The sequence below is a fragment of the Chiroxiphia lanceolata genome, chromosome Z, assembly GCF_009829145.1.
Source record: "Chiroxiphia lanceolata isolate bChiLan1 chromosome Z, bChiLan1.pri, whole genome shotgun sequence".
NCBI lineage: Eukaryota > Metazoa > Chordata > Aves > Passeriformes > Pipridae > Chiroxiphia > Chiroxiphia lanceolata.
This window is the reverse complement of record NC_045671.1, coordinates 65,860,616-66,001,491: the sequence shown is the minus strand read 5'-3', so window position 1 is coordinate 66,001,491 and position 140,876 is coordinate 65,860,616. Positions and strand designations below refer to the sequence as shown.

The 140,876-nt window shown below is 45.6% G+C and overlaps 5 protein-coding genes across 13 annotated transcripts; 3 read left to right on the top strand and 2 right to left on the bottom strand.

The window, feature by feature from the left end:
- Window positions 1–758: 758 nt before the first annotated feature.
- Window positions 759–8,400, bottom strand: DNAJA1 (DnaJ heat shock protein family (Hsp40) member A1). Of its 2 annotated transcripts, none has more exons than XM_032674902.1 (8): window positions 8,141–8,400; window positions 7,871–8,048; window positions 6,641–6,745; window positions 6,311–6,538; window positions 4,818–4,932; window positions 2,791–2,906; window positions 2,114–2,214; window positions 759–1,366 (listed from the first exon to the last, which is right to left on the bottom strand). In XM_032674902.1, the coding sequence occupies exons 1-8, from the start codon at window positions 8,270–8,272 to the stop codon at window positions 1,148–1,150; spliced, it is 1,194 nt and encodes a 397-aa protein (XP_032530793.1). In that variant the 5' UTR covers window positions 8,273–8,400; the 3' UTR covers window positions 759–1,147. The 2 variants fall into 2 exon arrangements, with proteins under 2 accessions (XP_032530793.1, XP_032530794.1); XM_032674903.1 differs by having other exon boundaries at window positions 992–1,839; window positions 8,141–8,396.
- Window positions 8,401–8,645: 245 nt separating this feature from the next.
- Window positions 8,646–16,660, top strand: APTX (aprataxin). 6 transcript variants are annotated; one of them, XM_032674907.1, is made up of 8 exons: window positions 8,646–8,905; window positions 9,615–9,751; window positions 10,463–10,509; window positions 11,667–12,002; window positions 13,432–13,491; window positions 14,865–15,091; window positions 15,888–15,991; window positions 16,287–16,660. In XM_032674907.1, exons 2-8 carry the CDS (start codon window positions 9,622–9,624, stop codon window positions 16,439–16,441), a joined length of 1,059 nt encoding a protein of 352 aa, XP_032530798.1. In that variant the 5' UTR covers window positions 8,646–8,905; window positions 9,615–9,621; the 3' UTR covers window positions 16,442–16,660. The 6 variants fall into 6 exon arrangements, with proteins under 6 accessions (XP_032530798.1, XP_032530797.1, XP_032530799.1 ...); XM_032674906.1 differs by having other exon boundaries at window positions 9,480–9,751; XM_032674908.1 differs by lacking the exon at window positions 8,646–8,905 and adding an exon at window positions 9,009–9,115.
- A 3,707-nt stretch (window positions 16,661–20,367) lies between these two features.
- ELP1 (elongator complex protein 1) lies at window positions 20,368–51,501 on the bottom strand. Its single transcript, XM_032674895.1, has 36 exons — window positions 51,361–51,501; window positions 50,143–50,295; window positions 48,406–48,487; window positions 46,406–46,486; window positions 45,989–46,074; window positions 44,680–44,779; window positions 43,703–43,793; window positions 43,097–43,220; window positions 42,389–42,479; window positions 41,097–41,327; window positions 40,637–40,807; window positions 39,935–40,034; window positions 39,107–39,289; window positions 38,223–38,329; window positions 37,561–37,664; window positions 36,685–36,738; window positions 36,481–36,586; window positions 35,682–35,797; window positions 35,132–35,205; window positions 34,436–34,514; window positions 34,101–34,180; window positions 33,080–33,220; window positions 31,896–31,981; window positions 30,682–30,830; window positions 29,701–29,824; window positions 29,183–29,280; window positions 27,829–28,030; window positions 26,827–26,888; window positions 26,250–26,312; window positions 26,066–26,126; window positions 25,177–25,290; window positions 24,385–24,496; window positions 23,136–23,263; window positions 22,577–22,731; window positions 21,471–21,549; window positions 20,368–20,507 (listed from the first exon to the last, which is right to left on the bottom strand). The coding sequence occupies exons 3-36, from the start codon at window positions 48,446–48,448 to the stop codon at window positions 20,440–20,442; spliced, it is 3,663 nt and encodes a 1,220-aa protein (XP_032530786.1). The 5' UTR covers window positions 48,449–48,487; window positions 50,143–50,295; window positions 51,361–51,501; the 3' UTR covers window positions 20,368–20,439.
- Window positions 51,502–54,195: 2,694 nt separating this feature from the next.
- TBC1D2 (TBC1 domain family member 2) lies at window positions 54,196–75,333 on the top strand. 2 transcript variants are annotated; one of them, XM_032674897.1, is made up of 15 exons: window positions 54,196–54,312; window positions 54,392–54,559; window positions 56,228–56,718; window positions 57,427–57,559; window positions 58,476–58,617; window positions 60,637–60,773; window positions 61,381–61,568; window positions 62,643–63,029; window positions 63,879–63,989; window positions 66,755–66,942; window positions 68,113–68,583; window positions 69,702–69,822; window positions 71,259–71,444; window positions 72,099–72,220; window positions 72,877–75,333. In XM_032674897.1, the coding sequence occupies exons 3-15, from the start codon at window positions 56,311–56,313 to the stop codon at window positions 73,076–73,078; spliced, it is 2,796 nt and encodes a 931-aa protein (XP_032530788.1). In that variant the 5' UTR covers window positions 54,196–54,312; window positions 54,392–54,559; window positions 56,228–56,310; the 3' UTR covers window positions 73,079–75,333. The 2 variants fall into 2 exon arrangements, with proteins under 2 accessions (XP_032530788.1, XP_032530787.1); XM_032674896.1 differs by having other exon boundaries at window positions 54,202–54,312; window positions 56,311–56,718.
- Window positions 75,334–78,344: 3,011 nt separating this feature from the next.
- Window positions 78,345–136,568, top strand: CORO2A (coronin 2A). Of its 2 annotated transcripts, none has more exons than XM_032674898.1 (12): window positions 78,345–78,412; window positions 114,261–114,461; window positions 119,241–119,357; window positions 123,534–123,683; window positions 124,227–124,406; window positions 125,088–125,204; window positions 127,425–127,529; window positions 127,878–127,974; window positions 129,913–130,025; window positions 131,102–131,192; window positions 131,472–131,743; window positions 133,504–136,568. In XM_032674898.1, the coding sequence occupies exons 2-12, from the start codon at window positions 114,261–114,263 to the stop codon at window positions 133,633–133,635; spliced, it is 1,575 nt and encodes a 524-aa protein (XP_032530789.1). In that variant the 5' UTR covers window positions 78,345–78,412; the 3' UTR covers window positions 133,636–136,568. The 2 variants fall into 2 exon arrangements, with proteins under 2 accessions (XP_032530789.1, XP_032530790.1); XM_032674899.1 differs by lacking the exon at window positions 78,345–78,412 and adding an exon at window positions 114,131–114,135.
- The last annotated feature ends 4,308 nt before the right edge of the window (window positions 136,569–140,876 follow it).

Sequence of the window (140,876 nt, the reverse complement as noted above, 5' to 3'; positions counted from 1 at the left end):
TCAGCATATTTTCTGAAAGGTTTTTGCTAAGATTTTTTTCTGTGAATAGCTGTCTAAAAAGAAGGGGGTGGTGTCTTTAAACCAACATCTGGTCTAAGAAAGGAGGCAATGAACCATTTTGTAATTATATCGGAAACGCTTCATCTACAATAATTAGAACATTCATACAGAATTTCCAAGATTCAGCTTAAAATAACACACACAATACATTAATTTCAGAACATCCCATATGCATCGGCTGGTTGTATTCATTAAGCTTCTCTCCTCTGCAGGATCACACATACCCACCAAAAGCACTGCCTTCCATGACACACCACTGAGGGATATCTGGTTTCAGTAACCAAGGTGGAAATCAAGCAGCAGTGTGACAGATCCCAAGCCACGTGTCCTGATAAAGCCTAGAGATGTTTACTAATTCGCAGTAGTGAAGGAAGCTCCAAGCAAGCGCTGGCTCTAGAGGCAGTGTGGTGCAGGACAGCAGCCAAACAGGAGTCACTGGTGAAGCAAAGCAAGCTCCACATCGAGCTCTGGGGTCAGGACTAGTGCTGGCAAAGGAAGGGACTATCTGACCTTAAGCGCAATAGCTTCGGAGAGCTTGTGGATCACATGGCTTCAGTGGGCCTGTGGAGACTGACCACATCCACGTCAGCTCCATGTATCACATGGTTGCATCAGAGCCAGTGCCCATTTAACAAACAACAGTATAAGCCCAAAACATTGTTATCCTAATTGGTACAAAACTTAACTACGTCTTACCATGGATTGTAAGTACTTGTGCATACTTTATTCACAGAGTATAAGATCTAAAATTCCTAAAAAGCACACCACAGAATCTTAAAGTTTAAGCCTGAGCAATTGCACACATACAGGAATTACAAGGTTTGGAAGAAAAGACAAGCAGGTAAGGGAGTTTTCTGGACCAAGAGTCAGAAGTGAAGTGCAATCAACTTCATTGGAGCTTGCATCCTGGAGCTTTATACAAATTGCAAAGTCAGTTTAATTATTTCGTTTATTCCTTTATGCTTTTAGAAATAACTATGGCTGGATAGAACAACAAATAGCAGGAGGTGAGGGTGAACTGTCTGTAGTCCTTCACTCATCCACTACTGCATACAAAACAAGCATCACAAGTTATTCACTGGCCCGTTTACGATGTCTGGCATTGAACACCACCTTTAGGCTGATGCTCATCATCTTCATACACTTCTCCATTATAGTGGTGTTTTCTCTTTTGAGATGGATCAAAGTCCACTAAATCCACCTGTTCCATTTCCTCGGTTTCTTCTATTTCCTGCCTTGTAGGTAGCAGTTTTTCGAGTAAAGACAGCTTATCTGAGGAGAGGAAGCCACTCTCTGGGAAGTTGACCTGAAATCATCAAGAATTGGGGTTACTCAAGTCTGTCCGAACTGGTCTTTTACCATTGCTCCTACATACAGGTCAAACATCTGCCAAAGTCAGCTTTATCATCAGAGATCACTTAAATCCAGAGCTTAAGGAAATTATCAACATCACTAAGCTATTTTTTAATGCCTGCATGAAGTTAGTTTCTAACTCTGGCAACTCAACCAATACATTTCTTCTGCCTCAGGCTGCCCTCTGGAATCAGCCTAGAAACAAAGTATATATAAAATACATATAATAACATATAAAACTATATATTTGTATATATAAACACAAAATGTTAACATTACAGATATGGTTAAATATCTTCTAAGCCATAGCAGACAGAGCCTGCTGCTACAGCTCCCAGCATTAGCTTCTCCCCAGCGAAGAAATCATCATTTTCCAGCCTACTCTTCTGCTCCAGCACAGAAGTTGAAGTTACTCATCCATCCTTCCTAAAGAATATGTGAAACAAAAGGAAATTCACAAGGTCACTGAAGAAATTCCTCTGGTACTTTCAGCACAGAGTGTGCAGGAAGTTCTCTCTTTGTTCTGAACTGTAATTATGTTTGATGGATTACATGTTCTCGCTCATTGTAAAAAACAAACACCAAACCAGAACATCTGATTACTGGTGTCTCTTCTTGATTGAGGTAATGCTTAGAGGTTAAATTTTGGATAGATATTCTAGTCCTGAACTATGCCATGGAAGTGAGTTGACCCACTTACCCTGAATTCTATGATCAGACGTCCTTTTTCATATGGTCTGCGATAAATTGGCATACCTTCATTCAACACACACTTAATAGCCCCATGCTCAACTACCTGGCCTAAAAACAAAGCAAAACAAAAAGATCACACACACAAAAAAAGGGAAGAGATACATACAGGCAACAGAAGCAGCTTTAGTTTTAAGTCCCTTTAATATTTATGTAGGTTTCTATACTGTGGTTAGGCACCTACACCACTATGTAGTAGTCTAACAGGGACTTACTGCCTGTAATATCTGAGTAGGAAAGGAGGTTGATGCTAAATTAAATCCTGTAACCTTGTTATGCTTCCCAAAGGAAACATACTTACAAATTTATTAAGTGTTCCATCACTTCCAAGGCCAAAAAAGTGGTTTTCAGAGACCCACGCCCTTCAATTCTCATGAGGTATCCTCAGGATACAAGTATGTCCATGAGGTAAGGTCTGTTGCTATGTCATGCAAAGAAAAAGTTACTGCTGACTGCTTTCCAAAACTCCCTTTTTATTTTATGATTTGTACTGCAAAGACTAGGGAAAAGAGCTTGATACCAGCATACATCCCTTGTACATCTAAGCTGGATGTTTCTGTTCCTTTCGTTTCCAGCTTACATTCACGTTGTGCTAGGACTTCCAAGAGAAACTAAAGCAACTCTTACCAGGATGGGAGGTAATAATGATAGTTCTGTTATCCAACGTTGTGATAGGCTTTTGAAAGCCACAGAGTGCTTCCACCAGTTGAATATCCATAGCCAGAAGAAGATCTTCATCTCGTCTAAGGCAGAAGCAACCAAATGACAGTCACAGAGAGGCAGAAACAGTAAAAGGATCATACCCAATCTCAGTATTTAACTTGGAAATGACAATAAGCTGTTATGTTAATAGAAGCTCAGGCACTTAAAGAATACCAAATATTGATGTAGCATTTCAAGCCAGTAATTACTGGAATGATACCCACACTGAGAGCCATTACTGATCACATGAAGCTAAGTGAAGTGTAGAAGTGTTTACTGAAAAGAAATACATACAGCAAGGCTCACTTGCATCCAGTTTCACTCCCCTGTTCCTTTCCAATTCTAAAGAAAAAAATGATCTCTCAGCCTCATAAACCCTGCAACAATTAATCCCCACCTTCATTTTCTGAAGTGCACCACCTTGCTCTATGTTAATATGTTACACTCACTCTTGAAGATCTGTTACTAGGGAAGTTTGAAACGGTGATGGCCCCTGGGTAATGATGCAAGTACCTTTTAGAAAGCACCAAGAAGTACCTGGAATAGATCGTGTGAATTCCTTTAACTACTGCCTATTGTGGCTTCAGTATGGCAGTGCTAGTGATGTTTACATGTGCAGAAGCTACAAAATCGTCCAGCCTATTCAAAGAACTTGTAGCACTTACCCTGTTTTTGAAAGGTCTCTGGAAGGAGACTTGCACTAAAAGCTAATTTTAGACTCCTGACAGGAGAGGAGGAACATCCCACTTGCGGGAGAGCATGACCTCAGCATAACCCCACAAAACCAGTAATATCAATGGTTATCTGAGGACACTAGAACTGAAGGCAGTGGGCAGAAAGATGGACAAAAATAATCTAGCAAAATTCTGACTTCAAGACCCAGGAAACCATGAGAACAGTTCGGCACATCTGATTCAGTGTCTGGTTTCACTGGAAGTTAAGAAAAATCAGCTGAGTAAGCTTATCCAAAGCAAACAGAACTGATTCTTAACCTGTGAGCTCAGTGTTCTTTGGCACAGAATTCTGGCACCAGCTTCAAGAGCTCAGCACCGTGCAAAACAGTCAGGCAGACCAGCCACAGGTCTCCCAAGAACCTTTGGCTCCCTGTTCCTATTTACAAGGTCAGTGGTCGGTGCCGAAACAAATAAATGCTTTGTCTAAATAGACTGATTCCCTTTTAACTGCTCTGAACAGAAGCAGCACGACATCAAGCACAACCTATTTCTGCAAGATGATCAGCAGTGCTTTTAACTGGGCCAAAATGCACTGCACAGACCAATTCCACAAACAGTAACTTGAAAGAGCGAGGTGTGCAACACTGAGCAGGACCGTCCGGGAACGTGAAATAGCTGAGATGTGGTCAGTGCTGCTTGAGTCACTTCTGCATTCACAATAAAAAAACAGGCAGGACCAATTACCCACAGCACTTAGGCAGGAAATGAATTGAGGGAAACCACCTTTGATCAGAAGGGTGCAGGCTATACTGAGTGAGTTTGTCATAAGTAAGATCCCCAAACAAATGTGAACACACTCCAAGTTTTCCGTGCATTGAGGCCAAGCGGACAATAAACAGCTGCCTATAGGAAATGGTAATTTTCTGAGCTAAGTAATAGAATGCCATCCCAAAGTGACCAAGGAAAGAGTCACAAATACTCAAATCTACCACACAAAATCTCAGTATTTTAAGAGTTCTTAAAATTAAAGACCTGTAAAGTCTTAATTACTATAACTAGTTCCGTTTGCCTTCTATCCCCTTACTCTGCCAAAGCTCACAAACAATTCTCTCATGATACTAGAACACAAGTGGCTGAGACTATTTGCACCAGAATTCCTGCACCTCCGTGCTCCTCTGGCCACCCAAACAAACTCAGTGAGTTCCAGTCACATGATCATATCCACTGACACTCCAGTAGGCACCAGAAGTTAACACAAGAGGATTCAAGAGTTTTTACCTTGTAAATACAGAGTGGTCTTTTTGATCCAATACAATAATAATATCCCCTGGCTCCAGACCTGGCTCTTGGTCCCCTTCACCATGGAATGTTATTTTCTGACCATCCTTCATTCCTATTGCAGAAAACAAATAAACATTTTCCTTATTTTTAAGTGAAAAGCACCAACAAGAAATACTTTTATAGACACAAGCTGGTATCAAGAAATCTCTGGATCTTTAAACAAGAACATCAGGATCTTCCCTTGAAGAATTCTTCTTGGTTTTAATCCACTCACGTGTCCAACCTTAGTGTTGGCTAATCTGAATCAATATTATGGCTGAAGGTCACTAAGCTTAATTGTACTGTCAAAACAACCACCAAGATAAAACTCTTTAGGGGAATACCATAAAATTTTCATTATACACACAAGTACTAAAAATAAAACAGCAACACTGTGTACAAACTCCATTTTGAGAGCAAGCGACCAATAAGCTACTTCAGTTTTAGAAATACGTGGCACATCTCCTTATGAAACATCATCTCAGTGCCTGCCAAGTTGAAGAAGCACTTCTAGTGGACTGTAACCCTTGTGTCAGACACTCCTTTCACCCACAAAAAAGTGTGTCTACCAAAACTTCTAGCTTCCTAATGCTAAATAAGCCTATTTCTCTAGAAAGGAAAAGACACTCTTCTCAGAGATTTTCCTGTTCAAAACATCAGTATTATATCCCTCTTAGTCCTCATAGTTACTATTATTGTAGGATTTTCCTTGTTAAAAACAAATTCAGCATTGCACAAGCTATGCTTACACATACAACAGTTGCAGCTGATAATCAGGAGCAAGCCTGTAGAAGCCATGTGTTGTATGCTTGCTCTGTCTTAGAAGTTGGACTACTCCAGAGACTTCTCCCACCAGCTTTTGAGCAGCCCCCTCAACAGAGGTGCATTTGCCACCCAATACTGCCACGTTCACCCACCACTGTGAGGGTTTGTGTGTGGAGCTGCATTTTGCCAGGCAGGGAAGGAGTACCTACACTGAGCAGCACTGTCAGGGTTGTGCAGCCACCAGAATGCTAAGCACAAGAGGCTTAGCACTGTCTCAGCGCCCTGTTACTGTAGCAGACCTGGTTCCCCTTCACACTGAAACACAGCAGAAGTGATCGGAGTCTGCGGGGTTTCCCTACGGGCAGTGAAACCTGGTTAGGCTTCCTGACTATGAACTGTGCTTACAGCGAGCTCAAAAATAATTCATCTCTTACAATAATACAGGTTCTAAAATTCATTCTTAGTTATGTGCACAGGTTTTAGAAGAGAACATAGAAGTAGTCAACCTTCCCTAGAAAAAGGTCTCCCACTTCAAAAAAGGCAGCAACAGGCAACTTTACTGTATGTGTATTCATCAGTGTTACTCACCAAATAAACACCATGTATTTTCTAAAGCTTCTGTTTTAGAGCTGCAAAGTCAGTCAGTACATCCAAGTTCAATACTTCACCTCAGTAAGACACCTCACCTTTGTCAATGTGCACTTCTAGGATCTTCTTCTCTCTAACAATTTTCCTGCCATTGCAGCTCTTACACCGGTCCTTGGGGCTGATACGCTCTCCGTGCCCCTGACACTCCATGCACACAGACTGGATTTGCTGCACCATTCCTGGCCCGATCTGGTGAATTCTGATCTGCATGCCTGATCCCCTGCAATTAGGGCAGCATTCTACTGCCCCTTTCTTGCCACCACGACCTGACAATGAAATTTGAAGACAGACCGTTATGTGCTGCCAGAAAAAAACCCACGCCGATAACTTTAAAAGCAACTTATGCTAAGTTTCAGTTTCACAGTTACCTTCACATTTGTCACAGATAACATTTTTCTGCAGTGCAAGTTTCCTCATCGCACCATTGTACATATCTTCTAAACTTACTGACAGCTGGTGGACCACGTTTTTACCTGCAAAAGAAAACAGATATTTTAAGTCTGTAAGCTTGGTCTCCAGCTTCCCATGTCTCCATGCTCAAGTCAGGACACAGTCTTTGGGCTTTAACATTTTGTTTCAATAGAACTTTGTCTTGTTTTGCTGGCATTAGTCAATAGCCCCTTCACATCTGATTTCAAATTAAGTAACAATTCTAATGGCTTTGCCCTTAGAAGAGACTTTCTGTGAAAGTAAAAACAGTAACAGAAACAAAATATACAGAACCTCAGCCATTTAATTTATATAACGAAGGACTCAGTTTTAACAAGGTCACTGAAACATGTGTCCTATAAGGAAGTGGGAGACACCGCCTGGAATCTGTGCTCCAGCACTTTTTCCTCTCACCAGGGGACTTTCTGGAAACAGAATTAAGCAATTACATTTTTGCACTCAGGAATTCCTTAGAACTTTAGGTGCTGCAGGCTTAGTTTACCTCTGGCTTACTAGGAGTATTTTGCTACAACACTATAACACTTTCGTACAAATTCTTTTTTCTTCCTTTTGTCACCAGATCTGCACCAAGAGGTGATGGGGTCAGCATTGCTCTTAACCACTTTAGAATTTTTCCCAGCGTAATTAATCTGGAGCTTAATTGCTGAACAGCATTTTACTGCAGCTTTAACTTAACTCCACTGAACAGTGCAGGAAGACAAAGGGTTTCACAGACTGAACTTGATTCTGATATCTTATTTACATGCAGTTGCTTGCAATTAAACATGAAATTCACATTTAGGCACTACACTTACAGTAGCAGGGCTAACAAATCCCGTTAAGCTACTTAACCCTTATATTTCCTATTTGCCCAATTGACAGCTGGGCTTACACTCCGGTAAAGGCTGCCCAAACACAATGACACCTGGTTAGCGATTAACAGGGGACAATGAACGGCAAACCAAACTACCACCACAGAAGACCAATGTCCTCCCTCCCCTGTAGTCTCGGGCATTAACGGACAACAGTTTTCTCCGATTTTGAGATTAAGTCTGTAACTTCCCTTTAACTCTCTTTCAATTCGTACATCCAGGGCACTCTCATGGCAGACTCTGATTTGTCTACCACCGCGGGCACGCCGAGAAACTGTCGGAGAGCCGGCACCTTACCTCGTCTCTCTCTCTGCATCCTCCCTCCGCCGCCGAAGAACATATCGAATATGTCCATGGGGGACCCGAAGCCGCCCCCGGAGCCGCCCTCCTTGATGGCCTGCTCGCCTCCTTTGTCATACAGCTCCCTCTTCTTCGGGTCCGACAGCACCTCGTAGGCTTGGGAGATCTGCTTGAACTGCGCGACAGACACGGGCACTCGGACATCTGCGGGCCCCCCCGGCGGGACCCCCGCCCCGCTCCCTCCGCCCCGTCCCGCCCCGCCCCGACCTTCTCGCCCTCATTGGGGTTCTTGTCCGGGTGGTACTTGAGCGCGAGCTTGCGGTAGGCCTTCTTCAGCTCCTCGGCGGACGCGTTGGGCTTCACGCCCAGCACGTCGTAGTAGGTGGTCTCCTTCACCATGGCGGCGGCGGGGGGCGGCCGGGGCTGCGGGCGGAGATCCCGCACTTGGCGGCGCCGCTCCCGACTCTTCTGGAAAGTTCGGGCCGGTCCCGCAGCCCCGCCGCTCTTCGCACAGCCCCGCCCCACCCCGCCCCGGAAGTCCCGCCCCCGCCGCTCGCCGGGCCCGGGCGGGCGGCCCGCCAATGGCTGCTGAGGAGGGGAGCGCGACTGGCCAATCAGCGCCCGCTCTCGCCGCCCCCGGCGCGCGCGGGCCCCGGCCCGCCCCGCGCGGGCGGTGACTCCCGCCCTGCCCCGCGTGCGCATCGCGTCGCGCCTGCGCGCCAGTCGGGCCTCGCCCCCTCAGCGAAGGCACAGAGCGGCACCGGCTAGCAGCGCCGGCCCTGCCTCCGCCCTCCCGGCACCGCTCCGCGCCCTTTCCCTGCCCCCGTCCTACGCGGGTCTGGCCTCGCCGCAGCACAGGCCTGTCGGCGGCCCGGCCCGCTCCGCGCCACTGCGCCTGCGCCAGGCCCCGGCGTCCACCCCTTAAGCGCGCGGGCTCGGTGCGCCTGCGCCGTGCCACGGGCCGCGGCGGCAGCCACCGCCTGGTCACGTGGGGGCCGCGCTGCAGCAGGCGATTGGCAGCAGGCGCGCGCGGTAAGGGGGCGGGGTGGGGTGGGGGTGCAACCCGGAGTTGCCATGGAAACGGGGCCTGTAGTTGCCAAGGGGATGGGGACCGTGAGGATGGGAGGGGGTGGTGACAGTGCCGGTGCTGCACTGGGGATCGAGCCTTGCTTTCCGCCGGCGTGGGCTCACCACAGAGTTGGGAGGAGGAGCGCTCAGCGCCGAGCACCGGGCAGGGGGAGGGTGAGGGATCTTTGCTGTCCAGGGTCAAACGAGTGTAAACCTGAGGGTTTCATAGCATGATCCGTGTGCTGACTGTTGCTGCATGAAGCTATCCCCCCTCTCTCGTCCTCTCTGCTGCTCTCTTTGTTTCAGCTCTTAAGTTAGTCTCTTGAATCAACTCTGATTCAGTGGGAAACAAATCACTTTCTTTGTAGGTAGGCTTTTCTGTCGGATGGAACCGTCAATCCAATTGATTTTTCCTATATGTGATCCATGGTTTTGAGAACGTACGGTAACATAGGAAGGAAAACAGCATTGTCCTTTCAACAGGTACCTGCTCTTAGGTTATGTGAGTGTTAATGCCGTGCTTTGCCTTGAATTTCAGAAGCATGAACCTATTTAGCAGAACTGGCTCAGCTAATGGATGGGCTGGCAGCAAAATTCCTGGACTCTGCTCCACGGGAAGGTGGCCTCTAGGGAAGTGGTGTGTTGGTAACACACTGTTTATTTTGCTCTATAGCACAGCCATGCGTGTGTGCTGGCTCGTGGGGAAGGAGAAATGCAGTCAGCGAGTGAAACTGCCACACTTGGAAGCAGTGGTAATTGGGCGTGGCCCAGAGACTGGGATAACGGATAAGAAGTGTTCACGGCAGCAAGGTAAGGTGGCTTAGCCCAAATCCTGCTTTCCACATGCAGCAGCAACTGAACTTACCTCCCTCCTCTGTGTGGTCCGTAGGGTTGCCTGGTTCTTGAAGTCGTCAGGCTTTTTCAGTAAGCACTTAGGGAGATCTCTGGGTCCTGAAAAATCAGAGACACCCAAAGACAGGACGTTCACCTTCATAAACTAAAGCACTGAATCTCAGTGTGAGTTCCCAGGCCCCCAGTTGTGTTCCACTGCCCTACTTTGTGAGTGGCACTTCTCCCTAGTATTCCAACAGCTGATTTTTGGTATGACTTGTTATTCTATACATAAAATAACATGCTTTTGGAGAATATATGAAAGTACCTGTGATCTGTAAAATAAGGCACATCTTCCCTGCCTTATTTTTCGTCCCTCTGGACACAGTCCTGCTGCATGCCTTATTGTCACAGAGAGCTGGTAAGAACATGTAGAAGACCTCCAAACATTCCACTTTCTTCTGAAGTAATTTTGCTGGTCATGGTGTGGTTCTGTGTATGGGCTGGTTCTGTTTTGCCTGTGGTTCTGGGAGGAGATGAGGCAGAAGTGCTCTTTGCATACATTCACAGCGGTCAGCGTCAGAAGGAAGCAGTCCTTCAAATAGGGGAGTATTTTCTGCACTGGGGGGTTCATCAGTGTTTTTTTTATTTACACTGTTTTGTGACACTTTGTTCTTTCTCTTTTGCCAGTTCAGTTAAAAGCAGATTATAACAAGGGATATGTCACAGTTAAGCAGGTATGTCTTTGTGCGTGGATATACAACATTTATGATACTTACTGGGATGATTGTTGTACTTAACTCCACAAATGCTCCAGCTGATGATTCTGATCACTGATCGCTGGATCTGAAGGACCTGGAGCTGTTTTATCACCAAAGGAGAGCACAGCAAGTGGTCCTCATAAGTGATCTTTTTCTTTGTGCACCTCAGTGACAGACTGCACTATTCCTACCAGATATGTGCCAGTCTAAAGACAGACAGACTTGCAGCATCAGGGAATGCTACTGTGAATCCTGCATCAGTTCTTCCAGGTGCTGCATTTGGGAGATTTTGGAGTCCTTCCCCTAAACTTGCTTATCTGCCTCCTGAGCCTTAAAGTTCTCACGCTGAGGCAGCTCTTCATTTGAGGTTGAAATTCTTGTGTTGGTGGAACCACACAGTTGTAGAAGTTTTTTATTTTGATGGCTGATAAGAGCCAAAGACGTGGTTACTTCTGAGAAGGGATAGGATGGATGTGAGACAGCACTGAAGGCATTCTCTTGTTACCAGCTGGATGGATGCAGGGCCACTCCCTCACACTTATGAGGCCCAGCACCAATCTTGTGCAGCAAGCAGGTACTGCTGTGACGAAGCTATAGAAATTCTTTGTGACAGAATTTAACAGTCAGAGGAGGGAGCTGGTTTCCCGAAGCCTGTTTCAGGCATAAACATTTACCAAAAGCATTTTTCTGAAGAGTCCCAGTTTTCCTAGGGTCACCCTCACAATGGGGCAAAATCCATCTATCAAGCAGTCACTGTAGGTTGCCCACACCACGTGTGATTGGACTAAAATAATTTGTTAAAACCACTGTCACTGCTCAGAAGTAGTTGCTGCTGTGGGATGTGTGGCATGAGTCGTGCTGTAACTCTGTGGTCACCTTTGCAGACCTGAGGGCTCCCTGTGACACCACGTCCCTGAGGCTGTGTGCTGACAGCTGTGAGTGTAAGACTGGCCATAGACAGCTGGACTTCCCTGGTCCTCTAGAGTGGGTTGATGTGGGCAGGGGGGCAGTGAATATGAAATGCATTTGCTGTCCAGGATAGTGAGTGGTATTCCAGGAGAATGGGGCGGAAGCTGGCGATTCCACTTAAAACATCATTTGCTACTGTTTTTTCCTTTTTCTGTCTACCAAAGATAGGGGTCAACCCAAGTAGTGTTGATCTTGTGAGTATTGGCAAGGATGAAGTGGTGAAAATGAAGCCAGGCCAAGTTCTGCATATTGTGAATAATCTTTACCCCTACACGGTGCAATTTGCGGAAGAATCAGGGAAAACTGTTACAGAAGCGGAAGAGAAAACAGAAACCCACAAGATGCCACATGAGGACTCCTGTGAGAATGATGATGCAGAGCTTGTGCCCAGAAAAACAATGAAGATGGAGGTGGTGGATACACAAGGCAGTTCTGCAAATCCCAAGCTAAGCACTACCAGTGTATCTCCACACGAAGGAACCTCAAGCAAAAAGGCAAATGTATTGTATTAGTACTGATTATATAGTGCTGATTGTTCTGGGGTTGTCTCCTCCATGAGGACTTTGATCTTTTACTTTTGTGGATTCTAGTGGTGGGGAGGTGTCTTTGGTGAACACGGATCCTCAGAGCATACAGAGCATGTAAGCTGATCTGTGCTGATGCAAGGACTGTGCTCCTGGCATCATCCAGGCCCTGAGACAGTTACTTGGGACCCCTTCTAACCTGAGCTGAGGGTTGGGTGTGTGTGAGGGAGCTTGCTTGTAGCAAGTGAGGATTTAGTTTCTGGTTTCTCTTGCAGTTTCTTCTAGAAGGATAGTCCACATGAACTCTATTTAACTGGAGTCACCCAAGGATACTGTCCTGGCTCTTGCTGTCTAAAAGCAAACACGCAAAGAACAGAACAACTTGAGACTTTTTTGTTTTGTTTGTTTTTAATTGTGTGGGGTTTTTTTTCTCCTCCTGCTTTGTTCATTCCTTTCAGTAAAACCATTTTTACATTAATGAATGTAACCAGCTAGAATCATTTGAAAGGGAGTTTTTAGCCCTGTGAACACGGACAAAATAAAAGACTGCTTAATGCATTTGAAACTAGTGCATTTGCTGGAGGAGAAGGCACAGAAATGAAACCCCTCAGGACAAAATATCGGTCTCAGGTTGCAGTGGGTTAACCACTTACCTCATTTGTGGATTTGGGCTAGTTACACTGGGGCCAGATCTGTGGAATGAGCCGGCAGATAAGATGATTCACACTGTTTCTCTGCCAGCACTATAATAATGTTTGAACATCTTCCTCTATACAAATATGCTGAGGGTCATCATTGATAATGCTTGTAAAGTGATCTCAACACATAAAACATCTGTTTTGAAAGAGGTGCACTCGAGGCAGCCCTTCTATTAAGTGTTCAGTAACCAAGTGAAGAGAGCTGCTATTGTTGGCTTGATCTTCCCGTGCCTTTTTTGTTTGTTCTACAAGCCACTGCACAATACAAAAAAATCAGTACATCTAAGTAAGGCCACACACCACAACTACTTTATTCTGTGCAGAGCAGTGTGGGATAGGACAGTTAATGGAGATCTTTGTACTTCCTGTGGTCCTGGTGATCCCTGAAGCAGAGGGCCTTGTGCCGTGATATGTGCATGCAGATTATTAAATTCAAACAGAATCTGAGCTCCCTGATGTTAGATTTCCAACATTTGAAAGATTTAACTTTTCAGCTTCATGGTATCTTGTTAAAAGTTTTCAAATGTAGCTTTTTGGGGGCAGTTGGAGTAGATATGTTGGTATTTTATGGAAGGGAAATAACTCAGCTGTCATTCAGCTGTTGTTTTACTGTTACATACTGATGAATGTTTCTAACTGAATCCTTTAAAATATATAATCGGATGCTTAATTGCCTTATAATTTATTTTTTTCCTTTTGTGCTGTAGGAACATTTAGGACACTGGAGTCAGGGTCTAAAGAGCTCCATGCAAGATCCAAAATTGCAGGTGAGGGTTGTACACTTGTACTTTACAGTAGTTCCTGTCTAGCAAAGCTAAATGAGCTTGATTACTCCTTCAGTTTACTTTAACAATCTGGTTAACCAGTGGAGTGTTGCATGAGGGCTGAATTGTACTTGCATCTCTCTCTGTAATAAAATTAATTGGGGATGATTTTGCAGATTGCAGATTACTGATTTTACAGAGTGTCATTATCTTAATTATCTTTGAGCTCTCTATACTATCAGATTTGGCCAACAGACTTCAAAAAGGTTGGTGGAAGAGCTGGTGAGCCATGCAGTTGCTTTGTTTTCTCAGGGAAACCAACGAAAATGGGGTTGTGGCTTGAAGCAAGTCATGGAGGTTCCCGTTTTCCTGTAGTCAGCACTGCTTTATTTCTAAGCATAGTGCAGTTTCCTGGTTTCCAGCAAACTTAACTTTGATACCTTTGTGCCAGGGGACAGGATCTGACCCCTGGCTCCTCCTCCACCTGGTTTCTTTGTGCCAACAGGAATTTTCCTGGGTAATTTCTTTTAACCTTGTGCAGATAAGCAGGGTTATCTGTCCCAGGTGCAGAATCTGGCACTTGCCCTTGTTAAACTTCATGCATTTGGTGATTGCCCATCTCTCTGAATTTGTCAAGGTCTCTCTGCAGGGTCTCTCTGCCCTGGAGGGAGTCGACAGCTTGTCCCAGTTTAGTGTCATCAGCAAACTTACTTAGTATTTATTCCTTCAAGTCCTGCACCCAAGTAATTTATGAACATGTTGAAGAGCACAGGGCCTAAGATGGAACCCTGTGGAACCCCACTAGTCACAGGTCACCAGCCTGATGTCACTGCTCTCACTATAACTCTTTATGCCCAACCTGTGAGCCAGTTGCTCACTTAGCTGATAACTTATCAGAAGGCCCTATTTCTTGACTGATTTATTATTATTTTTATTCAAGTCTGGAGTGTTGAAGTGCATACCGTTGTAGAACTGGATGCTTATTGTCCTGGAATTGCCAGCACTTTCAAATGAGTCTGTCTGTAGGGAATGATAAAGTTACTGAAATTCTTACTCACTTTTTAAACATGAAGCTTAATTTTCATCCCTGAAGTGGAATTTCATACAGCACTTAACCAAAAAAGTGCTTTTTTGACCCTAGATATAAGCATAAAATGTAAGAATAGAAAGCTTTTTCCTTCTATAAGGTATGTGAAGAGGGATGCTGCAACACCACTCCATAATGCATATTATGGAAGAGGGCACTTATCCTGAAGCAACTTAGTTCCAGCAAAAGTTCTCTTTGGATAACATCTCAGAAACCACTAAATATAGTGCTTATAGGATTAATATAGTTAACTTTCAATCAGAAAGTAATCTAGTTGTTTTTTTGCAAGGTTTACAAAGATGAAAAGACTGTGGTCATTGAGGATAAATATCCCAAAGCACGTTACCATTGGCTTATCTTACCATGGGACCCCATTTCCAGCCTGAAGTCAGTCACCAGGGACCATCTTGAACTCCTGGAACATATGCATGCAGTTGGGCAAAAAATGATTGAACAGTGCCCTGCCAGAGAGAGCCTGGAGTTCAGACTGGGTTACCATGCTATCCCCAGTATGAGGTAAGACCTGCAGGAGTCATCAGGTGGAGACCCTGTTCTTCCAGTTACACAGATTTGGGGCTCAATCTGTGAGGTGATTTGACATGGCTAGAGAACAGCTGATCCTCCTGAGCACACAAACAGCTTGGTGTCCAGGTCCTGTGCAGCACACTGCTGCATAGATGCCGATGGGCTACACAGTGTCTTGGGTCCAGTGGGAGATGCCTGTTGGGTTCCCCTGGCAGAGGGCTGTGGCTGAGGGATGCCTGTGGTCCAGCCCCAGCCAGCTCCCAGTGCCAAGTGTGAGGGCATCCCCATCCCAGGGCACGAGTGTGGCATGAGAGACTGACCCTTGGTCCTGTCAAGTCCTGCCTAATACCAAGCAAGGATTTGAGTTTTGTGTGTAAGTCCAGATCCCAGAGCATCCAAATGCCTTAGATATTGCAGTCAGTGCTCCTAAGTTGTTCTCTGGTTCTTGAGTGGACATTTTGGTCACTCATCAAGTCCCATTCAGTTACTCTACGAAGTTTAAACCTTTGATTTATTAAAACTACTCTCTGCCTTTCTGTAAACTAGTAGGCATATGGACTGTAGTGAGGGGCCAATGGAATATGCAGGTTAGTGACCTTGACTGTTTAAGTGAAATGCTTGGCAAGAGATGGTGCTTCCAGAACAGACGATGTTTCTTCTGTCCCGGGACTGAGGGCCAAGACTGACCCACAAAGCTCTGCTGAATCATCAGTTTGCAACTGATACTACTGCAAAAGAACCTGAAGCGTTAACATTCTTCTCTCATATCTGTTTTTTTTTTTTTCAGTCAGCTGCATTTGCATGTAATCAGCCAGGATTTTGATTCTGTGGCCCTGAAAACCAAAAAGCACTGGAACTCTTTTACTACAGACTATTTCTTAAACTCTCAAGGTAATATTAGAAAAGGTATTTCATAACATGTAATCCTACTCCCAGCTCCTGCCTTTGGGCTCTTTTTCCAAACAAATGTGTAAGCCATGCATTTTCTTGCAGAAAGTGAAAGGTTTTATTTCATTTCAGATACTGGGGAGTAGCAGTAGGTAATAGTGCATTTTGTGGCTGGTTTAAATTAGAATGCAGCAATGACATGCTGTGCATGCAAAACAGTGCACAAAGATTTGCAGTGTCACGTGTTTCATGATGCTATGTGGTCTCAGTGCCTCTGGTTTCTTTATATTTCCCCCAGATGTGATAGAGATGGTAAGAAGCAAGGGAAAAGTGATGGTGAAAGATCGTGTCTCTGAGCTTCTCAAACTGCCCCTCAGATGCCATCGTTGTAAACAACAGCTGTCCACAATCCCACAGTTAAAGGAACATCTCAGGAAACATTGGCCAAAATGACTTTGCAGAAAATGGTGTCTCAGCCTGCCTTTGGATTTCAGGCCAAAACAAAGACTGCGAAATGTAAGTGGAAATGTGTATTTGCTAACTGGAATGACAAATGTAATGTTGGGAAAAGTAGCCTGGAAACAGCAGCATAGTGACTTTGTAATAGCTGAGACAAAAAAACAACCCCCCCCTTCAACCAAATAAAAACATAAAGTGATTTCTGAAATGGAAGGTGTGTTTGCAGCTTTGCTTTGGGGTACAGCCACACTAATCTGTATGTGAGCCAAAAAGTCCGGAAGAAGTGTTTTGTTTGGATGAAAGGATTTATTTTGATTCAGAAGCTGAACTGAGCTCAGATCTAGGTTTCTACTGAGAATGCAGAGAAAAGGATTTAGAGGTCTTTCTAGTCATGTCTGCTGCCTATCACTGAAGTTTCTCCTAAGCAATAACGTTGCAGGTGCTGGTGTGGCTGACAGAATGTGCTGTCAGTGTAGGGGAAGGAGCATCAGCTGTAGCATCCACACTTTGCTGTGCCACTGAATGGCTTGACATTTCAGTGCTGCTGAACTTCCCCTCAGCTATGGAGCAGGCCTTGCCCCTCACCAGGGTGCAGGATAGCCACTGCTCAGGCTTTAAGTGGGGCAGACAATGTCTTTCATGTACAAAGATGTATTTAAGCATTTTTATGTAAAAATACATGCATAATAGGAAATGATCAGCTTTACTGCTCCCCAGAGTAATAAACTATCAAGGTTTGCAGTTGCTTGTCTGCATACATTGAGTTTGGTACAGAAATTGTGTAGTTTAATCCTGCTCTGTTTCTCCCTATCGGAATTTTGGTGAGCCTCTAATCATTTGATTATTTTCAAGATGTGAATTTGCAGAGAGGCAGCAGAGCAGTACTAATAAAAATCTGTTTCTGGGTCCAGAACTGGTGTGTACAGTTCAATTTCATCCTAAGCCCAGCTCTGACTTGTTAAGTAAGATGCTTTCTGGGTGAAATGGCTTCAAGTAAAAGAGCATGCAGAGCTTTTGCTACACAAGGAAAATGCTGCTTCTAACTCTTGATAACGCATTTCGGGGGAAGAGGGTGTCCTCTTCTTCCGTCCCCCCATGCAGCTGCATGTTGCTATACACACTCCAGTGGGGAAATAGTAAACTTGTTGCTGCTGGAAAAGAACAAAGACATTCCTGTCATGGAACTGTCCCCAGAAATGGGTTCTTTCACCTGGTGTGCAAGGAAACGAGTTTATTTCGTGTCAGCGCAGAGATGGGTGCTGGGTGGTGAATCCACAGAGCCAGCACACCCAGTTACAGCCAAGCAGGGTGTTTGTATTTTCAAAATACCAAAGTCTGGAGTTACCCAATTTCTAAATGCATGCCTACTTCATAGCTATTGGACAGTCTTTTGCCTGCTTCAATTTAAAGGTACAAAGCATTTCAGATTTATTGTGCATGTTCAGTAGGTAGCCGTTTTCACTTGGATGTGGGTAACCTAAGCTTTAGAGGCGTGGCTTTCACATTATAATGAGCTAAGTTCATCTAAAGGACACATTTTTAGCTCATTTAGCTAAGTTCAATAAAACTTACTGAACATTGCCAAGTGCAGTGTCCAGTATCTAATTCCAGATCTCTGTTTGTGATATCTCTTTATTTGTTTCAAACTATTCTGCAACACCTCACTGTTTCCCACTTTTCTGGTCTTTAAAATATTTATTGTTCTCTTATGAATCATTCTGCAAGATCTCTTCTTAAACCATTCATCTTTCACCAGAATGGGGTACAGTAAGTGTGAGGGGTTGGCTCTGGCCTAATTTCAAACACCAGTCACACTTAAGATTTTGCTGACATTATTAATAATATGCCTTAATTTAGAAAGCAAAACTTAAAGAGAGTAAGAAACAATAACAAAAGCACTGCCAGTCTGTGGATTCACTCTTTATACAAACTAGGGCTTCAACTGGCCTCAGAGATGAAGTAGTGCTGATGTTTTGCAATGGGAACTATTTTGGACCAAGACCAGTTGCAAATGCTCGAGAACCACAATCCTTCTCATGGCAGACACAGGCCAGAAGGGAAAGCCACATGATTCACAGTTAAATGTAGCTGGAGCCACAAGGGTCAGCTCATGTCTGTGACTCAGGGCAGCCTCAGGGCCATGAGGGAAACAAAAGCAGCATTTGTAGACATTGGCCCAGGTTACTTCACGTGGCTTTGCAGGGAAGCTATGGCCTTCCCACATCCTCCCATGCACAGCTGGTAAGCCCATAGAGGAGACTGAGAGCAACCAAAAAGACATCTTTGTTGGAAAGAGAACTTCAGAATAGCAACATAGCCTTAACACTCATCAGCCAGTAAGACATGGCAGTGGTGGACTGAAACTGTGCCCAAGATACTTTGGAGTGTATTTTGCAAGTGAAGATTCAGCTGGAGGACTATGCCATGCTGTTCTGGTGTCAGTGTCCAACCACTGATAAGGAGAGAGATGATGAGATGAAGTTTGAAGAATTTCTGCTGTCCTTGTTGCCCACCAGTCCTATTTATCCATGTACTCTTACTGAAAAACCTCAGCTCTTGCGGTGGAAAGGGGCCATGACACTTTGCATGTGTTTCCCTATCCATGAAGGTTATGTTACATGTAGCATCACTGAGATTATGCTAGCTTAGACATCACATGTTATCTTGTAAAGTTACTAAATGTGTAGTCACAGTACTTGACAACAGCCTGAAGTCATCCCCACACCACCCAGACAGGCCACATAACTCCGAACAGCTGGAAACAAGAGGCACTCCAATGCTTCACCCTGACAAAGGAGTGTTTTACCACTCCACTCGAACAATCCCAAACCAGCACAACACACAGGGCACAAGACCAAATGGCCATCCTGATACAAGGCACAAACCCACTGATCTGCAGCACTGGATGTGCTAAGGCCGTGCAGTAAGAACACAGGTCACTACTTTGTCATTAAATACTTCCAACAGACAGGAAATGCCTTGGTTTTGCTGGCATTTTTCCACAGCACCTGAAATGGCCTGCATTGAACACAGCAGCTGTTGGGCCAAAAGTAACTCAGAGGGGGCTGCTACCACTGAAAGGTTTTCCAGCCTTGCCCTCTTCCTCTGCTCCCAGAATTGCTGCTGTTACTGCTTGCATCAGATTACAGAAGTATTCTTGGGTGAAACCTAACTCTTAGGTACGAGACCAGTTTCCAGATGACACAGTTCTGCAATGGTGCGCAGCATTATCAGGGTACAGCTGCTGATCTGTCAGTGCCACACAGCAGCATTAGTCCGTCTTCTTTAAACTCAGATAATTACTTAGGTAATTATGAGGTAGTATTACCCATCAGAGCATGACACTGACACCTCCTGCCCTGCTTTTATTCATGTTTTCCTCTGCCTAAGATTTCCCTGGTGTGAATGAGCACCGTTTCAGGACAGCAATGGCTGTTGGCACTGCAGGGTTCACTCTGATGTAACAAAGCAATATTGATGAAAAACTGGTATTAGCAACATCCAGCTTCAGCAGAGAAAACAGTTAATTTGTGTAGCAACTACAACAGTTTGCTTTTGGTACAGACTTACTGGTGAGATCTACAGCAGGCTGAAGTGCTTAAAATGTGGCCTGTCATCACGGCATGTACTCCCATCCATGGGAGGGAGTGATGGCAGAGAAAACAGCCCATTCTGGTGGGATTGCTTCATCCAGAAGGGAGAGGACAGTGGTGGGAGATGGATTCAGCCAGCAGCACTCAGAGCTGCACACCCTTTTGCTCCCCAGTTTCACAAACCAGCTCTGCAGTGAGATGTGAGTGGCTGTCTCCATGAGTGTGCCACCATAGAGGTCACAGTCACAGCTGCATCAGGTGGAGGGACCCTTCACTTGCACAGCCCTAAGAACAGGACAGGACAACAACAAGCCAGGACAACAACAATTTCTGTAAAGATATAATGAACTTGTATGAAAAGTTACAGTTCAGAGTTCACAGGGATTCCTTGGCTTTTAGTTACTGCAGAAGATGCAGTTTCCACTGTAGATTTTTACTGAATTTTGGTGGAGTAAGTACATCTGGATCTGGAAGGCAAATGGAACAAGTGTCAGAACAGGGGGTAACAGCAATACAGGTTCTACAAGAGCTGTCAACTACTTAGTTCACTTTTCTTTACATCAAAGGACACTGAGAAATCTCTCAACATCTATAATTTCCCTTTAGTGACTGATCACCAGCCTGCACAGAGGAGTGCCGCCAGCAGAGCTGCTTACACAAGAAAATCTCCGGGGCACATCAATCCCCTCTCAGTTATTGTTACTGTTCAGAAAGAAGAAGCAACGAGCAGTGTCACAAAGCAGAACTCCATTCATTCACCTGTCACTGGGCAATCACACACAACAGCCAGCTCTCTCTGTTTGGCGTGAATAAGAGCCACAAGGTTTTTTCTGGAGCCAGCCCTGGCAAGTGGCAACAGGCAAGTCACATCTAGAGGTTCATTAGAGGATTTCCCCAGGCAATTCCAGGACTAGCAGGGGAAGAGACTGTAGGACTAGTGGGGAAGAAGGAAGACAGGGTAGTTGGGACAAGCTCTTGCTAAGTCTCTCAGCCCTAATTTTGCATTAACTGCAAGAATTTCAAGATGGCAAAGTGACATGACAGGCTGTAGCCTGCCCTGGTCAAGACCCTGGCCTGACTGCCAAAGCCAGATAGAAAAATTCAGCAGGTAAGTTACAAGAAGAACTATTTAACACATTCCTTAAGAAATCAGATTTTCAATTCCCTTGCAACAGACTGACATTACACACACAGGAAGCCAGGAGCACAACTGAGACAGTTTTAGCACAGGAATTCGGAATAAATAAACCTTGTTAAGATGGCTGCTCACTTGCCATGAGGCAGGACAGTACACCACAAAGAAAAGCAAGAAACGCCTACAGCTGAATAACTGGTACAACTGCTGGCAGGTAGCAATGGCTGGAGAGCCTCAAAGCCCATTAACCTCACTGACATTTCACATCCACACCTAACTCAGAGCCTCAACTAACCTTGTACAACAGGAGGCATCATCCTCTTCTGCTGGTAGGCAGCCATAATGCTGTTTGCAGTTGAATTGGGTCCCAAGGCCTGTAATAAGAAGCAATAGCCATGTTCCAACCTGAACTAAGCAAGGCTAAGAGCAGGGATACCCTCAAAGGAAATTCTGCTGTTAGTGTCCAAAAGCAGAAGCACCTGCCTGCAGGAGACCTCAGAGTACAATGTAATCAGGAATGTGTGATCAAGTCCAGTAATATCTCAGAAAAATTAACATAGAGGAAGAAAGAAAACTGCTTTCGCACAGCTCTGAAGGACACAGAACCCTTATCCCAGCACTGACTGCTTCACAGCCCTGTAAATGTCATGACTTGGCAGTACTAATTTCATTACAGCACCATCAATATTTAAAGTTCTTTTGGGAGTCTCAATTCCCTGTCATACAGAAGAATGTTAATCTGTCTTTACGAGTCCTGCTGATCAGCAGTTAGGGAGAAGATGTTGGGGAACATCTTGTGTTCACTGTGAATGCTCAGAAATCACTTATTAGAAATAAAGACTTTTACTCTGGAAGGGAACTAAGTACAGTCTTAGTGATTTCCTTATTCTGCATTAAGCTGAAGCTTAAGAAATCTGACATAAGCCTTCTTTTTGCAATATACTCCTTATGATATACTGGTTCAGACTAAACTGACTGGTCTGGTAGCTTTTCACTTCACAACACCAGGTTGAACAACCACTACTCTTGTACATAAAAGCTATGTTAACACTTCTACCATTAGGCCTAAAAGAGAAAACAGTGTTTCCATGTTCTACAAATGGCTTAAAATAAAGTTTACAAAAAGAAGTCACCACTAGGACAAGGTAACACAAGCCTCAGGATGTCCAAAGTGGCATTCAGTGCAAGGACACAGTAGGCTATACCTGTTGTACACATCTAGTGTGTACTGACTTGGCAGATACTGCACAGAATGTCTACTGAACTTCTACAGAAAAAAAAAAGCAAACCAGATTTTGAAAGCCAGGGAAGGATTCTGGGCTCTTGCTGAGTAATACAAAATACTGGTAAACACTTGGTATTGTATAGCAGGTGTGATAGGTATTGTGGATGAGCACAGACCAGGTCGACAGAGCTCTGTTGCAGGTCTGGAGTCCAGATTTCTGGGACTGAGGTCTCCATCAACTGCAAAACCTCTTCCAGGACTTGCTGCAGTGCCCCAGCTTGTTCATCATAACCAAAGAGCACAAGCTGCTTCAGAAGGATGTGTACATCTCCTGCAGGAGGGAAGAGAAGCACAAGCAATAGCAATTAACACAGGTATGCTAAATAAACAGCTGCATTTCTTTGCTATCAGTGCATAGGAAGGAGAGTGGCAACTCAGAGCTCGTTCTGTCCCTATCCAGCCCCCACAGTGCCGGAGTACAAAAGTAGGACAAACCTGTAGCGAAACAGACAGACAAGGCCTCGCTTCTCTGCTCCCAAATTTCAAATGCAGGGAGCTCACACTATCACATGTTCTTCCAACCACAGAGCCAGAGGAACTAAACCAAAGTTCAACATAGATAGTTGTACGGACCAGGCAACTTTTCCTTCCAACACACACAATAAGAAAAAGAGGGGGCACAGTGCCTCAGCTGTCCTCACAAGCAGAGTGGATTAAGACCACCAAGTGTCCTACCCTTCACAGACTCAACAGCACGAACATTTTCTCCCAGGACTTCCAGAAGGGCAATATCTTCAAAAGGACTCCCCTCTTTCAAGCTGTATTTCTTACGCTCTGCCTTGCGCCGATTCTTTGAGGATCGCCTGAAAAGGAGTGCACTCAGTTACAGGATGCACAACAGGACTGGCTGTTAACAGGGTAAGTCTGAAGGAACATCAACAGTGTGCATGAGACTTGTTATTCAAGTCCTTACTTGCTACAGTGACAGGGGACTGTGTGTAAACTTCAGCACTGTGACAAAGTTTTCAGTGCTACTCAACCCATATCCTTTGTGGTCTGAAACACCAGACAGGAGTCAAACTGTTTCTCTACCACAAAAAAGACTGCTCTGTGTTCCAGCAAGGTTAAAGCATGACTCCAAGCACCAAGCAGTAGTCACTATCAGGCAAAGATGAGCTCCACTTGAAACACTGGTGTCAGGGTTGGCACTTGTGTGTGCACATTTTAATTTTTGCTGTCTCCAGAGCCTCTTACTCATTATCACAGGAAAGCAACTTAATTCATAGGCCAGACTTAGCTGTATAATGTTCCCAAGTGATCAGCACACGCTGGCACAGGTGTGCTGAATACTAAGGCTGCATTCTCTTTCTCTTTACATCTGGTCCGCAAAAAAAAAAAAAGTGCTCTAAAAAGCCCACAATTTTCGCACAACTGTATTTTTCTACATTTCAGCTGGGAATTCAGAAGTGGTCCCACAGACTACACCAGCCTGTAACACCCCACACCCCACACTGCAGCCCATATTCTTAAGAGCACTTAAATACAAATACAACGCAGATGCCCGCTGTGGGAAGACATCGGTATGAGATTTAGCAGCAACCCCCACACACCAAGTGCAGAACCAGGGACAAAGAACACAAGTCATGCGCACAAGCTGTTAATGTTTGAGAGGCTCTGCCTGTATTCTGTGTCAAGCTTTCTACAGCCAGCTATTTTGGCAACATGCCCAACACCCACAGAGCCAGATCCTGCCCAGAGTCTGTGCTCACAGCTCCTCTGCTGGGCACTCAGTTGCACTAGTAGCTTCTGGCATTTTCTGCTCTTTCCCTTCCAATAGGAGTTAAAATAAGTATGAAATGCCTGTAATTAAAGCAGCTTCAAGGCACACACAGCTGCAAGGAGGAGCATTCTAAGCATGAGCAAGCTGACCTGCCAAATGCTGATGCCAGAATAGTCACTACCTAATTTGGAGGCAGATACCTACGCTGATATCCTTGAATTGCTGTGTGAATATTTGCTGTTCATGTCACTGGCTGTCACAATACTGCTGGTTTCAGAGAAAAGCTCCAATTCTGGGCAATTTGGCCCGTCATAATCTGCAAAACACGGTAACAATTGTCACAGCATGGAAAAAGATGAGAGTTATTTCAAGCTATCTCAAGCTATCTCTCTGGGTGATCAATGTAGTTTGCTGGGCAGATTCATTCTACCTGCTGGTGTTCTGGAGCATTATGGCTCTCAATCCCACTCAGCCAGCACACGAGAAGAAACAGCAATTGTGAGAACAACACTGCTCCTCTTCCCTGGTGGGAACAGTGGTACTGAACAGCAAAATCAGAGGGATGGCAATCTCAGTGCAGCAGATCTGCACCAGGACAAAGCATTCTGCTTTCAGAAAAATCCCCTGAGCCTGTGTGAGCTGGCAGGTGAATATGGCTACAGGTACTCAGCACAAAGGACATGCAGAGCACTGTCTCACCCAGCCAAGATGGCACTGTGGAGACAATGCTGTGTTATTCTGAAGAGCTTTCAGGTGCGTTTTGATCCCATGAAAGCTGTTACACAAGATAGCACTGAAAATACAGAATAAGGGAGGCAAAACAACCACACTCCAAGTATGGTATGAGCAGGGTGTGAGAAGAGTGCTGTTCTGCTGCTGGAGATGCTACTGGAGCTGGGGGAGAGCACAGCTCTACCAGAGCAAAAGGAAACCACAAAAAAAAAGATGATCATAGTTACTTATGCAGGATAAAGTCATATGCACTTCAATACCAACCCTGCAGGCTCTCACAGGCCTTCTCCTTCAGCTCTCGGACCACTTGCAGGCGACTCTTATAGCGAAGAAATGCTGTTTTCTGAGAATCTAGGAAGATCAGCTGATTTTTCTGAGCTGCTCATTGAGAAAATCAGAACATCAACATTTGTGCAATAGAAACAGAAAAGCATTTTTTACACAAGCACAGTCCTCAAGAAGCTCAGAAGTCAGGTACAGAGCACACAAAAGGACTCAAGTAGAAGGAAATTCAAAGCTTATAACACAGGAGACCACCAAACAAGATACACTTGGATGTGGAGTGAATTAACCTGCCATACAAGTGTTTTCTAGAAGAAGAGTCTTGTTTCTGACACACAAAGACCAGAAAGTTCTGTGGCTAAGTCTCTTTCCATTAATTAGATTTAAACTAAAGAAAAAAAATTAAACTAATAAAGTCCATAATCTGAGAAGAAGAACAACGAATAATGGTAACAAAACATCCTCTCTGGATGGGAGAATACAGCTACCAAGTATTTTTTTTCCTCAGAACTACTCAAAACTTGTAGCTGCTACCCATTTTCCTAGTTCGTAGCCCTGCTGCCACATGTGCTCTGGAACCAGGACTGTCCTGCTTGTTCATGGACATGCACACACAGACACCTTTTCAGTTTGTGACTGTGAGCTCTGGAGAAGCTTAAAAGGAGCCTGACTAAGTTAAAGAGAGCCCATGACACTGCAGGGCTTCGATATGCATTGAGTAGAGCCAAACGCAGCTCACTGAGATGCATCAGTTAGGTGGAAGCAAAGCTTCCACACAGCTTCCAGTACTGGAGTGCTGAGACTTCCCTCAGACCCAGTAAAGACCTTCTTTAGCCTCTATAGCACAGGGATCAGATTTTTGCAGATTCACCTTCCAGAATAGCAGGTTTCAAGTTGGTCTCCAAGATATCCAGTCTACCATACTTGTGAATCTGGATTAGGGAAAGGAAAGAATGTATTATTTAAGGATCTAACCCAGATCACATCCCTTTGTTCTTGCACTCTAAACAAGTACTTCCTTTCCACAACAATTCTTGTGCTCTGAAATGTCTTACCAGCCTTAAAGCATCTTCCCAAAGAGCCCCTTCTAAGAGCAGGAGAACAGCCTCTTCATAGTCCTAGAAGGAAAGAGCAACCACGGGCTGCTACTGATGCTAGTAATACACATTCAGATGTATACTTCTCTGCAGCAGCATCACAGTCAAGACAGCAAAACACTACTATGCCAGGTACTTTGAAGTGTTGACATAAAAAAGCCAAACAAGCAAACAAAAACCACAAACCCACCACAACTATGTTACTCCTCCCACAGTAAGGGGAAACTAGAACTCTAGAACTCTGTCTTCCTTACTCCAGCCCTCATGCTTCAGCTGTCTGAGACAAAAGGTTTCCATATCAAAGCACGGGCAGTTTCGTGAGTGGAAAAACTCAGGGACACAGCATTTATCCCCACCCTGCTCACTGCATCACCTGGACCTGCTCTGCCCTCCCCAAGGGAGCCCATGGCATAGACTGTTTTGCTGTCAGCATGCATGGAGTCACATATGGTGCAGGAGAATAGAGAAAACACAGATGGTGTATCTACCTGACAGAGGGTATTACTGGGGCACAGACACGAGGGTGATATGTTACCTGAGAGTACTGTTCCAGGAGTATGGCTGCCTCTGCATGCCTCCTCTGTTCAACTAGTTTTCCTACAAGAAAAAGCGGAGTTTCAGCTTTTCAGAAACAGCTAGATTTTGTGCCACAAAACTACAAAGCAGAGGAAAATCCCACTCACTGAAGCACTTCCTATCTGCTCACACACACACTCAATTGCTAAATTACAGCTGTAATTTAAGAAGGGCACCAGAAAAAAGTAATAAAGGCAAGACATGAAGGATTGAAAAAAAGCAAATACTGTAGTATCTAACTGTGGAAGACTACACTCCCAGAAGCCATATTCCCACTGTGTTAAGTGGGCCCTTCATAAACTCGAACTCTGGGTAAGGCTAAAGTCAGGACAGTGCTCCATTTCTCTTGCTGCAATATATGCCAGGTCCACAACACATCTCACACATGCAGTCTGAGATGCGCTAGTGAGCACAAATTCTGAGACAAGCTACCTTTTTCTCCTGCATCAGGACAGCACAGAGTTTTACATGTACCACGTGGTCCTAGCTGCTAGCAGTCTTTAAGGGGAAAACATTAAAATGCAGCTCTGAATTATCCAATAGCTTTCAAGATCTGTGATTAGGCACAGTACTTGGATCAGTGATGTCCAGAGGCCTCAGTAATGTCACACACTTCAGAGCATGTCTATTCCCTGAGGTTAACCAAGGAGGCAATTTGGAAGAGCAGTTTAGCAACCAGTTGCAAGGAAACAACTCAAGAAGCAGTCAGCATGGGGCAGCCAAGGCCACAGCTAGCTTGGCAACTCCTGGGTGCCTACCAACACAGCTCCAACACATTTAGGTTCTTTTGAGAAACAAAGGTGATTGCACAAATCCTTGGGAAGCAGGGGATCTTTGTTCTCATTTAAGAAAAATGCTGCTGAATACTGAGGGTTTCACTGAGTTTTAGAAAAAACCAAAATGAACCATAAATAACAACAGCCACTTCTGCTCTGCACACTTCCATCCCCTCAAGGCCTACCTGCCATGCTCCGTGCCAGACTGGACAGCTCATCCTGTGTGTAACCAAGCCGTGATGCCATGCACAGGGCTTGCTGCCAGCTGCCACTGCTCTGAAAAGCATCAAGTGCTTTGGCAAAGGTGCCAGCACGAGCAAATATCAACGCAGCCTGTTCATACAGCTGCTTCTGAATCAAGTACTCCCCATATGCATCACTGATATCCTGCAGGAAGAAAAATAACAAGTTAGCTGTAAAGCTGTAGCAGTCCTCTGTTAGTAAATATTAAGGGCCCATCAACAAAAGCCTACAACCCCCTCCTCCAAGGGGTTTCCAGGCACAATGTTTCTACTTCATTTCAAACTTTTTATCAAGCCAAAGGCTGATGATCAGCACATGGAGACATTTTGCAGGGCCAAAGCAAGTGACACGGGGAGGTACCTAACTCTCCAAACCAAAGGCCGGGTAAACTAAATACTGCAAGAAATCAGACCCTTCTTCCCCACTCACCTGAGCAGTTTTTGTCAGAATGTCTCTCTGAACCAACTTACTTCAGGAGGCAAACATTGGCACAAGGGAACAAGCAAGCCCTGTACTTCTGGGCACAGGCTATTTGAAGCTCACTAGCTCCATAAGGAAGGGGCAGGTGGATTTGACTTGAAGGATACGAAAGGAATAATAGAAGACTCCCAATGAATCACTCAGGAACAGACGTCCCTCATGAGTAAAGAGTCCTTTCTGCTTTCACTCTGTTGCAAATAGACCAAGTTTTATATTTCCCCTCTTACTCAAACTACTCCTTTTACAAAGGCTTCTGTGTTGTGTATTTACAATAGCTAAATAAAATTATATTAAATGCATTTATATTTTATCTCAGCCTTGGGCAAACTAAAGTTCTTCAGTAATACCGAAACCAACAAGGGACACTACATAGTACAAAACAGCACAGCTGCAAGTGTCCCAAGCTCTATAGCACTTTTCAGAACAGTTCAAAGATAACAAAGCGTCTCCACACAATCTGCAAGCCAGACAGAGGTCAAGACAGGAAGAAGTCTTTCTGTGGTAATGGAAATTCATCAGCACACGACAAGATAGTGCAGCACAAGAAACAGGAATTCCACGAGCTCTCTGGGTCATGGGACCAAAGAAATAACAGCCAGTCCTTCAATGACCAGGCCCCATAGGGTTAGTCCTAATAGTCATTCCAGCTATCATCTCAGAGGAGTGTCTCAGACAACACTGGAAGAGCAATGACCTGCAGAACCTGCACACAAGCAGCTGTTTCATTCCTGGCCTCTTGCAAAGTGCTGAGGACATGCAAATACCTGAATAAGAGACTGAAAAGCATGGACACTGCAGTGACACATGCTTACACACCTTGTACTCCTGAGTGCTAGAGGGGTACAGCTTCAAGGCCTCACCATACAGATTCTGATCCTTCACCAAGTTCAGAAATTCAGAGAAGTGTTCAGGACCTGCAGAAATAATGTACTTTTTGTAAAAATAAAAGAGAAAGCACACAGCCCTCACAGCTTTCCCAGACAGTCTGGGTTCATTACATCAAAAAGCAACTAGAGGTGCTTGGGTGGAAGAGCAAAAAAGCATCTGTTCTACTACTGTAAAAGCAGGGTGTTCACTTCCTTGAGGTTTGCTCCGCTTTTGCCACAGATACCAACCGGGCACAAGTCACTTAAGCAGGAACAAAACAAAACTTATGCTTCATGATCACTCCCTGCACCAAGCTACCATTCAAAAAGCATGCAGCAGAAGTTCACCATGCATTACCAGGAAGGAAGATGACCTTGTGCAATCCTTCTCTTTCTTCAGCTATTTTACTCAAAAGGCTATCCAAAATTAAAATGTTACACTGCAGAAATTCTCCTTAGGACACCTACCACATTTGCTGAGGTGCCCAAGAGCTTTTGTGTATCTCTTCAAGTGTCTGTCTATTGTATATCGCTGATAATTGGTTTCCATTTTCCGGAGGGTATTTAAGAAGGGCAAGTATTCTTTTGGGTCCTACAAAGAATAGTCAGAACTGCAGTTGAGCTACTATGTTAAAATCCTTATTTGCCGCCATCCTTACCAAGAGAGTGTCCCATATTTGAAAATATGTAATACCCTAAAAAAAGGCTTTTTTTTTTTGCTTTCCAAATATAAGTAATTTCAGAGATCAATTCTGTATATGTACTCTTGCCAGGAATGATTAACTTAAATTACCTGCCTCCCACATAGACTTTGGCAGTATCTAAAGGCTGGTGACATTGAAATTTCAAGGCTGTTATGTCATATCAGATATTAGTTACTATTAGATATTATCATGTATAAATTTTCAGCCATAAAGCTGATCGATGTCCCCCACACCAAAGGTCATAAAACCCATTAACATGAATGGGGTGTTCTAACTGATGGACAGCAGCCTTTACTGTAACATTAGGAAACTCTGCAGATCCTGATGGGCACTTCCACTCAGAGACTTCATATTAAACCTGTGTGAAGATACACACTGCTATCATGAGCACCACTAAATAAGCAAGAATGGCAAGAGTACAGAGCTGGGAATGGAAGGCATGCAGTCACAACACTTGAGACACCAGTCCCTCCCTTCCCCAGAGGTATTTTGCCCCACTGCTCTAGAAGAACACCATTTCACCTTGAGTACAAGTTTCCAAAGCTGTGCTCAAGAAGTAATAAGGGATGCAGAGATGTGACAGCTTCTGAGCACCACCCCAAGCACACATAGGACTTCTGAGCAACTGGAATCCTGCCTGGGTAGAGAGCCATTACTAACAGAATATGCACTCTCATCTACAGACTCCAAAGAACCTCTGAGAAAGCAAAAAATTAGTTCCTTCGCTGGAACTATAAGCAAAGACCTTTTGAGACTTCTCTGCCACCATGATGACTAAATCAAAGTCATATGTCCCCAAGGAATACTCATACAATTCGTTGACATCCACAAGGAAAAGCAGGTACTTCAGTGCTTCTTCTGCACTCACGGCTTTGATATCTGGAGTAATGCTTTCTGTAACAAGATAAAGAAGCTATGATATGATCTGTTATACCACCAGCAGTGGAACCCTGATGTGAAGGAAGGATGCATCCTCAAGCACAACCCTGACATCAGACAGGGACCCTCAAACTAGCAGCTTATTCTGTCTTGCAGAAGGGGTTACTTTGCCTTTCCTGGGCAACTTCAAGAACCATCCCAAGCACAGTAAATTCTTAAATGTGCAACTGTGACAACTTAGAAGCATCAGCACAAAATAAACGTTTGCCAGCCTGAGACACCAGGACCCAGAATAGGAACTCCCTATCCCATGCTTGGAGAACCAGAGTTCCAACTGGAAACCAAGAACAGGTCCAACTCTGGGGTATCTGCTGACAAACCTAGATAAAAGGATGAGCTGAGGGCATGTACAGGAGCATATCTTAGCTGATACGTTGCTGTACCTAAACACATAGAAGTTTCAAATACATTTGTTTTCTGGCTGACTCCATAAACAGTCACCTTAAAATAATTTTCTGGGTGAGCCATGCAAACAAATGAAAGTGTTGAGGAATACATTCAGTGCAGGCAGCTCGGTGTGCAGCTGCAGTGGGAGCTGCAGGCTGAGCTCTGGGGGCCGTGAACTGCCAACCCTTTGGGCCTGGGGACCTGTGGCCCAGCCACGAGACCAGACTCTTGGAGACACAGCAGGAGCTGAGGACCACCATACTTTTGTGGGGAGAGACTGTGAGGGTATAAAAGCCCTTGTAGGCCAGGGGGTCCTTTGTTCAGGGTCCCTTCTCAGAGGCACCGGCTTGAGTTGTTATTTTGTTATTTAGCTATTGCACCAAGAGTAAATTATTTTAAGGATCTGGACATCTGAGACTCTCCTGTGGGACACCTGGGGTTGAGTTGGTAAGGAAACCTGCTCTGACTGTGTGAGTGTGGGGTGTGTAGCTGCAAAGGGGCTTCAGTCCCAGCTCAGGTGGTGTGAATGTGACTGCCACAGTGGCTCTTGGATGGTTGGACAGGGAAGTTTCCTTAACAGAAATCTCCTGCAAACCACCCATTTTCATAACTTTTGAGTTCTTGATACAAAACCTCGAAGATCATGAACCTTCTGGAGAGCAATTTCCAGTTCTGGTGGACTTTTCTTTACATGTGCTGTTAGTATTGATAGGCAGTATCTGAAAAAAAAAAGAGAAGTAGTGAATGAAAAAGTGAGAAGGCAAACACTGCTTATTCCTTTTTTAGCATGGTTTTTGCAAGTTCTAATTTACGTTTTAGTCAAAAAAAAAAAAAAAGAAACTTCTCAGACCTTTCTAAAGGAAGGTAGGAAACATGGGAAAAGAACAGAATATACCAGAAAGGTTTTTCTACTCAGCATGACTCCTCAAACATGTCACAAAGCTGGAGGTTTGTTTTGAGTACAATGAACTTCCTTACCATGCCAGCCAGCATAATGAAGAGAACACACGTCTCTCTGAAAGTTCAGATAGCTGGACAGTTTTCAAAAGGAAATTTGGCATGAAAATAGCCTATTTTATAAAATGAAAGCTTTGTAGGATGTTATTTTTACTTTGATACATTTCAGAGTTACTATTTCAAAACAGCTTTCCAGCTAAGGACATGCTTTGTTTTCTGAAACAGTTTGCTGAAAAGTGTCTAAATTCTCAGGGCTCAGCAGCAACTTACCACCTGCTGCTCCTCTATCCTCTGTTTAACATGTAAGCTGCCCATAGTTTAACACCGTTTCACTAAACACTGTTATTATCCCATTTTCCCACCTTTTATCCTTGTCTGGTGTTGATTCATCCAAGGAGGATGGCTACCAAAAACCTAATAATTCAGAAATATGCAGCTGATGATTTACAAAACAATTCAGTCTCAAATGAAACAGCTGAGACCTCTGCAAAAGGCCAGCTGCTTCAAACAGTCAGCAACCCACTGCTATGGGAATCTTGCTCATGTCTCTCCACCCCCATACCACACTGATCCTAAATAGACTCTATTTCTTGAACCCTTATAAGCATCCTGCATCTATTATTTTAATTCTGGTAGTAAAATGCTGTTTTGCTATCTGTGGAATTATCAGACGTTGTGGTTTCCAGGACAGCATCCTCAGCAGAAGGAAGGTATGGTATACCTAAGTTTTGTGGAGCACAAGTTCATCTCAGAGAACCTGAAGCAAAATAACTGATGTCAAAGACAGCTTTGCTTTCTGTCAATGACTTACTAGAAATCTCCCTAATGGTTCCCTTCACCTACAAGAAGAAAGTGCTCACTTTTGAGGGTCAATGTGTTCCATGGCAACCCTCAACACATCACATATGAGGTTAACTTTCTTCTGATCAGAATGCTGGCGTGGTTGGGTATTACTGCTACCATTCACAGATGGGTACATGCTCTTTGTGAAATCTTCTTCTCTAAATAAAAACAGATGACATGAATAAAAGCAGTGTCCATCAGACAACCCAGAACAAAGACAATAACATTAAGAAATACAAATGCATGTAGAAAATTACTACTCAATAAAATAGCTGTCATGCTGTACTGACACACAGCCTGCCACTCTACCAGAAAGCTCTCCAAAATCTCTTATCAGTCCCAATTGACTGTCAGCCAAGAGAGGCATTAAAAAAACACAAGCAATGGTCAGAACAACTACTTCAGTTGCACAAAAAAACCCCAACCAGTAAACAAGATTTACAAGATACAACTGTCTGCTACTAAATCCAGTACGGATTTATCCACTGAGCACTTCTGAAAAATAAGACATTTGCTATTATTTCTGGTCAGGTCAAAACTGAAAATAAAATAGAACAGCAACGTGATAGCTCCAGCTCCTATACAATTACTTACTTCAGCAAGCTTCAGAAGTCCTGAAGCTACCAATGCCTTAGAGTGTCATCACTCAACCTTAAGAAAGAAGCCAGGGGACCTGATTTAGAAATCCAAGCAAGTATCTTGGCCTCAGGCTCTAGATAAGCAGTGCCATCTTGCTCCTCTTTATGTGGGAACAAAACTTTCTGTTCTCATTTACTGCTGGACAGCAAACCAGAAGACAAGTCAAAGCAGTCGGACAATGTATTAATTCCTTGCTGCAAAAATCTAGTGGCTGCCTGCAAGCTGGAATTCTCAACAAGACACACTGTCTCTGAAACTACTGAGTTTACTCGGGCCTTTATGACTCAACATGTCAGATTTCTGACTCTGTGCACCCACATTGAAGACCTGCCAATATTTTGACAAAATTATGTACCCCCACTGACTACATGCATGTTCCATTTGCAGAATTATACTCACTTCAGTTCTGTGAAAAATAAGTTGATATAGTTCACAGAATCTATTTGCCTGATAAAGGTTTCTGTGTTTTCCAGAAATACCTGAAATGAACAAGAGTATTACCACTGTTACTTTGAATATTCTTGGCACATTAAGTACAAGAAAAAATTCACAGACTTTCTCTGAAAGTATAGGGTGAAGAAAACGCTACATCTAATCTGCCTGCATGATGATGTTGCAGTGCAGAGCAGTGCAGGGCAGCCACCTCTGCTGAAAGCAGAACGCAGTGTTCAGTGGTGATGGATTCCAGGGTAGATTAGCATGGCAAACACCACAATAGAACTGGGCATACTTGCCTTGGGATTGTGGTCATAGAGAAGATTAAGGTTGATTCGCAGCTTCCTCATACACTGAAAAGCTTCCCTGAACATAAGCCTGGAGGAATGAGTCAAGTTGGACAGTTTACATAGTGGATAAGATGCAATATCCGCAAGTAAAGGCAACTGACTAGAGCTAAGTGCAAAACCAGAGGGAAGAGAACAGCCCATGCTATAAGCTGTGTAGACTGCCTTCCTGAAAAAATGTGCAAAGTCAGCACTGTTCATTGCCAGCCCTTGCACTGGGACACACCACCGTGCCAGGTCGATGAAGCAGTATGTAACTTGCATTATTTTCTCCTCATAAAAAGAGAGTGCTACATTTTAACCTAATGGATCAATTTCTGTTCCAGAAATTTTCAATGTAAGTGAATTAAGTAAAAAATGGAAAACAGCCAGCTTCATCATGAAGTGATTGAGAAGTCTGGAGAATGAAGCAGATGATTTCTCCCACCCACACAATCTCTGCATATGTAATAAACCCTTCGGTGGTGAAGTGAGAAGGATCTGGCACTGCTGAAAGATGGACTTCTAGCTGGTAGCCCCAGAAACAGTTTCGTTCCTTCTAATAAGGTCAATTCCCCTGAGTTTAGCCTCCCTCTCTTTTCCAGGTCAGTCAGCCTCCAACAGCTCAGACCAGGGGAAAGAAGACCCAAATACACCAGTGCCATTTACCTGTCTAGCCACTTCCGAATCTGGGCAAGAACCAGAGCTCGGTGGTGAACAGTCTCTAGATTTCCTCTTGGCATCTACAACACAAGATTCACACAGTTACTTATTTGTAGTTATTCTGCCTACATTGTAGGCAAAGTGAGGACTTGCCAGTTTTCTAGGCCTGTCTGCTACTTGCAGGTGCATGGTTCTGTTTGTGCACTTCAAAGGACATGCAATTTCAGTGACTGTGGAAAAATATGTGAGAATTCTTCTCAGTTCACAAACATTCCTTCCTCAGGAGGCTAGACTCCTCTCAATCAGGCAAGACTCAGAGCAATCTGATCAGGTTATTCAGGTTAGCCCTGCTCCAGGGAGGATGTCGGGCTCCACACTTCCAGTGGTGCCTCTCGAATGACATCTTTCTCCATTCTGTAAATCTCTGCTGGTTCTGAAGAGTGAGCTCAGCACTTCAGACAAACTTAGTGCCAAGGCTAATGGAAGGCTGCTAGCAAGTCCTAGGAAGTGAGTCTGAGATTCATGGTGAGAAGCCACAATATGCAGCACTACTGACCTGCAGCACAACCTTTGTGTCCTGGGGAACAACTGTGACGATGCGTGACCCTCGCTCCACCTTGCGCAGGGTCTCACTGTTGGGTGCAGCAGCACTGCTCAGGCCAGCCTGAAGGGCTAAGACAACACATTTATCAGCACACAGGGCACACTGCAGCACAGTGCCCCAGTAAGGCCCTGCTGTGTAGCTCTACAAGTTTGTACTGGACCAACTGAGTCAACAATACACCAGTGATCTCCAACAATTCCTGACAGGATGAGAACCTCTCAGTGCCAATCCCTGCTGTACCTGTACACAAAGCAGAGCTATGTCCTCTATACAAGAGGATCACAAAGCTCAACAGAGCAGAGGAGAGAAGCACAGAAAAGGTGTAAAGCACTATTAAGTTGTCATCCTGCCTTTACCAAGGTCATCATACTTCTCATAGCCAGATACCACCAAAAACTCTTTCTACAGCAATCCCTTCTCTACCACACCCCCACAAATAGCACACAGACTGTTCTTTTTTCGGACATGGAGGGGAGGGAGCGAATTCAGGGCTAAGCTTTTGAAAATAGTGAAGGGACAACTACAGGACAAATACTGCTCCTTGTGAGAAGCATGTGACATATAAAGTCAGTTCCCTGCATTTCTTGCTCTCTGATAGATTTCTGAAAACAGCTCTCTTACTCTCATCTCTTAAGCAGTTCCTTTGAGGGACCCAAATACAGCAGGTTTGGATGTGAAAAATGGGGACATCTTTTCTTCCTAGACAATGGCCATGAGCTACCAGCAGCCGGCAAACAGTGCTGACATTTACCTTTCACTGATAAGTTCTTTAAGCAGAAGCACTGACAGGTGTGGGAGCTGGTTGTCACCAACAAAAACTCATCGTATGTCGTAAATGAGGTGATGTTGGAAGCAACCTGTAGAAAAATGAAGTTTATCATTGTATAGACCAGAACAGGAAAGCTGCCTTTGGCAGAAGAAAAGAGGATGCAACAAGGGACAAAAACTTTGGTACCTCAACATCATTAACAAAAAAACGGCATCGATCTGTGAGGCCCAGGATCACCTCCTGTAATAAACAGAGTGAAAACTATGAGCTACCAGCATCACAACCTCCAGTATTTTACAGCACTGACAAGCACTGGATTGAAGTACCTTACAATTAGGTAACGAGTACCTCATGTGAATTACTTAGAGAAGCTGCGCAGGAATTCATGCAACCTCTATTCCAATAGGGCTCAAACTTGAAACATCTTTAAAAAGTGTTGGCTGAAAATTTGCCTACCCTGCAACTGCACAGTCATAAAACAGAAGCAGAAACCACACCAGATATTTAGGTTTTTCTATTCAGCAGCACTTTGGTGCAAAATACCAGAGGAAATGCAGCAGAGTATAGCAAAGCAGCTTCATACAGCATTCACCGGGATGCACACTGAACAAAAGAAACCCTGAAACTATCAGCAAAACAGCCATTCACTCTTAAAGCTGTTGCAGCTATCAAGAAACCATCACCAATAGGAAACACCAGCAGTAGGAGATCTGAGTAACTCAGTGCAGCCATATTTGCTAATAGGTTAAGTTCGTATAAAACAGAGCAAAATAATCCTTTCAAACAGAGCATGGCAGCGACTGCTGGAAATTTTCCATCTGAAATTTCTTGCTCTTCAAGGACATTATTCATTATAGTAATAGATTGGGGTGATTGGGTGTTAACTGCAATCCATCAGAAATGCTTTGGAAGGCAAGGAAAGATATGCTCTCAGGTCTGCACAGGGCCTTATGAGAAACACCATAAAGAAGTATCACTGGACCCTGTGCAGAGGATCATGGTGCACTTTTGACACAGAGAACAACTGAGTTGGGAATTTAATCTGCTCACAGTCTCACTTACTTCATCACTGATCCTTGTGATAGAAGTCTGCACACAAGGGTAGGGGAACTGAACAGCAGAGCCACTGCTCGTCCGCCAGGGCTCAAGGACTGGAGTAGAAGCCTCTGAGAAGAAAAGAAGATTGAATTGTTTTCCAGCCAATCAAAAATTCAGACATTAAAACCATATGCACAAGAAAATCAGAGCTGGGAATAAGCTACACTATCTGACAGAGGGGAGGAATGCCAAGACACAAGTCCAGGCTCAGAAGACAAGAAGGCATTAACTTCTGGGGCTCAGTAGCACCTTTATTCCACCATGGAATGAGAGAGAAGTACCAAGGATGTGGCAGCCAGTCAGCACTGAACTTTGTGTGTGTACATATATATACATACATATATATATATGTGTGTGTGTGTAAATATAAATATATAAACACATACACATACATAAATACATATAAAATACATACATACATTTAAAAAGTTAACAATGTTAATTGCTTTCTCACACAAATCACTCATTTCACCCCATTTCTGGGAGCAGAGGGAGCATGAAAAGCAGCACCAACTATCCAGCAAGAGTCAGTCAAGCCCCTGAAAGTCAAATCATCTCACTAAACCTTTTAAGAAATCTGTAATAACTACAACTAAGACCAGGTACTTTAACAGGGCCCAGCTTACCCCACAGGTATTTTAGGATGTGTCTATCAGCCAGCTGCAGAGCTACAGTTTTGGTCACTGGGCTGCAGTACAGACTGATCACTTCTCCATCTACAGGCGTAGACAACCTGAAGCAAGACAGAGGAAAACACAGAATATCAGTTACAAGAGATGCACTTAAAACCTATATCCCACCTTTCTTGTGGCCAGATGGAAAGATGCATATTTCCAGCATGGACAGATACTTTGTTCAAGTAAGGATCTTCTGCAGTCTTTTCACACCCGTGCCAGCTGACAGGAGCACCACAGAGCACCAGCAACTCCAGCCAACAGGCATTTGCCTAACTGTGCTGGATACTGTCTGCATGCCTGCAGCATTCCGAAACCCACACTTCTTTTGTTCTGTTCTACATTTCATATGTAAATCAGTCTGTCTTTACCCTGTGAGTGCTGCAGAAAGCAACTCTCCAGATCTCTGTGAAGCCTATTTCTGTACCCCAAGTGGCTTTTTTTTGTGATCTGTTTTAATTCAACTGGCCCCACAAAACCAGCAGGTGTGGAGGAGGAGAAAAGCAGTTACAAGGGCTACTAGTCCCCTTCTGGACCTTGATAATGGTGGGAATTCAGTGTCATGTCCCATCCTCCTGCCCTGAGGGCCTGGAATTCAAGGGAACAAAGCTATCCTGTACTGACACAGGCATGTTAGCATGCACACTGCTGCTAGGCTGGGTGTAGGCATTAGGACTACACCCAAGTGCTGACCAGTAGGCAGCTTAATGAGCTGTTTGGTTCTCCTGCAGGAAGGTAGTCAAATTCCCCAACCCACAGCCTCCAGACTGCAGTCTAATAAGAGGCTGTCCAGAGGTGTACTCAGACTTCAGCCACAGCTGACAGATCTCTAGTACCGTAAATTCAGGCACTGTTCCTCAGCTCCAGCCACGTGAGGCACTGCAGTCAGGTGGTGAAGGACAGACTGAGCAGCGTGATGACCTTGACCAACCATCAGGAAGCTGCCATCTGGCAGCCAGGTGAGAAATCGGAGCCCCAGGGGATCCATCACTTCACCGTTTTCACGGCCCACATCAACCCTGTCACAAAATAAAGAGAGACTGGGAAGCAAACAGAACTTGATTTCAGAAAGCCACCTCACTGGAGAGGCAAAGGTCTTCCTAGGCACAGCCAGCCTGGCTGCTCAGACATGCAGCGTGGCTGAGAAGGCTCCAGTGCAGAAACACAGACACCCAAAGCATGAATCCTGCCACAGGCTGGGCTGGAGGCAAAGGATGAGAACTAGGAAGCTCCTTTTGCTTTCCCTAGGTAGTACTGCTTCCATGCCAACTGCCTCAAGGAACAAATGAAGAGCAGAGTGAGATTTTTAACCTTGTCACTGTCTGCCATGCAAGCAACTCAGCTGTTCAGTGTGCCATGATCATGGGCCTGGGCACTGTACAGCCGTTCCTTTGTGCTCCTGCTCCCAGAGACCAAGTCCAGCACTGGGCACAGGAAAGGCTATCTCAGGACTGGCACTGAGAGTCACTGCTTCCACCAGACAGGGACCTCAGTCAAGGACACTTCTCAGCACTAGTTGCAGCCACAGTGTCAACAAAATAAAACCATGTTATCAGACAACCTCTTAAAAATCTTGAGAGAAGTGCTCAGAGCTGTGACCTTTAAAGCACCCAGGTAGGCACAACGCTCTTCTCAACACTACAGCTGTATTAGTTCTACATTACCTGTAGGTTTTATCCAGGTATGGTGTTTCCACAGCTGCTTTAAATCCATTTCCACCCACAGCTCCTAACTTGACAGTAGGGTCATTCACTGTACTCTGTCCTAGCAAACACAAAGCAGAACAAAGCAGAGTTTAGAGATCCTCTCAAGAGAGCCCCTTCCAGCTTCACTCTTATCAAAAAGTAGATCAAACTACATCAAACTATTAAAAAAGTCAGACAATTCCATTCCTACTTGTGCAGCCAACACATAATTCTCATTAACACTCACGCTGGAGCAGACAGTTACCTTGCAATGTCACAGTACAAAACAGAGACAGCAGTAACAGCCTGGTTCCTCACAGCACACTGTATGTAGGACTGCTTTGGGAAGATTCTCAGACATGTCCAGTGCCAATCAGCAACATGCCATCAGAACAGATTACACAAGATACCGTGTGCTGCACTCAAGCTGAAGCTAGTCAGGGGGGTATTACCAGCAAACAAGTATTGAACACTGTCTTCTCACAAAGTCAATGCACCACCAAAACACTTTGTCACCCAAACTACCGGACATGATAGCAGAGCTTGAACTCACAAATAAACCAAACATGTCTTGTTCCTAACCACTAAAGGTTTGACTGGCTACCACCCTACTAGTCCCTCAGGGTACTGCTCTCAGGAACACAGGCTTTCTTTCAACAAGGTTGTGCAACATGCTCTCACCATATCTGTACACAGAGATTCTGTTATCAGCATCCAGGACAGCCATGTCCCCACTATGTTTGGGATCTGTGTGAAATGCAACCTGATTAACTGCCTGTTGGAGCTGGAGCTCATAGGTACACATGGGTGGAGGCACCACAGCGTGCTGGAATACTGTGACAAGCACTTTATCTGTGAAAAAAAAAAAGAGAAGAAAATCCGGGCTGCATCCCACTCCAAATGTTAGTGAGGCTCTTGTTGGGTTCTTTACTGGTAGTAGGAATAATGTTACAAGAAAATATTTGCTGTGCTCTTAGCAGTTAACTTCACTGACCCACCTCTGAGGCTTCCACCAATTACACGGACCCCCTCAGTAACAGCTTTATAGAAACAACAGTAAAAGAACCATAATCCCATCCAGCCTGCATACAAAAGGCTACACCACCTCTTCTAACAGCTGCAAAGCTGTCCCACTGCTTACCTCCATCTATGACAGCCACATTTGCCACATGTTGACCGTTCTCTCCCATCCCATGGTCTGTGGCCCAATGCCAGTCATAGGAGAGGTAATGCCAGCCCTGGCAGAGTATATGCAGTCTATACAGGTTCTCTCGGTCCCATAGCAGTGACACCAATCGATCTTCCTCCAAGCTACCAAAATGTAGGCTTTGCTTCAGGTACCAGTGATAGTTTCCTGTGGTCCACAGCTGAACTGTAAGAAAAACAAATGGTTACTACAGACTAGTACTCCAGCTCAAACTCTTCCTCCCCACCACCACTGCTCTTCTAGGGGTGGGTTACGTGCAATGAAAATAACAGTTCTGGCCTTCAGTCCATGAGCTGTGTCACAAACACCCAGCACAAGAAAGCTTAACAACAGACTTTGTGCAGAGTCAATCTCAGAATTCACTGAGCTACCTTGTGAGAAGGTACCCTTGTTCCATGAAGGGTTCACACCTTCAGCATTCCATTCATACCACTTCCAGTTGCAGCAGCCTGGAAGATGCTTTGAGCTCAGGCTGAACTATCAGTTCTTCCTGACCAACTGTGCTGGCTTTGGCTGGGGTAGAGCTAGTTTTCTTCACAGTGTCTAGTATGGGGCTGTATTTTGGATTTGTGCTGAACACAGGGTTGATAATATAGAGATGTTTTTGTTATTGCTGAGCAAGGCTTACACAGAGCCAAGACCTTTTCTGCTTTTTGTACTGCCACACTGGTGAGGAAGTTGGGGCTGCCTGGGAGGTTGGGAGGAGATGCAGCCAGGACATGTGACCCAAACTGACCAAAGGGATATTCCATACCACATGGCACCATGCTCAGTATATAAAATGAGGGGAAGAAGGAGAAAGGGGGGATGTTTGGAGTGAACATGTCTGTCTTCCTACATAATCATTACAAGTGATGGGGCTGTGCTCTCCTGAGGATGGCTGAACACCTGCCTGCCCATAGGAAGCAGTGGATTAATTCCCTGCTTTGCTTTTTCTGGCATGCACAGCTTTTGCTTTCCCCATTAAACTGTCTTCATCTCAACCCATGAATTTTCTACCTTTTTCCCTTCTGATTCTCTCCCCAGTCCTACTGGTGCTGGTGGGGAGGTGGGTGAGTGACTATGTGGGGCTTGGCTGCTGGCTGGGGTTAAACCATGACACCAGCACTGCGGTCTCAAAGCCATTGGTAAGCCCCCACAGTGTCTCCTAACTTGCAGATAAGTACCCACTGCTGACCACATTTGCAGGTAACTGTAAGAGCCAGAGCTGCCCATAGTGCTCTCACCATAACTGTTTGGGCTGGAGTTTTCCACCTTCAGGTCTTCCAGCCAGACAGCCAGGACTGTGGAATCCGCATTCCAAAGCAGTTCATTAACCTGCAGAGACACAAACATGGCTCTTACTGATATTGTTGCTCCCAACTTGTTTGCAAGACCAGGAGTTGTTCTTTATCTTCAATAATGTAAGGTACATGGGTTAACAGACAAACACAGCCCTCCTGTACTGCAAAGCTCCTGACAGCTGGAGCAAGGCATCCTGAGAACCCCACAGCTGAAGAGGCCACAGACATGACAGCAGTGTTCTCTTTGCTTTCCCTGGCACTAAGGAAGCATCTGCCAAAAGGCCTCTCAAAATACAAAGGCAGAAGCTTAAGTAACATCCTAGCAGTAGCTTCTCACTTCTCTTACTTGGGACTCTTGCAATGGCTGGCATGCTGAATAGCACTTATGAATCATTTGCCTGACAGAAAGCATACAGGGCCCAGCAGCACCCCAGTGCTACAACCACCATGTACTACATGTCTCTTTACTATGTGCTCACAGAGGACATTGCATCTTCTCCATGGGCTTCTTCACTGTTATCTTTTCAGATCACTTCTTCCATTAGGACAGGCACTAAGCGTTAAGTTAAAAACTTCCTCCTAGTATCTGCAAAAGTTCTAGTCCTCCTCTCCACCACACTCTCATCAAAGAAGCCCAGACACAGAACTTACTTTGACTTGCCCTTTCTGGAATAGGAGGGTGAATTCACCATGAAGAAGTCCATTTTTCTCCAAAAAAACCACATCCTGTCTGTTGGGTTTTTCTTGTGTAGATGCTATCAGGTTTCCAGAAGGCCTTAAAAAAGAGCCAAATGAAGAGTCATTGCTCACACAGCCACTAGCTGTCATTTAAACACCAATCACTTCACATTTTCTCCAGCAACACGAAGAAAAGGGCAGTAGAGGATGTGTTTTCCTCAGCACTGTGCAGACAAAGTCACAGGTCCAGCAGAGACATTTTCCTGAGCTCATGGCATCTCCAGGGGAGTAAGTAAATGTCAGCACTGGCAATGGGACCTGTAATATTCCTGTTTATACAGCTGAGTCCCAACCCACTATGCAGACAATCTAGCCCTTCTTCCCACATGTAACACAAGTATCGGACTTTTCAAGGTTTAAGGCGCCACTCTTTCTCATGCTGAATCACAAGGTGGCTTTCTTCAAGTTTTGGGAAAAATCAACGAACACAGAAGAAATTAAATTGATGCTGATCAAAGACTGTGACCAGGGAATAAAAAGCAACACTGCTACCACCATGCAGACTGCTTTATTACTCACTTCCAGGACAGTGCTTGTTGTAATCCTGAGATAGGCTCACTTGTTGACTGCAGCACAAGCTCTCTGGTCCACACCCTGACCTTCCGAGCACCTACAGATTGAGAGCACAATGAGACAAAGCTCTAGGAAAACACCTGATTTTATGAGGGCAGAAGAGCAAATTTTGATGCATGTATAAGAAGGAGATTTCTCCTGTACACCTTCAGGGCTAAGAATTCTGTCTCAGGCAGTTCTCCCATTGTAACTGAGGGACTAAAGGAACTGAGTTAGGAATTGCAGTCTGATTTAGTTCAGTCATACTAGTTTCCTCCTCCAGCTTTCACCATGGAAATGTTAAAATCTTTGTATACGTTCGAGATCCTCTCAATCTGAAGTACTGAAGGTAAAAGCCCAAACTTGTGGAAGAGCAGTGCAGTTCAATATATTGACCAGTATATTTAAGCTTTCAAAAAGCATTTATCATGGAAGATATCAGTTACAGTCTTACAACAAATGCATATGCTCATCACCTCTTTGGCTTCAGGGCTAAACCAAGGGAAAAGTATTTACCAGTATTTAAAAAACCAGTGTGCAATGCTAAACTGCTGGTATGAGGGGCAGTGGATATACCACCCCAAACATGTTCACCCATTTGGCACTGAGAGCCCATCAGATATTGCTTAAAGCTTGAGCAGTAATTTAACACTGGTGAAAGAAGCAGTTCAGGTAGTATCTACGCAGTAGTACCCTCTCCTGGCATCTCAAGGAACTGAAAAGCAAACTGCAAAGAAAGTGCTCAAAACATCATGTCTATAAAAGGCCTCTGAGAACATCGGAACAGAGAAAAGAGCAATTAACTAGCTCTTCAAAGCACTTAAAGCTCAACTTGCTTTAAGTGACCAAGAGACCACAAACACCAGCCAGTTCTTGCCTTGTCTAGATTCTGCTTAAGAAGCCCCTTACATATGTTGGTGTTCCAAAGAAGTCTGGTCCCATACCTGTCTCTGGACAGACAGCACTCACTGCAACAAACTGCCCATCTCCTCTCCATGTCACCCGAGGCCTGCCATCATCCCAGGCTGAGGCTGGCAACACTTCCTGAAGTCACACAAAGAAAGCTGCATCAAAACTTTGGAAGGCAAATGTTGTCTTTGTCTAAACAGACTGCTCTTTGAAGAGCCTTGGTATGGAATCAATCTGTTAAAAGTGTCAAAGATACAAAGTTAAAAATTCATTATTTAGAATGTTATTTCAGGAAATACTAGAATTAAAACTGAAATAATTCAATCTGCTTTTCCTGCAAGTGCATATGACAGTTTCTGCACATCTTCACACACTATCCTTCCCCTCCACAAGGGTCTTTATTTATAGACCAGCTGAGCATAAGCTGGACACAAGGGTGAATTGAGATTCGTTCATTACTGTCACAACCCCTTGGAAAGAGAAAGGCATGCCATCCAGGCAACCTGTAAGGCAGATAGAAGCTGGGATGAGAAGTAGTGATCTTTATGGCAAACAGGCCCTTCACGGAACACAGGAAAAAAGAAATTTCAACAGAATACACGTAAAGAGGCAGCTATTCAGAAGCTTTAACTTTGTCAAACTAAGCATATTTTCCCTTGTCCAGACAAGCTTTGTTCTGTCTGTCCCAACAGTAAAGCTGGAACAGGCCACGTTTCATGTCTGCACTGTAGCCTGCGAGCTTTCAGCAGTAACTGATTTAACGGAACAGTTTTAATTCTGGAACTTAAGCACAAAAAGAAAAATACGTTTTTAGCTGCCTGACTTTTCACAAAACAAAAAGTAGAGAAAACAAGACTCAAACACGGAAGCGTCAAAGGAGCACAGAGCTAAAATGTGAAGGAGCTGCCTCACAGGTGATGCTAAGGTAGCCCAAATCCTTCTTCTCTGGTCTTCTGGGAGTTCAATCTACTGTTATTTCTGCTCCTTTCAGCCACACTGCATGCTATTTCTCTTGCTCGTGCGAAAACTTCAGCATGCAGCACACATTCAGCAAAACTGATCATGCTGATTTAAGGGAGGGTTTACCTCTGCAAGCACTAGAGCTTGCAAATCTTCTTGCTTTAAGCTCTATACGAAAAGCATTAAGTACTCCCAGCTGCTTTGTTGATTTAGGAGGAGGATAAAAAGGCAGGATTTCAGATAAAACAGAAATAGAAGCAGTCTATGAAGAGAACTACCAGAAAGGTGTTGGGAAACTGGCACCCCAGGAATAACAGAAACTCTTATTATACATGTTCTCCCAGGGACAGCATGGGCTTGACACAAAAAACCCCAGCATCATACCGTCTGTTTGCGATGTGCTGCCTGTTTCCCTTCTGATCCGTGGAACTGTGTCTCCTTTTTTCCCCAACCAAGAGCAACAAACTTTCCTGAAGAAGAAGTAATCATTTTAGTGGAAGATTTACAGCACTATTGTACACTATACACCCAACCACACCTTCAAGCCACACACACCTTCCCTCCAAATTTTATTTTAAAATCTTGCAGGAAAGTTACATAGCTCAGAAATCCTTTAGTACATAGAACTTACTTGAATTTATGCTGACAAGTAAAAGTATTGACTTCCTTCTTCAGTTGTCCAGCAGCATTACAGGCTAAAATGTCTCCTGGCACCCATAAATGCTCAGCTCCATTTCCTTACATGCTTACAACATACCAATGACATCAGTTATGGCAACTTCATTTCAGTGCACCTCTCACCTTCCCCAAACTCATCTTGGTGGATTTGCTTCTCAGTAATTGGTTCAAAATCCCTTGTCATCATGATGAGTGTTTGCTGACCTGCAAGGCAGATGTTATATACAGTATTGGTGCAAATGAACACTCAGCACTCCCCTGTGTTGTCCTATTGTTCTGTCATGGGCCCGAGTATAGAAAATATGATACTACAGGGAACATATCTTTCAAAGCATGAAATCTCACGACTGGAACAGAAAAACACTTTCAAATTTTTGTACTCAAAAACATGCTTCCTTGTCTAACATTAGTAAGTTCTTTTCACCTTCAAAACAAGTACCTGGCACTGTGAAGTATTTTCTCTTGAGATATGAAGGGCAAGAGCAGTCAGCATGGATTTATGAAGAGGAAATCACGCCTGACCATCCTGAGAGCCTCCTACAATTAGATGACTAGCTTGTGGATAGGAGGAGAACACTGGATTTCATTTATCTTGACTCTAATAAGGCTTTTGATGCTGTGTCCCACAACATCATCATAGACAAACTCATTAAGTATGGCATAGATAAGAGGACACTGAAAAGCAGCTGAACTGCCAAGCTCAAAAGCTTGCTACCAGTGGCAAAAAGTGCAGCTTAAGGTCAGTCACCACTGGTGTGCCCCAGGTGTCCAGAGGCAATGCTTAACATCTTCCTTAATGACCTGGAGGATAGGACCCTCAGCAAGTTTGTAAATGACACAAAACTGGGAGAAGCAGCAGCTGGAGCAGCAGGTTCTGCTGCTGTCCACAGGGACCTTGCCATGTAGGTGAGATGGGCTATCCAGAACTTTATAAAGCTCAAGAAAAAAGGCATGTCCTCCACATGGAAAATAATCATCTCAGGCACCAAGACAGACTGGGAGCCAAGTGGCTGGAGAGGTGTTTGCCAAAAATATTAATCGTTTTTCCTGGAGCACACCAACTGGAAAATGAGCTAGCAGTAGGCCCCTGCTGCACATGTGGACAAGAGCATCCTGGGCTGCATTAAGAGTGCTGCCAGCAGGTTGAGGAAGGTGATCCTGCTCCTTTACTCAGTGCTGGTGAGACACATGCAGAATGCTGACTCCATTTCTGGGCTTCCCAGTACAAGACAGACAAGGACACACACTGGAATGAGTCCCGCAAGCGGTCACATGATTATTAAGGGCTTGGAGAATCTGTCACATGAGTGGAGGCTGAGAGAAGCCAGACTGCTCTGGAGAGAGGGCTCCAGGGGAATCTCATCAGTGTGTGTAAATATTTAATGTGGGAAGCAGGGTACAGCAAAGAAGACACAGCCACACCGTTAGTGATGCTGAGTGACAGCACAAGAGGCAGTGGGTACAAACTAAAATAGAGAAAATTCCCTTAAACTGTAAGGAAACATTTTTTTTACTCTGAGGGTGGTCACAGACAGGAAAAGGACGCCCACAGAGGTTGTGGGATCTCAGACCTTGGAGATATTCAAAACCTAACTGGGAAAGGTCCCCTACAACTTGCTCTAGGTAACCTGCTTTGAGCAAGATGGTTGGAATAGGTGATCTCCAGAGTTCCCTTTCAACCTCAAGCATTCCATGACTCTGTTTAGCCTGAGGCTAATTTCACTTTCTAAGTGAGACACACCTGTATATAACATTTCCAACCAGACCAAGAAACAGTTTTTGTTACTAATAAATCAAATGGGGATATAAAGGAGGAGTCTTCATGTTTTAGAGGCAAGATCAAATCTACTTCCTTGAAAGAGCTGAAGGACTAATAGCTCTGCTACAAAACTCAGTCTTTTGGACCTGAACAGCTTCTCCTTAGATCACCAAAGCACCACATGGATCATGAAACGAAATGTCATATACAGGATGAGGTAGGGGTTTTTCCTGCTTTAAGTCCTAGTTCCAATTACATAACTTTGTCTTTTTATTCTTCTCTATAAAACTTAGCTGTGTTTTATGTTTTGGCCATAATGAGTTTCACTCCCAAAGACAGGAAGCTTAGAGGCTGCTATTAATACCTGTTGCAAGCAAAACAAGCTCTTGGTCAGGACTCCAGCTCATGGTACTCAGACCGCTGTCCACACTTCCAACACATTCCACCTGAAAGACCAAAATAAGACCACAGAGGGGCAGGAACATGAGTGCAGCACTATTCCAGCACAAAAGCAAACAGTAACCAAGTAGGGAAATCCCCTCCTACTTAAAAAAGTCACAAGTCTTACTTTATGAAACAAAAGAAACTGACTAAAGATGGTTCCAGAATGTTTATGTATGAGGGCCCAGATGTTTAAAGATTAACACTTTCTACCATACCCAGTTTTAATAAGAGCTTTATTCTCAACTTTCAGTCTTAAGTCAGCACATATAGTGTCAATACTAATACTGCCTGACAGGCCTCTGATTACATTGGTAAAAACTTCTTTAGACATAAAACACAGATATAATGATTCTCACCTAGAGAATATTCCAACATGCAGTTAAATTCTGATCAGCCTGTGTGTGATGAACTTGACAACTGTATACAGCTGCACCAACTTCAAAGTGTATGAAAACTGGGCCAGTTTTATTGGGCCATCATGAGCACATAACAGCAGTGGCACAGAACTTCTGTCACGCACTGTTATCCCGACTTGCAAAAGGCATGGAACAGAACAATAAATGTATCACAGCAAGATGATGCCATTACAGGAATTAGGCTTGGGTGTCACAATCTTTTCCAGGTAAGCAAAGTGAGACTGGGCACCAGTGCACAAACTATCACCCACGTAGAAAGGGTTTCACAACAAGCAGAGGAACTTTAAAGATTTCTTTCTTGCTGCCCTGACTGCACCAAAAGAACACAACCTTAACACTGGAAAGTAAGCCAAAAAGCTTTGAAATAAAGAATCTGAAGTTAGACCTCATCTCTGATGCATCTATCAGTGCAAGAAAAGTCTCATGTATCACATGCTTCATTAATTTTTATTGCCCTATGACATGTGTTAAGTTGCAATACAGGACACCTTTTTCAGACACAGCTGATTGCATATTTAAGTTGTATTTGCAAATCAAACTCAAACAAGAATCAAAACAGGCAAGCTGCAAATAACCACAACCTTACAGCTAACCCAGACAGATCACTGTCATCTCATGCCCACCTACACCTGCACTGTTGGCCTGGTATCATGGGTGCTGATTCAGACTTCAGAGGGTGCTGCTGAGGACAGTACAAATCTGACACTGAGAAAGCAAGTATCTCAGTTCCTGCCATATCTGCTCAGCTATTTCAGTTTCCCTTTAATGTTTTCTAGGGCTTTTTCATTCCAAATGTTCCTAAAATCACAACACACTACACTTTCTCCTCTCTTCAGTTAAGTCATGTCAACATGATGTTCTGGATCGACTGATAACAAAAAGGTAGCTACGCTATGAGTTAGGAATGATTGCTTTATTCTGCACCTAGTCTCAGCAAAATCCTGGTTCTGTAACACTCTCCATCAGATCCTGTGCTGCTGGGTGTCTGCTAAGAGCCCTCCGAGCAAACTTAAGAGGAATGGGGCAGTGGACAGGAAAGCCATCACTGCAGTTCTTTTACAGTGTGTCTATTCTGTCCTTAATCCTGCTCAAGGCTCCCACAAAAATCAGCTTGTCTGCCCACAGGAGGGAGACTAACCACAGCTCAGTATGCAACAAACTTACTGCCCCTGAAGAAATTGCAAGTATCATTCTTTCCTCTGAAATCCCTCAGTACCGTTGTGTCTTTTCTGCAATGTTACCTGCTTCGTGCTCAGACTGCAGAGCAGGATGTCTCCAGCTGCTGTAGCAACACACACACAGTCTTGCTCTGGAAGATCTTCGATACCCACGATGTAGCCACTTCCATCCTCAGGCAAGAAACCCTCTTCAACCAAGGAAACTTCTCTTGTCGCCTTGACACAGAGAGAGTAATGACTTAGTAATTACACATCACCTCAGTGGGGTTTTTGCAGAAATGACAGACTGACATCCATGGGTATATTTCATCCTATTGCAGTTACACAAAGCATTAACAGCAGAAAAGAGTATGTGAATGGCACCAGGAAACGTCACTTATCCATAGGAAACTGTGAAGATCCTCTTACATTAAAAGTGCTAGGCAGACAGTGAGAAACTCATATAAGGAAGCAAACAATAAATGACAATACTGCAACTTCCAATCTGTCTTGCTAATCATCTTTTAACCCTTTTTTCATAACTCCTCGCACAGTGTCAACATTTAGAGGTGCATCAGTAGCTGCCTAAAGTGTCCCAGTACTATTAAGGGGAGATGCAGACTTCATGAAAAAGAATTTCTAAGGATAAGCATTTGCATGTGCACTAAGATACAGCAATCTTTGAAAATGAGATCCCTGGTAAGCCCCAAAGCTCTTCTGCCAAGTTAAGTTCAGAACCGAATGTACTAAAGGGAATCAGATGCCTCAGAGCTGCACAGTGTGAAGACAGCAACCCAGCTCTAACAACAATTCGTAACTCAGTAGCAGTATTTTACTTCAGCGATATGTGGGGGTTTTTTGCCCCCTAGAGCACGGTTTCAAAAGCTTCCTTCTGTGCTTTTCACTACCTCTTTGCCTCCTTGGTTCTGTTTTGTGAACCGTGTCTCTGATTCCACTGCTCGCCAGGTCACTAAGCCACGTGAGTGATCCATGTCAAAACACAGCCACGCTCCCAAGAGGCCGATTTAGTATTTTAGAGGCACAGAAGGCCTCTTCAGCCACCGAGATGACAGTGCGGCGATCCAGTGGCACAGTGGGAGGGCGGCGAGCGGCGGAGGGCGCAGCCGGAGGGTCTGAGCGCCCCAGACACCGCCGCACCGGGACACAGGCGAGCTCCCGGCAGACACCGCCGCGCTCCCGGAGGAACCAACGCTTTATTCCAGCTCTGCAAACAAAGCTGACCCCAACAACACGCCGGCAAGCACGAGCACTGTCCCCCGAAGCCGCAGCCCTGGCTCTCACCGAGTCCTCGCCGGGGCGCAGCTCCAGGAGCCCGTACTGGGAGCCCACGAGGACCGTACCGGGCTCGGCACCGAGGCAGAAGCACCGCGGGGTGCCCGTGGCGGCGGCGCAGCGGCGCCCGCCGGCCCGGAGCAGCCGCAGGTTCCTCATGGCGCGGGGAGGCAGCGATGGACGCCGGGTCCTCACAGCGCCGCCATCTCCCGCAGGGCGGGCGGGCGCAGGCGCCGTGCGCGGAAGCCGCCGCTCGCAGGGCGGAGCGGGGCCTTTCCCTGCCTGCTGCGGCCGTGCGGTCTGTGCCGGGCCGGGTCGCCAGGGGTTGTGCCTCAGACAGCAAAAACAGTGCTTTGACTCCTCAGCTGCTCAGCTCTCTGTGGGGCTGCGCACAGGATCACAGAATCATAGGACCGCCAAGGTTGGAAGAGACCTTTAAGATCATCCAGTCCGCCCGTCAGCCTGGCAATGCCACTGTCACCACTTAAACCCTAAACTACATCACCCAGCGCCAGATCCGGACACCTCGTGAACACCTCCACGGATGGTGACTCCACCACCTCCCTGGGCAGCCTATTCCAATGCCTGACCACCCTGACAAGGAAAAAAGTGTTTCTAATATCTAATCTGAATCTCCCCTGCCTCAGCTTAAGGCCATTTGCCCTTATCCTCTCCCTGCAGGCACGGCAGAAGAGATCGGCCCCCACCTGGCTATAACCTCCTTTCAGGTGCTTGTAGAGAGCGATGAGGTCCACCCTGAGCCTCCTTTTTTGAGACTAAACAAACGGCTCCCTCAGCTGTTCCTCATAAGACATGTCTTCCAGACGTTTCATGAGCCTTGTAGCTCTTTGCTGGACACTTTCCAGCACCTCAATGTCCTTTTTGAAGTGAGAGGCCAGAACTGAACTCAGTACTCAATGTGTGGCCTCACCAATGCCTGTGCCAGTGCTAGTGCATAAAGTGACACTGGAAGCAGGATGATTCTTTTGCAGCCAGTCTTGTCACTAAACAGCTGAGGAACTCCAGCTGAGACTTTTAAGGCACTTCCAGGCCAGCCTTCACACAGGCCAGTGCTGCCCTGTTGGCACTCTGTCTGTCACGTTCTGTCACCTCCCTCCAGGTACAAATGAGGGGCAGAACGCAGCTCAGCTTTCAGGGGAGAGACGGACTTCATGCAAACATAGTTATAGCCTTCATGCTTTTCCCTTTTCCTAGTGGAGCTCAATTCCAGCAGCACTGAACCTCAGTACAAGAAAGACAAGGAGCTACTGGAAAGGGTCCAGTGGAGGGCCACAGAAATAATTAGGGGTCTGGAGCCTCTCTCTTATGGGGAGAGACTGCAAAAAGTGGGCTTTTGTAGTCCAGAGAAGACCGAGAGGGGATCTCATCCATACATATAAGTATCTCAAAGGCAGGTGCCAAGAGGATGGTGCCAGACTTCTTTTGGTGGTGCCCAGTGAGAGGATGAGGAGCAAAGGCCATACACTAATACATAAGAAGTTTCATCTAAACATGAGGAAGTACTTCTTTAGGTTGAGGGTGGCAGAGCCCTGGAACAGGCTGCCCACAGAGGTCGTGGAGTCTCCCTCTCTGGAGACATTAAAATCCCACCTTGACATGTTCTTGTGCAACCTGTTGTAGGTGACTTTGGCCTTGGCAAGGGGTTTGGACAAGATAATCTCTAGAGATCTCTTCCAACCCTAACAATTCAGTGATTCTTGTGTGATTCTGTAATCCAGTCTAATAGCCAAATGCTGAGGCAAGACAAATTCGGGACAAATCGGTTTTGGCTATGGAAATATGTAGCTTTTACATCCTATAATTAGCTTCATGTGTGTTACAGTTTGGCAGTTTAGGCCAGTGGAAAGACAGCCCATCAGACACCTAGGTTTGCTTTTTCCTCTTCTGGTATTCAACTTGACTAAAGTCAGTGATAAAACTCTGTAAAGCTGGCTAAACTCAAAGAGGGCTTTCTTGAGACCAACAGAAATGGGTGATATCAAGGCTCAGTTATCCCTGCACACAGAGAAAGTCAAAGCCATCCAGATTCATTATCCTGGGGATAAAGGCATAAGAACTGCCTTCCCGGGCCAGTCCAGTACCTGCCAAGCCCATCAGGGCCTGGCAGCTCTAACAGGAGGAAAGGCAGCTGACAGAGAGCATGTGAACCTGTCTGTGCTCTGCCCCGCCCACCGGACTCCCCCTCAGGACTTGCACCGCTTCTTTTGGTCTTTGACACCCCTATTCCTTGCAGTAGCTCTTCTGGAAGCTTTTTCAGGGTTTAGTCTAGACCCCTTGGCCCAGCCTGATCCCATCAGCCTCGTCTCCCGCGGCACCAAGTTACCACTGTTCTTACCCATAGGAATTTGCCTGCCTTTGCTCAGTTGCTCCAGCTGATTGCACAGCTGTGGCTCTCGGATTGCGGGGTGCGCTGAGCAGCGGGTCTGCATCGCCGCCCGGTGGTTTTGGAGGCTTGGGGAGAATCCCTCCCAGCAGACGGGACTTGCGGGTACCCTGTAGCCTTGACTCCTTTCCATGTGCACCTAGTGAATCATTTTCTTCCCCCCAACCAGCTGAAGCGCCCTTCTTTATTACTATTTTCACCTCCGCGTCCCCGCCGCGCTGCCCGGCCCGGCCCCCCCGCCCCGCCCCGCCGGGCACCGCCGCCGGACCGGCCCGGCAGGAAGCGCAGGGCGGCGGCCGCAGGTGTTCCCGGAGGGAGCTGCGCGTTCCCGCACCGCCATCACCCCACCCCCAAAATCCTCCGACCAGCGGGCGGCTCGGATTCCCTCCCCCGGCGCTGCCCGCTACAGGCGGTGCCAGGGTCAGCGTTGTGCCAGGCTCCAGCCGCCGGCGCTGGTGCCCCGGCGCGGTGCAGCTGGGCTGGGAGGCGCTTCTGGGAGAGGCACGGGGAGGGGCTCTGGGGCTGCCTTGTGCCGCTCACGCCGCAGCTCCGGAGGGGTTTGTACGCAGTTCACCCTGTTCTGTTTTCATTGATGAGTCAGTGTTAAGGCAGCTTTTGGCTAAATATATTTTTCAGGCAGTTCCCTGGCAACGACTGGACCGAAGAAAACCTGGAGCAGAAGCCGCTTTTCTGTTGCTGTTGGTTTGTTGGAAGCTGGGGTTACCTGCTTGGTGGTACTTGCAGCAGTACTCTATGCCAGCAGACGGTGGCTTCCAGGAGCATCTCTCTGCTTCTCTTAAGGAGGTGAGGTCTTATCTAGAGGGCTTTGCAATGCAGATCTGACATGACTCCTTGTAACTTGGTGCTTGAACCTGAAATGCTTACTTGATCCTTTTCATGGTGTGGACCCATGGACCATCATGCTGGTAAGAGGCAAAAGTGTGATGGTGTCTTCAGACTGTACAGGAGATACTTGGTACTACCATTAAAGCTCCGGGGTCTGTTCAGGGGAGTTGAGAGTGTTACTTCCTCCTGATGATCATTTGTGGCAGGCAAAATTAGCTTGGAAATGAAGCTTTTGGGTGTTACAGAACCTTAGTTGAGGCAACACCTTCACAAAGGGTGCTTGTTGTTGGCATTTGTGAATGTGTTCAGCCCCGGGATCCATGGCCATGGGAGTCAACTAAAAGAATTTCAGTAGCTTTCCAAAAAGAGTGAACATTATCAGTAGTTGTCTGTAAAGCTGATGTGGGAACAGGAGTTGGCAGCAATAAACATGATGGTGCTTAGCAAGCACTAGGGTGGGTAAGCCTTCTTTCAGTCATGAGGGTAAGTTGTTCCTCAGAGTGTGAGGTTGGGCAACATCTCTGTGTGCTCTGTTGTATTATCTCCATTCACATGTCATACAGCTGGATGTTGTGTTTAGTAGTTTTGTGTCTGCAGTTAGATTCCCACTAACTCAACACTGCAACAATTTATTTGCTTACATATTTGCTTCAGATATGTTAGTGTCTGAAACTGAAGTTTAAAAAAAAAAAGCAAAAAATTATTTGTAGATACTGTTCTGGAGTGTTGTTAGCTTTCTTTATACAGGAGCTGTGGGTGTTTGCAGCTCTGAGCAGAAAATCACACCTGTCATATGGTGAAGCACTTGAAAAAGTGCTCAGAAGCATGGCAGAATTGATCCTTACGTATGATCAAAATTCATCTGAATGCATACCTGAGCAGCTGGCTATAGCTTTTAAGTTGACCCCTTCTCTGAGAGAAAAGTGGAACTAGAGATCTACACAGATCCCTTCCAGCATGTTTTTTCTCTTTTGCACCTTGTGTTCCTCCTGGGACCCAGGTGGTTACTTTGACCACTGAACAACCAAGTGTCTTTTGCAAGTATCACAGAATTACTTTCTCTGATGCATAATTGATCATGTGATTCCATCCTACTGGATGAAGAACTAACACATAGCATACATGCTTTTTAACGAAAATATTCAGCTGACACAAATTAGTTAAAAGGATGCTGCATAAGGCTGGATTTTTCTCCAGACACCATAGTTTAAAGTATTTGTTGAACGTTCAGTGTAATTACCAGGACACGCTTACCTCCAACCCCTTGACCTAAGTATGTGCCTACCCCCAGAGCTTTTTATCTTGCCATGTTTTCTACAACCATTCCTTAACATTTTAAGTCCTGAATGCCCTCATTATTGCTGTTGATTTTGTATGCTCACAGGCTGTACTTATTTTTCACTCAAAAGATTATTTTTTATTACTGTTTCTTAGTTGCTAGTCCAGGCTAATTTAGAAATGAAAAAGGAAGAAAGCAGATATGTAGAGGTCATCTGAGCAGAGGAAGGCAGGGAGCAACGACCAAAAGTAGAGTTGGAGGTCTCGGCTGGGTAGTTTGAAAGCTAGGGTATGTTTTTTTGTTGTATGCTAGACGTGAGCTTATTCCTTCTTTTTTATTTGCTTCAGGTTCTATAACGATGATATAATCAGGACCTGCTGTTACTTATTTACCTAAAGAATTTCCCGTTTTGATCTATTTCCTGAAAGAGATGAAGAAAGGACCAGAAAGCGGAGCATGTCCCCTTGCAGCTCTAGGAAATTTAGTGGAGTCAAATCCAGATGATAACAGCAGAAATGGAGCCTCAGTGAAAGACAAAGATGTGCTTTCCTTTCCTGGAGAACTGGAAAACATACAGCTGAAACCTAGCAAAGAAACATCCAGAAAAAAACTCTGTGGCTATTTAAATAAGCTTGGCATCAAGGGGCCAATCAAGACCTGGAAGTCTCGCTGGTTCTTTTATGATGAAAACAAATGTCACTTACTATACTACAGAACTGCCCAGGACATTAACCCTTTGGGGTCTATCGAGCTCTCCAGTGCCAGCTTTGACTGCAAAATGGAAAACGGGGAAGGGATTTTTGAGATCAGAACACCAAGCAGAGCTTTTACTTTGAAGGTAAGGGGCAGCATCTTCTTGTAATGAAACATTCCCAGTCAGGACAGACAGATTTCTACTAAGGCATCTCTTAGCTTGAATTTCACTTTAGTCCTCCCATCTTGGATCGTTACCATTTGGACCTAAATTACTTGCTTGATTTGGCAAGGGTGGGACTGCAATATGTGTGAGATGGCTGTTGTTTAACAGACTAGGAATAAAACCTGAGATGAGATGGCTGTTGTTTAACAGAATAGGAATAAAACCTGAACTATGTGCTGAATTAAAGCAAATGGGGAGTCCTGCAGTCCACACATAATGTACTGAACCGAAATGAACTCCCCTGTCTAAAATGATTGTTCCAGCAGGAATCTTTGCTAGATTTTTACCTCCGTGAAAGTTGCTTTTAAGAAGTTCCGTGGGTGATTCCTGTCTGAAATAATTGTGACATTTCTGCTTAGCCTTGGAGCATAGTAAACCAAAACACGTTTAAAGTCAGGTCAGCGGTCCACTGAGATTCTGCTACGTAAGGCCATACTAAAGATTTACTCTGTCCTCCCAAATTGGGGTTAGGACCAGAGGATACAGATTCAGCATAGATGCAGCTGGCCTTTATTTCTGCTGACTTGTGTAGCAAAGTGGTAGTCATCCCCTCAGGATATGTCTCATGCTGATGAGATTATTCCCTTCCTTTTCCTGTTTTTTTTTTTTTTTTTTTTTTTATGTTAGGCAATCAGCAAGCAGGCAATGATGTACTGGCTGCAGCAGCTGCAAATGAGACGTTGGGAATTTTGCAACACTAAGAGCAGATTTCCTGTGGGCAGCTCCCAGCTTGTGAATGAACCTCTAGCTGGCAGAACAAGTAGGTGTTGAGTATGTCGGCTTTTCTGTTGCTTTCAGCACACCCTCCATGGATGGTGTTCCTCATCTGTAAGTGGGCAGAGGTTTTGGTCAGATTTTGAAATGCATGTGCCAACTATCAATGCTTGATCAATATTTGGAACTTCTACCTTATTGTGCATGAAAGTGAATAAGCTGCCTCCAAATCCACAGCATGTGTTTGGAGATGTCCAGGTATTATCCTATGATCATGCATTCCATCTTGATTTTCCTCACACATCTGAAGTGTGCACATTTGGTATATTCCCTTCCTCTTGCTAGGTCTGTGAAATTTAGAGTGAGCAAGTTTATTTTCAGCAGTGGTATGAAGATGTTCATTCCTAGAAGTGGTGGTTCACAGATGAGTGGATCAGGGGAGGGTACAAACAGGGTGTCCACCTGTTTAGTCATGACTAGATGCACATTTTGTTTGAGACAAATAATTCCCTACCTAGTAAGTGTCTGCTCTGAAGAGTTCTGGGTACCTTGGCATTTTGGTACAGCAGGGAAAAATTTGGTAGCAAACTGTGGAGTGTTACCCACACATTAAAACTACGAAACATGATTTGAGATGTGGAAAGAGAATGGCAAAATCTCCCTTACTTATTTCTCTAGGCAGTTAAAAAGTTTAATTGTTTAGGGTTAGTCGTTCTTATATATACGGTTGAAATCAATTGGTTGTCCTTGAATAGATGATTGTATTTGTACATGGAAACTTCTGTAATTTGATGGAAAACTAAGGAAGACTGCTCTGCTGCCCTCGTTCCACCTGACCATTTGAACATAGAATGTACACCTGTAGTAAAATATTGTGGCTCTCAGGTTACGTGAAGGAGCCAAAGTCCAATGGAATTCTATCTTGCTCATTTGCTTTTGTGTTCTGTTTTGTTTTTACACAGATGTGGTTGACAATGATGACTTTCTACCTTTGGTGAAAACACCAACAGAAGCAGTGGGTTTAAAGGCAGCATCTCTGCCTGCACCCCAAACATCTACTGCTTTGCAGAACATCTCCCTTAAGCACCCTTGGACAGAGATACAGTAAGTGAATGAAGAGAACTAGATTGCAGAGTGCAGTTGACATGCTGGTCTACCACTATGTGCCTTCCTTGCCTGTCATGTGTTGTTTGAAACAGGACTCTTGCCTAGGTGGAAGAACTGTAAATAAGCTTTTTAAGTATATTCCAGGGTAAAGCAAACTTCCTGCCAGAGGGTCTTTCACATACCCCAGTTCTGATGCATTTCACATCATCTTGCTCTTTTAGCAAAGATCCTAGTGGCAGACCTAGGACTTGGTTAAACTCTCTTCAGTGTAAGCAGTGCCTTGCATGCCTGTGATGCATCTGCACAGCAGTTGTGGAAGGGCACATGGTCAGGTTGAGCTGGACTCAGTAGGTAGTGACAGAAGCCCATTAGCACTTTTCAGTTGTTTCAAAGGACCTTGAATGTAATGCATTCTCTAAAGCAGGAGCTCCAAAGAAAAGGTTCTTGAGCCTGTAATATGGCCTGACTGCACAGTTTGCTACTCCTTCTCCTGGATTTCAAGTTACAAGCCTTGGGCAGGTACAATTGCACAAAAGCAACCCTATCAATATCTCAGTAGGTATTTCCTAATCACTTATTTACATATAACCAAAAAAATGTGTAAGTGGCACAGGTGTAGTAGGTAGCCAGCCACCTGCCAAATATTTTTGTTCGGGAGGTTGCCTGTTGTTTTTTACCACCACTACTGTGGCTATAATCTGATGCCTGTAGGAGGAAATACCCCCATGGGACCGGTGAGTATCACAGTCAGCTGTACTATTTTGCAGGCTGTGCATTTTCTCCTACTCACTAATTTTTGATTAAAAGTAACGCAAACATTATCTCCTCCCTCACCCCCCTAACTCTCCAGCCTTGCCTGACTAGCAATAGTCTCTTCAGCTTCAAATTGTATTGCTCCCCTGATTTTGTAAACATCTCTCCAGGCTCTCTCTCACTGTCAGGCTGGATCTTCATGAGTGTAACATGTCTGGATCCCTGAGCTTCTGCAGTCTGAGAGGAAAAACAAACTGCAGCATGAGGTAGAGAAAATCAGGAAAATTGCATTAGATGAGTACTAACTGCAGACAACAGGGGTTGAAGGTCTGCTGATCTTAAGCGCCAGTATGTTCCCTCATGTCAGTAACGTCTGTTCTTCTGCTGGAGCCAGTAGCAAGGCATAAGGAGAACAGTATCTAAATGGTACCTTCATTTACAGTTAGGAAAGTAGCAGACACTGAGTCTTTTGCAGACCTCAAACCGGGGCTTATTTTGTTTTAGCTGATGGGCAGCATGTGAGGAGAAGGGAAAAGACCTGTATGCATGCATACCTTTTTGCATAGGTTTTACAGAAAATACTTGTACATTTGTGGCTCTGTATGATGTTGTAAAGTTATTTCTTAGTGCTTTTGGCAATATCTGATAACAAGCAGCTGAAACAAACTGTTTCTGGTTCTGACTGCAAATTTGTTGCTGAATCTTTCTATTCCATTTAGTCTATTGACTTGGTTGTGGCAAGGTTATTTCTTAAATGTGGTTTGGAGCACAGAACCCATGGCTGCTTCAAATGTGATCCTTGTCCAAGTTTTGGCTGTGCTGTAGGTAGCTGAGCTTTTCTTGGCACTTGGGGATTTCTGCCATGTGCTAAGGGAAGGGGCAGAGAGAGGGAGGGAAGAAGAGAGGGAAGGAGAAAGAGAGGGGGGAGAGAGATGATGTTGGTCTACTGTTACCTTCGATCCCTCTGTTTCATCTGTTATGTATAGGGCTCAAGCACATGGGGAAAGATCACTGGATTTTACGTTGCTGTGCTGGTACTGATTTTGTGGCATCTTCCTGATTTACAGGAGTTTAAGCCTTGCTCTCCTCAGTTCCACCAGTGCTGTGAAGAGTTCATTTTTCAGCACATGAAGGAGAGAGATTTTGGGAGGCGAAGTGGGAATTAAGGGGAGGTAGAGGTATTGAGTAGTTTGAATGTGCACTGACTGCAGTGATCATGACATCTCCTGTTCACTAGCCTGTCTTCATCTCTTCTTGTTTCAGAAACACTGTCTACAATATCTGTGGCTCCAAACAGCTCTGGGGGAACAATGAGAATGTCTTCAGCTTCGATGAATTCCAAGAGCATCCTGCGAACCTGGATGAGGAACAAGAGGTGGAAGTGGAGGCAGGGTGTGCAGGTGATTGTTACTGAGCTGTGTGAGCAGGTCTGAGCGTGATGCCTTTTAGTAGGAATCAGGACTTAGCAGGAATGGGAAGGAGAGGGTGGTAAGTTGTCAAGGGATATGAAGACTCTTATCACATTGTCTCATGTCTCTTCCTGTCTTGTTGCCACAAGACTGGCTCTTTTGACTCTGCTTCAGGTTGCATCTGTCTATATCTTCTACCTCTGCAACCTTCTGCAGAGGCAAAAAAACCCCAAAATCCATGGTGCCAGACATATTTCTTTGAGATAGAATCGCTGCACAGGCAGAGGCTAAGCAGAGCAGCTCCACTGCATGCTTACCTCTCCATGGTGGTAACTTGCATTTGCTGTGGGCAGTATACATGAGGAGGGTGCAACGTGGGTTAACAGGTACGATAAAACTGCACAGCTTCATTTATTCTGGGCGCACCTGTGTCTGATCCCCACTGTTTCAGCTCCAATCCTGTGGATCCCAGCAGGTCAATTTTCCTTGTCCTGTGTGTCAGCCTTCTCTGCAGAAGTGTTGTGAGTCCCCCAAAGCAAGACTTGGGAGTCCAGAGTAGCAAAGCAATTCTATGTAAATTAAGCCTATCTCTCTTCAGTTAAGGAAGGAACCCTGGAGGATGGAAGGATGGAGTCCAGGCTGAACTGGATTAGGAAAGCCAGGTGGACAAACAGTGGCTTTCCAGGCTCACATGAAGAACTGTCCAGGGAGAGGAACCCAATGGATAAAGTGAGTGTTCTACAGCAACAGATCCTGACGCTGGCAGAGGAAGTCAAGTCACAGAAGGTAAGGTGAAGAGACTGCTGCTTCTAAGGGCAGGGCCCTGAGGCTGGTTGCCGGGACTCCCTGTACGTTGGTCTTAGGCTGAGAAGTGCTCAGCAGGCACTAATGGGACCACTTGAAGCTCCTGGTGTTACCCCTTTGTGTGTGCCTGATTGTGCCCAGCACAAGGGAAGACCTCCAGCCATTACTAGGAAATGCAGCCATGTAAAAGAGGGAGATAAAACAAATCCAAGTGTGCTCTGCTGGTGTCTTGCTTGTGCATCTCTATTGCTCACTGAAGGTATGAAGTACAGTCCTGAATAGGTACTGTGACACTGGCAAGAACTGTCAGGTGGAGTCATGCTGTTAACAAGTCATTCTTTTTGAACAGTGAACCACCATTAAAATGTTATTTGACATGAGTCACTGCAAGGGCTGTCTCTCATGAATGATACTGTTCTTCACAGACGGGGAGCAATGCCAGGTTCTCCACTAATGATTCCGCTGGTAATAATTCCAGCGGAAGAGACAGGAGAGCCAGGTCCCACGGTGGGCAGTCAATTGCATCCTTGATTTGCTTGTTTAAGTGTCTGAAATGGCAAAGCCTGAATCAGCAACGTGTTGCTGGGGCAAGGTTTCATGCCTTCGGGTAGGATGGAGACAGTGAGGACTCTGGCAGTGGGAAGATTAAAATGGATACTGCAATTACCTCCTGGTAGCACAGGAGGATGCCGACTGCATTATTTCCCCCCGATTTTACCACACTTCTGACCAGATCTCCAGGTTCTCTGCTGGACCTCCCAGGAATGATTGTAGGAAAGCCAGAATTCAGACAGTGTGAGCAACAGCTTCTGTGCTACAATCCACGTAAAGTCAAGCCATCTGCAACCTGCTGCAGAGACCTTTCAGGCCCAGCTCTGCGAGCAGAACTTCTTTGCTGTGGTGTCAATGTGGTTTTAAGATTTCTGCATTCAGTTTTCCTTCTGAAATGAGTCAATTGCAAGATCTTGCAGACCTTTCGCTGTTGGGTCTGTGCTGTCTGTGCTGCCATTGCCCTGGGCAGCACTGTGATGTGATGACTTTGCATTCCCTTTCCAGGAGCTGGTTAAACTTCTCCACAAAGCTCTGGAGGCAGCCCAGCAGGAGAAGCGAGTATCTAGCATGTATCTCACTGCTGCAGAAGATAAGGACAGGCTGGAGCTGGTGCGCCACAAAGTGAGACAAATAGCAGATCTGACTAGTCGACTGGAAGCTCTTGAAAAAGAAAAGAAGGAACTGGAGCAGATACTGACTTTGAGAGACAGCCACATCCAGGAACTCAAGGAACATGTTCAGCTTCTGATGGAGAAGAACCACGCCAAACAGGAAGTCATCATGGCCTTGACAGAACAGATGGCCCGAGAGCTCTCTGACCCCCTGCAAGAAGACAACAATGTCACTGCAGAGACGTTGTATAAGCAGCAGGAGGAGATTGAGCACCTAAAGGTGTGTGAGACGGCACAGATCTTTTGGAGGCTCCCATTTCTGTTCCCTCAGGTTCAGTGGGAGGGTGTTTCTTGTGGGAAGCACAGAATATGCTTCTGCTAGTTGTTCCATCTGCCTTCAAAGGAGAAAGGCTGGAAGGGGCTCACCTGATGCTGTTAGAGTGCTGAAAAAGCTTCTGGGTCAGCTTCAGCTCAGACCCTGTTTTGTTTGACTTTGCATCATCATTCAGTGCTTGCCTCTTTCTTTGCTTTCTTTTGTTTCAGGGCTGCAGTCTCACTTGCTGCCTTCACTAACTTGTTTTCCCTGTGCTTCCTTCTTGGAAACAGTTTCCCAATACATCCTGGTTCTTTCAGATCTATCCTGTTGTATGTGCAGAGTTATAATGACCAGTTAGTGTGAGGTGGAGAATTGCCCAAAAAGCCACTTGCTACATTGGGGGAGAGTGTTTTTGCTGTCTGCCATGGGGCTGAGATTTGTTTCCTTTAAAAACAAACAAACAAACAAAAAACAAATCAACCAACCATATGAAACCCAAACAAAGCACATATATTCTACATCTTATTTAGGTGCTTCTCTAGCTTTATATGACCTGGATGTCTCCCTGTTTTTTAAGCATATACATGAATTTAGCATTTTCAAGTGTCTTGACGATGCATGACGTTCCTATTTAATGTTGTGCCTTGGTTTCCTTTGTAGGCAATATTTATCCTGAGGAGTCCTGTCTGCTCCCCAGAACACAAAATTTTTGAGATACTTTATTGTCCCTAACATAACCTGGTGTCCCTGAAGTGGGAGGGATTTTAAACCCCCCAAGAACTCTCCCTGTATGACTGTTTTGCTTCATGGCAGGATGATATAGATGCATACAAAACCCAGAATCAATTTCTCAATTCGGAGATCCACCAGGTTACTCGACTCTGGACAAGTGCTGCTGAGAATGAAAAAGCTCTTCTGATGAAGGTAAGGCAAAATGACCTTTTTCCTTTGGTGTGAACTGTTACTAATTTATTTTCAAAATTGGCACTAAATGGATTTTGATCTGCCAGGAGTAAGCTTTCTTCCCAATGTCTTTTTTTAGTGTGACCTTTCTTCTGCTTTGTGTTGTTCCCAAATTAGACATGATCATTTTCATTCTGCAATAGAAGTAAAATACCTGCAAAGTTCAGTCTTACGGGTGTTGAAACTTAACCCAGATTTCTGCATTTCAGCTATGCTTTTGTACACAAATGAAAAAGCAACACTGTGTAGGCAATCAGAAAAGGTTCCTGAGAGCTGACAGACTTGAGTCCTGGCTCCATCTAGTCATGGTTTCTCTGCTAGACCTGGCATTGCCACGTGGCAGCAGTCTTCAGGTCCTGCAGTTAGATCAGAGTTTTTATGTTTTTCTTAAGTTTTATTTTTGTTTCTAGCCTTGTAAGTGTGCATAACCTGGTTACTCTCAGACTTGTCTAATCCTACCTTTTGGTCTTGAACCACTTCCAAGGCTGGTGGTGTGTGCTGGCATTTGTTCTGTGGGTTTTGCCGAGGTTTTAGTTCCTTGGTTTTTAAGGTATTATCATGAAGGAATGTTTTAGGTTGCTTAAAGAATCACTGGCAAAGCTATCAGCTAAAGCAGGTTTAATATTAAAGAGAAAGCATGATGAAGTTTGTTGGCAAGGCTTGCTCTACTACTTACTGGATGGTTAAAGCACACAGAAGAAAACTAGTACTAAAACCTAAAATTGATAAATCGAAAACTAAAATCAATCAAAAATGATCTGTGTGGAGGCTGGAGATGGAAAAATGTAAGGATGGGAAAGGGTAAGGATAAAAGGAATAAGGGAGACCCTCCCATTGAGTCACAACGGTCAGCGTGGACCCCTTGCCAAACTGAGCCCTGAACTTGACTAACAGTTTAACTAACCTTGACTAAAGGTTTAATAGTGTTAAGCTTAGCAGCACTTAATCAATAGTTTAATAAAAGGTTCATACAGAATTTACTATAGCACAGAAGTAGCCCACTTGTAGGCCTAACTTACTTACAAATCCATGGTACTTAAGAATCTAGGAGAGCAACACTCATAGTGGATTTGCTGTAGCATGTTCCCACTCGCACACACACAGACCTATGGAGTATGTACAAGGTATACACCTGTGAAAATTTCCCCTCGAGTTCAGTGAAGTACTCAATGTTGGATGACTTTACATCTTCTCAACAGGCAAAGAGTGGAGCCTCAAGGAGTGGGGGCATCAGCTCAGGGTCTGTGGTCGTTGTTTGGTGGTGGTCCTCCAAGTATAGCAAACTTGAGAGCTGTCTGGCTCTGAGACGTGCCCCACTCAGAGGGAGGTTGCTGGTCACAGGCCACTGCAGTCTGGGAGAGCTCAAAGGATCTCACATAGGATCACAAGAGAGTGGGCTTTAGTCATAGTAATTTTCCATCCTGGCTGCAATTCGGGCTGGTAACTTTCTTTGAAAGTTTGGTAACAAAAATGTTATTCCACTTGGGTTTGCAAGAAAAATAAGCTTCCAGTGCTGTTCATTAAAAACCAGGAACTCGTTAGCAGAAATTCCTGGGAGCAGACAGTGTTTCTGATAAGCTCAAGAGGAGCTTAGCCCAGGTCCCATTCATCAAGGCTGAACCCTAATGAGCATTTCTGAGATCATAGTGTGGCCTCAGTTGGGGGATGCACCACCACAGGTATGTTTCCAGGTATGTTGTGGTTTCTGGAACAGGGCAAAAAGGTGCTTCTGAAGTGTTATTGCCATTCTTATATCTGTTTGCTTTCTAGTTCTTAGAAACCCTGCCTGCCTCCTAACTTACAGCCCTCTCTGATCCTGAAACAGCCATAACCTTCAGAAAGGAAGTAATCAGACCAGCCCAGCATGGTGCTCAGTGTGAGGCAACATGCTGATTAAAGTGGTAGTATGAAAGTCTCCCATGCTCCTTCCTGTCCCCTCTGTATGCAACCTAATTCTCTCCGTGGTTTCTGTTTCGTTCTTGTTTTCAACTGCTGCTTCCACTGAACAGGAGTCTTCACTGAGCTTCCTTTGAGATACTGGGTGAGTCTTGTCACCTCTGTGGCTGCAGTCCCTCACTTGTGGAGTGGGCTAAATCATCATTCATTTTTTCTGCTTTGTATGGCCAGGAGTATGGTGGTGTCGGGTACTGTCCTGGTATTTGAACTCATCTGGGCTTCCTGTGCTTGAGAAACAATGTGTACCAGTGCCATGGGACTGGGGGTGCTGAGGGGCATGTGGCACCTGGTCTGTGGTGCTGCCATGTATCCTGAAAATGGTACGCTTATAGCCCGGTCTCAGGAGCGGTGTGTTTTGTCAGGGCACAGCTCAATGTGGTGTACACAACTTGTGTGAGGGGCAGGGAAAAAGACTGCAGAGAATTCAGATGCAGTGGTTGCTCTTGGATTGTGTCCTGAGTTGAGCTGGCTGGAATATGGCCACCCACTGATGTAATGCAGTAGCTAAAGTAAGTGATGATGTAGTAGGTCTCCCACTCAATAAGCAACTTCTGTTGCATGCTGGTCCTGCAGTATGTGCTTGTTGATAGACCAAGGTGATTCATTTGCATCTGCAGTTCCACTGACTGTAGAAAACTACTGAATGTGTTTTCTGGGGCTTTGCTGTTCAGCAGTCTTTGCTTTTTGTGCAGACCAGGTCAGTAGAGAGCAGTGGCAATGCAGGAAGAACTCCCACTGATCCAGCTTTTTCCTTCTTGTTTCCCCATCAGTGTGCCTGCCTGCAAGCAAGAAACTGCCAGATGGAGAGCAAGTACCTGACAGTCTTGCGGAAGCTGCAGGAGGCTGTGCCTGGCCTGCCCAGCTCCCATGCTGAGTTGGTGAAGAATCTCATCCAGGAATCGCTCCAGTGGGATGTGAAGGAAGAAGCAGAAGAAGGTTTTAACTTGAACCCTGTAAGGTAAGAGTCAAGAGCTTGGGAATATTAACACCCTTGTAGAAGCCTGCCTATGAAGGGGAATGTGCAGGCCGGAGAGATCTGGGAACGTTTTTATAGCAGGAACTTGGAGTCGCAACATAGCAGAGGAAGTTGAGGAAGCTGGTTTGGTTTGGTGTTTTGGAGACCATGAATATCTGATAGCAACATATCACCATAGGTAGGGGAAGTTAAAGATGGTACAGCTAAACTTTTCTTGCAGTGGCAGATAGTATGGCAAGTGATGACAGCCATGGATTGCCTGGGAGGTGAATAGTGGACATGAGGATGAACTTTCTCTGTAGGAGAGGCCACCTGGTAGCTGAGGCATCTCTGTCCTTAGGGATTTTCTACTCCGATCATTGCCCTGTGTTAATCCTAGGGACAGCCTTGCAGTGAAGGTGGGCTGCACTAGAAACCTCCAGAGAGCCTTGCCACTAGCACTGCTGGGGTCCCTACGTGTGTTTATGCCTTCCTGCCCAGTCAGTGCTCCTGTTCTGTAGCAGTGTCCATTTTATCTGTTTAATGAGTCTTGCAGGTTCTGCAGATAGCTTTGGAGATGAGACCCCTAGGCCAGGCTTGGTCCCTCTGTCAAGAATATGATGATACCTTACAAGTATCCCACCCTGTGGATGGATGGTGCACAAACCCTCAATGAGCTGTACTGTCAGCACTCCTGGCGTGTTCCAATTGGTAGGAGATTTTCACTGTGTACCAGGAGACATCAGAAAGGACTGTGGATCTCTGTTCTTTGGTCTGATGCCCCAAAGCCTTTGCAGTCCATTCCTACAGAACTGTCTCTGCCCTAGGACACGGTAGGGAGAAGGTACACAGGGTGAGCTAGATACTCCCATAGGGGCTGGGGAGCTGTGAGAGAGGTCTGATGAGGCTGGGCCACAGCTCAGAGCAAAGTTACAGTTGAGTCTAAGCTTGTATGCCATTGCTGCAGGCTCCCATTGGTCCTCAAGGCTCTGAGACAGTGGGCATGGCAGGCTGTCACATGCTGCTGCCAGGGAAGGGAAGGAGAAGTACCTGTGCTCTGGCATGAGTGATGGGAATGTAGCAGCAGGCTGTAGCTGGCATGACCCCAAGCAGTGTCCTTGACAGAGGTACTAGCACTGTCATTTGAACTAACCACTGCCTTGTGTTCTCCAGTGAGTATGATGAGTATGGGTTTATGACTGTACCTGACTATGAAATTGAGGACTGGAAACTTCTGGCCAAAATCCAAGCCCTGGAGATAAAGTCCAACAAACTGCGGAGCCAGGAAATTGTGGAGAAGCCCCTCCGTGACAGGTGGAACAGCATCGGAGAGCTGAACCCCTCTGCAGAGTTGAAGAGCCTGATCCGCAGTGGCATTCCAGTGGAGCATCGGCAACGGGTGTGGAGGTGGATTGTCAGCCGGCACTGCAGCCGCCTGCCTGACCACTACCAGCGGCTGCTGCAGCAGAGCAGGAGCACTGAGCACCCTGCCTGCCGCCAGATCGAGCTCGACCTGCCCCGCACGCTGACCAACAACAAGCATTTCTCCTCTCCCACTTCCCAGCTCATTCCCAAGCTCCGGAGGGTATTGCTGGCATTCTCCTGGCACAATCCTGCCATTGGATACTGCCAGGGACTGAACAGGTGAGAAGCCAGGTATGCTGCTTCTTCATGGAATAGCACTGAAAAGGTGTAGACACATACTCCAGGCTGTGATGCTTGCCTCTCTGGAGTTCTGTCCTGGCTCTAGGTATTTTCCTGCAGAATTCTGCATTTGGTGTCTTTTTTTTCATCCAGTGTTGTTGCTGGGATCCAGCAAGCAGCAGGATGCACTTGTTTAGCGTCTTTGTAGTTACAGAATAGGAAGGAACAGCTGTAGGAGGTAGGGTGAGGCAGTCCCAGAATAACAGCATGAGGCTGGGGCTGAATTTTTAAGTTGTAATGTACTCAGCACTGGTGATTCCTTTGTTTGCTGAGAAGAGTTGAGAGAAATGTCGTGAAGTGTTAAGATACAAGGGAAGTGCAGCAAATAACTCAAGGAGAGGCTGAGGAAACTGAGATGGTTCTTTCTGGAGAAGAGAAAGTTCAGGGAACCTAAAAGCTTCTTTCACTTGGCAAAGACAGCTATAGGAAAGGTAAACACAGATTTCTTAGAATTGTCCTACCAAGTGAAAAAGGCACCAGGCACAAGCTTCAAGAAGAGAATCTCCAGTTGGAGCTTTTCACATGAGGAATATCTGTATAAGCTATTTCTGTTGTTCTTTGTGTGGTCTTCAGAAAGACATTTTCCACTCCAGAGAACCCTTGATATTAGATATCATCTCTCCAGTCTGTCTGAAAGGGATAAATCAGAGCTAAAGGAAGTAAGGGATATAAAAGAATGTATGGGAAGGTGAACTACATCACATATGGAGTACCTTTGAGTGAGCTCTTTCCTGTATTGAAATAGCCAAAATCAACACATTACTAACTTCAGCAGATTTACAGAAAATTCCCTTAGGTTGGAAACCCAGCTTTGTCACACCAGTTCCATATTTTCTGACAGAGGCACATGGGAAAGAAAATCACAGCCTTATGGTTCCTTCAGAAACATGCAGAACAGATCACTTGTCTCTCTGTCCAGCTGTCCTGATACATTGGATATTTTGGATACTGATGGACTGAAGACATGCCGAAAGAAGTCTTGTATTCTTCAGTTCATATGCTGCCTGATGACACCTCCTCTAGTGTTGTATTGCTTCACCGTGTCTTGTCCATCACAGATTGGCAGCTGTAGCTCTCCTGGTCCTGGAAGATGAGGAAAGTGCTTTCTGGTGTCTAGTCCATATTGTGGAGAACCTAATGCCAGCAGACTACTACAGTGACACACTGATAACATCACAGGTGAGCTGTGCACCCTCACATTTGCTTGGACTCTCACACAGTGCTTTACAGTAAAGGTTTAAAAGTGAGCAGTCAACTTGTGGTGCGTTTGATTTCTCACAGGACAGTGATACCACTTTGCAATCCTTTCTATTGCAGAGGTATTGCAGACTTGAGAGTACAAAAGTGCTAGCAAAATTGATCCCCAGCACTAGGAAATTGGGTACTGCTCCTTGAAGGTCAACTTAGTCAGAAGGAAGATGCCCACTAATTCCACAGTTACTATTTTAAGGAGGGCTTAGTAGAGGTGAAGCAGCAAACTTTGATATGAAGAAGGCACCATTCTGCAGCCCTTCTGATAAAGGTAGAAAGATATCTTATAAAAAAGATACCTTTTTTGAAACTGCATTCTATCTTTGGAGTGCTGTGTGCAGGTGGATGAAAATACTGAGATTTTTAATATTCATTGTGCTTGCCTCAGTTCATGATCAGAGACAGTGTGTGTTCTGGCTTTGGGGCTCCCTGCAGATCAGAAAGCCCTCTGGCCATTTGAGAGAGTCTTTTTTAGAAAGACTTCCTGAACTCAGGTTGGTCTCTGAAAGTATAGCCAAGATCCATGTAAAGAGGAAGGTCTAGGGTGATACTTTGTGGATTGGCTTCTTCCAGCTTTGAGTTGGCTGGAAAACTTAAGGTTCTTGCAAATTTTAAAGACAAAGCATATTACCTCATCTGGTTTGTACCACAGTGCCACAGTCAAGTGGGCTGACACAGCTGGGGCAGTAGTACGATATGGCATAGGGAAAGACCTAACCATGGTCCTGCTCCTTAGCACTTACCCTCTGGAAACCACAGCTCTGCTGACATGAAGCCTTTATAAACCTGTGTCAAGGATCTCACCAAGTATATTCTGAGTTTTGGCTCGTGCAGGCAGAAGCAGAGCACAGGCAGTACTTGGAGCACAAAGAGACGCTTACTGAGTTCAGGTCCTGCTTGTAAAGTCAAAGGCATTCTAGGTCTTCATTCTGTAGGGCCATGTGCAGTCATTCAGACCTGGGCAGGTTTTAATCCCTGTCATTCAACTGGTTGCTCATGATATTACAGAAAATCCCAGGAAGACTGGTGCAGGAAGATGTGGCAGCATTTTTCTTCTAGACTTTGAGATTAGGAAGGAATATGAACCTTTTGAGTGAGAAGAATGTGCATATCTCTGCTTGTATCTCAGCCCTTTTTCAGCTCCACACCTTGCACTGGGTGCAGTGTGGAAGTACACTGCTCAGTAATTTTGAAGGGTTGGGAGACAAAGGATGCTCTGCTCTTCCTGGGGTGTGGTTCGCTAGAAGGCAGCACCAGTGATGACCCCAACACACAAGGGCCACTGTCCCGTTGCACTGCTCCTCCTTCATTACTAGGACTGCTGTTGACTAGGGCTTAGTAGTTTTCTTTTTTGTCAATTTTAGGTAGATCAGAGAGTCTTCAAAGACTTCCTGTCCGAGAAGCTGCCTCGCCTCATGGCTCATTTTGAGCAGTATCAGATTGATGTGTCACTCATCACCTTCAACTGGTTTTTGGTGGCCTTTGTGGACAGCCTGGTCAGCGACATCCTTCTGCAAGTGTGGGATGCCTTCTTGTACGAGGGAACTAAGGTACAGCTCTCAGTCTAGGCCTCCCTCACATCTGCACCACCTCTGTGACATGATGGCAGGGCAGTGGACATACATATGTATCAAAGAGATGTGAGGTTGAACCCCTTGTCCTTTCCTGCCTGTTTGGCGGCACGCCTTGATGTCTCTCAGCCTCCTGTGTTGTCTGTGTACTTGCTGCCAGTAGGCAAACCTGACCCCTGATACTGTGCAGAGTATCCTTGGCACTTTTTATCGGGTAGTTGTGCTACCAAACAGCTCTCTGATAGGCCATGGCATCTCCTGTTCTGTGACCTGGACACAAGTTGTATGACAGATTCAGGGAGCATAAGATAGGCAGTTATTATCTGAAAATGTGTGTCCTGCATTGCCCCTGTGCATAGGGAGAACTGGAGACCCCTTGTGAAATCCCTGTGGTATCCTTTTGTAGGTCCTGGAATTCTCTTGGGCTGTAAATTAGCTTACAGAGGGTCATTCTCCTGAAATTCGCTCTGTGCTTCTTTAGGCTTGTCCTAGCACAGCCTGTTGAGAGCAGGAGTATCCCAGGGTCAAGCCTATGCTGCAGTGCTGTGTGCCTGACCCCATCTTTCGTACCAGCAGGGCCTGGTCCCTCAGCTGCTTAAAACTTGTCAACTTAAATACATTTCAACCCTCCAGGTCATTTTCCGCTATGCTCTTGCGATTTTTAAATACAACGAGGAGGAAATCCTGAGAATTCATGACAGTGTGGAGATCTGCCAGTACCTACGTTTTTTCACGAGAATGATCGTGGATGGCAGGTAGGACTGTGAGTTATAGACAGCCTTCCATCTGAACAAGAATTGTCACTGATCTATTAAGAGAGATGCACATGCATTGAGAGGTCCGTGGGACATGGATCAGTTTGTCTCTTTTTGACTTTCCCTTCCTGGCATTACTTAAAATATTTTTGGCCCAGGCAAAGGCACACTACAGCAGAGCAAGCCCCAAATTCTGTGTCAGCCTCCTTTTTGTAGCAACTGGAACTTGTGCTACTGCTTGCTGTGTTTCACTCAGCTGTAGTTGGGGTATTTGAGTACACAGCACAACTCACAACCTTTAATGGCAATGTGTATGAGGTGAAGATTTCCATGTTCAGAAGAGCTCAGCATCAGGAATATTCCTCCCCGAGAGGCCATCAGAATTGGCATCTGATCCGCTGTCCTTTGACTGGTGGCTGCACACTGGTACCTTAAACGGTGGTGTGCTATAGGTGTGTTTAAAATATTGCTTGGGTTGGTGTGAGAAGAAATTGCCTGTGATTCCTTTCAGCCTCTGCTGCTTGGTGGCTTTTGAGCCCAGAGAGCGGAAGTGTGAGGTCCTACTCTTTGCCTGCCTTGGGATGCCCTTGGTGTATCTGTTACCACATGTTACCAGCCAGTAAATCGGTTGACCAGACCTGTGTTTTCTGTTGTAGGAAGCTGATGAACATTGCCTTCAATGACTTAAACCCCTTCCCCATGAAACTGCTGAGGAACCGTCGGTCAATGCACAGGGAAGAGCTGGAGGCGGAGCTGTGCGAACTGGAACAGATCAAGGCAGCCTATGTTAAAGAGAGAGCAGAGCAAGGGCCTCAGGACCCAAAGGAGGTTGCTAGTGAAGAGGAAGAAGAGATTTAGCAAAAATAGGGTTGTCCCTCCCTTCCCTCCTATCTTGCAGAAGGTCATCAGTTGTAACAGATAGACCAGAGGGGGAGGGTGGTCACAGCAGGAGCTCATCTGCCCCAGGAAGAAAGGCTGTAGTTCCTTGACCATTTGGGGACAAAGTCAAACTTTGTAATGGATTGGAAGATGTCAGAGGAGTTTATTCTCTTCTGTACTTCTCCCCATTCAGCCCACCCTGTCCTGTACAGTTCAGGATTACAGCTGAGGGTGCATAGGAAGTATCGGTTGTTGTACGATGACATGAATTGATATGGTGCAAAAGATTCAACCAGGCAGGGCTTTTCCACATTTTTCCAATGGAGGCTTGAGTGAGATCTTTATGTACAAGTAAAATCACTGGAAGTAATGAACCGAGAACCCTCCCTCATTGGTACCCAAAGCAGATTGGTTAGGAAGAAAGCCCACTCTTTGAAGGCATGGTGCCTTCAGTGGCTAGCCTGCCAGGAGAGCGTGTGTTTAACGTTGCAGTTACTGAGTCAAGACACTGTGTCCAGGTGAATGTTGGGTCTGAGGAAGTCCTGGAAGCTGGAGAACATCACCCCATGGGATTTAGGCTCAGACATGGGAAATGGGTTGTGGGAGAGTGGAGTTGTCTCTCCAGTTTGGTTCCCGTGGAAATCCATGGGAGCACAAGATGTGTCTCCCTGTCTGGCTGGGAAATGCTGGGAGCTCTCTCTCCTCTTTATTTAGCTTTGAGCAGAGCCATCTACGGATTGGCCTGAGCCTGGCAGCACTCTGCCTTCCGGAGGTGAGTTTGCTCTGTAGAGGAACTCTCATCTCAGTGTGAAACCAACAGCAGCCTGGCTTCATGCAGGGCCTATGTTACAGAGACTTTTACTGGGAACGACTGGATCTTCTGATGGCCTCACACTTGGCCAGGATGAGTGTGTGGCTGTCTCTCTCTGCCCCACAGTTACTGTTTTCCTGTGCTGATATCCCTGTCTCTGACTCCTATTCATAATGGAGGGACAAGGTCTTTTCTGTAGGAGTTTAGAACAATATTGAAGGTGTTTTGCCCATGGCTTATGGCACTCTGGGAATGAACCTGCAAACCACAGGGGCTAGGTCACAAAAGATGATCTGATTTTCTTTAGAAAAATCATTAATTTCCCCTGAACCCAGGTCTAGTACACAGAGATGCCCTGTCTGCCTTTGGGAATGGGGTCTGATAGCCTTCTCCCTTGCCTCCCAGGCTTGCCCATCCCCTGGGCTGGATGCCCTGCCTGTGCGACTCAATCCTCCACAGACCCAGGATGAGTCAAGTGCTTCAGATAAATACAATTTCTTTTCCCTAACACAATGCCAGATCCTGCAGCCTCACTTTCCTGCTGAGTGGTACTTTATTCCAGGTGTGCTTGCAGTGCTGGCACTGACAACATGCAGCAGACCCTGCTGTAATGGGAGCTCTACTCTGTGTTTTTAGACTGACATTGAACCCCAGTGGATTATGCCTCTTTCAGACATCCTGTGGTTGACAACACAACCCTTCAAGCTGTCAGTGCTTGCAGAGGAAGGGGAAAGAGGCATTCATAGCCCATAGCGTCCTTAGCCTGGTGCCACAGACTCTGGTGGAAACAGCACCAAGCCTCTGTTCACTTGAGATGCGTGGTTTGCCTCAGCTCTGCCTTAGGCACAACTGGACAAGTCAGCCAGCTTCAATGAATTGTAGAAAACTGGGAGAGAGCTGTGGAAGCCAACTACACAGTATGGAAGTAATCAAAGTGGAAATGAGGTTTTGGGAAGAGTGGATAGATCCTCTGCATGTCACTGAGAGCTGCACACGTTGAAAGTGCAGGATGAGAAGAAAATGTTACTGGAATCTTACAACAATATCTCAAAAAATGCACTTGCGCCACCTAGGTAAGATAGCCTAGAAGGCAGAAGGTTTTTCCTCACAGATGGTATTGCTAATCTAATTTACTCATACTGTTATGTGCATGGGTGTGCACAAATACGGATTTTTGCTACTGCTACAGACATTATCTTTTAAATCAAGATCATGAAAATAACAAGTTTACTTAAAATTTTTTTATTCCTAGAGCTTTCTGCAACAGCTTAAAAATCTTTTCTCCTGACTTGCCCTTATATTTATTAAAAAAAGCATTTGAAACATGTATTATTAGACCAAACCATAGCCAGATTATCTCTATGGTACATAATAAACTTTGGTCTATGTGGTATATAATGACCTGTTAAAAAATAAACACCTCTGAAGTAAATGTAAGAACCAAGGTGGTGTCCCTGGTGGGAATCCTGAGAATAATTTTTAATTGAAATCAGAAGGGAAGGGCATCTCAGGGTTTTTACAAATTTCTTTTCTTGTGTGTCTTCACCAGCTCTTGGTTTTGCTTCATACATTATTTGCTAAGGGCTGTTTCCTCTGGTCATATTGCTAACTAGTCACTTGTCATTCAGTGGGGTAGTTCTTTACTAAAACGTGGTGGATGCAGGAATATCTGCAAAGCCTATGCAGACCTGCACCTTGCTAACAAGCTTGTACGTCCTCTGGGCCCTACTCTATCTACTTCCCTTGTGCTTCACAAACTTTAGGGGTACTGAAAAGCACTGAACTCAGGTCACAAGATGCCAGCTGGGCCCAGAGGTTAGGTTTGTCTAATGCAAATCCCTCAGGCCTCTTTAAGACCTGCAGTGAGTATCAGTCAGTGGCAGGGGTGCTTTGAACAGAGGTTGTCTCTGCATGAAATGCTCAAGGATGGTTTCTGCTGCCACTGCCAGCTGTTGTGGCTGGGATACAGTTTGACCTGGTTGTGCTGCCCAGCAGCTCCTCCTGCCTGCGCTGGCACCTGTGGATAAACCAGGTGACTTTCTATCCAACACTTGTCTTTGCTGAGTCTTGCTGTATGCATAACAGTACTTGTTAAATTAAGCTTTCTGTCTCTGCATTAATTTAAACCTTGGGATACCAGCTCCAACCTTAGAAAGGATGGTTTTGATTTCCACACCCACCCTCTTTCTTAGAATGTGCCATTAATCTATAATTCACCTTGTTGCAGGACCTTGGGGCCACCTAAGGTTTATAGGGTTTGAGAGGATAAATTGGTGGAGGGTGGCCAAACACTGCTGGCTCAGTAAGTCCCTGAGCTGCAAACAGGTAGAGGTCATGAGGCTTCCCTTCTTCCCCCCTTTTTGGCCCTGGGTGGTGTTGGGCTGGCAGAATCTATGCCTCTGTATGCTGCAGCTCAGCCCTTGCATATAAAACCACTAGTGCTCACATGAATGGCACTTGCTCACCACTTGCTCGTGACTAGCACAGCCAGGTGCCTACAGTGGACAGGGCTGCAAGCAGCAGGAATCTTTCCCCCCAGTAACCTCAAACAAAGACATCTTTGTCCCCTGTCAGTCCTGCATGCAATCTTCTACAGCTTAAACAGGCCTGGAGCACAACACATGTGAAAGGAAGCACAACACATGTGAAAGGAAGCACTGGACATCATCAGTGCATCAGTACCTGACCTGTCTTGTACTTCTCCATGGTGAAGATGTGAGCACATGCTGCTCAGACAAGCGTCCTGAGGGGTTCCAGAAGTCACCTCAGTACCTGCAGGCAGGGCAGGCCAAGGGCAGCTGCTGCACAAGCAGCCATGATTCATACCCATAGCTGGATTACTTCCTGTGTTCCATCCATGGACTTTGCTTCTCAATAGCTATCTGGTGGTATATCTGTGCAAGTGCCTCAGTCTCCTGGGATGTCCCAGCCTGGAACCTGGCAGCAAGGCATGAAGAGTACTTTTGGGGCCGGCTGATGGATTCTGAAATTCTGCTCAACACCTTTGAAGAATTTGGTGGATGTACTCTTGTCAAGGGCATGATTTTCCTTCTCCAAAAGGACTTCAGGTGTCCAGAGGGGCATGACTTCACATGTGCAGTCTACTCTTTTACTAGAGTTGGGGTCTCTAGTGAGAAGGTAGTTACTGGGTCAATGGTCATGATCTCCCCTTGCTGGGTTTACCTTTTGGCTAAGGACACAGTTCTTGCCTCGCTCTTTTGGCACTGTCAGCAGGTCTTACTGCTCTACTGATTTCAATCCCTGTTATCTTGCCTGTTGTTTCCTCAGTTGCTTTGGTTCAGAGCATTTGAGACACCCCCACTGTCTTTGCCAAAGCCTGTCTCAGGTTGATACCCAGCTCCTTGGTAAATAGTCCTCTGTCTCGAGGAGTTACAAACTGGTAACAGCATCTGAGCTATCGTTTGGGCATCCTTGATTTTCTGCTTGGTCTCTTACACTGATTTGCAGCATTTCACTTGTGGAGGACAATGAGTGTCACAATCTTGTCACAGCTGCTGGCTCAGCCCAGAGCTGCCTCTGCTACCCATGACTGGTGGGAATAAAGCATGGAAATGTGCTAGCTGTCTCGGGCTTCGACGATCGGACAGGACCAGAGTGGTCTTAGCTGAGAGGGTGACCTGGCTAAGGAAATCTCCTCTGCCCTTTGATCTTGGGCATTGCTCTCTACTTGCCAAGTTCCTCACCCAGGGTACCAGGGAGGTTTTTAGTGCTGCCGAGATACCAGCTAACCCCAATGTCTAAGTGTGAGCTCTGAAGACAGGAGAAGCTTTCTAAGGACCCTTGCCACTAGTGAAGGTCCTGCAGCTTTGGGCCAGTGTCTCTCCATATGCCAAGGTCCACCAGAGGCTGCCATCTAAGGCTGGCACACTAATACGTGTTGCAGGGGTGTGTGCAGTGCTCAGGATGTTCAGGACCTGGTGGTTGCACTGAGGACACGGCAGAGTGTGCCCATCTCCTCAGAAGCTTTTGGAGCCAATGCAAGGCCTCTCTGCAGGTGATGGCAAAGTCATGATGCTGTCAGGACGATCTTGTAGGAGGAACACGCACCCAGCCCTCACCGTGTGCCTCTGGCCAGAGACTCGGGGGCCCTCCCTGCAACGGGATGGTGACGGTGAATGGCGCCCGTCGGCCTGGGCGAGCCGGCTCCCAAGGCCGGGGTAGGGAGAGCCGCCCGCGCACCTTGCAGTGGTTGCAGAGGGGCTCTCCCCGCGGCATCACCAGCGCAAACCCCGCGCCGCCCACGGCAGGCTGCGCACGGGGGCCGGGCCCGTCCACGGACCGGCCCTGCCCGGGAAGGCTCTCCGGAGCCCTGCGGAGCCAGGGGCGGCGGGCAGCCCCGGGTCCCTCCGGCACCTCCCGGCCGCGGGGCGCGGCGCGGGGGGCGGGCCGGGGCGGGGACCGCGGGCGGGCCGAGCCGGGCCGGGCTGGGCTGCCGCGGCGCGGCTCTGAGCGCAGGGCAGACCCCCGCCGGCAGCGGCAAGGTACGAGATCGGGGACTGTGGGGGGCGTGGGGCCGGGCAGCGGGCACCTGCTGCAGCCCGCGGCCTGCGGATCCCGGCAGCGCCGGGAGCGGGGGGAGCCTGCCCTGCCCGCTGTGCGCCGGGGGTGCCGCAGCCCCCGCCGGCCCCACCCTGCTTTGTGCGGAGCCGGGGCCGCCGCCCGCAGCCCCGGGGGCACCCATGGGCAGGGGATGCGGCGGCCGCCCGGTACCACGGGCCTCGGGCATCCCCCGGTGTGTGCGGCTGGAGAGAGAGCGGGAGCGGGATTGGGAGCGGGGCGTTCCCGCTGGCCGCAGTCGGGGCAGCCGGTGCTGTCCGCGCCCTCGGCGGGCAGGTTTCTCGCTCCTCGGGAGCGCCCTGTCCTTGGGCTGTTCCTGCAGGGAGCTGCCGGTGGGATTTTCTGCGCGGAGCGTGGCGGACCGGCAGCCGGCCCGAAGGTCTGCGGCCGGCCCGCCCCGCTCCGAGGGGCCGCCGGTGCGCGGAGCAACAGGGCTTCGTGCCGAGCCGGGGCACTCCGCTGCCTGCCCGGGAAGGCTGCGCCTCCTCCTGCCAGCCGGGGCCACGGGTGGCACGACTTGGCACCTGTATAACTTTGCATATTGTGTAGAGAGAAGCCTTATCTACGGCTGTGTGTGAGGGGTTGAATTTGGCCCTTTTGTGCTGGAGTCATGGGGAATTTGAGTGCCTGTTGTCAGGGCAGGTCACACCTTGCACAGAGCGTGATGACAGCCACGTAACGATTCTCTGGCATCAGGATCTCCTGGTGCCAGTTCCTCCTTCAGGGCAAGCCCTTGAAGGGGTCTTACTTTCAGGCGACACAGCTTTGGAGGATTGCTTCCATACTGCAGCTCTATCAGGGGCTAAGGCAGGCTGTTGCAAAGGGATAGGTAACAACGACAGCACTTTGCAGACAAGTCACTGATGGCCTGGGGAGGTCAGCTATGTGTAGTGTGTCTTGATGAACATCATCGTTCACTCTGCAGGGAGTGGTGCCCTCCTTGTCTCGATCTGGAGAGTCCTCTCTGTTCCTGATTCCCACCCCACCTCGCCCCAGACCCGTTCACTTACACCTTCTAAGAAGACAGTGTTTGCTGCAGTCCTGTAAAGAGAATTTGCCTGGACAGACAGCCTCTTCTGGCCCCTTGGATGCTCAAGAGAAGTGATTTCTGCAGAGGATTCAGAGAACATTTGGGAGAAGGTTGGCTGCTGGTTGCCTTTTAAGCTTCTCAATGCAGGCTCCCCAGTGGGTTAACAAAGGAGCAGCCTGTGTAGCCCTGCTGTTCTCTTTGTTCTCCCACTGGCTGTGCCCTCTTTGGAGAGCTCTGATCTCTCCTGGTTTCATCAGAGATAGGGAGTGACTGATGGAGGCACGAGGGAGTTCATGTTTTGGTTGTGAGCATTTCAGGAAACTCTAGAGCTTTGGGAGGCAGGATAGGGAAGAGCTGGTTGCTTCTTAAAGGCAAGGGAAAAAGGTGTTTTCATCTGTGCTGATGTTGTTTGAATTAACATTATGACGGCTTTATTATAGCTTAGATAAGAAGTATTTCAAATTCATTCGATCTATTAGTCTGTAGCAACATATCAAAGCCAATTATCTCTGTAGAGCTGCCACAGACCTGGGAAACATGAGACTCAGGCCCTGGTGATGTTTGGACAAAGAGCCGGACAACGGGCCATTCACTTAAGAGTTGGACTCAATGATCCTTGTGGGTCCCTACCAACTCAGAATATTCTGTGATTCTGTGAATTCTGCTGCCTGCACCCCAGCTCTGCCCTAAGCTCCTCCTGACCTCTCTTCCTCTGAGGCAAAATAGCTCTGCATGAGTGTGCCTGTTTCGCAAGACCAGGGGGTGAGAGAGAGTGCTGCCCTCTGTGTGGCAGCTGCACCTGCTTGGCCAGCAGCATTGTTCATTCCATTGATCCAGCTGGTTGCTGGCTGATCTGGTGCAGCAGGTGGATTTCCTGATAGCAGGTCATGGTATCTTATTCTCTTTTTCTTATTCTCTTTTTCTGCCTGGGTAATTTCTGCCTGTCTCTTGAATATGTTGGTTCGTCCCCTCTGAGCAGTTTTCTTGCTCTGCAAATGTTAGTAATGGATAATATTTTTAATGTTTCCGTGTTTGCTACATTTGTTAGCAGCTGGATAATAAATGGATTGTCCATTGCCTGACTCTATGGCAGGTTTCTGTGAGTCTCTTTCTAGTTTGGTTGGCACTGGGCAGGCTGCTGTCTCTGGAGCAGGTTTGTGGTGCCTCTGCAATGGCAGTTCTCCCTTGCCTATGGGCTGTCTGGACTGCCAGATGCTTGAATGCTGTGTGGGCTGTGTTTTGGGGATGAATAGTTCAGTACAGAGCAAGTCTCTGTGCTGTGAACTGCAGGTGCCCAGATGCTTCAGTGTTACAGAGACTGAGGGAGAAAACTGAAGGCTTTGGCAAATCCCAGAAGCAAAGGTGATGCTTTGGAGTGGGAGACTCTGCCTTGGGGGCAAGCTAAGGTAGATTTTATGCATGACCTTGTAGCTCCTCATAAGTTGTGGTCAGTTTGCTTCCTCTGATATTTTTGTATTCCTTGGCCCACAGTGGGTGCATAGCATGAAGTCTTCATCCCACTCTGTTTGGGTCCGGATTTCCATGGCAGGGATTTTGATGGGGAAACTGTTAGGGTGTGAGTTGTCACAGGGTACGATGGAGGCTTTCTGTGAAGAAACAGGATGGAGGGAGAATGTCTCAAATGATTTTCCCACCATCCACTCTTGGTTGGTCCAAGGGAACTCAGCAGATCCTTAAGGGCCAGACCCCGTCCTTCACTCTCATAAATAAATCTTCTCCAAGAAAGTTTGCTCAAAAGTGTTTTCTTCAGTAAGGTAACCCCACAAACCCCCACAACCTTATCTGAATATTCCCTTCTGCCAGTTATAAACACCAGCTGTCTTTTTCGGCAATAAAATGGTGGTCAGTGTTACAGTTGGCCAGTGGGCTGATGTCTGGGTGGGTGGCTGCTGAGGACCTTGCAACTAAACCTCCTGCTCAGAGCCAGTGGGACCTGTGGATCCATTCCTGGTGAGGCTGGACAGCAGCTGTCCTTTGAAACAGCTGGCTCTGCCCACCTCTTGATGCACAACAGGAACACAGACAGTCTGGTCTCTTGCTCCCATGGCAAGAAGACACCAGAGCGATAATGCAGTGAGTTGTTTATATGTAGTCATTATCTGGCTTCCTGTAAGTGCACGTTAAGCTGCTCTGGCTGCAGAGAGCTGACTGAGGCAAACTGCCTGCAGCACATACCAGTTACGCTGACGCGCCTTCTGCCTCTCCGCAGGAGAAACAGGAAAGACCTTTAGATCATCCAGGAGGCTGTATATGGGCTGAGAGGATTTGACACTTGCAGGGTTATACTGGCCTGTAAGTAGAAGCCAGACTGGCCTAGTATTTCCAGGGATTTCCCCTCTGCGGTATTACAGGCTTGCCAGCAATTCCCCATGTTGAAAATACACCCTGCAGGGCTCTATTAGGGTAATGCTGATGCTTACTATTTCCAGAGAACTTTAAAATTCAGAAAGAGGACTTTCTGACCCTCAGCCAAGCAAAACCCTTTCTAAAGCTTGGAGACATGCCACTGCCAGTGGTAGGACCAGTGATAGTGTGCAGCTCCAAGCCCCGTTCTCTCTTCCCATGTTGACTGTTGACTCTCCCTCTGCTCTGTTTCACACCGCTTCAAATTTTCCTGAGCAGTGCCCAAAGTTTGGCCTCTCTCTTCCGCTTTCTTCCAAGCATCCTTCACAGCTCTGGTTTGTGCAGGAGTTTCTTTCCAGTCTGGTGAATCACTGTGCTCTTTTGCTCTGTGCCAGGAAACATGGATTCTTATCTGCAGAGAGGAGGTCTTCTGCAACCTTCTGCTCTGCCTCTCTCCCTCTGTGGGACAAAGTCACCTAGGAAAATAATCAGGAAGACAAAGCAGCAGAAACTCCCAGCAATTGTGGCATTTTTATCACTGAGATTAAAACAAAGTCCATGGAAGCTGATTAGATAGGTTGCAGGAAGGCAGGAGAGGCCAAACTCCATCTTGTTCTTCCTCCTGCAGTTCTTGGAGCTGTGCTTAAACAGGTTGGGAGGCAACGCTGGGGGAGAGCTCCTCCCAGGAAAAGGTGACTTGGGCAAGGCTGCCCATGTCAGGGTTGCACTAGTAAAGGAAATATGAGCCTCTTGGGTCCAGCCTGTACATAGAGTAGAGCAGGGACGGTCGGAAAAAAGGTGCAAGGAGGAGCCAAGACAAGTACTGGGCTTACTCCCAAGAGCAGAAATCAATCAGTCCTTGCTCTACAGATAACGTGATTTAAGCTTGCCTTGCAGAGTGGCTGTGCAGAGGGCTGAAATACTCCTTGGGAGAGTTGGAAAGCTCTGGATCCCACCCCAGGCTTTCTGAGAATCAATGGCAGGGTGCATGAGTAGTGCTTGGTGGACAAGTGCAGTTTTCTCAGACATAGCTTTCTCTTGGGGCTGGAATGTGGACTGACACAGCAAGTGAAAGGAAGCACGTTCAAGTGCAGGACTGGGAGCACTGGATCTCTCCTGACACTGCCTGTCCTCACTTGGGTCTTGTTTAGCCAGGGAGTGTTTGCACACAGGAATTTGCCAATCTGCCAGAAGGACCCTTGAAGTGATGCTGCCCCTGAATGCCACCGAGTGTCATTGTCACACTATCGATCTGTGCTGGATCCTGTAGCACCACAGCTCTTCTCCCATCGAGTATCTGTGGAGTTTTGCTTTCTGGGCTGCAGAAAGTCTTGGCTCTGCCAGTGCTGTTCAGCTCAGCCACCTTCCACGCGGTTATAGGTGAGGTTATTTAAAACCAGTTGTTTAAACCAGTGTTTCACAGTGTTTTCCCTGAGCAACAATACATAAATCTTGAAAAATATAAAACATATATTGCCTTAGAAAAGTGTAGCTACTATTTTGCCTGAATTGCTGGCACAGTTGCAGTGTTCCTTTCTAAGAAAGCTCGCACTGATGTTAGGAATACTGCCTGTAATGTGAATGATGCCAGGAGGGACCAATCTTCATCATCCTCTGGTTTCTTCCATTCTATTTGCCCTCTAAAAGGAGCTTGTGCTGGCAACAAAATTGCAGGGTAATAGGCACAGAGAACCCAGGCAGCTCTTTAATTGTAACAGACAAATAGAAGTCAAAGGTTGTCTTGCTAACATCTACTTAAATGTAATTAGCTCACATTATTTTTCCCTGCCATTTTCTCTAATTTAATTTGAATACCAAAACGCACACATAGAGGAACAAAAACAAAATCAGAATAGCATTGCTTCAAGTTCCTGCTCGAGTAATATTCAGCTCTTTCTATGTACAGAGACTCTTTCCCTTACAGTCAGGGAGGATCAGAGTCTCTCTTCTGACCCCTCCTGCCTGTGATCATGGCTCTGGTTCATGTTTCTCTTTGAATTTGAAAAGGTCTTGATGTCAGTAAGTGATGCCTGAGTCTTAATTGAAAAGATTGATTTTGCTAATGATAGCCTGGCATCCAACAGCTTCTGCAGAAATCAATAGTTCAGTGTCTCACAGATTTAAAAATCATGGCATGCATTTAAGGGCTTAATAGGGATTGAAGGGCTTGACTTTACAGCCCCTTGCATCTGTTTGAGGCTTGTGACCCCTGCCATACATTACTCCCCTGTGCAGTAGCTATGGGTGTGATGCACCAGGCATTGGGTGTGATGCACCCAGCTATGGGTGTGATGCACGAGGTTTGCCAGGCAAACCAAGTCTTAGAGCAGAAAGACTCAACCCTCACTGAGATTTTTATAGGTAAAAGCTCATGTGGAAGGTTCACACTTTTGTCTTTCTTAGTGCCCAGATTGTATTTTGGTGAACTCTCTTGGTTCCCATGGAGTTGAAAAGATCAGAACTCTCTTTTGTTTTTATAGATAATAGATTCTTCAGTCTGGCTGACAAATCAGAATGAGAGCCAGTAGCTGGAAGCAGAAGTTATTACTTGGCAAAATAATAAGGCAGTTGTGTTTTTAGCAGCAAAGAGGAGGAATCGTGGGAAGAGCTTCCCGGGGTAAGGCATTGGTAGAAACCTGAACAGTGTGATCTTCTAAATCACTGAATCACAGAATATTCTGAGTTGGAGGGGACCCACAAGGACTATCGAGTCCAACTCTTTATTGAATGGCCAGTGTCACTCAGTGCAGACAGCAGTGTTCTCTGGATGTAGGTTACATCTCTCAGTTTGCCATTAGCAGGCACCAAAACAACAGCAGCTACCTGGCATCCTGCAGAAATTTCTTTCCCCAGCTTGTCAGCCCTAGAGTATCCTGTCTCTTCATAGTGAAGACCATGCAATTCTCTCTATGTGCTCTCAGCATGTTTTGCTGAGCTTTGCCTTTAGGGCTCCAAGGTGATATTCTTGTTCCCTAAAGCAATAACTCGCTTTCTCTCCTGAATTTTGTTTTATGGTCGCTGTAGGGATGACAGTTTGAAGGCAGGAGTCCTCTGAGCCACTTTGGACATTGTCTGTAAGTGGAAAAGAACTTCACCTGCTGTGTTGTCTGGAGATTTGGAGAGGGAGGGGTACGTGACTCATACTCATGGAGGCAGAGCACTGTGTAGGACCAGTACCTGCCTTTGTGGTTTGTGTGTTGACTGACTGTGGTCACAATTATTAGCCAGACAGAGGCTTAGCAGGATGATTTGCTTGCCTGTGGTAGTACCTCCATCTTTGGAGATTTTCAGAATTCGCATGAACAAGGCCCCGAGAAACAGCCTGACCCTGCTTTGACAGGAAGTTTCTACCACTGACCCTCAGAGGCCCCTTCCAGCCTGTGATTCTGTCATGGTATTAGAAGCAAAAACCTGGTAACGATATTAGGAATGAAAGTTTCCAGGAGTTAAACCAAGGAAACTGCTAGCTAAAGTCCACCTGAAAAGTTTGTCTTGGTCCCTATGTCCCATGCTTCTTTCCCAACAGTCATGATGAATGTTAACTTGGATGAGTTGTAAGAATCCTTAACTTTCTGCTGCAGCACAGATATCTGCTTTATGTGTTCATTCACTGAACTGAGGCAAAATATCAAAGGATGTCCTTGAGTGTATTGTGGTCATCCTTGAGGATTAAAAAAACCTCATTTCAATAAAGCTCATCTTGCTGTTAGCTTGGGAAATCTTTGTGTTGGGAGCTTTGTTTTGGTGTCCCACCCTTTGTGGGATGTTAGCAGAACAGGACTTCTTGAGCTTAATTGAGAATAGGTGTTTGATGTGTAAAGAGGGAACTGAAGTGATGATTTCTCTTTCAATTTTGAGAAACCAGGGAAACCAGTCATTATCTTGTATATGGTTTTGTGTATTTCAGAAGAGCTTTACAGTGTCTTACGTATTCTTCCTTCCCTGACAGCATGACTTGCAACATGAACTTCTCTGTGACTTCATGACAGCTCGTCTTAGGTTAAAAAAAAAAAAAAAAAAAGGCAGCAGTTTTTATACCCCAATTTCTGCCTGTTATGTGGGTTTGGAAGATACTATACATGGCACTAGAAGTGTTTCATACACCTTTCATTGTTGTAGGGTTCTGCTTCCACTGGTGCCACTGGCCAGTGCTAGTACAGGGAGATGACTGCACTGTGTGTTAGTCTGTAAGTCTGTAATCCACAAGTGTCTTCAGCTCCTGCAGAAAAGCAAGTCTTCCCCAGGAAACTCCGATCTTTATTTTGAGCTCTTTCTAAAAAACTTCCCCTTTCTTTACTTCCCTATCTGCCTGTGTCATTACCTGCTGTCCTTCCTGTACCTGGAGTTCCCTGGCATAACGGTGTCACAGAGGGCAGTGGTTGGACTCACCTGCAGCCCTCCAGCCTGCTGTGGGACTCTTCCCACTTGCTGTCATCTCTGGCTGAGCTAGGAGCATGGTGCTGACTCTCCTCTGGCTCTGAGCAGTCTTCAGAAGTTTTCTGGAGCCTGAAGACTCTCTGATGCTGGAAAGCCCTAGATGCAGATATAAGTTCATGAATGCATACAAGATGTCCAGAGAAAACTGCATATTCAGTCAGCTGCAATGAGGCCTCTGTTGTCTTACCCAGAGCTTTTCTTCTCACTCTTCTTCACATAGTCCTTGTTTTTACTGCCTAAGGCTTGGAAATAGCCTCCCAAACTGCCTGGCCTACATTATGTCAGGAGTTCAAAATTCTGCTTTAATTCACAGCCAGACTTCAAGGGCTGCTCTACCTTTCTTTTTTTTTTTTTTTTTTTTTTTTCTCCCTCCTTTCTGCGGCACTGTGGAAAGATCAAATACTGTCTGGATACATCTACAGTGCAACTGTGTCTTTAATGACTCACGCAATGCCAGTTTCCGCAGCTCATTGAGGACCTGGTAGATGCCTGAAAAGGGATATGGCATATGGCTTTTGACATATGGTAGTATGATGGGATGGAGAGTTCAGATAGGGAGTGATTGTTCCTCTATTTATCACTGCCCAGGAACTACAGGATGCAGATAAACAGGATGTTGGGGATGTGGTTCAAGAAAAGCCATTAGATGAATCTGCAGGCGGAAAATCCATTAGGGCTGGCTAAACAGACAGATAAGCCTTTGGCTCAAAAAGTCTGTGAGGCACAGATGCCCAGAACTGACTCAAAGGCATAGAAAAAGCTCAGTTTGTCAGTGTGGAATCAGCTATGCTGGAGAAATAGGCTGGCATGGAAAGTTGCAGTGGTAGAGGGAGAGAGAGCCTGTAGCAGTGAGCTCTGCTGGGATGTGCAGGTATTGTCAGGGGTGCTCCCTAACTGGAAGGGTTAAAGAGCAGTCTGGTGCAGTGGGACAAAGCTGGAAGATGATGAAAACTTGTACTGAAGATGTGTAAAAAGGCTGGCAGGAATGAAGTATGTAGTAAATAAACTACTACTATGTGGGAGGAGAGGCTGATCTTCATTGCTAGAAGGTGTGAAGATGGAGAGTTGTGAAGAATGAGACTGGTCACAGAGAAGAGCAGTGATGCTGAACGAAATGATAAGAGATTGAGGAACACCTAAAAGCAGCATAAAAGTGCAATACCTGGAGGAGAGGAGGCAATGAAAATGGTATATACGATGACAAGCAAGGCTGAAAGTTAAACAGAGAGTGATGTCTATGAAAAAGAGGGCAGTGACAGACCTCACCTCTCTGTTAACTATAACAACAAGAAAAGTAGAGTGCAAGAAAAGTAGATCTGTGGAGTGAAAGAGGTGGTACCAGGACTTTTCATATCCACAGGCAGTTTGAATGTTTTAATTTGACTCAGCTGGTCCCATTAGCACTGAGTTCTGATCCTGGAATGATTTTAATTTCACCTGGAAGAAATCCTGTTTGCATGCTCCAAGGTGACTTTGCAATGCAAACTGGAGTGCAGTGAATGGCAGCAAAAAGGAGATTTGCCCCAAACCTGTGCTCCCAGTCTGAACCAAACATTACTTCTGCGCTTGCACTGATGAATTTGTTTCAGAGGAATGGATGGCACTAGTTTCTCAGAAACTGCATTTGCCAAGCCCAGCAGGTGAATGAATGGGCACAGAATCTCATTTCCCTGGCAGGGAAATCATGAGTAGTCCTCCCACTTACTCAGCATCAATCAAAGCCAGACTGAAAACCAAAAAGAGTAAAACTGAACTATGTTCTAAATGGTGAATTGATTTTATAGCTTGTGATGTATGGGGTACCATGTATCACAATGGGGTAACATCAGGCCAGTGACCTGTCACTAGTGGGGTTCCACAGGGCTCCATCCTGGGCCTTGTGCTCCTCAATGTCTTCATTAATGACTTGGATGCAGGACTGGAAGGGACACTAAGTGAATTTTCTGATGACACTAAACTGGGAGGAGCTATCCGCTCCCTCAAGAGCAGAGAGGCCCTGCAGAGAGACCTTGATAAATTAGAGGACTGGGCAATCACCAACCATATGAAGGGAAAGTACCAGATTCTGCAAGTGGGACAGAGCAGCCCTGGATGTTCATACAGACTGGGGAATGAGAAGCTGGAGAGCAGCACTGTGGGAAGGGACCTGGGGTTTCTGATTGATGGCAAGATGAATCTGAGTCAGCAATGCCCTGGCAGCCAGGAGGGCCAACTGTGTCCTGAGAGGCATCAGGCGAAGCATCTCCAGCCAGTCGATGGAGGGGATTGTCCTGCTCTGCTCTGCACTGGGATGGCCTCACCTTGAATATTGTGTGCAGTTTAGGGTGCCACAGTATAAAAAAGATATTAAGGTATTAGAGAGCAAAGGAGGGCAACGAAGATGTTGAAGGGTCTGGAGGGTAGTGAAGGGTCTTATGAGGAGTGGCTGAGGTCACTTGGTCTGTTCAGCCTAGAGAAGAGGAGACTGAGGAGAGACCTCATTGCAGTTACAACTTCCTTGTGAGGGGAAGAGGAGGGCTACTCTCATGATCAGTGACAGGACTTGAGGAAACAGCATGAAGCTGGTTTGGGGGAGGTTTAGGTTGGATATCAGAAAAAGGTTTTTCACCTAGTAGGTGTTTGGGCACTGGAACAGGCTCCCCAGGGAAATGGTCATGGCACCAAGCCTGACAGAGTTCAAGAAGCATTTGGACAACACTCTCAGGCACATGGTGTGATTCTTGGGGTGTCCTACGCAGGGCCAGGAATTGGACTTGATGATCCTCATGGGTCCCTTCCAACTTAGCATATTCTGTGATTCTCTGATGTAATGGAAGAAAACATTGCCTGTTGTGTCTGTAACACCAGCCTTTGCCAGACTCTCTCTGGCTTGTCATGTGTCACATAAGTGGCACCTGCTGTTACAGAGCTCAAAACTGTGTTAGGAGTTTTGTGGAGAACAGAGAGATGTCAATTCTGATTAATCAGCCAGTCAAAGGAAAAAGCCTCAACTGGAATCATAAACCAATTCAACACTGCATGGGCGTGGGAGGGTTTCCCACACTTCTCTTTTATGTGGGCCCCTAAATGTTTTTCTGTATGCAGGTTATGCTGCAAGGGAGGTGGAAGAACTCTAGTTATGGCTTCAGAGAATACCTCTGATGCTGCCCCCACTGCCTCTCAATGAGCAAAGTCTTGCTGACATTGCTCCCAGAAAGACAGGGACCATTTCTCTTTAATTCTGGCTCACAACTGGGAAGCTCAAAGCTGGTTCTTCTATGGTCTATGGTTGTAGGTACCTCTGTCTTTTACTGCCAAACCCAGTTACTAATATCTGGATACAACTCCTGGAAGGACAATTACAGAGCCATACTCTCCTTGGCACAGACAGTGTAACAAGGAGAAAAGAACACAAGCTGCAGCTGGAGGGAAGTAGGTCAGACATTAGAGAAAGCTGCATCCCCAAGAGGGCTGTACATCCCTGGGACCAGGCAGGTGGAGGCCATCATCCTCGGGGATTTTGAAGGTTCCACATCTGCCCTGACTTATGTGGGCAGACTGACTGTGAGGCTAAACTGGAGACCACCAGAGGGGGTGTCTCCTACACAGGGCCCTTGCATCTGTGCTTATGCTTTCCTGTCCAGACCAGGCAGAGCCTTGTTAGTGCCTCCCAGCTCTTTAGCAGTTTCCATTTTCACCTGGTTATATTCCTCAGTTTTCTCAGGCACCTTCACAGATGAGATCCAGGCTTAGTCTCACTGGCCAGGATCCCATCACATCCTGGAAGTGTTCTAACCTGTGGGCTGGTTAGTGCACAAAGCTTCTGTCATGGGAGAGTGCAGTTACACTACATCACATTAGATGCAAGAGCTGTATCTTGAGACATTCAGGTGAAGTGTGTAACCTCCAAACCTTCACAGAACTCAGGAGAAACATCTGCACTTGGTGTATTTCCATTACCTCACGATCCTGCCGGTCACTTCAGATTTCCTAACATATCTATGTTCTGGTGATGACCACAACTCCTCAGTTAGGCAGAAGAGGTTTGAAGAGAAATCTGGCTAGCCCACTGGATCTCACTTGGACTCCTTGGGCAAGTAACCAAGATTGTGGGATTCCCTGAAGTTGGACTATCTCCTTGAATCAGTGGTGCTCAGCTTTGCTGCAAGGAAAGCCTTTTGTACAGTAGCCTTTCGAAGAGATACTTACTCTGCCTGATGTCTGCAGACATGCTTAGGCCTCACAGTAAATAGCAGTGCAAGATCAAGAGTCATGATCTTCCCAAACAACACGGCGGGTTACTGAGACCCAGCTGCATCTTTTCAACAGGGAGCTGAACTTTGGTTCCTGAAACTCAGAAGCCAGCTTGGTCTTGGATAGCAGGAAGCTTCTTTCTGTGAAATAGGGGAGTGAAAGAATGGTGTTCTAGTTTCAGAAGAAACTGCTGAGCTTGTGGAGTGTCTGATGATGAGTTTTTCAAGGCTGTCTTTCTGACAATAAATGTGGCAATGTGCTTTTTAGATTAAGTTTTTGGAGGTTGGTGGGGCAGATTAGGCTTCCAGTTTTCATTGGTCTTTGAACCAAGGTTGTTGTATTTGCTTTTCTTTTGCAATGAGGCAGGATCTTGCCAGCATATAAAAGCTCTGTAAGGTGGAATTTGCCCTCTCATTGAATTCAGAAGCACAATAGTACTCACAAGGAAGTTGATAAGCAATAATATTTTCTTTGCTGCCCAGGTAACCAGCAGAGTGAAAGAGGGTATTGTCTCTGGAGAATGCAGGCAAGTTGGCTTTATCTTTCTGTACACAGGCTATCTTGGAAAGCTGGAGGTGAACCAGAGGAAGGAGGGGCTTACTCTCCAAAGAGACTGGGGTGGCCCCATCCTCTGCTTTGGTCATACTGCCTCTGACCCTTCCTGGGACCTCTGAAAAGCCTAATGAATCTGAACTGAGTTTTGGGGTCATTTTGGGTTTTTCTAATCTTTCATACTCCCCTGACCCACTATGGTATTTTGTAAAGGCCATGTTGACTGAAGCTATTTGTGTCCTCAACTCATTATCTTTCTTTCTGTCAGAGCTTGCAGAGTATGGGCACCACATGAAGCAGATAAGGGATGGGTGAAGGCAGAAGTTGAACTGCCCAAAAAAGGTGTTGCCACCAAGTATGGGATCATCCCTGGAGGTTTCTCTTGTTCCTCCTGAGATGCACAAATTGATTGCACTGACTGAGCACAGGCATCTTCACACTCACTGAAGGGTGGGCCATGCACTTCAGCTTGATTTCTAGCTGATGCTGGCTTCAAAGTATTAATGAAGACACTTCTCCTGTGACTGGGGGCGATCCTGATGTTTCACTCCCTGTGCCTGAGTGAGAGATGTGAATCTTCAGGAAGTGAAGCTCCAGGCGCCCTTGGCAGCGGAGTGACAGTGATGGTGCCACAGCCGCCTCAGGCTCCCTCGCTCCAGGGTGAAGAAAGGTTGCTCATGGGAAGAGCGATGCTTGTCTGGCCTCTGCAGGGAAGTCCAAAGTTTGGCAACAGACCCTCCATAAGCACTTCACAGCCCTTGGGCCTCCTAAGCAATTTGGAGGCTCCCAGAGTGCTTTATGCCTATCATGAGGGGAACAACAGGCCTAGGAAAAAAGATAAATGTCAGCTTCTGCCCCTGATGTGTAGCAGCTCCCTGCAGTGAAGAGAGCAACTCTTCAGTGAAGGCTGTGAGGGTGCTGGTGGGCAACAAGTTTGATCAGAGTCATCTGGGTAACCCTGCAGGCCAACTGCATCCAAGGCTTCTCCACAAGACTCTAGGCAGGCAGGTTTCCCAAGGAGGCCAGTGAGATCTCCATCCTCCTCAGTCTTCCAAACTCAGCTGGACAGCCTGAACAACATGACCTGCTTTTGTAGTGAGCTTTGCTGGGGGCTGAGGTCAGAACTCAGGACCTCCAGACGTGCCTTCTGGCCTGATTTGTTCATGTGATTCTATGTGTTTTGTTGTTCTAATTTATTTTTGCTTCTTTTACTTGTCCCAGGGGAGGCTCAAGTACACATCTGGTGTCAGGTTTGCAAGTGACCACAGCAATAAAATAAAGAATAGGTGGCAGTTCATCACTTCATGATGTGCACTTCACAATGTTCTGGGGGATCCTACCCATGATACAGTCTTGGATTCTTCACCAGATCAGGTGGCAGGAGAGTATGAGCCTCCTGGAAGCTGCCTGAAGCTGTGGTCTCTGCTGGTTTTCTCTTTGCTTTCTTCACTGCTGCTCGCCATTACTGCTGGTTATGCTGGGATGACCCAGTTAAAAATAACCCAGCTGAGCTATTTTTGTGAGGCACATGTGCTCCCTTATCCATCTCCTTGCTGCACCAGCATGACAGAAGAACAAACCCATGGAGAAATACCACCTGGTGGGGATGGGGCAATAGCATGAATGGGTATCACCATCAGGGAGTTATTATGCTGGAACTCATTTGGCATTGCTGCCTGCTTTGGGGCGTGCATTGTGGTTTCAAATTGTGACTGAATACAAACACAGTTAGAAAGCTCATCCAGGATGGCCACTGGACTTCTGCTGTCTCAACCTCGTCTTGTGGAGAGTGGCCTTGTTTCACTCACTCCTGGCAGCCCTTGTCTGCCCCTGGACATATGTGCTTAAAATTCTTTTGAGGTCCACAACACTTGGTGTATCCTGTAATATGAACAAAATTTGCACAATGTGCATTTTGCCAAGCTTGGGGCTTTGGTATGTCTTTGGCCTTTGGTCAGCTGCCTTGGGGTCCCTCACGAGAAAGATGCTCTGAGACAGATAAGGTGGTACCAGCTGTTTGTGGAGTGCAAGGCTGCAGTGGATTTCTGGAGTCTTGCTGTTTATACAGGCTGAATCTGTATGCAATGTTTCTGTATGCAATGTTTGCCTTCCCTGGCCCCAGCTGATAAGTGGGGGAGGCAAAAGTACTGGAATCTCCTTCTGCTTGTCGCCTAAGCAGAAGATGCCTACGTCAATGGAGGAGCCACTGTCTCACCTCTCCTGAAGCTGTGTCCACCCAGTACCTTCTGTTTGTTGTTGTAAGATTTGACTTGCTGCTAGCATGGGGGAAGGTCTGACATGTCTCCTTCCAGGGGCATGTGTGAGACCTCATGTCCTGCCCTGGCCATTGTGCACCAAAAATAAGGGGCAAGAGAGGCTGCTGTGGCTGCTCAGAGAAAGGTATTGACCTCGCTGTTTTGAGCATGAGGAAATCAACTCATTATTTTAATCTTGAGTGACTCCTTCACCTTCCTACTTCATGTCCTCTGTATTGTACAATGTTTATACTACAGGCAGAGCTGTTTTTTTCACAACCAGCCTTCCAGGGCACCATATTTAAGTATCATTGCTGTGCCAGAGAACTGCAAGTATTTTGGAGTATTAATTAGAGCCGAGTTTTCTGATGGAAGATAACACAACTCTAGAATATGTTCTTTGAGATCTTGTTCACTGCTGTCATTTTGTCCCCCACCACCTCTGCAAATCCTAGTCCATTTGCACCAGCAGCATGTCCTCAGGTAGCCAGTAGCCTTCATGTTGTGCTGCTGAAATGAGGTGACAGAAGCAATTCCTACAGCTCCTGGTGGGCTGCCAAGGAGAAGGGACCTTTGTGCTTCTGTTGAGGATCAGTACTCAAACTAGCACTAGTGAGGGACAAAGTGCCTCTTTTTATCACCTACTCTGCCTCTGAAAATACAGAGATTTAAGCATATGACTGATTCTTGGTTTGATGAAGGCTCTTTACCCATACTCCCACGTTAGGAAATGGTAGAGGCTGCTTTATAGCACAGGAGAAAGATGGGGTGTGTGTGCTGTGTGGCTGGTGAGGCCACCTTGTCCCTCTTTGGAAGGGCAGGCTGCAGGCTGTCAGCTGCTGATTTTGGGGAGTGGCACCTGCCTGTTTCCGAAAGCCAACTGAAATCTTAGTCCGAGCTCCCTTAATCTGAGCCCCGGAACGGTGGGTGTGGATCCTTATGGAACAAAAGACAAAGAAAGGCAATTGATAAAATCGAGGCCCATCGCAGGATGGCTGATTTAAAAGGCTGGTTCCCAGATGACCGATTTAAAAGGCTTCCAGCTCTGGTCGCAGATAGGGTTGTTTTTCCAAGGATATGCCTCTGAGCAGCTGTAAAAAGGTCCTGCTGTCTGATAGAAAGGTGTGCTGAAAGGTTTTTATTTGCTGCTGTGGATTGATTGGAGTACAGATGCTCTGGAAGACGTGCTACATTATTCATGTGGTAGATACCGTAGCTAAAAGCTAATGCACAGCCTGGAGGCTGAGAGGAGTGGCACAGTCCTTTGTGTGGTTTTGTTGATTCACTAGAGAGTCTGGACTGCTCTTAAGCTTTTTTTTTGAATACTGAGATTGATAAAGCAAATTGAGGAATGCAGATCACTTAGTTAATGGCTCTCCACCTCCTTTCTTGTTTACAAACTACTCCCAGCTTTTTTTTCTTCTTTTTTTTTTTTTCTTTTTTAAAATACATTATTCATACCAAACTACTTGGAAGGCTGGTCCTGTTTGCAGGACTTCACCAGTAACTCAGTTTTCATGTGGCAGCAACTTAAACTGCTTCCCTGTCGAGGCTCTGGTGTCTGCAGTAGCTGTCCCACTTTGGATTCTCTATTGACTCTGCATCACATCTGGTGGGGAGAAGATCTTGCTGGACTCAGCAAGGCAAACCTTGTTTCCTAAACTAACTACAGTCAGCTGCCTAGATTTGGGGACTGACTAGTTGGCACTAGTCTGGGGACTGAGTGCATAAAATACAAGCCTGGGAACATATGTCTTTCTGTAGCTCCCTTCACTCTGTTAGCAGCTGGCTGTCAAGTGCCATGGTCAAGACTGTGATCTAGTGGTTAGGTTGTCTGTCTGGGGACTCTGAACTCCAAGGACAACATCTTTGTAGGAAAGAGTTTGCTTCTCAGATCACAATTGTGGAAGAGATATACTCTCAAGGCAGGCTCCACTCACCTGCATTAGGTGGAACCAAGCCATGAACCAAGAGGTGAAAGATGCCGTATCCGTACTGTTTATTACTCTCGTAACAATAAATCTGTAGCCTCTGAGCTTGTAGTATTGTTTGAGATCACATGTGCAGATGGTATTTAAAGGTCTGGGTTGCTATATAATCATGTTGTCTGTTGACTTTGGATCCAAAGGAATTTATTGCTGGTAATTTCTCCTTGATAGTGTTATAACACAGAAGTGGAATTTGGATGACAAGGTGTGTCCAGGGGTGTGTGACCTACTCTCTTGCAGATATACCTTGGAGAATGTCCATGGCTAGAGGCTTGGAGGGGAGCCTAACTTAAGCAATGAGCCTCACAAATCATTTGGTCTGCTGGGTTTGAGAAACAAAATGGTCTGTGCTTATTTGGCATCTGACTCAGGAGGCTGGTGTCTGGTGATGAAGTTCTGAGGGGTTCAATTTTGTCTTGAAGCAATAGCTCAACACAAACCGTGGTAAAAGACAGGAGACTGTTCCGTAAGTGTGTGTCTTACAAATTGTAGATAACACTGACATTCCTTTGTTTGCCCTCAGGGTTGCCTTTTTGAGGGCGTACTCATATTATGTTTTGAAACTTTGGAGATGGAAGCTTGTGGGTGAGTTTTTGAAAAAAGTGCAAACTGAAAAATGTAAACCTGAGACCACCAAATTAGTGAAAAATGTAGCCTCGATGAGGGTTGGAACCAGCAAGCTGACCTGTGCTATGGCTGTGGCAAATGGACACATCGGGGCAAACGTAATGCCTGGTGTAGAGCAGCGAGGCCGTATGTTGTAGCTGTTGTGTGCGTACACCCATCTCTGACTGTGCTGCTGGGTGCAGGGAAACAACTGGCCAAGGGCATGCTGGACTTAAGAGGTGTACGACACATTACTTGCAAAAGTAATCGAATTGGCAGGAGTGCACAAATGTTCCAAAGAAAGTGTTCTCTGGGAGCTATTTCCCGTCCCTTTCCTGTGCAGAAAAGACAATTTCTATTTTGAAATTAAAGAGCTATGGCTGGAATAAAAGGAAGGAGAAACAAAAATGGCATTGATAGTGTTATCTGCTGAGCTGTAAAGTGTGAGCTGTAATTGCTCTCTGGATTTCTGGAGCTGTTGCTTCTCGTGTACTGCAAAGCACAGACACCTTTACTTACTTTGTTAGTGCCACTGGGTTTTCCAGGCCTATTTATGCGGGAATACATTTTCAGTTGAAGCTAAAGCCTGTAATTATATGAACATAATCACACCGGTATTGCTGGTCCCCCTTGGCATGCAGAAACTAATTCAGAAGGGGTGCTTCTCACAGGGGAAAAGATGAAGGTGCTCTTCATCCCATCTTGCCTGTAGAGAACCATAGGGCCATTTATTAGTGTGCAGAGCAAAACCCAGTATGGACAGCCTGTCCTGCAGAGAGCTGCCAGGCTGCACAGTGCTGCAGGCCTGACTTTCCATAGTAGGAGCAGCAAGACTTTGTGGAGCCCAAAAAGGTAGGCTGTGACAAGAGGTGTTCTGGCTCACTGATTTTGCATTTGGGCTCCTGTGTGTTGCTCCAGACATCCAGCCACAGGTGAGACAGGAGGTCTGCTCTTGCTGCGGATAAGACTTTCTGTGAGAGATCTGCTAATGATACAGATATTTGGTGTGCTGGACCTGGAGCTTAGTCTTGTGCATTGGAAAAACCTGCTTCCAAAGCCCCAGGAGAACACAAGCTTGGAGATCCTGAAGAACTTGTACCCCTGGCAGGCTGTTATGAGCAACCAGCAGTCCTCCGTCCTGCATGCAGTCCAGTCTGGGGACCCCAGTGGGTATTGGGATACTGGTTGCTTAGCCAGTGAGTTGACACCTGAGTGGCTTGGTGTACCCCGTGATCAGCTCAGCAGTGCAGTCCTGCCTGGCAGGGGTCACAGCTTCTAGCCACATTGGGTTCTTGGAGGGACAAATGCAGAACCCTTCCCAAACCTGGCTAAATTCTTCTGTGGCAGCAAGAAGGGATGAATGGTAATTTGGACTACAGATGTGTGAGGAGTTAGTGTGGGCTGCAGGCCACATGAAGAACTGTCTGAGATTGACTCAGCACAATTAGCATGTTGTCTTTAAGGACTCTTCAGAGGATGGAGATTTCTGAGCTCTAGACAGAGGGAAGCTTGAGCTTCTCTGTAAGGGTATATCAGAACAAGTGGAGCACATGGGAGAAATAATGAGATGAAAGAGGCAGCAAAAGCATGGCAAAACCAACCATGTCAACACACTGATTACATGTTACAGAGAGTGGTGAGCCCAGTGGATGTGGGATCCTTTATCTTGGCTTTAGAAAAATGTTCAATGTTGTCCCACACAAGTAAGATAAGGAAGGATGCACTAGATACATCTGTTTATGGTGAGGTACATGTACATTTTGTGAGAGAATTATAGAGGAGAACTTATGTGACAGTTAATTATCAGAATGTGAGAATTTATTGAGAAGAGTTTTGCAGGGTTCTTCCTGACATCTGTTGCTTTTTGGTATTTTTATTAGCAATTAGGACAAAGGAATAAATAATAAGCAGGAAACCAGGAGGAGCAGGAAGCCTGCAGAATGACAGGGCTCTGGTTTGAAACTGCCTTGAAGAGCTGAAGTACTGGCATGGGAAAATTAGGATGCAGTTCAGCAGTGAGGGGTTCAGTTCTTCCGATGTTGCAGTACCATCAGACTCAGTGCAGTTCTGCAGAAAAGTGTCCAGAGGCTGCAGTTCATTCCAGGCTGAACATGACTCATTGACATGCTGTAGCAAGAAAGTGATAAATAGGAACAGGAGAGTATCTGGTAAATTATAAAAGAAGCATCTGTTCATCTGTATTACTGAAATAGATGTATGCCAGTTTTAGGTGCAGCTGCTCTGGTAAAATGCAGATGAGCCAAAGAGCTCAGAAGAAAGGAGAACAAATTCATCAGCTGTTGAGAAAACAAGGCTGACAGGAGGAGAATGAAGTAAAAACTGGAGAAGACTGGAAAACTGGGTATAAACTTTTGTCTGGGATCTGGCTAAACAGAGTAAGAAGCAAGGGACACTGACTGCACAAAAGGAGATTTAATTTTGACAGCAGGGACAAGCTGCATAATTGTAAAGGCAGCTGAGAGCTGGGATAAGTTTAGCAGGAATATGATGGTCTCTCCATTACCTGAGAATTTTAGAAGAAACATCCTTAGGGAAGAATGTAGAGAAATGAATGAGAAGAACAGCAAAAAATATGGACTCCTAAGACCTGTGGTGATCTGCTTCTGTTCCACAAATTTATGCTTTCTGTGAGACATGTAGGCATGTAAATTGGTAGTGAGAGTCTATTTTGAACTTAAACTGGCAGTACTCAAATGTAGGTATTTCCCATTTTTCACAAACCACTTACCAATTGAGGATCTTCTTGCTAAGTTCATTCTGCCTTATCACTGTGGTGAGGAACCATCATAGTACTGGAATCTGAGTGCGCAATGTCACAGTGATTTTGGGTTTTGTCAGTGCAGTTTGGCTTGTGAGGCCTCGTAAGAGTTTACAAAAGCCGTGCTGACCCTGTGTCTTTCTCACTTTTACCTGTGTATCTACTATGTTCCACTTTTTACTACTTTGATGTTATACTTTTCCAAGGCTCCCCTGAAAACCTTCTAACCTGTCTGTTCCTCAGCTAGTTTTGAATGAGGGAGTTCACACTGTGGTCCAGCTATTTTTGTTGCTTTAAGTCACCTGGTTGAGTTGCTGCTTGTTTTCCTTCCCCTGAGCGTGGCCTGTCCGATGAATCCCTGGAAGGCAGTGTTGTGTAATGGAAACATCTCCCATTTTCTTCACACTGACTGTACACACAAAGTTCTGGTCTACTTTCACTGTATCTTCTCAGGATGCTCTCCCTAGAGATCACTGTGCAGATTTCACAGGGTCAGAGTGTGGCGGAGGGTGAAGGCGCCTCTGGAGATCACGTAGTCCAACTGCTCAAAGCAGGTTCAAGGCCTTGTTTGGTTGTGTTTTGAGTATCTCTAAGGATAGAGACTCCACACCCTTTCTCAGTGACCCGTGCCTGACAGAGGCACAATGTTTGACTGCTCCCACAGCCAGAAAGCTCCTTCTTACAGTTAACGGGCTGATCAAGCTCAGGCTGACGGGCCTGTGGTTCCCCCGATCCTCTGTCTGGCCCTTTTTGAAGATATGGGTGACATTTGCGTTCTTACAGTCCTCAGGGACATCGCCCCATTGCCATGAGCTTTCAAAGAAAACCAAGAATGACCTTGCAACAACACAGGTCATCTTCCTCGGGTCCTGTGGGTCCATTGTCAGGCCTTTGTGCATGTCCACAGTCTGTTTAAATGTTCCCTGACCTGATCCTCCTCCACCAAGGATAAGTCTTCCTTGTTTTGGGCTTTCTACGTCTCTCAGGGACCCAGGGTGCCTGAAGGCTGATCTTAGCTGTAAAAACTGAGGTGAAGAAGGCATTTCATGGCTCAGTCTTTCCAGTGTCCTTTCTCACCAACTCTGCAATCCTTGCTGGTTCTTCTATTGCTTCTTTGCAAGAAAACTTCCTCGTTTGTGCTTGCAACTTCTTCTTGAGAAAAAACGCAGTTGCAGTTAATATTTAGGCTTTTTGCCTTCTCTGAGCAAAATTAAAGATTTACATTTCCTTTAAGAAAGGAGCTGAAATGCTGGAGGTCTGTTGTGACACCTGCATCTTCCTGGTGCACCAGCAAGCAGCCTCCTAGGTACCAGAAGACAGGAAGGTGGCCCGGGCACTACCACTACCAGATGTTGATGGTTGTGGGGACAGATAAACTGTTAAATGGTCATCTTCAAGATCAGTTCTTAGCAATATTTCCTCCATAGGGACAGCAGTGTGTTTCATACTGCCTTACCCAAAAGCTTTCACAACCCAAGGCAAGGAATGCTTAAAACGAGAAGGAACAGCATGACCCTTTCAACACAAAGCTTGGATGGCTGTATTGAGGGTTTGGCTCTGATTTATTGATGTACATTCTCTTGGGAAGATCTTGTTATAAATGAGGTGTCACGCACAGGACAGGGACAGGAGAGAGGAGCATTTGCCTTTATGATAGAGACCTTCCTCCTGGGGAAGCAAGAGCTGCTAATAGGATGGGATGAGGGTAGTCCCAGACCAGTGGAGCAAAAGGACGTATTGGCAAAACCTCCACCTACTCCTCCAACAGTCTGGCAGCGTGGTAATTCCCTTGGTGTTTTGAGAGATTCCCTCTAGTTTTCTTGCAGGCTGAAAACCAGGGGCTGCCTCTCCATCTGCTTAGTGGTGCGTAGGACTCATTATTTATGAATATATATAATTAGTGACTCTGTCATTAAGAGACTCGCAAGCCCAACCCTGCTGGCTTCCCTCTGGCTGCTGGTGAGTCCTCTCTGGAAGCAAAAAGCAGGTGTCTCTGAAAGTACTCCCTGCTCTGCTGGTTCTCCAGGCCATGCCTGGAGAGCGTGGGCAGAAGTCTCTGGGGGTAGGTCAATCTAATGAGGGTGGCACAGGGTAGAAGGGGAGAGAGGGACTCTCCCTCCTGGAAGTTTGCAAGGCACAGCTGGAGAAAGCTGCAGGTGTACTGATATGTCATTTAGAATGGCCGTTCTCTGAGCCAGAGAATTGTTCACTAAACTTTGTGATAAAACTGTCCCTTACTGCTGCTTCAGATAAAAGGGAAAAGAGGAGGGTGGGAACAGGATGAGGTCTGGTGACATCACCTGGGAATAGTATTTGTGTGGGATAGAGCAAATGATGAGTGGACTGTGCTCCAAAGGGCTGACTGCTCATGCCTGAGCCTGGTCCATATTAGCATGAGAGTCTGTCTTGTCTTCCAAAACCCTTTTGGAATGAGTGTGTGCTACTTGCAGAAAACAGTGTCTTACTACAATAATTTAGCAAGAGGGATGTGTTTGCCCACTCTGCCATGTCTAATGAAGCCCTTCTCATTGCCTTGAAAGCTGGTGGCAAACGAGGGCATATGGGATGGGATATTGAAACCCAGCACGGGGTTTGTGCTAAAAAGTGGCACCTACAGACTAGCATCACAAGTAGACACTTTTCTTGCTGCTGGCTTGCTTTGTGATCATTGCACTCCTATTAGGATTGCAGCCAACAGCCTTTTCTCTGCATAAGGCAAGAAGAAAGGGTGAGAAATGCATTTGGAGTGGTGTGAGGTTGAAAGTTTTAAAGCTGTCTGGAAGCGAGAAGTTCCTGTGCACACTGTTTTTTCAATGACTGTCTCTTTGAATGCTTTTGCTTAACCTCAGGGGCAGGTTTACAGTACCAGGTCTCAGGGACAGAGATCTTTGCCCTGTAGAAGAAGCATTAGTGGCATTATTCATAGTAAATAGAGTTATGTGATGTATTTGTGTTTGCCAAATTTGTGTGTCCCGATCTAGCTGTGTGGTTCAGGGACTTACTTGGTTGTCAACTTGGTTGTCAACCAAGACTTAGGACTTGGTTGATTAGTCAACTGCTAAAAGCAGCTGTTTCCCAGTGAAGGTGCTTGTATGTGAGTCTTGCTGGTCTGTCGCATCCAGGTGATAGATGTCATCTGCAAGGGGTGTAAGAAACATTCACCTTGTTGGCCTGTTGTATGTACTGCATTGCTTCCCAGCTGTGCCTTGGTGCTGGCTAGGTAAGAGCAGAAAGTTTTGGAGCAGCCTGCTTAGCAGGTGTTCCACTGCAGAGCTTCATCAGGAAGCAAGATGCAGCAAGAATCACACCTCTCTGATCAGAAGAGGGGCCAACAGTCTTCTTAAAGCAGAGACACTAAAACCAAGACTCCAAGCCTGAGTGAAGAATGCACAAGCCTGGTTTGGGAGCAGGCAGCAGATGCATTTCTGCTTCAACATAAATCTATTGTGGGCACAGCTGAGTGAGGAGAGGGGAAGTATTTTTTTATGGAGCTCTCTTGTACAGCCTGCTCCATATGGAGCCATGTCATGAAATTTACAGTGCACGTAGCTGGTTCTCGGGCAGAAAACCAGCAGTATTTCACGATACATTAGCTGCCTTATTTAAAATTGTGTCTTTAACTGTTTCCTTTGTACAAGTCCTGGGGTATTGGGAATGGGAATGTATCCTCTGTTTCCAGTATACAGTTTGGTGTTCAGTGTAAGTCAATAATGAAGCTGACTTCATGTATGTCAGCTTCTGGATCTAAGCATTATCTAATTGCCGTTAGCAGAGACAAGATAGCTGAAAGGGCTTTTTGGGTCCTTAGAATGTATTTTCTCACTTTTTGGCATCAAGTTACATTATTCGCTTTAGGATGGGGAGGGATGAATTTTGAGAGAATAAGCGGTGTGAAAGAGGGAGAAGAGGGAGATTTTAGCAGGGCAGAAGAAGGATAAGATGAATGAAACTGATTTTAAGACAGTAGGAGATAAGGGACCAGAGGAAATAATGGATCTAGGCAGATTTCGGGAAGGACACTGATTCTTACTTTGGTTTGATTTTATTACTTGGAGTCGAGTTCATGTAAATGTTTTATTTCATGGGCTGCTGATTGAGGGCTGAGAAGAGGCTGAACGTCTTCTGAGGAGCTTTCTAGTTGCACATCCTGTGCCACTTATCATCTGCTTTTTTATATGGGATTTAAAGTTTGAATCTCTTGTGGCACTCTCCTTGGATACTTGCAAACAGTGTTCTCAAGAGACTTGCAAGGCTACCCTATGGGTTTTTTGGCCATAGAAACATCACTTAAAATGATATGGTTGAAAGGGAAAAGGCATTACCTCTGCAATATAAGTTTAGCATTCCAAAAGAGAAAGTAAAAAGGGAAATGGAAAGCTTTAATGGCATTTTGGATTGAAATGTTCATTGTAACTTTCAAATTCCCCTTATTAGCATTTACCTTCCTTCCTTTTGACCCTGTGTGTAATAGAAGGAATGAGGGGTAAGCGTATTTTTTTCTCTGTTGGTCCCTCTCCTTTTCAAATTATCGCTAACTTTCAAGAGATTGAAACCTCAGAGAAGTCCTTCAGAACTGTAAATTCTCTTGATTCCCTGGCAGTAAGGACACAGGAGGAAGAGAGTCCCAACTTGTCAGGATCACCTGAACAGCTGAAGTGCTTTTCAGGTTCTCAGGTGAGAGGTAGAGGCAGAGTTTCGAAACCTGCCTATGAACAATAGCAAACAGTACTTAAATGTGTTTTGGCAGACTATCATATTACGTGCTTTCCCCAGGAGTGCACTGGCACTAGGTCTTCAGGTGTATGGCAGGATTTCAGCCTGTGTCTCCTGATGCCAGGGCAGCTTTTTTGCAGGAATGTAACACAGGCCTTGAGGAGAACAGGTCTTAAAGAGAAGGGAGGCTTCATGCACAAAACTGGGGAAGCGTGAAGCAAACATAACCATTATTAATTCATTGGCATGTGTTTCTACCCTACTAGGAGGTATGCAGCAGAAGAAAACAGAGAACAAGTGTTTGGCAAGGGACATGTACATCCACTCAATGGATGCACGCAATGCACCATTGTGCACTATGAACTGGAAGGCTCTCAGCCCAGACATGGGGTGTTCTGAGCAGTGTGGGCATCCTATTATGTGTTTGGATGGGGAAAGGATGCAGGTTTGTCTCTTCAGGAGATGCTGTGCCAGATCCTGCTCTCCAGAAGAGCTTTGTCTGTCTTTCTATCACTGCAATAGTCCTGATATCAGGACCAGAGACAGGCAGTCTGTCACCCCCTTGCTTACCTGAAAGCAGACAGAGCTGGAGAGCTTTCTGTTAGAACTTACAGACTTACTTGGCCTTCTGCATTGGCTTAATTGAGTGATACTTCTCGACTTTTATGTGCCCTGCTTCCATGCCAAGACTGTAATACAGTCTTATGAGAGACCCTTCATCTAATGTGATGTTTTACAGGCAGTGATCTTGTGCTTGCACGGGATTAGTTTGAATGAAGCTTGTCAAAAAGTCTTTGAATAAAGGTGATCTTATAGCTGGTGGAGTAGGATGCCTGTTTCTGTCACTGGAGTCAGCTGCGAGCCTCCTCTCTCTGCAGCCTTGAATGAGTGAAATGTTGTTAAGTGTTGCCATGGGGGACAGAAAGGGTCAAGGACTTATGCCTCGATGGATGCATGTTGGGTGGATGCATCCAGGGGCCTGGCAGCACCCAGCATGCACTGTGCAACAGGTGGAGCTGGAGAGGGGGATGTAATTCATCTCTGGGGCCTGGTCCCGCAGGAGATGGGTATTGGGATGGGCAGGGGCAGCCTGGGCACAGAGAACCAACCAGCTGTCTCTGCAAACAGGGAGGTGATTTCCAACCTTGTTAGCTTGAAAAACTTTCTGGTGCCTCAGACACCTTCCTGAGGGTGGTGGCCTAGCCAAGAGGAGAAATTTCTTGTGCCCACTTGTTCAGCTCCTATGAGTTCTCCAGATGGTGTTTTGTGTCACTGTGAATGCTTTTGTGCACCCATTTCCTTCCTTTACCATTATGTCCTGTGATTTCTGTTTTTGAAGGTGCCACCCCTTTTGCTCACCATCACTTTCAGGCCTGCAACTCGATGGGGTGGTCTTGTCCCTCTACACATGCTGTTTGCAGTCCCATAGAGATGCTGAGTTTAACTTCAGGAAAATAGGGCCTACTTGTTCTAACACTGCAGTCAAGAAGGTTTCAGCTGAAATTCTGCATTAAACAAATGAACTGAAATTAAACTTTTGGCTTTCATCTACCATTATACCACTCCTAATGGTAACCCTGAACAGTGATACCTTTGAAAGGATCTATTCTGGCCAGTCAATGGTGGGAATGATGGCCATTGCTAAACAGCTTGACTTGCAGCGCAGTTCTTGGTACCTCCTGCAAGGAGGACCCAGGAAACTACAGGCCTGTCAGCCTGATCTCAGTGCCTGGCAAGGTTATGGTGCAGATCATCCTAAGTGCAATCACACAGCACCTACAGGATGGACAAGGGATCAGACCCAGCCAGCACGGGTTTAGGAGGGGCAGGTCCTGTCTGACCAACCTGATCTCCTTTTATGATCAGGTGACTTGCTTGGTGGATGAGGGGAAGGCTGTGGATGTGTCTACCTGGACTTCAGCAAGGCCTTTGATACCATCTCCTACAGCACACTCCTGGAAAAGCTGGCAGTCCACGGCTTGGACAGGGGCACCCTGTGCTGGGTTAGGAACTGGCTGGAGGGCCAGGCCCAGAGAGTGGTGGTGAACAGTGCTGCATCCAGTTGGGATCCAGTCACCTGTGGTGTCCCCAGGGATCAGTGTTGGGCCCAGTCCTGTTTAATGTCTTTATTGATGGTCTCGATGAGAGGATTGAGTGTACCATCAGCAAATTTGCAGGTTACACCAAGCTGGCGGAGCGTGTTGATCTGCTGAAAGGCAGGAGGGCTCTGCAGAGGGACCTGGACAGGCTGGAGAGTTGGGCTGATTCCAACGGGATGAGGTTCAACAAGGCCAAGTGCCGGGTCCTGCACTTGCTGGGTCCTGCACTTTGGCCACAACAACCCCCTGCAGTGCTACAGGCTGGGGACAGAGTGGCTGGAGAGCAGCCAGGCAGAAAGGGACCTGGGAGTGCTGATTGACAGGAAGCTGAACATGAGCCAGAGTGTGCCCAGGTGGCCAAGAAGGCCAATGGCATCCTGGCCTGGATCAGGAACAGTGTGGCCAACAGGTCCAGGGAAGGGATTATTCCCCTGTACTCAGTGCTGGTGAGGCCACACCTGGAGTGCTGTGTCCAGTTCTGGGCCCCTCAGTTCAGGAAGGACATTGAGGGGCTGGAGCAGGTCCAGAGAAGAGCAGCAAGGCTGGTGAAGGGACTGGAGCACAAGTCCTATGAGGAGAGGCTGAGGGAGCTGGGGTTGTTTAGCCTGGAGAAGAGGAGGCTCAGGGGAGACCTCATCACTCTCTATAACTCACTGACAGGAGGGTGTAGCCAGGTGGGCATTGGTCTCTTTTCCCAGGCAACTATCAGTAAGACAAGAGGGCACGGCCTTAAGTTGTGCCAGGGAAGGTTTAGGTTAGATATTAGGAAAAAATTTTTTACAGAAAGAGTAATCAGACACTGGGGGCTGGCCAGGAAGGTGGTGGTCCCTGAAGGTTTTTAAGATGAGACTGGATGTGGCACTTAGTGCCATGGTCTGATAACCACGGTGGGGTTGGATCAAGGGTTGGACTTGATGATCTTGGAGGTCTTTTCCAATCCGGTTGATTCTATGATTCTCTGATTCTATATGAAACAGGTTGTTCTAAAGTAGCTATACCTGATCCAGCTGCTTTGCCTTTGGATGTTAAGAATTGACATTCTGACAGTAAGTACTGCAACTGAAAATTGATTAAAATGGAGATACTGGGTGCCTTTCTAAATGGGCTAATACAGCCAGGATGAGTGGGTGAACAGCCCTGCCACACTCCAGACATAGCAGACTTACTGCACATGAAATTACAATTATTATGTGATTACTCTTTGAGCTCTATGAGTCTGTCTTCTATCCAAATCAGAGCCAGCTGTAGCTCTGTTGTCATTGCTAGGCTTATATCAAATCTGTCTGGGAAATGCCACTGATAGAAATTCATGCCATTCTCTCTTCCACTCCTGTGGCTGATAGAAAGTTTTACTGCTGCCTAATTGAGAACTTCTTCGATGGAGTTAAAACACATGCCTTTTGACTTTTTTGTCTCCACTAGACTTTGAAAGCAGATGATTTATATCCTCCTTGTAGCAACTTTTTCTGTGTTTGAAGCCTACTATCATGGCTTCCCTCCTTCATCTCCACACCAAAGTTTTTGGTATTTCTTAGCAGGTCACACACCTTTGATCACTGGTCCTTACAACTCTACACTGAATTCTCCTCTAACTGTCTGGCACCTTCCTCTAGAGCAGTCCCCAGACTTGACGTTTTTTGTCTGGTATTCATGTTGCTACTGATGGGAAAGTACAGCATCATCCTCTCTGCACACTTGTTCTGTATCATTTCAGTCCTGGAAATACAGACAACTCACACCACAATTTAGTATTTCAGCATGAAGGCAGTTTGCCTCACTCCTTGCTTGTATTTTAAGAACAGAGAATATACCTAGAAGGAAAGAAAATACACACAGAACATCCAGGTTGGAAAGTTATGAGATTGTTCAGCCTTTCCCTTTGCATAAAGTCACTGGAAAATTGTCTCCAACACTAAGCCCATTGTTGAATCAGGTGGATGGATCTTGTCTCCAAAAGAGTCAGATGTGCTGAGCCGTTGGTTTTGTTTGGCATATGGGAGCCATATGCTTATGGTGGCTGATTATCCTGTTCTGTGCAGGGAATTAGGAAACCAGTGACCTTCCTGGCAGTCAGGAGCAGAATGCATGAAGGTCCTGGCTCCCAGGTCTTCTGTTGTCATTATAGCTGAAGATGTGCATGTCTGTTCACAGGGGAATGAGGCAAGGTCTGTGTCATAGCTACTTCTTTGCTGGAGTGACACCGTCACGCTGCCTGGCTGTGGTTCCCTGATGAGCTGACTGGGGACCTCGTCGCTGCCAAACACACTCCAGTTCCCTCTCGTTCCAGATGTGATGTGACCCCCCCCTACATTTGTACTCTGTTTAACCCACATCAGATACTTTCTATGATCTGATTCTGCTTAAGTGCCTTACGTTGGTTTTTGGTTGGGTTTTGAAATTGGTTGTTGTTGGGGTTTTTTGTTTGTTTGTTTGTTTGTGTTTTCTTAACTTCCATGCTCCCCCCAAGTTAAATTTTGGCTCTGAGCAAGACAAAGCATGGATGGGACCGAAGGTGCCAGACCACAAGTAGTGCAAGAGTGTGTGCTGGAGAGATCAGCTCCTAGCAGTGGTGTGGAGCCGCACCCAAGAACTAGTATTTGTAGGAAATAAGGTCCCATCAATCTTCTGTCAGGCCTTCCCCAGGATGTAAGGAAAATAACTTCCTGGTCTGCTCCTGGCACTGCCAGGGATATAAAAAATACTAAGGATTTCAAAGATGGTAGAAGGCAGAATAAAGTACTGCCAAAGTTTTGAGTTTTTGGACTATTAGGTCTGACCTTGCTGCTGTGACTGCTTTACAGAGTACTGTGCACCAGTGTAGAAGGTGCTCTCAGTTCAGTCTAGATTAGGCTACCGTATGTCTGGGTTTCCTCAAATATATTTCATTTTTTCCACGTGTTTATTTTGTCCACGACCAAGATAAATTAATCTAGAATTCACAAATGTCATGCGTGGTGCAGGCAAATCCATAATCCTAGGGTAAGTGGGATGCGATAGGACAAACGGGAACATGCTGGCCTGTGGTGAAGCACATGTTCAGTCAGTTGGACTTGCATATGCCTGTTTGTTTCTGTCTGACATTTCCTAGAGAGTAGTAAATATACCGCAGCATGGCTCTCCCAATACTGCTCCTGAGTGCTGCAGACTTCCCTAGACTTCACAACCCTTATAGGAGCTCACTCCTTTGGCAAGAGCTGACACCTTTGCACTCATGTTTCGCAGATGAGTCACGAAAAGCTAACTCTTCATAAACAGCCTCGTAAAAGAGTGAGAGGTAAAGCAGAGCAAAGTCCCTTCAGTGCTACTGCATCATATTTCCGAAGGCAAGTGGTGGAGCTGGCTTCTCCATCTTTAACTGTCTGCTCTTCAGAGGTCATACAAGTGTTTCAACATTCATGTCTGGTAAGCATGAAAGAGCTGAGTAGGCTGTGCTTGAGTATATCAAAGTACCCCACTGGTTTTCCAGGCACCTTTTCAGATGCCAGAAAGATTTTCACCTTTTTTGAGCACTGGGCTGAGAATTGCTACAGCTTTGCTTTTTTGTCTTAAAATTTCAGATCCAACTGCTGAGCCAAGGACAATATGATTGTCTTAAAAACAAAACAAAAAAAAAAAAAAAAGAAAAAAGAGAAATGAAGTGTGGCAAATGAATCCAAGTGGAGACAGACTTTGTCCAGGCAGAACTAACTTGTAATTTTACTACCTCATGTATGTACAGATTCTGAGTCCGAGCTATCAAGCCAGGCCAGATGTTTCTTATCCCTCTGCCTTCAGCTCTAGGGAGGATTTTGCAGCTAGCAAAATGTGGCCCGTGGAGTCAGCTCTGATGATGCTGTGGCCCCCCACTGCCCCCTTCCCCCAGCAGTGAGAGACCCTGTTTCTGAACATTGGGCTGATAGGCAAGGACAGGGCACGGAAAGGGTGAGATGAACATGGAAATGTGTCAGTGTGGCACGGCTTTGATGAGCTAATCTGATGTGAAATTAGCTGAAGTGGAATGTGGGGGTAATCTGGGAGCCTGAAGGCCCTTGTGGAGGAGGCAGGGGCTGCTCTGCTGCAGGACTCACTCAGGCTGGGAGACGCCTCAAGGTGGCCTTGAGTCCAAGAGTGAACGGTCGGAAACACTGCAGGTGGCCTGCTCACTGCCAGGAAACTGCTTTGTATCTGTGAGGAAGCTCACTGAGCCACTGACGATTTCAGGAGTGGAGAATAAAAGAAGAGTGACCAGTTATTGCTGCCTGGTACAGAAATGCAGCAGATAACATTATGTTGTTCTTCCAAAACAGGCACTCAGAGCTACTCAGGCACAGCTCTGTAGAGAAGCTCAGTCCAGCTTTTCCCACCTTCTCTGTCTGGGCTGCTGCTTGGCTCTTCCTGTGTCTCACTGCAGCTGCGTTTGGAAGTGGCATCCTTCACTTTTGCACTGCAGACCTGCCATGGCACTTCAGGCCACACTGGAGCTTCTTCTGGGAGCAGGAGATATATCAGAAACCAGTATCTCCTTGCTCTCATGAGCTGAGGAGACCACAGAGCATTCAGAGCTGCCTTCTCTGACACCTGTGTAAGGAGACAAGCTGCTTTTCTTCCAGCTGCACCAGCACAGGTTCTTTGAGCACTGAATGGGAGATGCTGTCAAAACTGTTCTTCTCCCTCCCTGGCCATAAGCATTTCTTGCCCAGCTCTGCAAAAAGCTGTTTGTGGTGCTCTCTGCTCTCCTTGTTGAGAAGAAGGAGCAGAGATGCCTCTCTTCCGTCTGGTCAGTTCTCCTCCTCCATCGTCATCCCTGGAGTGTGGACAATGGCACTCAGTCAGATTGTTTCTCCCAGGTACACATATGGCATCGTGTCTAACACCACGAAGAGTGGAGGGTAGTTGAGATTGTTGCAGTACCAGATAAGGAATGAATAAACCAACCTCTTCCTTAGGGGAAGGTAGAGGGAAGAGGAGGAAAAGAAGTGAGTGGAAAACCTGCTTTAACAAAAAACAAGGAAGAGACTTGTAGCTGTAGACTTGAGGCCCCCTCTGTCCTACTATGCAAGCACAGGAGCTGAGCAAAGAGGCTGGGCCAGGACTGCTGATGGAAGAGGGCTGCCAGTGGCCTGTGACTGGTTACTGCATTGTCCTGACAGCAGTGGAAGAGGAGATTTGGGCAAGCTAAATGAAGGCAGACTGTACTGGGGCCCTGCTTGGGGGGTAAATGTTTCTGTAGTCCTTTTAGTACCTATACACTCACCCATGCATTTTGTACAGGGCCTGCATTTATACATAACATTTGATGTGTTGAAGCTCCGATGGAGACCTAGGTATGGTGACCTCTTTCCTTTGCAAGGATATTCTTGTAGACACCACAGCTTGCCCTGTCTAATAGTTGAGATCTGTGAGAGCCCTGGCCACACTGTTTTTATTAAGAGCTGGCTGGAAATTTGTCTCTTGCTAAGGAACCACATCTTATCTGCTGCATGGTGGGCAGTGCACACAGGGGCTTATTTTACCAAGTGAAGATGTGAGGTTTTTCAGTTGTAAATGGTAAGGTTTTGGTATGGTTTGGTGGCACATTGCCCTTGATTTTCTCCAGTTCAGCTTCTTGTTCAGAGCAGGACTATTATGAATAATCAAGGAGGATGTGGCTTTGTCTAACCAAGTCATGAAAGGAGTTTCAGGGAGGGAGACTTATGACCATTTGAGCAACCTCTAATGTAGGACATTCCTCTACACTCCTTCCAAACAAGATTTTCCTATGTCTGTATGCCTACTTTATTTGGGATCAGCATCTCCCACTGTACCAGAAGGTGATGCTGCACCTGCTCAGGCTCTTTTTCACCATATTTTTTGCAAGACCATATTATTTTCACCGTATTTATCCTCTTTTATTAAGGAGCTCTTTGTTGTGTCTGCAATAGCATCAAGAGGGACATTGTTCTACTCTGATTGTTTTTTCCAGTTTTATGATATTCCCATTCATATCTTGCCCTCCTGTCCAAATTGTATTGTTGTAGGTGTTTGAAGTTCTTTCCTGTGGTAGCCGAACTTGAATTCTGCAGGCTGAGATAGGAGAGAGCTGTCTTTCCTAAGCACTGTCCAAACTTAGCCATTTAACTAATTTTATTTCCTTTATTCCTTATTCACCATTAACCTTTTACTGGTAGTCTGCATGGGATGTCAGTATCTTGCTGTGTGTTCCTGCTCTCAGTATTGCAGTATTGCAGTAATTGCTCCTGTGTGCTTGGTTACTCCTTTCTGCAGAAGAGCCTTGAACCTTCAGACCACACTCTCTCCCAACTCAAGAGCAGTTTAGCTAGAAGTTCCTTACAGCCAGGCGATTAATTTCCTTTAATAAATGTAATGTTCTTGCTGTAAGAACTTACTGCTGCATCCAGTGATTTTTTTCCCCCTGGTGTGAGTAAGCCTAACTTCTAAAGCTGTAAGGAGTGTGAAGTGTGGGAACACTGCACCTCTGGGGATGTTTGGGGAGCTAGCCAGTTGCGTATAATCTCAGTTTGCTTTCTACCTGTGAACATCCCTTCTTCCAAGATTAGCTTTCAGGATTGCTGCTTTCTTTTTCAAATAACTTCCATTTCTGTGTTTTGGTTTGGGATAGGTACTTCTCACTGTATCAAAGATCCTTCGCACCTAATGTTTTCTGCAGAAGAAATTTAATCAGCTAAGAATATGGACAAATGCAGAGTTAACATACATAAAACATGCCAAGGTGAAAGAGAGCAATAAATATGACTGTGAAAGCAACTGGTGATCTGCCAGGACTGATTTTTTTACAGGCATTTGTTTTGTCCAAGGTGGGGTTGGTTCTGAGCTGTGTCAGTGGCTTGGGAGGAGGCAGGAAATAGGAAAGAACTTGTGTCCTAATACTGTTCACAACCCAAATCTTCCAGTGTGACGCACTACGTATGCTTCATGTATCTTTGTATCGAGGGGTGCTTGTAGAGCTCAAGAAATACATTTTCTTAGCCTTTATTAGTCATCCCAGGAGGATGCAATACCATGCCAGCAACAAAGACATTTTAGTTTAGAATTGCTTGTTAGGTGATGATGTACTTGACTCCGTGCCCTTGAGTGCATTTGTGCTTCCCTTCAACCACTTGCCCATATGAGCGAGTGGTCTAAGCCTTGCTGTAACTCAAAAGCTGCTTGGTTGGGTTCTCTTGTCAAACTGGAGTATCACTGATCCAGCATCACTGATAATACCATTCAGCAAATGTACATTAAAGAGATCTATATAGGGCAAAACCATGCCCTCCCCCAGTCTTTGCCCATACTCCCAGCTGATTTTATGGGGCACTCTTTCAGCCATAACTTTCTTGCCTGATCTGCACTTTTTTTTCTTTGAGCAATAGAATCTTACTCACCTTCACCATGTACCTTTTACTGGGTAAATCTTGTGGAAAGAGTAGGATTTAATAGTCTTAATTGCCTTTTCTGACCAACACTGGTAATTTTCTATTTGAAAACAGCAGGTTGAGGGACATGATTCTCCCCATCTGCTCTACCCTCATGAGACCCCACCTGGAATACTCTGTACAGTTCTGGTGTCCCCAGCATAAGAAGGACATGAAACTGTTGGAGCAAGTCCAGAGGAGGGCCACAAAGTTCATAAGGGGACTAGAGCACCTCCCCTATGAAGACAGGCTGAGAAAGCTGGGGCTGTTTAGGTTGGAGAAGATGTTGCATGGAGCTCTCATAGCAGCCTTCCAGTAAATGAAGGAGGCCTACAAGAAAGCTGTAGTGATAGGACAAGGAGTAATGGGTTCAAACTGAAAGAGGGGAAACTTAGTTTAGATTTTAGGAAGAAATTCTTTACTAAGAGGGTGGTGAGACACTGGAACAGGCTGTCCAGGGAAGTTGTGGATGCCCCAACCCTGGCAGTGTTCAAATCCAGGTTGGATAAGTTCTTGAGCAACCTGGTCTAGTGGGAGGTGTCCCTGCACATGGCAAGGGGGATGGAACTAGGTGATAATTAAGGTCCCTTCCAACCCATGATTCTGTGATTGGATGAAATCAGTTACGTTAGTTTCTTTAAGCTTCACTGCTCTCTGTGGTAAGGGGTTCTTGTGTTTAGCATGCTTCATGTGTCTCATCTAAACACCATTTAAAATGGTGTTTGCCAGAGGGCTGTAGCACAGTTATAAACCAGACATACAGAACATAATTGTCGGTAGGGAAAACATCAACAGATGACTGTAACTATTTCTGTGATCTGTCAAACTTATTTTTTCTGATTGTGTGAGCAAAATTTAGGCTAATTTTTGGTTCTAAAGCACCTGAGGGCTAAACAAAGACTTGTTCGCTCACCATCTTTCAGGCTTTTCTCATGCAAGATCTTGTATCTTTCATGCTTTCTGAGCTCTGTGCTGCCAGAATTCATCTCCTCTTAAACTTGCTGTCATCTGGACCTGCCCCAGTGATAGGGACTGCTGGGCATGCACAGCCCAGCTGGCTTGTGATGGTGAGAGCTGTCATTTCTTCCCTGTGCCCTCCTCTCTCCATCAGAGATGTGCAACAGTGTGCAGAGACAGGGTATGCCAGAGGGATGAAGACCAGAAGAGAAAGCTCTGTCTGCCACTTGCTGGCTGAAGGTTGGTGTGAGCAGCCCAAAAGGTGGAGAGTGAGTCTGTGGTGGGGAGAGGGGAGTAGGAGTCTGTGAGCCTTGCCAGGCTGGCCAGTCCTCACGTCACAGGGCATTGTGTTTCTCCCCTTTCAGATGTCGTGGCATCCACGGTACCGCAGCTCTAAGTTCCGCAACGTGTATGGCAAAGCTGCCAGCAAGGAGAAGTGCTACGACTGCGTGCCCATCACCCACAGTGTCCACGACAACCACTTCTGCGCCGTGAACCCCAACTTCATTGCCGTGGTCACTGAGTGCGTGGGCGGCGGTGCCTTCCTCGTCATTCCCATCAAGCAGGTGAGCTCTGCCAGGGCGAGCTGGCTTTCAAGAGCACATCAAGAGGCTGAAGGAGGGACAGGCTTTCTAGGGATCTAGATCGCAGAGGATATTCAGTTAATGCTGCTGCCAGAATTGAAAAGTGACGGAAGAGGCACCAGTTGCCCTGGCAGGTGATTCCTGGGATGTGTGTACTTACATGTCTTTCATTGCTGCTTGCAGATTTTTGACACCTTGCTGCATTTCGTAACTCATTTGCCTTTCTTGTATAATCAGCAGGAACTATGCTGTTTAGATGTTTGTGTCCTGGGAGAAACAGCACATTAAAAAGTTTTTAGTGGATGCAGAGAGCAAAACCAGAAAGGTGCTTTAGTGGCACGGCTTCAGCTGTGACCAAAGGAGAATATGCTATGTTTTGCTTTACCTTCTTTGTAAAAGAATGGAGACACAGTTATCAGGCAATGAAGCTCTTAAGCTTCAAGCATTGATGCTGTAAAAACTTCCCTTTCAGAAACAAATCCCAGCTTTGTGAGTTTTTATGACTTAGGATCTGCTGAGAGGGAGAAGTTGGCCATCTGATGTTTATTGCTTCAGAATAATTAAGCATGCACTAACGTGGATTAGTTTCAATATGAGATTATGATCTCCCTGGAATCAGGACAGAACAGATGAAAGGCAAAAGTTCAGCCTTTAATTAAAAGTTAATTGATGGTGTTATTGCAATGCCACTTTTTCAATATATATTTGCTAAGGATGAAAGTGAACTGGCTATGCTTGAAGAACCTAGCACAGTTCCTGGCCCTTCTGGACTTTGTTTATTCATTCCTTCAATGCTGGTGCTATTCAGAGATGTCCTAGAATTAACCACTACCCTGTTTTTCTTGACTGAGTCACTTCTGCCCCCTTGACCATGGTCTATTGAGGCTGAGGAACTTGTCTTTATCACAGAAATGCATCTATAAGCAGACAGCTGTTGACTGTGGGATGTGGGGTGGGACCAAGCCCTCAAAGTGTTGGCAAAGGTGCTTGCACTGCTTACTATTAATTCTTCTGTCTTCTCACCTCTTCTCAGCTTGGCTAGTCTTCAGTAGTAATTCTTCCTTTCTTGCCCCTGCTCGAATACTACACTCAGATCTGAAATATTGGATGCAGGAATCAAAGGCATGGTAGAACTGAAAGATACAGAAAAGGATAATTAAAGTATGTCAGTGAAAATGTGAAGGTGCTTTCATGTGAGGAAAGACTTTGTAGGTTAGGCCTCAATTAGTCTGGGAAGAAAGGCAAATGAGGGAGGTATATAAAACTGTGAAGAGATTGGGGAAGTTTAAGGAGTGATTCTTCTTGATTTGTTTGGTGAAGGGGATTCTGGAGACCAGGGAGCAGACCGTTAGCAGCAAACATAAATGCTGCTGCAGTTCAGATGTGGAGCTCAATGTTGTGGATGCTGATGAGCCTGGAAGAATTAAGGGGTTCAAAACAGAGTTATGGAAAGGAGTCAGTCCCTTGAGGTTGATGTTTGGTGATGGGTCAGGGAAATGATGTGCTTCATGGAGCCATATTCTAAAACCTGTTCCTGACCCATGTTGGAGAGGAAAGCATCCTCAGCCGCTCACAGAAAAGGGCTCCCTGAACTGGGACCTGTGATACCAGTTACTTTTTTTGTATGATAAACTGGTGCCATCTGGTGCAAAGCAGCAGCTTTTAACTTGCGCTTCTCGTGAGGTTCTTTTTGTGAGTGCCACCTTCTGCGACGTGACCCATGCAGACTGCACCATGGGCATTTGACTTGGGCCCTTGGCTGCCAGGACACCAAAGCCAACCTGTTCTGGAGACACATGTCTGGGACAGTATTGACTGTGACTGCAGTTACTTTTGACTGGATTCACAGGAAACAGGCACATCCCAAGCACGCCATAGTGTGGAGGAAAATCCCAAGAGCCAGGACATCACACATTTAGTCAAAGCAGGAAATGGTAGCCAGGACAGGGAAGGCTGCACTTTCTGGGGAGGTTGAACAACCTGTTTAGGGAGCTGCTCTTATCCTTGCAAGGCTTTTTTTATTTCATTCTGCATGTGCTGCTACTGGAGGGGCTGCCTGCCTAAGGATGTGCTTGAATGAAGGCTCGGCTTTGCTCTGTTTAACTGTGCCTTCTTGTTTGTTTGTTGTGCTGCTCTCCTGCTGAGTCATGGATTCCAAGCTCTCTCATCTCTCCTTGAATAAATACCACTTCTTTCCTTCTGCACCATTCTTCCTTTCTGAGAGCTTGGAGGTGAGGTTGGGTTGGGAACAGCAGAGCTTATGTAGAGAATGAGTTCTTTGCTGGAGATACCGTCCTTTCAGGAGGCCTTTGCATTCCATGGGAAGATAAATTAATTGCATATTTGCCATCACTTTGAAAATGGCCTGTTGCAGGATGTGTCAGGTATGTCCTGGTGAATATGTTCCACTGAAGCCAGCGGGGTGGAATGGCAGCACATCTCCCCAGGGAGGGAAGCGGCTGTGGCCACAGGTGCCCAGAACAAACTGAGTGACTGTAAATCTTGTAAGTCTGAGGAGGCACAAGCTCAGTGACTGTAACTGGGATATGAGATGCTTTCCCACAGTGTGGCCTGGGTGTAGATTGGTGTCTGACACAGATGAGCTGGGGAGATGCATGCAGAATATGCCGAAGCAGGATCTTGACTCAGAGGGGAATTTTGTGGCCTTTCTTTGAAAGATGAAGGTCTGCCTTTTTCCTTCTCACTAGCTTAATGGTTGCACATTTTCCCAACACTGCTACCCCACTCCATATCACTCCCTCAAAGTTCTGTTAGGTTTTTTTAGACTTCCCTCAGGGTAGGCCTGCATTCTGTTTAAGAACATCTGCACCCTGGCCTGGACAAGAAGACACCACGCAGGCACAGCGACCTTCAAACCCAGGACTGGATGTGCTGTGATGAAGAGGAGGATGAGGAAGAGGGGCTCCCAGAGCCCCCTGCCTCGATTTCCAGAGGGGCTTGCCGGGGGGAGGTGCTAGGAGGTAGATAAATCTGGGATTGGATGGGTTAACACTTTAAATTGTAGAATGGGAGAAGTGTCAGTATGTATTCCTGTGGGCCTCAGGCCTGAAATTAAAGGACCTACCCTCTTTATCTTATCTTATACACTAAGCTGGCTCGGGAGTCCTGTTTTTCTGTGGTCTCTTAAGGCAACAAACTTGGTTGAGGCTGCATCTGTCTCTTCCTTTGCAGCATAAAGCAGTAAGAGAGCCTTGCAGGATGAGTCAGGCAGAATGGGCTTAGGGCAGCCTGGGAGTCTCCCGAACGGAGTGGGGAGCAGACAGGGAGCCAGCTTTGGGAGGGGTCAGAGTTCTCTTAAAGATCAAGGGATCCCCGTGGATCTGGCTGTCCAGCCCTATTAGTTGTCAGCTTGAAACCAAGCTCTGAAGCCTACAAAAGGGCACTGTGGGTGGGGGAACACTGCTTATTAAAGGCCTTTTATCTCTCTTCTGCCTTCCCAAATCTCTCTGCATTGTGGCTGTTCTAAAAGAGAATTGTTTTAGACTGTAGTCTAAAAAAGCAGTCTTTTACATTTCAAAGCCCTCTGGATGTTCAGTTTAAAGCAGGTTAGTCCCAGTTTATGCAACAAACTTTCCAGTGAAGCCAGAATAGTTACACATCATGTCCTGTTCTGTATTCAAAATTGCAAACCCCCCAAATTTTCAAAAGCTGGGAAAATTACATCTTATCCACAGCCTGGTTAGGGCCAGCAGTGATTCCACTCTGCTGTGCACTCCTAAGGCTCACCTCTGGAGAGATGTAGAGAATACATCAACAGAAGTGTCTGCCTTCTAGGAGACCACACATTTGCAATCATTTTGGTTTATGATTCTTCCAGGTGGGAAACAGTAAGCAGGTGAGCATCACCAGCTTGCCATCATGTCTCTCTGCTTAGATGACTGACTTTTGCTTGTGAACAGATGCCTGAGATGCAAGGTGGGTCATGGAGCTCCCCACCCTTCTTCTGCTCCTGACAGGGAGAAACAAGGGGTGCTTGAATGTTAATAAAATCCCTGCACCTCTCCTAGCATATAAGTATTCAGTCTTGACTTTCTAGCAGAGACCGTTCCTGCAGTGTGGGTTTATCCAGCGCAACACAGCCCCCATGTGGCACAAGGCCCTCAATACTCCTTAGTGCACTTAGCAGGATTTTTACCAGCGCAGATCCACCTGAACATGGTGTTGTTTTTTTTTTTTGAGAGTCCAAAATTCTGATTTGTTCTGGTGAATGACTGGATTTGAACACCAGCAGAGAGAAATAGATAGCTTGTTGAAAGAAAAAGCTCCATTTGAAATTTCTGTCACAAATACGAGGCTAAAAATCAATCCTAAAAATTTTTTTCCTGCTCATAAGAAATGTCTTCTGAAGGAGATTCTGATGTCGTTTGTCTCCCCCTCACAAGATCTTTAGAAAAATGTCAAAGGTTCAACCTATTCATAGATGTTTCTCCTCCAAGGTTTTATTTTGGTGTCTGAACCTAATAGTATTTTCTAATGTGCGTGTATGCATGCATAGAGATTTCTTGACAGCAGCAGGTACTTAGGAAGGCCTGAGCACTCTTTTCTTTCTTTATTGTGGTATCATCAAGGCTTGACTAGCAGGGACAGAAAAAATGATTCTCAACAGACAAAGAGCACTCAGGGTATTTGGAGCATAACAAGCAGAAACAAGTTTCTTGCTGGAGCTGCCTTGGATCTTCCTCGAAAATGTCTGGTAATTCCACGGCTCACCTCAGGTTTGATTATATTTTTTTCTTCCAGACAGGCAAGCTTGACCCACATTATCCCAAAGTATGTGGGCACAAAGGAAATGTTCTGGACATCAAATGGAACCCATTCAATGACTTTGTAATAGCTTCATGTTCAGAAGATAGCACAGTAAGTTTAAAGCCTTCTTCTCTGCATTACTACCTGGCTAATGTGCTTCTTAGGGGAAGAAGTTAAAAACAAACCAAAAGGTCCATGGATGAGATGTGAAAGCATATGTATAGTTATTTAAGAAATCAGGTAAGAGTAAGATTCCTTTTTTCTCTTGAGTTCAGAGCTGTGTGATCCCTTCCAAATAATACATCAAATCAGTGTAATAAGGAAGATCTTTTGTGGGGGCTTGTTTTTATGTGTTTGCATAAGAAAAACAGAATATGAATTTAAAATGGAATGACTATTCAAGTTTCATTGCAATGAAACTCTGTCTTTACTTTGGAATAAAAGCTGTTCCATAATCTGGAACACCTATTTCAGATTAATTCCCTGCAGAAAAAATTGAGTTTATTCCTGCACTCAGTTATTCTGTAAAATCATGCTTTTGCTGAAGTTAGTATGACTAAGATGCAGTCATACACAGGAATAGAAATATTCAATTTGTGTTTGTAAGGGGCAGTTTAGCCCATATCTACGCACTGAAAGGTCACTTTCAAGAGGTCTTGTCAGAAGTGTGATGTTGACTTCTATGATAGTGAGGACATCTGCCTAACTACTGTGCATTTTTCCAGAGATCCCATATGTGTTTTCTCCCACTGGATATGTTCACACTTTGTCACACAGCATCAGGGAGATTTCTCCTGCCATTTCCTCAAACCCTGGCTTGGTTCACATCCTCTGCCATCTTAGTTCTGACAAAAAGTCACTCTTGAATCTGGGCTTTTTGTATTGTCTTTTCTGTTTTGTGACTTGCCTTTGCTTGTTTGGATACTTTGGTGTTTTTTGAAGGCTTCTTCAGTTTCTGGACTAATAGCAAAGATTTTATTTTGTCTTACAGACTGTATGCCAGCTTTTCCTGCTGTCTCAGGCAGCATGGCACATCATGGCTTACTTCTGGAAGCAAAGCACCACCTTGGCCTCTCTTTTGAGCCTCATATGAGGAATGAACACAAGCCTCAAAACATCCTGATGCAGTTACAGAATCACAGAATCACAGAACCATTTGTGTTGAAAGGGAGGTTGGGTGGTCTCTACCCCCACCTCCTGCACAGGTCTGTGAAGCTGAGTCTTGAAAATCTCCAAGGATGGAGATTTCACCACCTCTCTAGGCAACTGCTCCCATGGGGAATCTTTTTTCCTTATATGCAGTGTAGTTAATGACTGTTGTATCCTGTCCTCCTACCCTGCACTTCAAGACAGGACCAGGCTCTATTTTCTCAGTAGTCTTGTTGAGTATTGAAGGCTTGTATTAGTTTGCCCTGAAGCTGCCTCTTCTCTGGGCTGAATAAGCCCATCTCCCTCAGCTTCTCCTCACAGAGCAAGTGCTGCAGACTCCTGAGCATCCTGGTGGCCTCCACTGGACTCACAAGTTTATCAGCATCCTTCTTACACTGGGAGGTGCAAAACTGGATGCAATATCCCAACCATTCTTTAATAATTGCTGACTAAAGGGGAAAATCACTTCCCTTGATCTTGTGGCTATATTTCTGTTTTTCCAGACCAGGATGTTGCCAGCTTTCATCCCTGATGTGGCATACTGCTGAGTCATACTTATTCTATCGCCCACTGGGACCCAGGGTCTGTGCAGAAGACTGCTCTGTGACAGCTTTCCTTTCCAGTTTCCTACTGAAACTTAACACTGGATCATTCTTCAGACTAAAAAGTGAAAACACTGAGCTTGTCACTGGTCTCAGCACCAAAAGTTTTTCTAAGAAGTCTGTTTGTTTGTGACTGTACTCTGCTTTTTGTTATTACTCTCCCATCATGAGGAACCAGAAAGTGGTATCTTAGGAGTCCCCTGCACAGTGACACAGTGTAGAGATACCTCTTCCCTCCATGCTAAGAAGCGAGGACGTTGGGCTGTGTTTCTTAGTGTGAGTGTCTTTCCTGTTACCTGGTAACTCGACCTGTGGAAGTCACTTAGTCCAGGCCCGGCTCAAAGAAGGCCAGTTAAATTGGGATGCTCCAAGCCTTGTTCAGATGAGTTGAGAAGATTTCTAAGGCTACAGATCCCATATCTTCACTAGGCCCTTCTTCCAGCTGTTGAGTACCCTTCGGGGAAAAGTAGGATGCATCTGATCTCGAGCGATTGCCATATTGCCATATGGACATTAGAGCCAAAGCCTTCCTTGCAATCTGTTGTTAAAGGCCTGGTGCTCTCTTCCATCTCTGAACATTAGCATAAGCCACTGTTCTGGCTTATGTGCAAGGATGCATCTAATTGCTTACTGGGCTGGGTCTGCCTCAAATGTTTGAGGAAGGCCACAAGCTTCTGCAAAGATGATGGATTTCCCTATGCCCACATTCCTCAGAGGTTTCTTGACCATTAACCAGCCTTTCTGGAGCTTGCCTTGGTGGTATTACAGCTGTCTTTTGTGGTGCATGGCTGGAGCATGTAGAGTGGTACTTTTGGGCATGGGAGGGAATGGATAGTCTCCATGAACACCGAGTGCCCTTTTCAGTCTGCACTGCTGCAGGCTTAGGGCTGAGGCCAATGCAAATGGCCAGGGGCTGAGAGTTTGAGCTCATCCTCTTACCCCTTCTGTTCTTTTTGGCAAATCATCAGGCATGTATGAATTCAGCTTGATGAAGGTCTTCTGCCCTCTGTTTAGAGGGGCAACTCTGTGCCTTTTACTTTACTTTATCAGGTTTTCTTCAAGATGTAGAAGGGCAGACAGCTTGTGGATTGTTCATGCTTAGTCTGCAGGCCTGGGTCCAAGACCTGCTTCTTCTGCACGCTAAAGAACTGGCAATTTCTGCCACTTGATGCATCCTGAGATTCCAGCCAGAGGCTTTTCTCTGCTTTTATCACCTGCCATTTCATTGTATGAGGAGTGAATGGTTCATTCTAGGCATTTCTTCTCAGCATGAACACAACCTATTTTTCTCTTTCCTACTTTCTCAGCCCCATTCCTTTAAGTGCTAACTGTTGAAGCTGTAAAGTGTGATGTTTTCTCTAGCTGCTGTGGAAGTTCATGTGGAGACTACTGGACCCTACAGTCCTGAGGTTTCTGATGGGCCTGATTCTTCAGTGGAATAAACACTGTTGAGAAGAGTGCTTATGATGTTTCCCAGCAGGTCCCAGAATTTGTGCCTCTCCTTATTTGAGAGGAGTAATCCTCATCAGCTGAACAGTGGGAGACTTGGCAGGTGTGGCTAATTTCCATGAACTATGCTTTAAAGAGTATTTCCCTTTTGTTTCAGGCCAGAAAAATTATGACAAGCATAGACATTTTCGTTGAACAAAAGGATCTATTAACATACTAAATATTGGTATTTCTAGAGTTCGTGTGAGACTCATTTTACCTGCATAGGTTCAGCTGCTGTTGCAGGTTTCCTCTATCATCTTCCTCCACCACAGGAGAACAGATCATTTTTGTCTTTTTGTAGGATCTTTCTAGAAGATCACAGAGCTGTAGGTAGACCTGTTATGAGACAACACACTCCCAGTGTTGAGTGACTACAGCATGGTGTTGCCCAGCCTCTCTGCTCAGGGCACCTGTCTTGTGGCCACCTGGTGGTGTTGTGTTCTGTGTACTTTGATAAATGCCTGTGTCATTTGCAAAGCATTCAGCAATGGCACATTTTTCTGTGGGACAAACATGACTATAGCTGTCATCTGACCAGAGGAGTTCTCAGTTCTTTTACCACATTGCGCTGAATGGATCCTCAGGACCAGGATGAAGAGGAACTAGAGACCAAGAGGGGATTGAGCTTGAAACAATCACTGCTATAATATCATAGAATCATAGAATTATAATATCTTTTGGGACTCAGATTTGCTTGCTCCTGCTCAAAGTTAGGAGGCCAGGTCTGCAACACCTGCAGTTTACTTCTTCCCCTTAGGAATAACTTTTTCATAATTGTGCTGACAGCTTGGCCAGGTCTAAGGGTTGGATTGCTAAGTTTAAAAAAAACCTGGTAGGACTGCTGGCTAAAGATAGAAGGTAAAGAGGAGTCTTCAGGTTCACAGAAAAGTAAAGATACAAATTTAAAGGACTGGCATTCAATAAAGCCAGGACCATTCCTATTCACTACAATAGTAACAATAATACCAAGGAAATAATAGTTATTGGTAAGTTCCAACAGCTCTTTACTCAGGAATCTCACAAACACCCATCCTGTGCCATTCAGGTTAAAATATGGGACATCCCCAACCAGTTGTTAAAAAGAAACATTACCAGTCCGAAGAAAGAACTTCTTGGGCATGCTGGAAGAGTGATCCTCATTGAATGGCACCCCACAGCTGATAACATCCTCTTCAGCTCTGGCTATGACTACAAGGTGGGTCTGTGCTTTGTGGAGCTCTCCTCCTGAGACACCCTGTTTGGCAGAGTGTTTTGAACTTTGCTTTAATTTCAAGCTGTAAGATGATACCAAAGAGTTCAGAAGCTTTCTTTATGGGGAAATTCCATGGCGACCCCAAAGGGAAACGGGCATTGCTACAAGTTCAAAAGAACTTGCTAACTTTCTTCTCATGAATTTCAGTCTACTGTGCCTTTCTTATTTACTGAATTGAATACAGTATGCAATGCCATGCACTTTTGTTTGGATTTATTGTTGTGCTAGTGCAAATATCTGCATAATGTTGGCTGTTTTTGTGTAAAAAATGTGGTTGCAAAGGAAATTAAAATCTTGGACATTAGGAGCCAACACTGATATATTGCTGTAAGTATCAGGAATTATTTTAAGTGATGGAGAACAATCACTTATGGTGGTAAGACCTATACATGTGGACAAAAAAAGAGGAAGAAGTGAATAGAGTGCAAAAAAATTATAGTGGGTCAGACAGCAAAAGGCTGATTTTTTTTTGTTCCTTTGCTCCAGATAATGATCTGGAACCTGGATGTCAAGGAGGATGTCATCTCAAAGCCAGTGAAGATCCTTGAGGCTCACGCGGATGTGGTCCTCTCCATGTCATTCAACACAGACGGCAGTCTCCTTGCCACAGCCTGCAGGGACAGAAAGATACGTGTAATAGACCCTCGTGCAGGAGCAGTCCTACAAGTAAGTTGGATTCAGAGGTTTGTGGTCCAGCTGATCTCATCTCTTGGAGTGTTTCCTCTCCTGGGTAGATTCATTGCCATAAAAGGTGATGCGTCCGTGCCCTGCATTGCCCAAGGCGATGGTGCTATTGCCTTCTACTTTCCATGGAACGCTCAACTGTCATTGTTGAAAACAGGGCTTTTGCGTCTTGCTACGATGTTCCTTGCTCCCTGAAACCCTTCTTAAAGTGCTACTTTCACAGCTACTTCGTGCAGTCCTATGTGAGACACCTTGGGAGAGCTTGCACAGACAGGTGGACAAATGTACACATGTGTACATGTGCCAGCCTTGTTCTTGTTCTTGTTACCTGGACTTTGTATCTGTTGGTAAGGGGAAACTGACTGCATTTTGTAGCTATTTGCACAGATTTGTGTACACAGGAAGTTCTGCCTACAACTAATAGGGTCTGCCCTCTTGCAAATATGTCAATCATTAGTTAGGAGAGGTTGATTGAGCTTTTGGGAATGGTCCTGAAGTGTTTAGGCCAGCTTTCTCAGATCCCCGTGGAGTCCTGCTCACCATACTTCAACCAGGCTGAGCAGATCTTTCAGATGTAAATGAATGAGGGTTGTCATGTAACATGAAATGTAGCTATGCAACAGGTGCTGTTTTACTCATGCAGTGTCCTTTCTCTTCCTATAGGAAGCCAGCTACAAGTCTCACAGAGTCAATAAAGTGTTGTTTCTTGGAAACATGAAAAAGCTGTTCTCTACTGGAACATCTCGGTGGAATAATAGGCAAATTGCTTTATGGGATCAAGTGAGTATGGGACCAACAATCTTAACCACATCAGCTTTGGTTTTCTCTCTTTTACTGTCACTTTAACTTTTCCACCTGCCAAATACACAAAAATTGAACCATAACAGGAATTCAGAAGTGATCTGTCAAATTCCTAATGGGAGATAGGTCTTACTGCTGTGAGAGTTAACTGAGTTTCTAAAGAAACTTTAAGCGTAGAAATCCTCCAGAACAGAGAGTATGCTGTGCCCATGTCCTGGTTTTGGCTGGGATAGAGTTAATTTTCTTCTTAGTTGTTGGTACAATGCTGTATTTGGATTTAATGCTGATAGCACACTGATGTTTTGGGTGTTGCTAAGTAGTGCTTACCCTAAGTCAAAGACTTTTCAGTGTCTGATGCTCTGCCAGTGTGTAGGTGCACAAGAAACCAGAAGGAAGGATAGCCAGGACAGCTGATCTGAACTGGCCATAGGAATATTCTATACCATAGAATGTCATGCTCAAGGTGGGGAGTTGGCCAGGAGCCATGGATTGCTACTCAGGGACTGGTTGGGCTTTGGTCAGTGAGTGGTGAGTGGTTGCATTGTGCATCACTTATTTTTCGTGGGTTTAATTCCTCTCTCTCCCCTTTCTTTTCATTACAATTATTGTTATTGTTTTATATTTTGCTTTTTTCAATTATTGAACTGTTCTTATCTCAACATCGGTTTACCTTTTTCTGATTCTCTTCCTCATCCCACCAAGGGGAAGTGAACAAGAAGCTGTGTGGTACTTAGACTTAAATTGGGGTTGAACCACAACAGCCCACTAAAGAAAGGAATCATTGAAAAGACCTGTGGGTGGTTCCTGTAGCTCTGACTTAAAGTGGCTCTTAGTGGTCTTACTGGCAAACTGGTCCTGATATTGGAAATAGAAATGAGCTCTAGAGACAGCCTACTCAGATGAAGCCCTCAGTGGAGAAAAATATCTGGGGTGGTTTTGATTTCTCATGGTTCCTGAAGGTAGAATATTGAGGTAGCACTTAAATGATCACTTCCAAGACATGATCTCCTATGACAGTGGCTGCTAGGCTAATTAAACCCTTCTCTCCTATACCCCCTCATATTCAGTGAAAGGTTTTTACTTTGCCAGCATCTCACGTTGTCTCTCTGCATCAACCACCATGCAGCACAATCATGTAGTGCTGTCACTCTTTGTACCAGGAAAAGCTGGAGGACCAGGCCTATGATTTGCTGTTTGGCTATGTTTGGGCATAGCTTCTTTGCCATATGTGAGAGGTAAAGCACTGTACTGCTGTCTGAAGGCTTTCCACAATACTGAGCAGTGCTGTGACTCATCATGGGTTTCAGTGCCTTCTGCTGGAGGAGCTGGCCACACTTAGTTTAAGAACATAGTGGGAAGGTATGTGCAGCCTCCTTAGGAACAGGCATTGGCACAGGACCTGCCCAGAAGGCATCTTTCTGAGGTCCACATCCGCCCATGTCATCATTACATCTAAACAGAAGCTCTGGATTTCTGGAGCCTGCAGCTTGGCAATTCTGCAGCACATGATATGTTTAACCCAATGCTAAATACATATTTATGTGAGACTTAGGACACGGTAGCCATGGGACATCAAAGTCTTTTCCATTGGTCCTCTCAAAATTGCTCCCTTCAGCAGTGCAGGGATGGCTTTGTACAAGACATGCCAGCCTTGTGTAGGCAGTGGTGTGCTATGTCCTACGTGGCTTAGCTGCCAAAGGGCAGCAGGAGCTTTTGACCTTGCAAATGGCACCTTCCCACTGTGCAGTGTGGAGACTGCTTGCTGATGTAGACTGCTCTTGTGGGGGGTGGTGCACAACTGTGGAGGTATTGCCTTGACTAGTGGCTTTGGAAGAATATAAGTAAAATACAGTGTGCCATGCAGATGTTCCCTGAAAGCTTCTTTATCTCCCTGGGTCTGGTGGCCCACATGGAGGCAGACAATGTTTTTTATTGTACATACCCTGAAGTGTCATCAGGTGCCTGAGACGTTTTAGTGGTAGGAACTGATGTCCTGCACTCAGTCAAGGCCTGGGACAGAGCACCCATTTCCTACCCACAGAGCTTTGAAGAAGTCTATGCATTGCCCTCTGCTCAGGGCCGTGGCTGGGGATCATTACAGAGCTGGCTCACGTGCTGCTGGGGCTCAGGTGAGGTGTCCCTGACTTGAGGTGACTGACAGGTGATTGCAGCTGACCCTTTTTCCTGTGTCCTGCCCAGAATGACCTTTCTGTGCCTTTACTGGAGGAGGATCTGGATGGCTCCTCGGGACTCCTGTTTCCCGTCTATGACTCTGACACACACATGCTTTATGTGGTGGGAAAGGTAAGTGCTTTCTATGTCAGCAAATGCTGGCCTGTTTGATTCTGCTCTCAGCCTGCGTTACATCAGGCTGAAGTCAAAGATGCTCCTGAAGCATCTTAGCCTAAGGACATGGGCAGATGGAAAGGGGCCGCAGGGTGCTGCGCATCAGGCCATGTGTACCGCATTTACTGGTGTATCACGCTTATTGTAGTTAAGCACACTGCAGAGTCCTAACCTTCCCATGTAGGAAATTGAGGGTAAACATTTGGTTCACTGTTGATCCTGCACGGCTTCTCAGGCCAGGCATACTTGTCAGACCCTCATGCTGAACAGCACAGTCCAGCTGATGTTGATTTTCTTTCCCTTTAGGGTGATGGAAATATACGGTACTATGAGATAAGCCCTGAGAAACCATACCTGAACTACTTGATGGAATATCGTTCTCACTTACCACAGAAGGGAATTGGTGAGTGGCAGCATGCCTAATGTTAGAAGAAGATTGTGACTTTTTTGTTTTAGAGGCTCTCAGAGTCTAGGATTATCCAAAATATCATTTAGAAAAGAAAATGGGTCAGATTCCTCCACCCAGGTTTACAGGTGCACAACATTCAGCTTGGCCCAGCTCATGTATATATGGCAGGTGGTGTTACAGGGTCAGAGCTCGGAGGGGTCCCTTCTGACCAGCAGAGCGTGGGCTGGGCAGCATTACCAGTCACCGTTGCAGCCCCTCTCACATACCTGGTCAAGGTGGAAGGGAGGATAGTCTGGATTTAAAGCTGGAGAATGCTCCTTGCCATTTGTGAATCTGCTCCAGATTTTTGGCACTGAACTATACTTACATTATTCCCACTCCGTGATTTCTCTGGTAATAGGTGTTTCACATCTTAAGGCCATCACTCTTTATTGTTTTCCTATCTTCTTCTTTACTGACATTTCCTGTTTAGAAATAGACCTGCTGTGATTAGGTCACCTGTCTTCCATTGCAGACCCTTGCATACTACTAATTCATGCTACATAGTCTGCTTTCAGTCCTCAGCCCTTTCTGGAACCTTCTTGGATCTACCCTTTAAGTCATATTCTTCTGTAAACTGACATATTTCTAGGATCATTTACCACCCCTCCACACCATCTTGGACGCTCCTGGTCTTACAGAACATTGGTACAGATATTTGGCAGGACTGGGTTTTGTGCCTGCAGGTCTCCTTCAAAAAAAAAAAAAAATCGAAAGGAATAAATTGTTTAAAACTTAACTGGAAGGATCTCCCGTTATTCAGTTTTTATAATCCTTCCAGATTTTTTGTTGTCATAGTCATAGTCTCTTTAAAAATTATTCCATGAAAAGGAAGTGTACAAGTGTTTTTAAAAGGCCTGAATGAATCACGTCTACTGCCCTAACCTGCTTTGTTCTGCTGATCAAATATACTGCTCAGGCTATTGCACAAAATTTCTTTCTCAATATTAGCAAAACAAAATACTGTGTAGAGAAGTGGAGTTTAGATTTGCATTTAGGTGAATGCATAATGTAAAGAGGAACAGTCCTTTACATAGAGTCTACTGTTTAATGAAGCCACAGAATATTCTGAGTTGGAAGGGACCCACAAGGATCACTGAGTTCAACTTATAAGTGAATGGCCTCTATGGGGATCAAACTCTCAACCCTGGCATTATTATCACTGTGCTCTAACCAACTGAGCCTACTTCAGTTACCCAACCTTAGTTGGGTAGTAGTAGAAAATTAAGCTTAGGTAGAACACCATGAAGCAAGGTCTACAAACATAGGGAATCACTTTTGCTAAGGGAATTGACATGTTAATGGAATTGACAGTATAGGCTTTGGACTGGGCAAGCTTGTGGGAGAGAAATCTGCTGAGGTTATCAGGTACTTAGAGACTTTGTGTGCCTTAGCCAGTCCCTCAAACACAAATGGTGCTGTCTGACAGCATAGATGTTCACGCCTTTCCCATACTCTGTTCTGTTTTGGGACAGTTTTGGGGGAGGATACTGAGCTGGAAGGGATTTCAGCCTGATCCATATAGCTAATCTTGTGGTGTTTAGGTGTCCTGAAATCCCTTCTTCGTCATCCTGATACTCAAATCCTGTGTCATCACCTGCCAGTTCTACTCAGTTATGTTCAATTTGGAGCTCATTAGAATGAATAAGGAACAGGAGGCTTAGCGTGAAAATCACACACCCTGTATGTAACTCCATGCTCTGACAGAAAAAAAAAGTATTTAGTCTTGTAATTTATGCCACTGAGCCAGTTTTGGATGCAGATTTCAGACCGTGCTGATGTGGAACTGATGCTATGACTCCTTTAATTATTTGGTGACCCTTTTCCCATGGCAGATGACATTAACTTTCCTAGGGAGATTTATATCCCATTTATTTCATGCTCTTCCACCAGGAATGATGCCAAAGAGAGGCCTTGATGTGTCATCTTGTGAGATTTTCCGTTTCTACAAACTGATTCCAACTAAAGGCCTGATTGAGCCCATCTCCATGATTGTGCCTCGACGGGTAAGTCAACCTCAGATCATGTTCCTATCTGGGGCAAATGTCAGTGGAAAAATGAGGGCAGTGCCTCCTCTCTGTGACTCTTTTGGGAGCATGAGAGTAGGTAGAACAAGGGATTTTCTCCCTCCTGGCACGAGGGACATAGCTGGCCAGTTTCTAGGGCAGCCCTGCCAACAAACCCTGTCTGGGTAACTCAAGAGTTAGGTCTCTGTTTAACGTCTGACTTTCTAAGATGTGCTGCCAGGTCTACTAGCTGGCTGTAAACTTCCTCAGTGTCATCTGTTTGACAGAATGACAAAAGAGAGAGAAGGGCTGGCGTTTATGTTGAGTGACATAAAAATCTCCTTGTGGAAGGAAGAAGAATTACCCTGGGAAAATGGGAATGATGGATTCCCAGGTCTCTACCCAGTGGGTAAAATTGTGTTACAGACAATTGTTCTGCAGCATGTAGGGCATGACCCATTGCACTGAGAGTGATGTAGAAGTAAGTCTCAGAGCTGGTGTCATTAAGAGAAGGAAACAGACCATGAATCAGTAGCTAGCCAAGGCAGCTTCCATGTGACTGTGTGAGCAAAAGTACGGGGGAAATGTCAGCACTGTGCCTTCTACTTTCAGAAAGTAGAATATGAGAAGAAAGTTCCTTGAATTCAGAGGCAGCAGAGCTAGTGCTTACTGCAACTACCAATCAGGCGTGTTCCTCCAACATTATCTCCTTGGCCATTTTTTGTCAGCTGATGATCAGCTGATGATTTGTGACTTGTGTCCATCCTTTGTACTCACTGATTCATGCTCAGGAACACTGATTTTATGGGAGTTGAGTTAGCATTTGTCAACCTCCCCCAGACTGTTGTATGGACATGCAAAGACCTTATCATCAGGAATTAAATTAGGCCTTCAGATGCAATTCTTCTGAGAGAGGCTCAGGGCAGGTGAGAAGATTTTATATCCATGCTGGTGAGTACTCATGACACTCCCTTTGCTGAAGTGGAATAAACTTATTTCTTCAGCACAATCCAGTATAGCCCCTTTAAATTAAAACCTCACTGATGTAGTTACTCTGGACTTTTGTTTGTTTGCAGTCGGAATCATACCAGGAAGACATCTACCCCTTGACTGCAGCAGCCCAGCCAGCACTGACAGCACAACAGTGGCTGAATGGAGTTAACAAAGGTCAGCACATGGAGAGCTCCCCAGCCCTTCAGCTCCCCAGGGCTTGGGTAAGCTGCTGCCAGCTCTCTGGCCTGTTAACTGCCAGAGAAAGAGGAAAGGAGAAAAAGGAGAAACATAACAAATATGACTGTGAGCTAAAATAACTTGGTGACCGTGAACTCTGGAAGCCATTCCAGTCAAGTTCATGTTTATCCCTACAAGTTGTTTGAATGAATTGCTTAGAGCTGATTTCTGAGTGTGCTTTGTGAGTGCTAACTTGTCACCTGCCTCCCTCCTTAGGGCCTCTCTTGGTATCCTTGAGACCAGGCTCTGGAGCTGTGAATTCCGTACCACAGTGTCTTGAGCCAGAGCCACTCATGAAAACTACTGATCTGAGCCAGCAGCAGGGTCAGGGAGAAAGGATGCCACTGGAGGACAAGCAGAAGCCAAGAGAGATCGAAGATGGCAGGAAACAGCTGAAAGTGGAGGAGAAATCGCCAAAAAATGAGCAAATGTGCCTCTCCAATTGCTTTGACATATTTGAGTGTCCACCACCAAAAACTGAAAATGAGGTGTGAATGTGTGGGGTGAAGGACTGGGGCTGTGGGGGAAGCTCAAAGCCAGCTGCCAAAAGGATGCTATTCACAAGGTGGCAATTTGGGGAGGGTTTATTTTGCAGACCTGGGTCAGTGTAAGCTCTTTCTGCTTTGCGAGGGCAGAAGCTCCTCATGCCCTGGCTGCCACACAGGAAGCAGAAATACAGCCCAGCAGCACCCCAGATAAGGGAATCTGGAAAGGAGGGAGCAGCCACTATTCCTGCTTTCTCACAGAATCACAGAATATCAAGATTTGGAAGGGAGTTCTGGCCCCATGCAGGACCATCCCCAAGAGTCACACCACGTGCCTGAGAGCATTGACCAAACGCTTCTTGAACTCTGTCAGGTTTGGTGCTGTGACCACTTCCCTGGGGAGCCTGTTCCAGCACCCAACCACCCTCTGGGTGAAGGACCTTTTGCTAATATCCAACCTAAACCTCCCCTGACACAACTTCAGGCCATTCCCCTCGGGTGCTGTCACTGGTCGCCACAGAGAATAGAGCAGTGTCTGTCCCTCCTCTTCCCCTCAGGAGGAAGTTTGTAACTGCAATGAAGTCTCCCCTCAGTCTTCTCTTCTCCAGGCTGAACAGACCAAGTGACCTCAGCCGTTCTTGGGCATTCTTGTGGCACAGACCTGCCTGGTGGCTGTCTGGGGACAAGAAGGTGTTTGTGATCTTTGGTGCCTGGAGAAGGGACTTCATGCAGTGTAACCCTTCTATGAGAGTTGCACTCAGTGAGCCTGGTGAGGCAGCATGTATCACTGTGGAAGGACTGTCTGTACCCCTGGAGCATCCATATAGTCTTAACTGCCTAACTGTTGTGGACCCTGACATGGCTAAGAGGCTGATTCTGCTCCTGCCTCAGCAGCTCACTGCTGGGGGACAACCCGACAGTGCAATGCCACTGAGGCTGGCTGCTTATTGCAGCCTGCACCTGGGAAAGACTGCAGAAAATATCCTGGCAGCTCCATGATCAATCTTCAGTCATGGCCAACCACCTCCCTGTATAGTAACCAAAGCTGGCACAATGGTAGATCTCTGTGGTGATTTTCCAGCCTCTCATCATTGGCAGTTCAGGGACATTTTCAAGTACATGCAGTGTATTTGCTTTCAGCAACCCTGGAAGGATTTTCATCCCCTAGCTCTGCTCAGGTGCCCTTTTCATCTCTTCAAGATTTTAGCTTCTGCAGCTTTATAGGGCAGGAATTTCCACATCTGAATTTCCCTGTGGTGTGAAAAAGGATATTTTTCTACATATTTCTGAGCTGGCACTCTGAGGTTACAGAAGCCCTTGCAGAACTGGGTGCTCTGCTGCATGCATAGTGAAAGGCTATGCTAGTCCCAACTGGAGAGGACAGAGCATGATCAGAAAAAAAAGAAGAAAAGTAGAAGAACTTGCCCAAGGTCAGAGAAGGAGATATAGCGGACTCTGGAATTTAGACTCCAGATCCTTTCTGTAGGCTCTCTTTGAGTGATCAGTGGTATGAAGGCTGTTTTTTCCTGACTTTTTCCATTAAATTAAGGAGATGTAGCATTACTAAATGATGCTGAGAAACACCTGCTGTTTTAACCCGACCTAGTGGACAACAGGAGCATTGCTATGTTCAGCCTGTTAGTTGAAGGCCTCCTCTTTAGATGCTGTTTGTCTTAGATGTCATGTGACAGGATTGGTGGCATTGTCAGGCTAAGTCTGTGTTTTCTTAGTGTAAAGGAAGTAAAATGTGTCTTTTCTTACAGCTTTTACAGATGTTTTACCGACAACAGGAAGAAATCCGTAGACTACGTGAGTTGATAATCCAGAGAGATGTCCAAATTAAACAGCTGGAGCTGGAGATCAGAAACCTCTGCACAGACACAGGCAGTAACTGAAAGTGCTGGCCTGCAGCTCTTTGCACCCCTGGCAACTGGAGGAGATTCCAGTTGCTGCCAATAACTCCTCCTAGTTTTTTTACTGGGAGAAAAATTGATGCTTCAGGCAGCATGGACTTCCCTGGCTTGTGGTGGTCACATTTCCCTAATCATCACCAGACAGTTATTGATGGATTTACTGCACTTCTTCAGGCTCCCCTTGCTTGCCCGCTCACTGATGTCAGAAGCTCATGTGTTAATGCTAATGAGAGACTTTGGAAAATCTTGCTCTTCCAGTCCTGGAGAAGCTACATGTTAAGCTCTAGGAGCAACGTGTTTTGCTGCCATTCCACAGGAGTATGGGAGACTGAAGGCAGCTGCCAGTTCTCCCATGCTGGGATGCAGCAGTGTGGCTCCTGTGGCTGCTCTCCTCTTGCCCTGGGAGGCCACTCTCCAGCCGAGCTTCACGGCAGGTCTAGCTCCAAAGTGATCCTCAGGCACCCCTCTCACCTCATGGCTTGGCCCTGCACCAGGTGGCTAGGCAAAGCCGTGGCTGCCCTGACCTTGTGCTAGGGATAGTCCTGCTCTGAGTGGGAGGCTACGCTGGGAGTGCCAAGGGCCAGCACTTTTTGTCATAGGTAAAGGAGAGTTGGTGTTGGAGGTCCCACTTTGAAGGGTGGTTGTGGGCTAGTTCTTTCCAGAGAAAGAACTCTGTGTCCTGTGGTCAGTGGCCTTCTTTTCCTCCTTCTGCCAAAGACTAGCTGCAGTCAATTGGGGGTCATCATATAAATGAGGACAACATTTAAAGCTGCACGGTGTTGACAGCAGTGGGGGAATTTGCCAAGAGGGTTTAAAAGGATGAGGGGGGAGTTGGACCCCCAACCCACTGCCGACCTTTCAGCAATGGTGCTAGACGTGTTGTGTCAACCACAGGAAGATCACGGGGCCGTGGCTAGTCATGAAAAGCCCTCTGTGGTTTCTGGAGTATTGCTTGTCCATGTGACTGCAGCCGCTGCCTCCTCAGCTCCCAGGTGCCAGCACCTTGTCCCATCCTTGCAGCCATCTACAGCAGCAGGGTCCCTCTTGCCAGCTGTGTTGTGCAGTGCCCTGCATCCTCCCAGGCTGCTCTGGCTCCCCAAGGCCTGCAGCCACACTGACCTGTGCCCTTCAGCACCAGCTCTCTAGCTCTCTGCTAGACCTTATGGAGGTGTCTTAAACCCAAGCAGAGCAAGTAACCGCTGTTTAACCTGTTAACTGTGCACCTCTGTTGTGGCACATAGAAATGAATACTATGCCTTGCTAGTTCCCTGAGGCCTACTGACTACCCAAAATCTAAAAAAAAAAAATAAAAAAAAAAATTAACCCCCCCTCCATTTTCAGAAATACCCACAAACAGGGCTCCTTATCAAGGGGACTAAAGGCTGTGCACTGCCTGTGCTCATGTGAGATGCCCCCCTGGTTATCCCCGAAAGGCATAGCCAGCAAGATCTCATGGCACTAATTGCTCTTATATAGAAATCACATGAAGACTTTTCCCTTTTGCTCTGCTGCAAACTCTTCACCCAGTTTTCAAAAATATTTTACTCATTTCTAAATAGCAACAATAGATGTGGGTGCTAAAAAATTACAAATATTGTTGTTTCTGCAGCATTAAGAAGAGGAGGTTGTTGTTCATATTCTTCAGGAAGAGTCCTTTAGCATCAGTCACTTATTTAACTTTACTCTTTTTATAAAAAATAATATATTAATAACAAAGTTGCTGAAACAAACTTCAGCTCATTTCAGATCATCTAGAATGGATTTCCCTGTGTCCTGGGAACACTCTGCAATATACAGTTACATGCAAAAGCAGCTTACCCCAGATACAGAGCTTTAATCTAAACATATGAATCTTACACCAAAAGTGATCAGGCTCTCTTACCAAAGAGAAGAATTATGTTAAGAAATCAAAAAGCTCACAGTTTTTCAGCTATGTAGAACAGTCCTAACAGCTTCAAACTTCAAAGCCATTTTCACAGAAGGTAGCACAAGAGATATGACGCTGCTTTTCAAGAAATCATTATCAGAAAGGAGAGCACTCAACACAGCCTCAATAGTCCAGGGGATATGACACATCCTTTCACCATGTGTGTTTTATTTGCTGCATTTTTTTTGCTTGTTTTTTTCATACAGAATAAATTATTTAAATTATTTCTATGTTAAAGTAAATTTTACAGGGGATTTTTACATCCTCTTGAGAACTGTTTCTTTGTTATTCCATGACTGACTAGCATAGAGAATGGTGGGCCACTATGGTTCTTATCTTAGGGTTGTGTTGATTTCAGCATTTCTGGAAAAGAAGTTGCTTTCTTTAGGCTTTGCTGGAAACATTTGATAAGGTGAGACTATTTAATCAAAACTTCTTTTTCAGACAGTATGCCTGTAAAAGCGTGGACTGTCAAATGTATTTCAATTTGGAGATTAAATGCAACCGTAAATCTTTCACATGGAAAAAAAATGGAGGAAATGGAGTTATGGGTTAATGATCTGTGCCTAAATAGTCTTAAGTGATCATTTTAACAGTTTCTAAAACTTGTGACAGCTTTGTAAAAAAACTGTAAAACATGGGGATAAAAACCAAATTTGTGCAATGAAAAACAAATATAACTGAATAATAAATATATTTAGAGCTTTACTTTTTGATACATGCAAGGTTGTCGTTTTATTATTGTGTTGTTGAAGTGATTGAAACTTAGGCTGAATCAAGGTCAGAAAGGAGTACCTACTGTCTCTTTTGCTTGAATCAAGCAATAATGTAAGTGGCCTTACGTTAGTAGGCAGGTTGTACACAGTGTTATGCACATGGCCCTGTATTTTTATATCTTTCCTGTCTGCCCTTGATGGTACAAATGGGTGGCCATTTCAAACTGTTCTGTGCTAAACTGCTTTGTATGTTGTTTTGAGTAAACTCAGCCCTCCTGGAGATGCATTCTGTGTGGTGAGGTGTTTCCTGCTGTCCTGCAGTCCAGGTGCTTCTCTTGTGCAATACAGTCTGACCAGGCTCTTTTAGATTTTCCACATGAGGAGGGTATAATGTGTTAATACCAAATTTACTTATTTGAAGACATGTGGTGTTAGACAGAATTTTAATTCAGCAGAGTAAAGCAGCATTGACAATACAAGCGCAATACAGCAGCTGCAACCTCCAGCTGGATCACAATACAAATGGAATTCCCATTACTGGTCTCTCTCACCGTCGTGATGCTGAGTATCTCCAATCACCAGGAAGAAATACATGGGCAGAAACCAGCTCAAGCCCATAGCTCTCTCTTCAAAGTCCAGTTTCTTGTTTTTGTTTTGTTATGATTCCCGTGGTGAGAATCTGAATAACCGTCGCCTGTGTTGTGGGTGGGAGTGGAAAGTTTAGACAAAATCTATTAGAAATCCCTGCTGTTGAGTCATGAGGTGCAGAAAGGACTCCCTTGCTTTCTAAACCCCTTCTCAGAGAGGAGCCTAGGTGCAGCTAAATCCAATCCCAGCCTCGGATTACATCAACGGTTTCAGTTTAAGGAGTTATGGAGGTATGACTGAACAACTCCTGTCCTGCAGGTTTTAATGATTGGCAAAATGAGAATATTTATATAAAATTAATAATCTATTTTATACAAATGATTAGGCAAAAGATCTTAATCAGAATTATTTACTACACAATATAAAAGCTGAAACTACTAGTGGTATAGTACAAGATAGGATAGGATAGTGCACTATACTGAAGCAATTATTGAAACATATTGAAGCTAGGAAAAAGGAATAATTATTAAGTAGAGATTTGATGTAACTCACCCATATCAATGCTCATGGGGAGATCTCTTTCTCTCAACATTGAGGAGTAACCTTGGGGGGTGTCCCCAGCCCGAGGGAGCAATCTCCACACATACACCCCAAGAAGGCTTATGTCAGAAGAACCTAACTGTATGAGATGGGACTGGACTTTTATAGTATAAAGAAATTGACTGCTAGTAACGGATCTACAAGCCAGCAGACTGGCTTATCTGTCACATCCTCTTTTAATAGCAGGGTGTGTATTCGAAGTCTGGTGAACCAAGATGGTCTTAGCATACTTTAACAACAAGACAGCACCCTGGCTCCAGCAGCTGATAGCTTGCATTGTATTGGATTTTAGGTGTTATCAGGGGTAGGCTCTCCTGCCACAGCCTGTGCCCATGTCCTCTGAGCTGTCTTCCTCTGTAGCAGTTTGTTGATCAGTCACAGCATTGGGCAAGGAAATGTTCACGACTGCATTCAAGATGTAAGTTTTTAATGTTTCTTGTAACATTAGGCCAGTGTTAGGAACAAAGAAAGGTGGAAATTGTTGGACAAAGACTGTGCTGAGAACTTTGTGCACCAGCCATATAATCGGGGTACTGTGACCTCCTGGCCTCCCTGCCTTGTAAGGGACCTTGTGCTGGGGAGGGTGGCTGGACAGGAACTCTGTCCCTCCTCAGGGGCCAACACAGGCTCACTGCTCTGAGTGAAGCCTAGAAAAAGGCAGCAGTGGACTGGTCAGTGTGGGAGGCAGAGGAAGAGCCTCAAGCACCTTGCCATCCTGGCCACTAAACCAAAAAAGAGAAAGGGAAACACAGCCCTGCAGTGTTAACTTGCTTGCTGCATCTAGAGCCATAACACATCACATCTTCACCCTCTACTCCAGGCCAGCTGCCCACTGCAAAATAAACTCTGCTCAGACCTAGACAATAGCTGTCATTCTCAATTTGTTTCTCATCCTCGGAGGCTGTACCCTTGGTGTGCTCAAGAGCTGTAAGCAGAAGAGAACATGGAGATGATGCTTCTTCATTTACCCTGCAGTGAGAAGCAGCGGGTCACCTTTGTTGGCCCTGAGCTGGGCAGCATCCATCCCTGGCACAGGGTGGCTGCAGGCTGCAGGGGGGCACTGAGGCAAAGTCTCAGTGTCAGAAATTGCCTCTTGGACATGCTGTAGCACCATTTCAGAGCAGGATCTCAGGACTTGTGCTGGGGTCACTGCAGTTTGTTCAAAACTTGCTTGTACTGGGCAGCCCAGAACTGAATCTGGTACTCCTCACATGTAGCCTCATCAGCAGCAAGGGGAGAGGAAGGACTAATTCCCCTGAGCTGCTGGCAACATGCTTTTAAATACAGCTCAGGGTACTGTTTGTTGCTTCAAGCCAGTGTTTCTGGCTCATGCTCAGCTTATTGTCCAGCAGGATCTCTCAGAAATTCTCTGAAAAGCTGCTTGCCAGCTGCGCCAGTCCCCAGCATGTACCAGTGCATGGAGCTACTCCTCCTCAAATGCAGGACTGTGCAGTTGCCCTTGCTGTGCTCCATCACATTCCTCCTTGCCAGTTCTGCATTTCTCCTGTTGAGAAGTGCAGCACAACTGTCTGCTGCACCTGCCACCTTTCCTACTTCTGTGCACTTTGTAAACTTGTTGAGTCTGCACTCTGTCCCATCCTGCAGGTCACTGAAGGAGAGGTTCAACAGGTTGGTTGTTCTGTAAACAGTTTTCGATTTTCTATTCAGAAATACAGGTTGACAACTCCTGAGCATGATTCTTTGTGGCTTTGGAAATGCTCTCCAGGTGGATTTTCTCCACCATCTTCCAAAGGATTGCATGAGGCTGGCCAGGTTCTTTCGTCTTCCTCCTTGCATAGTTTGAAGGTAAGGCTGAGAGTCAGTCATCTGCAAACTTTTCTAGTTGCCTCCACCTTTCAAAGACCATTGAGAGTGGCCTCAGAATGCTATCAGCCTTCATCTCCCTCAGCACACTTGGGTCTAACCCTTCTGGCTCCATGAACTTGTGTACATCAGTGATGTTGAAGAATTCCTTAACCTATTGTGGTCCTCCCTAATCTGGTATACAGCAGGTATCTACCTCAACAATATCCATTTTTGTCTGCCAGCTTTCACTCTCAGGTTCTTCTCTCAGCATGGCTACTGTGCTCATTGGAATCAGAAGTCTGCTATAAAAAGTGCCACCAGTGGTTCACCTGCAGTATCAGCTGTGAGTCCTCCTTGGGCACAATGGAGAAAAACAACACCTGCTTGCCCATGCTCTTAAACAGTGTCCCTGGAACCTGCTAGTCATACTTTATAATTGTCAGGTCACCCTGGCAGTGTCTTTGGTACATGTATGAAAAAGCAGCACTGTATAGGAGAGAGCCAGGTAAGCCTTGGCAGCCTCCTTAACGAAAACCTTTGGCAAGCAGCAAACTTCCAGAAATGATAAATCTGGTCAGCAGATATGGGGCTTCTGACACGTAGTGGACAGCAGTCTCCTCTATCACTTGTCACTTCCAGTGGTCTTGAGTGGCTCACATGCACCTGAGAGACCCCTTTCTGCTGGTCCTGGAAAGGCTGAAACCGAGGCTACACGGTTGGAGCTACCATGCTTAAAATCCTGCTCCTATGAGCTACTGTCAGCAAAGAAAGCTCTCCTGAATAAACTTTTTGTGCAGAACTAGAGGAAATTTCCAAGTTTAATTTTTCAGTGGCACAACATGGCAAACACCATGCTCTTTTCTAAGTTCTTTTCAAACCTCTATTTGCAAAAAAACGATGCACAGTAATCTGAATTCTTAAAATAAATGTATGCATAAGCGGAAATTGTTTCCTCTTCTGATTTTCCTTTCTCTTGTTTATGCATGTTTTTTCTTTAGCAGAAATTTGCACATCCAGTAACTTCTGATCCAACCATAAAGACCCCTCAGGATTCTGAGAGGAAAGGGCCTAACAGCTCAAGGAGTTATCCATGTTTTTCATCTTTCCCAGTGTTTAACCATCAGATAGGGGTGTGTGAGGGATATGTGAGGGGCATTAGAAGAGGATTGAACTAGTATAATTTTTATTTCCTGCAACAGAAGAGAGCTTGGGCCTTCTTCTGCTTTAAGTGTTCCTTCATATTCTTCCCTCTATATTAGAGTGAGTGGCTGGGCTTCTGACTACAAAGCTCTTATGCTTTATGTTGAATTTAGTGCATTATACTTTCACCATCTGGATTCACATGGATATGTTTGGTCAGATTTTTGCAAGGTCTGTGGGAAAATACCAGCAGTACCTTAGCTCAGCTTCAGGTCTATGTGTTTTACATGCCAAAGTCAAACCTTTTCACTAGTCCCATATCTCTGCAGGATGTGGTACACAGATGAACATGTGACCAAACTTGAGTAAGGAACAAAAAATGCTGGTGTGTAAACCTGTGGGATAGTCTGTAGGTAGAATCACCTACATGTGAAGGTAGGGTGTTT

Coding starts and splice junctions, on each gene's coding strand:
- APTX (XM_032674904.1), top strand. CDS start 9,454: ATGCCGTGCTTTGCCTTGAATTTCAGAAGCATGAACCTATTTAGCAGA. Junction 10,510..11,666: donor GATATGTCACAGTTAAGCAG/GTATGTCTTTGT, acceptor TGTCTACCAAAG/ATAGGGGTCAACCCAAGTAG. Junction 15,992..16,286: donor CTATTTCTTAAACTCTCAAG/GTAATATTAGAA, acceptor TATTTCCCCCAG/ATGTGATAGAGATGGTAAGA.
- ELP1 (XM_032674895.1), bottom strand. CDS start 48,448: ATGAGCTGGAGTCCTGACCAAGAGCTTGTTTTGCTTGCAACAG. Junction 42,480..43,096: donor TCCAGAAAGGGCAAGTCAAA/GTAAGTTCTGTG, acceptor GTGTCTCTGCAG/GTTAATGAACTGCTTTGGAA. Junction 40,808..41,096: donor TGTGGCTGTCATAGATGGAG/GTAAGCAGTGGG, acceptor TTTTTTTCACAG/ATAAAGTGCTTGTCACAGTA.
- TBC1D2 (XM_032674896.1), top strand. CDS start 54,509: ATGCCAGCAGACGGTGGCTTCCAGGAGCATCTCTCTGCTTCTCTTAAG. Junction 58,618..60,636: donor CACCCTTGGACAGAGATACA/GTAAGTGAATGA, acceptor TTCTTGTTTCAG/AAACACTGTCTACAATATCT. Junction 68,584..69,701: donor TACTGCCAGGGACTGAACAG/GTGAGAAGCCAG, acceptor TGTCCATCACAG/ATTGGCAGCTGTAGCTCTCC.
- CORO2A (XM_032674898.1), top strand. CDS start 114,261: ATGTCGTGGCATCCACGGTACCGCAGCTCTAAGTTCCGCAACGTGTAT. Junction 114,462..119,240: donor TCGTCATTCCCATCAAGCAG/GTGAGCTCTGCC, acceptor TTTTTCTTCCAG/ACAGGCAAGCTTGACCCACA. Junction 123,684..124,226: donor GCTCTGGCTATGACTACAAG/GTGGGTCTGTGC, acceptor CCTTTGCTCCAG/ATAATGATCTGGAACCTGGA.
- DNAJA1 (XM_032674902.1), bottom strand. CDS start 8,272: ATGGTGAAGGAGACCACCTACTACGACGTGCTGGGCGTGAAGCCCAAC. Junction 4,933..6,310: donor AGAAGTGCACATTGACAAAG/GTGAGGTGTCTT, acceptor TTTCTGCAATAG/GAATGAAGGATGGTCAGAAA. Junction 2,907..4,817: donor GACCACTCTGTATTTACAAG/GTAAAAACTCTT, acceptor CTTCTGCCTTAG/ACGAGATGAAGATCTTCTTC.